This window comes from Mobula hypostoma, chromosome 13 (genome assembly GCF_963921235.1).
Source record: "Mobula hypostoma chromosome 13, sMobHyp1.1, whole genome shotgun sequence".
In the NCBI taxonomy this organism is placed as follows: domain Eukaryota; kingdom Metazoa; phylum Chordata; class Chondrichthyes; order Myliobatiformes; family Myliobatidae; genus Mobula; species Mobula hypostoma.
Window position 1 is genome coordinate 6,304,999 of NC_086109.1, and position 132,299 is coordinate 6,437,297.

Genomic DNA, 132,299 nt, shown 5'->3' on the forward strand with positions numbered 1-132,299 from the left:
TATAGAGGGACCAACTAGAGGGGATGCAATATTGGATCTCCTGTTAGGAAACGAATTAGGGCAAGTGCCAGAAGTCTGTGTAGGGGAGCACTTTGGTTCCAGTGATCATAACACTGTTAGTTTCAATTTGATCATGGACAAGGATAGATCTGGTCCTAGGGTTGAGGTTCTGAACTGGAAGAAGGCCAAATTTGAAGAAGTGAGAAAGGATCTAAAAAGCGTGGATTGGGACAGGTTGTTCTCTGGCAAAGATGTGATTGGTAGGTGGGAAGCCTTCAAAGGGGAAATTTTGAGAGTGCAGAGTTTGTATGTTCCTGTCAGGATTAAAGGCAAATTGAATAGGAATAAGGAACCTTGGTTCTCATGGAATATTGCAACTCTGATAAAGAAGAAGAGGGAGTTGTATGAAATGTATAGGAAACAGGGGGTAAATCAGGTGCTTGAGGAGTATAAGAAGTGCAAGAAAATACTTAAGAAAGAGATCAGGAGGGCTAAAAGAAGACATGAGGTTGCCTTGGCAGTCAAAGTGAAGGATAATCCAAAGAGCTTTTACAAGTATATTAAGAGCAAAAGGATTGTAAGGGATAAAATTGATCCTCTTGAAGATCAGAGTGGTCGGCTTTGTGCGGAACCAAAGGAAATGGGGGAGATCTTAAATAGGTTTTTTGCATCTGTATTTACCAAGGAAGCTGGCATGAAATCTATGGAATTGAGGGAATCAAGTAGTGAGACCATGGAAACTGTACAGATTGAAAAGGAGGAGGTGCTTGCTGTCTTGAGGAAAATTAAAGTGGATAAATCCCCGGGACCTGACAGAATGTTCCCTCGGACCTTGAAGGAGACTAGTGTTGAAATTGCGGGGGCCCTGGCAGAAATATTTAAAATGTCGCTGTCTACGGTGAAGTGCCAAAGGATTGGAGAGTGGCTCATGTTGTTCCGTTGTTTAAAAAAGGATCGAAAAGTAATCCGGGAAATTATAGGCCGGTGAGTTTAACGTCAGTAGTAGGTAAGTTATTGGAGGGAGTACTAAGAGACAGAATCTACAAGCATTTGGATAGACAGGGGCTTATTAGGGAGAGTCAACATGGCTTTGTGCGTGGTAGGTCATGTTTGACCAATCTGTTGGAGTTTTTCGAGGAGGTTACCAGGAAAGTGGATGAAGGGAAGGCAGTGGATATTGTCTACATGGACTTCAGTAAGGCCTTTGACAAGGTCCCGCATGGGAGGTTAGTTAGGAAAATTCAGTCGCTAGGTATACATGGAGAGGTGGTAAATTGGATTAGACATTGGCTCGATGGAAGAAGCCAAAGAGTGGTAGTAGAGAATTTCTTCTCTGAGTGGAGGCCTGTGACTAGTGGTGTGCCACAGGGATCAGTGCTGGGTCCATTGTTATTTGTCATCTATATCAATGATCTGGATGATAATGTGGTAAATTGGATCAGCAAGTTTGCTGATGATACAAAGATTGGAGATGTAGTAGACAGTGAGGAAGGTTTTCAGAGCCTGCAGAGGGACTTGGACCAGCTGGAAAAATGGGCTGAGAAATGGCAGATGGAGTTTAATACAGACAAGTGTGAGGTATTGCATGTTGGAAGGACAAGCCAAGGTAGAACATACAGGGTTAATGGTAAGGCACTGAGGAGTGCAGTGGAACAGAGGGATCTGAGAATACAGATACAAAATTCCCTAAAAGTGTCGTCACAGGCAGATAGGGTCGTAAAGAGAGCTTTTGGTACATTGGCCTTTATTAATCAAAGTATTGAGTATAAGAGCTGGAATGTTATGATGAGGTTGTATAAGGCATTGGTGAGGCCGAATCTGGAGTATTGTGTTCAGTTTTGGTCACCAAATTACAGGAAGGATATAAATAAGGTTGAAAGAGTGCAGAGAAGGTTTACAAGGATGTTGCTGGGACTTGAGAAACTCAGTTACAGAGAAAGGTTGAATAGGTTAGGACTTTATTCCCTGGAGCGTAGAAGAATGAGGGGAGATTTGATAGAGGTATATAAAATTATGATGGGTATAGATAGAGTGAATGCAAGCAGGCTTTTTCCACTGAGGCAAGGGGAGAAAAAAACCAGAGGACATGGGTTAAGGGTGAGGGGCGAAAAGTTTAAAGGGAACATTAGGGGGGGCTTCTTCACACAGAGAGTGGTGGGAGTATGGAATGAGCTGCCAGACGAGGTGGTAAATGCGGGTTCTTTTTTAACATTTAAGAATAAATTGGACAGATACATGGATGGGAGGTGTATGGAGGAATATGGTCCATGTGCAGGTCAGTGGGACTAGGCAGAAAATGGTTCAGCACAGCCAAGAAGGGCCAAAGGGCCTGTTTCTGTGCCGTAGTTTCTATGGTTCTATGGTGCTGAGGAAGCAATGTGATTGCAGCAGGACTTAGCCAAATTGGAAGAATGGGCAAAAAAGTGGCAGATGGAATACAGTGTGGGGAAATGTATGATAGTGCATTTTGTAAAAAGAACAATAGTGTGGACTGTTACCTAAATGGGGAGAAGGTTCAAATATCAAAGGTGCAGAGGGACTTAGGAGTCCTTGTGCAGGATGCCCAGAAGGCCGAGTCTGTGGTAAAGAAGGCAAACGCAATGTTGGCATTTATTTCAAGGGGAATAGAATATAAAAACAAGGAGATAATGCTGAGGCTTTTTAAGACACTGGTCAGGCCACAACTGTAGTATTGTCAACAGTTTTGGGCACAATATCTCAGAAAGGTTGTGTTGTCATTTGAGAGAGGCCAGAGGAGGTTCACAAGGATGATTCCAGGAATAAAGGGATTATTTATTAATAAAAGGATTCCAGGAATAAATTCCAATAATAAACATATGAGGAGCATTTCGCAGCTTTGGGCTTGTACTCACTGGAATTTAAAAGAATATGGATGGATTTAATTGAAACTTACTGAAAGTTGAAAGGATTAGATAAGGTGGATGTGGAGAGGATGTTTCCTATGGTGGGCTTATCCAGAACTGGAGGGCACAGCCTCAAAATTGAGGGGTGGCCTTTTAGAACAGAGGTAAGGAAGATTTTTTATTAAGCCAGAGAGTAGTGAATCCTTGGTATGCTCTGCCAATGACTGCGGTGGAGGCCAAGTCCGTGGGTATATTTAAAATGGAAGTTGATCATTTCCTGATCAGTCAAGGCATCAAAGGATATGGCGAGAAGGCAGGTGTATGGGGTTGAGTGGAATCCGGGATCGGCCATGATAGGATGGTGGAGCTTACTCGATGGGCCGAATGGCCTAATTTTGTTCCTATCCCTTATGCTCTAAATCCTAACCTTTTCACCTTTCCCGATAACTTAGGTCCTCAAGTCCTCAGTGTAACATTAAAAGGATAAATTATACAGATGTTATGCTCTGTTAAATCCCTATCCAGGTATTGAAATATACCTGAATTAGCAGAAAATTAATGCTAATGCCCAGACACAATATATGCCCAATTGTCTGTGTTCAGTGTTCATAGATATACTGAGCAACTCAGCATGAAACCAGTCTATTATCTAAAACAGGCTGCTAGCTCAATCTTTCACCATTGCTCCATGCAAAGAAACATAAAAGCATAAATGTAAAATAGTTTCATTATGAAAAAAACCACAAAATTATATAATATGATTATTTCTGATAAATATACTAGGGAAAGACATAAGCAATGCTCAGGTTGCCTGACAAATATAACATTTATCGAGACGTCCTCTCCAAAATGGCCCAAGACTTTAATTGTACCCATAGTCATGAATGTTTACTGAATCGGGTTATTTAGGTGTAGACTCAGACTTGTCAAATTTAATATTCTTGTATAGACTTCACTCTGCTGATCTTGTGAATCTTCTGCAGCCAGAAAACATTCAGATTTCTGAATGGGCAATGAACCGATCCATGAACACTACCTCACTATTTTTGCTCTCTTTTTGCCGCAAGATGACATATTTCATGTCACTCTATAGCCACTTTATTAGGTACCTCCCGTATGTTCGTGGTCTTCTGCTGCTGTAGCCCAACCACTTCAAGATTCGACTTATGTGTTCCGAGATGCTCTTCTGCACACCACTATTGTAATTTAAGTTACTGTCTCCGTCCTGTCAGCTTGAACCAGTCTACCCATTCTCCTCTGACCTCTCTCAAATATGAGGCATTTTCCCCCGGTAGGACTTCCACTCACTGGATGTTTTTTTGTTCTTCGCATCATTCTCTGTAAACTCTAGAGATTGTTGTGCATGAGAATCACAAATCAACAATTCTTGAGATACTCAAACCACCCTGTCTGGCACCAACAATTATTCCATGATCCCAGTCACTTAGATCGTATTTCTCCCCATTCTGATGTTTGGTCTGAACAAAAATGAAACCCTTGACCATGTCTGCATGCTTTTATGCTGCCACATGATTGGGTGATTAGATATTTGCATCAACAAGCAGCAGGTGTACAGGTGTAGCTAATAAAGTGGCCACTGAGAGTCTGTCAGTGATACTAAGTCTGATTCAGATCCTGAATTTTAAATTTCAATAATCTCCAACTTTTTTAGACTGCGATCACCCCTCAGTGGTGTTTCGGCTGCAAAACAAGTTCGCTCAGTAAATCCTTCTCTCTCTCCCCTACTTGACCAGGCTCCAAGTTCCTTCTTCTAGTTATAACTTCTTTAGCTTAGCATCTGTTTGCCTTAGGCTTTTCTGAAGAACTTTAGGGCATTTTAATGAGTCAAAGACATTATGTACATGTAGGCTCTGTTGAAATTCATTTTAACAATCAAGTTCTTTTAAAACAGTGAGACTAGATTTCAAGTTCACACAAGTTATAAATTCGGAAGCAGAGTCATAGATAAAACTTCCTCTATTCTGTTCCTTAAAAAATCTTGTGTGAGAGTTGTATTTCCTACACAAATCATCTACTTGACCTTTGGGGAAGAGTACTACATTATCCCACACCCTAAGACCAGATCCTTGAAAGCAAAAAAATCCCTTAAATTCCATATGCAAGGGCTGAAATCAAATCTAGGTTCTAAACACTGTTCACTCTGAGCTGTGTGTGCGCACTGCTGCACAGTAACTGAAATGCCCCCATGCACATAACCCTTGTAGCTGCACAGCTGGAACTGGATGCCGCTAGAAAAAGTTTACAAAACGTGAAACATTTTTTTTTGTACTGTATTTCACTGTACGCCTCAATGAATAAATAAAATCAAAAGTTTCAATTTTCATTCTAAATATTCATAGTATGCATATTAAAAAATGTTGGAAGTGCTGCGCAGTTTTCAGGCCATGTAAAAAGTTCCTGCTCGGAATAATGGTTGGTCCACACAGCTGTAAAAAAGAATTAATGAGAATGTTGGTTCTACAAGTACGACCATGGAACAAAAGAGCAAAATTACACTATTTGGCCCATCACATCGGCTCCACCATTTGATCATGGCTGATTTACTTTCCCTCTCAACCCCTTTCTCTGGCCTTCTCCCTGTAACCTTTGATGCCCTTAATAATCAAGAATCTATCAACCTCCACTTTAAACAAACCTAATAATTTGACCTCCACAGCTGTCTGAGACAGCATTCCATGGATTCACCACCCTTTGGCTGAAGAAATTCCTCTACATCGCTGTTCTAAAAGGGTCAACCTTCTTTTCTAAGCTTTGTAATAGGGGATACTAAGTAATAGTATTGACCAAAGCATACGCCTCTCAGTAAAGTTTATTTTTAAATTAAACTGCAATATAAAAAAATAATACAGTACAGAAGAAGTTGTTCAAATGCACACCATCTTATGTGGATTTCAGCAGGTCACTTGAATTAAAAAATGCCAGACTAGTTCCTGGGAATTGGATATAGCAACAGTTACAAAAATGGATGTCTTCAAGGAGCTGAGGAAGATTTTTCTAAATTTAATTTCTATTCGTTTAGGAATTTATTATTAATGGCAAACCGTGTACGTTTTCCTTAAAGAGGTATTTTCACATTAATATCAATCAACACTATTCATGATACAGCTCTCCTTAAATTATCCAGTTAAGATGTACACTTAGTGACAAACGTGAATACAAGATGGGATTCTGTCCGATTATACAGAGCACTCAACATGCAACACCTGCTTAAAGATTAATTTTTGTTGTAGAAAAGGACACAAATAATTTTGGCATAACATGCAGAAAGAATCTATTAAGGTTTAGTGAGCACCGTTGAAGATGCTCTAAACAGTGAACTGGGCACAGCAGAACAGTCAGTACAACCCTTTGATAATGCACCCGGCAGCCTCTGGAATGCACGACCGACCTAAATATACAGATAATTTCCTGTTCAACATTAAGAAGCAAAGAAAGAGGGTTTGTAATTCACAGAATTCTTCCAATAGATTTTAGAGATGACGACTCAAAAAAACATTTTGTCTGCCTACTCTGATGGTTATTTAAAACATGTTAGGAAAAAGCGACAGGTGCTTTGGTTAGTCCAAAGTGTAGCTCTGCACACACAGCAATGTTCGGAATCTGTCACCAGAGCAGCAGTCTGAGATCTACGGCAATGCTTGCTGATGCCTTGTTGCACATGTCCCATGAGATGATCTGCTCAAATGATCTGAGCAAAATGAAAGATAGATTCACGTTTATAGTCACTCCGGTTATCCCGGCTTCCCGGCTGCCTTCAAGGCTTGCTCCAGCTTTTGACGAAATGTGATGTACTTTTGCCGAGCTTGATGGATACGCTCCTTTTCTTCTTTCTCCAATATAATGAGGAAATTTTGCAATTCGGGCACACTGAAGGCATCCCACTGCAAAAATGAAGAAAAAAGAATATTCTAAAGGTTAACAGATAATTGCATTGAACATAAAACACTACAGCACAATACAGGCCCTTTGGCTAATGACGTGCTGATCCTTTAACCTCCCCCAAGATCAATCTAACCCTTCCCTCCTACTTATGCCCCTTGTATTAGCCATTTCCACCCTGGGAAAAGTCTCTGGCATCTGGAAACACCTGTTACCTGTGTGGGTGCAGAAGAGAAACCTACTAATATAATATAGAACATAGCACTATCTGAGACTTTTGGCCCATGATGTGCTGACCTTTTAATGTACTCTAAAGATCTATACAATCTTTCCTTCTTGCACAGACCCCCATTTTCTATCATCCGTGTGCCTATCTAAGTGTTTCTTAAATGCCCCTACTGACCCACCAGCCCCCACAGTACATACCACGCACCCACCACTCTCTGTAAAACAATATACGTCTGACATCCACTTATACTTTCCTCCAGTCGCATTAAAATTATACCCCCTTGAATTAGCCTCTTCTGCCCTGGGAGAAAGTCTTTGACTGTCTGCTCTATCTATGCCTCTTATCATCTTGTACACCTCTATCAAGTCAGCTCTCATCCTCCTTTGCTCCAAAGAGAAAAACCCTAGCTTGTTCAACAGATCCTCAAAAGATATTCTAATTCTAATAAAACATTTCAATTCTAAAGTATGAATTGATTATATAACTATAATTGGGATGACCCTGCATTACAATATGCAGAAATGAATGAGCTGTTTGTTCACTCTCCAGTGAATGGGCATAGTATTTAATGGGGGCTAATTCAATCCTGCCTCTTTTACAATCTTGGCCAAAGTTAGACTGATAAAGTAATAAATATGCAGGGACCCATTATATTGTAGCACTGAAGACAGAACAGATCAGATTTATTAATTGCATGGACTGAAGTTCAGAATCAGTTGTAGCAATCTTAAATTTAGCAAAAGGATTACTTAAAATATACCTCCCCTATTTTGCTAAAAAAAAGTATTGCTACCATGCTAACCCTTCAAATATGAACTAAAGAAGAATCTCACAGAACAGGTTCTATTCGTGCCTACTACTATCAGAGTAAGAATACTTGCTTACAGGTTAGTAATCAGGAAAGAAAATGTTCTTTGATTTAAATTGCACCACACTACACTATTACAATCTAGACCATAAAGTTTGAAATTCAATTTTTGCTAACATAACTCCCTCATGTATTTGACAACTTTGCATTTTACAACACTAAGATAAACATGACTGGCTGAACAGAAATCAACTTCTGGCATCTTTTCCTAAAGCTTCCCAACTTTATGTTTATAATATTTTTTTTAAATGCTTAACTTGTTCAGGGTGTAAGCCAGCAAATTTGCAATACGGACTCACTTTCAAACACTCTACAACTCATGTTCTCAATATTAATTACTTATTTATTATTATTATGATTTGTTTTTCTTTTTATATTTGTGCTGCTTGTTGTCTTTTGCACTTTGGTTGTCTGTCATTCTTTGTGTGCAGTTTTTCCAAAGTTCAAAGTAAATTTATTACCAAAGTATATATATGTCATGATATACTACCCTGAGATTCATTTTCCTGTGGGCACACTCAGCAAATCTACAGAATAGCAACTATAGCATCAGCAATGAGTGCAGAAAACAACACTGTGCAAATGTAAATATAAATAAATAGCAATAAATAACAAGAACAGAAGATAACAAGATAAAGAATCCTTAAAGTGAGATCATTAGTTCATTGAATCTACTGTTTTATTTCTATTCACTATGAATGCCCACAAGAAAATGAATCTCAGGGTTGTATATCATGACATATATGTATTTTGATAATAAATTTACTTTGAACTTTGTACTTGAACTTTGATATAAAATAGGATATTTACAAACTTTTTCAACACGACCAGTGGAATTTAGAAAGACAAGTGTTTTTTTTCCCCCCTCACTCACGTGTATTGAATCATGACCAACTGCTGGCACACTGAGGAACTTCAAAACTGAGAGACCACATTGTGGATATGGTAAATATGGAAGATTTTGAGAGTGTCGGACTTGCTTTCACTAGAAGTACTAGATGTGAATAATAGTTGTATTTAAAAAGACCATAGGAAGAAAAAAAAATGAAGGGCATGTCAGAGGGAGTTTAAGTCAGATGGCTAACAGAGGCTGCTGTCCTTGGATGCTCATATGGAACATAAACACTGGCATGGATCTGTGAAATAAGTCATCTACAGCTGTGAAAATTTGTTACTATGCTTGAACTGGAGTGAAAGCACAAGCAAGACGGTTAACTATAGAAGCATGAGAGGAAGTGAAAAAACAAACAAGGGCTGAAGAATTGAGAACGTACTGTCAACTGACATAAACGGGAACTCAGAAGTAGGCACAGAGATAGTAGGGGAGAGCGAGAGAAAGATTGAGGCCATGTGCAGTCAAAACGAAGACCTATTGATGTAGACAGAGGCTAGGTACCAAATGAGTTTATCATTGGGATGACTTTATCATTGTTATAACAATGTGGTCTGTAAATAATGGCTTCTGGATCAACTGTGACTGACTTTGTGGCTGTGAGCTCACTTTTGTGAAGTTCAATTCTGAATGTCATTTGCTTGCTTTTATTGTTTGTTCTCCAAGAGAACCACAACCTTGTTGTAGGGTTTGTAGGCTTGTGTGCCTCAGTGACCCAGAGAGCTATGCTGGCTGGAGTCAGGGCCTTATGCTTTGGCTCTTGGTAAGGCACCAATGCCAAACAGGTCAAAGGGAAGAGGCCAGACTAAGAGTGATCCACCAGTCCTCCAGATCTGGGGATTCAGCTCAGGGCTAACAACGCTGATTGGTCAAAAAAAAATTGTTACAGAAAAGGCAATGAAGAATCCTTTTATACAGAAAGAGATGAAGCACCTTCATTACTGCCCTAAACACCAGTAATGTAACAGGCAATAAGTAGCTAAGTTTATTGTTTGCACAATCTGTTTTTTTCTGCACATTCGGTATTTTTTAATGTTTTCTACTGGGTTTCTTTGTTTTGTGGCTGGCTGTAAGGAGACAAATTTCAAGATTGTATATATTATACATGCTTGGATAATAAATGCACTTTGAACTTTGAACTATAATGTGTAGTGGGGGTATACCAGTGTCTGTTGTTAGGTTAGTCACCAAGTGTACTGGAACGTTTCTTGGGTTGCTGAGGGATGGAAGAAAATGGCCACGATACTGGGCATAACTTTCACTCCTCCTTGGATTTGGGGATGGTGCGACACAAACACAGAATTTGACAAGTTCTACAGTTGTTCAATATACTGTATATATAAACCTGGCAATTACAGAACCCCAACAACTACAGATCAGTCTGCTTAACATAGCAGTAGGATACGTTAAGAATGTGTAAAAACAGCCATAGATGAGTATGAAAGACAACATGAGTTAGTAAAAAGAAAATAGAGATATTGGAGAAGTCACAAGAGGATTACTGAAGGACATGCAGTTGGTGAGGTGAATTGGTAAAAGCTGTACATAATAGGACTATCAACAAGATTAAATTAAATTATCTTTATTATCACATGTACACCTAAACATCAAAACATATCGTGAAATGCATTTTTTGCAACTATGACCAATACAGTCTGAGGAAGTGCTGGAGACAGTCTACAGGGGTCATCATACTTTGGGCACCAACACAGCATGCCCTCAACTTAACACACCCTAACCTGTACATCTTTGGAATGTGGGAGGAAACCGGAGCACCCAGAGGAAACCCACGCAGCCATGGCGAGAATGTACAAATTCCTTACAGACAGCGGTGGGAATTGAACCTAGGACAGTGATAGTATGAACAAAAAAACCTGGCCTCAGGACAGAACGCAAAGGTTGTGGCTATTACATAGACTGGAGGAAATGTTATTCCCAGGGAAACACTGCCATTCCAGATTTTACGAGATCTATTGGATTATACAGAGGACTACCTCAAAATGGACACCATGGCAGCATGACTGTAAGCTATTACAATTCAGGGCTTCAGAGATCAGTGTTCAATTCCCATGGCATCTGTAAAGAGCTTATATGTCTTCCCCATGACCACGTGGGTTTCCTCTGGGTGCTCCAGTTTCCTCCCATATTCAAAACACGTAGGTTAATTGGTCATTGTAATTTGTCCTGTGATTAGGCCAGGGTTAAATAGGTGGGTTCCTGGGTGGCACGGCTCATTGAACTGGAAGAGCCTGTTCCACGTTGTAAAAAAAAAAGTTTCCAGGTGACAACTTTTCACGTGAAGTGAATAATTAGTACAGACTTTAAGAGAACATTGACAGGCTGGGGAGATAAATGTCAACTGATACTGAATGCATACAGTTGTAGAAATAGTGACATCTTGGTCAAAAGAAAGGGATGAGGATACAAATTGAAAAGTATGTAGGATCATATAGATTGGGATGCAGGGGTGCAATTAATGTTTCCAGATGGCAGGATAGTTTGAAAGAGTAGTTGTAAAATCACCAAAATCTCTGACCTCATAAATGTTGGCATAAGGGCACAAAAGGAAAGTTTATGTTTATGCCTCGGGCAGACTCACATGCAGCAGAAATGCTATAAAAATGTTATAAAACCCCTCTACACCTCCCACCAACACTACTCTATCATTTCCTATCAGAGCCACCTCATGTGCAATCACTCCTGTGCCTGCTGTTACTTTACGGACATACATTATATAATATATATATATACACATGTTTTTAATACTTACTGCATTTTTGTATTATTGTGTTCTTTACCTTATTGTCCTTTTTAGTGCTGCATTGGCTGTGGATGAACAATTATTTCTTTCTCCTTTATACTTGTGTACTGGAAATAACATTAAACAATCTTGAAAATCTAGGTCAGCTACATCTGGAATGCTGTAAGGGTGCAGCAGCCAGTTCAGATCATCGTGCTCCATGAAGGAGACACGGGTCTTGTAGAGGCTGATCTTTGCAATATAGGAAATGAGTTATAGGGAAACACTGGGGAAACTGGGGTGGCTCTGCTTACAGCAGAGAAGTGAGGGAGATAGGGAGGTCTGCAAAATAATGAGATAGACAGAAGGAAATGGTCTGAATTTAGGACAGACATGGTACTTGGATTACTAGGCTAAAAGCCAGAGTTCTTGTCCCCTGACCCACAGATGAGTTTGAATCTTACAAAGGCAGCTGCAGTATTTACATTTAAGTAACTAAATTTTTTTTAAAAACTGGAATAAAATAGCCTCTTTGACAGCTACCATTAAAGTACAGGTTTGTTATAATAACATACCAGGTTCACCAAAGTCCTCCAGGGAAAGAAATCCACCACCCTTATCTGATCCAACTCCTAGTGACTCCTGACCCACCAATGTAACAGACTTTCAACTGTTTGTATATTTTCCCCATGACCCTGTGGGTTTCCTCCAGGTGCTCCGGTTTCCTCCCACAGTGCAAAGATGTACCAGTTAGTAGGTTAATTGGGCATTGTAAATTGTCCCGTGATTAGGCGAGGGTGAAACTGGAGGATTGCTAAGCCAGAAGGGCCCACTCTGCACTGTGTCTAAATAAATAAATCAATATACAAATAGATTGGACGAGTAATTGAAATTTAAAAATACACTGGTTTATGGGACTCAAAGTTTCTTTGCTTTTTCTATACCATGATTTAAAAATATTAATTCTGTTAGAAGTTAACAAGGCCTCACAGAGGAAGGTTGAGCATGTACTGGTTCCTCATAATTTAGATTTTGAGCAGCAGGTTTTGTCAGTGTTTGTGTGATTTTTCCAGTTAAATTCCGCCTGGCTTCAACAACCAATTTCAAAGCTTACTCACTGATATTTTCTTGCACAGGACACTCTGACTGCACTCAGATTTCTTCTGAAGACATTCAACCTACAATGTTGGCATTTTCCCAATAAGCACAAAGCAATAAATTATGGTTCTTCGTGTGTTTTGCAATTAAAATTAAATATGAATTGCTTCTGTCATACAAATGAGAAACTGCCAAGGATGACAGCGGTTCATGACAGTAACTCGTTGCTACTTTTAAGGCTATTATGATGAACTCTGTCCTTGTCTGCAACACACACACTGCAAAGAAAGAATTTTTAAAAAACGCAACCTGAGTGATTATTTCACAAATAAGAGAAAGCAATCTCAAAAGCATACCTCAACTTCCTCGGTTTCATTCTCTTTCAATGCAAAAGTTGAGGCTTCAGTGTCTGGGCCAGCCAAAAGACGGATTAAAAGGGGTTGTTCAGTTCCTTTGAGTTTCTGCAAATGCACTAGAAAGGTTTAAAAATGTGTTGGTTATTTGGTGCTTTGATTGATAGAGAAACAAAAAGCAAAACAGTCTACAGCAACACACTCAAAATGCTGGAGGAACTCAGCAGGTCAGGCGGCTTCTATTAGGGAAATAAACAGTAGATGTTTCAGGCTGAGATCCTTCATCAGGACCAGAAAAGAAGTGGGGAGAAGCCGGAATAAGGAGGGGAAGGAGTAGAAACTGACAGGTGATAGGTGAAGCCAGGTGAGGGTGAGGTGGGTGAGTGGGGGGGGGGATCAATAAACCTCTTTGCAGTAATTACAAATGCATTAACACCATTTCTTATCTAAGGAAACCAATAATTTAAATATAATTCTATCTGCAGCTTCATATCTGAAGCATAATTTCTCCACTCTATACTTGGCTCCCCTAGCAATAAATTACAACTTTCTGTTGGCTTTCCTCATCTTGTATGCTAGCCTCTTCCAAATCGTGCCCTCGGACATGCAAGTCCCTCAGCATCTCACAGCTCTGCAGTATCTCACCATTCAGACAGTGTGCTATCAGACAAAATAGGAGTCGAAATAGACAGTGTCCTATCAGACAAAATAGGAGTCGAAATAGACAGTGTCCTATCAGACAAAATAGGAGTCGAAATAGACAGTGTCCTATCAGACAAAATAGGAGTCGAAATAGACAGTGTCCTATCAGACAAAATAGGAGTCGAAATAGACAGTGTCCTATCAGACAAAATAGGAGTCGAAATAGACAGTGTCCTATCAGACAAAATAGGAGTCGAAATAGACAGTGTCCTATCAGACAAAATAGGAGTCGAAATAGACAGTGTCCTATCAGACAAAATAGGAGTCGAAATAGACAGTGTCCTATCAGACAAAATAGGAGTCGAAATAGACAGTGTCCTATCAGACAAAATAGGAGTCGAAATAGACAGTGTCCTATCAGACAAAATAGGAGTCGAAATAGACAGTGTCCTATCAGACAAAATAGGAGTCAAAATAGACAGTGTGCTATCAGACAAAATAGGAGTCGAAATAGGCAGTGTGCTATCAGACAAAATAGGAGTCGAAATAGACAGTGTGCTATCAGACAAAATAGGAGTCGAAATAGACAGTGTCCTATCAGACAAAATAGGAGTCGAAATAGACAGTGTCCTATTAGACAAAATAGTAATTGAAGTAGACAGTGTGCTATCAGACAAAATATGAGTTAAAATAGACAGTGTCCTATCAGACAAAATAGGAGTTGAAATAGACAGTGCCACTGAATCTCAAGAGTTGGTGGTTAGATTTTTCCTTGTGGGCGAATTGTTACTACTTAGCACTTGTGAGACAAAAATAGTGCTACCACTAATCACTCCATTCTCAAGTGAGGGCCACCATTTAATATGGTCATGTCTTCTCCGACCATAGCCTCAACTCCACTTTCCCCTTAACCCTTGATTCTCCTGCAGCCAAAACTCAGTCACTGCAGATCCCTGGAGTACGCAGTTCAAAGATTCAGAGCCCCCGGGACTCAGCCACTGGGTAGAAAGTGCTAATTGTTCATAATGAGAGATAAACTTCCTCCTCTTCTCTGCCTTAAATAGGGTATTCCCTTTTTCTGAAACTATGCCTTGATTTTAAGATTCCCCACCCACTATAAAACATCTCTTCACCATCTACTATCAGCTCTCGTCTCTCTCTCTGTTGGATACAGGCATACATGCTCAAAGGTTCTTCACCAACAACTGATGTGAAATATCAAGGGGTTGAGTTTCATTTCCAGAGCTTATCAAGAAATTGTGCTACAGTGTTCTTGAGAGAGTATTGATCAGGTTAGGTTTCAAGTTTCCACAAACAAACGGACCAACAATGAACCTCCAGCTACAAGAACCATTACTACCCTTCAACCATCGGGCTCCTGAACCACTGTGGATAACTTCACTCACCTCAACACTGAACTGATTCCATAACCTACAAACTCACTCTCACGGACTCTGCAACTTGTGTTCTCAATATTATTTATTATTTGTTCTTTGTTGTATTTGCACAGTTGGTTTTCTTTTGCATGTTAGACGTTTGCTAGTTTTTGTGTGTGGTTTCTCATTGATTCTATTGTGCCTCTTTGTATCTACTGTGAATGCCTGCAGGAAAGTGAATCTCAGGGTAATATATGGTGATGTATACATTTTTAATAAGAAATGTACTTTGAATCTTTGAACAACTGAGAATAGAAAGTAGCAATTTAACTTGATTCATTGGTTATAAAAAAAAACCCTTACAGACAGAAATTTGAATTTGAAGGTGTTGAGTCTCTGACTCATTGGGGAACTATGGGGACTCAGAAAGTGAGTCACTCTCTGCAAGATACTCAGTCATTTCCCTTTTCCCAGGACTGGTCTGGTTAAGTTTCAAGCTAGTGATGATGCCAACATGTTGGTGATGAGGAACTTAACACAGGGAGTGCCACTGAATCTCAAGAGTTGGTGGTTAGATTTTTCCTTGTGGGCGAATTGTTACTACTTAGCACTTGTGGGACAAAAATGGTGCTACCACTAATCACTCCATTCTCAAAAGCTGCCAGTCTTGCTGCATGACAGCATTGACCCGCTTTGTTTTTCAGATATTGCAAACAGAATTGAGCACTACACAATCGTCAGCCCTACTCTAGCCTTAAAGTGGAATTCCAGCCTTCTTTTCCATTTTTGGACCAATGGCGTAAAGAAGTCCAGAGCTCTGCATTCTCGTAGAACCCAAACTAAGCATGGATGAGAAAATTATTTCTAAGCAAGCTCCACTTGATAACACACACTGTCAACTTTATTGATAATTGATGGCAAACAAATAAGGTTTATCCTGCTTGTTACTGACAGAGACTGTTGGCCAATATTTAGATTAGCTTTATCGGTCTCATTCAAGACGCAAGATTGTTTGATGTCACTTCCTGTACCCAAGTGCAAGGAGAAAAAAATAATTAGTACAAAAAAAGATAAAGAACACAATAAGAATAATAAAAAACACAATAAATATAAGTTTAGACAACAGGAATTCTGGAGATGCTGGAAATTCAAGCAACACACATCAAAGTTGCTGGTGAACGCAGCAGGCCAGGCAGCATCTGTAGGAAGAGGTGCAGTCGACGTTTCAGGCCGAGACCCTTTGTCAGGACTAATTGAAGGAAGTGGAAATGGAAATATAAATTCAGGGCATTTTTTAAGGCATCCGTTCTTCACTCTCCAGGACGCAGGCCTGGGCAAGGTTGTAGGGAAGACCAGCAGTTGCCCATGCTGCAAGTCTCCCCTCTCTATGAGACCGATGTTGTCCAAGGGAAGGGCAAGGGCCGATACAGCTTGGCACCAGTGTCGTCGCAGAGCAATGTGTGGTTAAGTGCCTTGCTCAAGGACACACACACCGCCTCGCCTGGGGCTCGAACTCACGACCTTCAGATCGCTAGTCCAATGCCTTAACCACTTGGCCACATGCCCAATTCAGTACATAAGATAGCTTATATACATAATGTACATAAAGTGACGCTAAGTTGTATATAAGGTGATTGATGGGAAATAATAAGGGCAGCCTGCAGATAACAAACATTGAGCTGAACTGAATATGCCTGGACTCTTTGATTTTGTGTTTTATATTCTGTGTTTCTCGCTTCTTTTTGTTGTTGTTTTCACATGGGGTGGGGGTGATGTTTTTCTTTGAATGGCTCCATGGTTTTCTTTGTTCCATGGCTATCTTTGAGGGTCGTACACTGCATACATACTTTTCGAAAATAAATGTACTTTGAATCTTTGAATGATGTAGTGGTGTATAGTAGTTAGTGGGTGGAGGTGTTGATAAGCTTTACTGCTTGGGGAAGGAAACTGTTTTTGAGTGTGGTGGTCCTGGCATGGATGCTACATAGCCTCCTCCCTGATGGGAGTCGGACAAACAGTCCACTAATAGGGTGCGTGGGATCCTTCATGATGTTACTAGCCCTTTGCCGGCATGTTTCTGTATACATGTCCTTGATGATGGGTATGCTGCTGCCAGTGATGTGTTGGGTAGTTTTGACCTCCCATTGTAGAGCCTTCCAGTTCCGCTGCAGTGCAATTCCCATACCAAGAAATGATGCAGCTTGTTAGGATGCTGTCTACTGCGCCTCTGTAGAATGACATAAGTATGGATGTGCAAAGTCCAGCTCTCATCAGCCTCCTCAGAAAGAGGTAGCCAGGTACATTGAAATATACGGTGAAACATACACAAAAATTTCCAGCATCTGCAGAATCTGTGTTTATGAAAAATACAGTGAAATGCATTATTTCAATGGCAACACTGTCCAAGGATGAGCAAGGAGCAGCCCATATGTGTCACCATTATTCCAACACTAACACAGCATTCCACAATTTACTAACTCTAACCTGTACATCTTTGGAATGTGGGAAGAAACCAGAGAACCTGGAGGAAACCTATGCAGTCACGAGAGTGTACAAATTCTTTACAGACAGCAGCAGGAATGGAATCATGATCGCTGGCGTTATGTTGGGTTATGCTAACCACTCCTCTACAGTGCCAACTGTTTGAATCTTAAAAAGAATCTTAAGAAAGAAATTAGAAAAGCTAAAAGATATGAGGTTGCTTTGGCAAGTAAGGTGAAAATAAATCCAAAGGGTTTCTACCGTCATGTTAATAGCAAAAGGATAGTGAGGGATAAAATTGGTCCCTTAGAGAATCAGAGTGGACGGCTATGTGCGGAGCCAAAAGAGATGGGGGAGATTTTGAACAATTTCTTTTCTTCGGTATTCACTAAGGAGAAGGATGTTGAATTGTGTAAGGTAATGGAAACAAGTAGGGTAGTTATGGAAACTATGGTGATTAAAAAGAAGTAGTACTGGCGCTTTTAAGGAATATAAAAGTGGATAAGTCTCCGGGTCCTGACAGGATATTCCCTAGGACCTTGAGGGAAGTTAGTGTGGAAATAACAGGGGCTCTGACAGAAATATTTCAAATGTCATTAGAAACGAGGATGGTGCCGGAGGATTGGCGTATTGCTCATGTTGTTCCATTGTTTAAAAAGGGTTCTAAGAGTAAACCTAGCAATTATAGGCCTGTGAGTTTGACGTCAGTGGTGGGTAAATTGATGGAAAGTATTCTTAGAGATGGTATATATAATTATCTGGATAGACAGGGTCTGATTAGGAACAGTCAACATGGATTTGTGCGTGGAAGGTCGTGTTTGACAAATCTTACTGGAATTTTTTGAAGAGGTTACTAGAAAAGTTGACGAGGGTAAAGCGTTGGATGTTGTCTATATGGACTTCAGTAAGGCCTTTGACAAGGCTCCACACGGAAGGTTAGTTAGGAAGGTTCAATCGTTAGGTATTAATATTGTAGTAAAATGGATTCAGCAGTGGCTGGATGGGAGACACCAGAGAGTAGTGGTGCATAACTTTGTCAGATTGGAGGCCGGTGGCTAGTGGTGTGCCTCAGGGATCTGTACTGGATCCAATGTTGTTTGTCATGTATATTAATGATCTGGATGATGGGGTGGTAAATTGGATTAGTAGGTATGCAGATGATACTAAGATAGGTGGAGTTGTGGATAATGAAGTAGGTTTTCAAAGCTTGCAGAGAGAGTTAGGCCAGTTAGAAGAGTGGACTGAAAGATGGCAGATGGAGTGTAATGCTGATAAACGTGAGGTGCTATATTTTGGTAGGACTAATCAAAATAGGACATACATGGTAAATGGTAGGACATTGAAGAATGCAGTAGACAGAGGGATCTAGGAATAATGGTGCATAGTTCCCTGAAGGTGGAATCTCATGTGGACAGGGTGATGAAGAAAGCGTTTGGTATGCTGGCCTTTATAAATCAGAGCATTGAGTATAGGAGTTGGGATGTAGTGTTAAAATTGTACAAGGCATTGGTAAGGCCAAATTTGGAGTATTGCGTTCAGTTCTGGTCACCAAATTATAGGAAAGATGTGAACAAAATTGAGAGAGTACAGAGAAGCTTTACTAGAATGTTACCTGGTTTTCATCTCCTAAGTTACAGAGAAAGGTTGAACAAGTTGGGTCTTTATTCTTTGGAGCGTAGAAGGTTGAGGGGGAACTTGATAGAGGTATTTAAAATTATGAAGGGGATAGACAGAGTTAACGTGGATAGGCTTTTTCCATTGAGAGTGAGGGAGATTCAAACAAGAGGACATGAGTTGAGAGTTAAAGGGCAAAAGTTTAGGGGTAACATGAGGGGGAACTTCTTTACTCAGAGAGTGGTAGCTGTGCAGAACGGGCTTCCAGCAGAAGTGGTTGAGGCAGGTTCGATGTTGTCATTTAAAGTTAAAAATTGGATAGGTATATGGACAGGAAAGGGATGGAGGGTTATGGGCTGAGTGCAGGTCGGTGGGACTAGGTGAGAGTAAGAGTTCGGAACGGACTAGAAGGGCCGAGATGGCCTGTTTCCGTGCTGTAATTGTTATATGATTGTATGTTTGGACCAAAAGTGTAAGACAGTCCAGAGCTGAGGTGTTTCCATAAAATGCAAACTGAGCACAGATGAGAAGGTTATTTGTGAGTAAATTCTACTTGATAACACACACTGTCAATTTTACTGATAATTGCCATCAGAGAAATGGGTTTAATCCCACTTTTTACCAACAGGGACAAATGGGCAATTTTCCACATTGAACAGGTAAATGCCTCTGTTGGCTGTACTGTCACAGCTAATTCTAAATATCAGCCTTCAGCGCCATAGCCAGGATACTGTCCGGCTGTATAACCTTTGCTGCTTCCAAAGCCCTAAGTCATTTCTTAAGATCACATAATGTGAATTGACTTGGCTGAAGTCAGGCTTCTGGGATGTCGAGAACCTCAGGAAGAAACACGGTAGCACAGTGGTTAGTACGACGCTATTACATCTCAGGGCATCGGTGTCTGGCAGCACCTGTAAGGAGTTTGTACATCTTTCCCGTGACCATGCGGGTTTCCTCCGGGTGCTCTGGTTTCCTTCCGTAGTCCAAAGGCGTACTGGTTAGTCGGTTAACTGGTCATTGTAAATGGCCCTGTGATTAGTCTTGGGTTAAATAGGTAGATTGCTGGGTGTCACAGCTCTTCAAGCCAAAAGGGCCTGTTCTGCATTGTACCTCTAAATAAATAAATAATCAGACATGTAACATCTCATAGATAGAGCAGTACAGAACAGAAAAAGTCTATTCAGCCCAGTGTTGTGCTGAACCAGCTAAAAAGCAAATCAAAAACACCCAAACACTAATCCCTCCTACCTACATATCCCTCCTCCTTCCTCACATCCTTGTGCCTACCCAAACACCTCTTAAAAGCCTCTAATGTATTTACCTCTACCACCATACCAGGCAGCGCATTCCAGTCATTCATCACTCTGAGTAAAAATCTTACCCCTTGAACCTACACCCCCGCCTTCAATGCATGCCCTCTCGAATTAGACATTTCAACCCTGGGAAACAGATAATCCCTGTCTGCTCTATCTATGCCTCTCAGAATCTTATAAAACTCAAGATCATGTCAGCAAATCTGAACTTCAGAAATAATTCCAAATGTACTCTACCTTATTCTACCAAATGTATTCCCCCAAATTTATTAAGGGATTAGACACACTAGAGGCAGGACATGTTCCTGATGTTGGGGGGAGTCCAGAACCAGAGGCCACAGTTTAAGAATAAGGGGTAGACCATTTAGAACGGAGTTGAGGAAAAACTTTTTCACACACAGGGTTGTGGATCTGTGGAATGCTCCGCCTGAGAAGACAGTGGAGGACAATTCTCTGGATTCTTTCAAGAAAGAGTTAGATAGAGCTCTTAAAGATAGCGGAGTCAAGGGATATGGGGAGAAAGCAGGAACAGGGTACTGATTGTGGATGATCAGCCATGATCACAGTGAATGGCGGTGCTGGCTCGAAAGGCCGAATGGCCTACTCCTGCACCTATTGTCTATTGTCTTTCCCCCACATGAAAATGCGAACATAATTCAAATTTTCTATGCTATCATGGAAATGGAGGACAGATCTTTACTCACCATCATTCCCTTTTTTTGTCTGGTAGAAGAGAGCAAATTTCTGGGGATTGTCAATGACCATGAACTTCTTCAGTAGGCCCGTGATCACTTCATTGACTGTCGTGCCACTAGTAATGTGAAGCTGCTTGACTGCGTCCAGGGGTAGGTAAAATGACGTCCGCTTGTTTGTTATTTCTGCTGGGTTCACCTCCTTGAGCACGTCGTAGATAGACTGTGGTCTGATGCCTGCAGGGACTGTGACAGGGCGGCGCAATTTCAGGTGGACTTTGATGAACCCTGTATAACTACCATCCGTATTCTGAAATACAAGATCATCCATTAGAAATCATAGAGACCAACAGGCCCTTCAGCCCAATTCCTCCATGCTGACCAAAGTGCTCATCTAAGCTAGTCCTATCTGCCTGCATTTGACCCATATCCCTCTAAGGCAGGGATTCCCAACCCGGTATTGGTCCATAGCATTAAAAAGGTTGTGAACCCCCACTCAAAACCCTACCTATCCATTTATCTATCCAACTGTTTTAAAAATATTGTTGTTGTACCTGCCTCTTTACTTTCTCAGGCAGCTCATTCCATATACCCACCTTGTTCTGCAGGAAGAAGTTGCTCCTCAGGTTCCTAGTAAATCTTCCCCCTCACCTTAAACCTGTGTCCTCTAGTTCTTGATACCCCAACCCTGAGAAAAAGATCCTATCTATGCTTCTCATAATTTTATACACCTCTATAAGATTATGCCTCAGTATCTTACACTCCAAAGAAAAAAGTCATAGCCTGTCCAATTCAAAAAGGAAGTTTAAAAACGCAAACACGAGGAAATCTGCAGATGCTGGAAATTCAAGCAACACACACAGAAAAAGAAAGTTCCTGATTTGTAAGTGTTGAACTCCAGATATCCTCTGGCAGTGTGAAGCAATAAGACCTGAGCCTTCAGAGTTCAAAGTTTATTTTATTATCAAAGTACATATATAATCGCCATATACAACCCTGAGATTCATTTTCTTGTGGGCATTCACAGTAAGTACAAGAAATACAGTAGAATGAGTGGAAGACCACATCCAACAGGACAGACAAATAGTCAATGTGCAAAAGACAACAATTTGTACAAATACAAAAAAAAGGGAAAAGGAAATAAATAATAATAATGAATAAATAAGCAATAAATATCAAGAACATGAGATGAAGAGTCCTTGAAAGTGAGCCCATAGGTTGTAAGAACAGTTCAGTGGTAGGGCAAGTGAATTTGAATGAAGTTATGCCCTCTGGTTCAGGAGCCTAATGGTTGAGGGGCTATAACTGTTCCTGAACCTGGTGGTGTGAGTCCTGAGGTTCCTGTACCTTTTCCTTGATGGCAGCAGCAAAAAGAGAGTGTGGCCTAGATGGTGGGATTCCGTGATAATGGACGCTGCTTTCCTGCAACAGTGCTCTGTGTAGATGTGCTCAGTGGTGGGAGGGCTTTACTCATGAAGAACTGTGCCATATCCACTACTTTTTGTAGGCTTTTCTGTTCAAGGGCAATGACGTTTCCATAACAGGCTATGATGCGACCAGTCAATATAGCCTTCACTATACATCTATAGAAGCTTGTCAAAGTTTTAGCTGACATGCCAAATCTTTGCAAACTTCTAAGAAAGTAGAAGGGCTGCCGTACTTTCTTAGTTATCGCACTTACGTGTTGGACCCAGGATAGATCCTCTGAAATGATAACTCAGAGGAATTTAAAGTTGCTGATCCTCTCTACCTCTTATCCCCCGATAAGGACTGGCACATGATCAATAATCAGCTCCTTAGTCTTGATGACATTGAGTGAGAGGTTATTGTTGTGGCACAACATAGCCAGATTGTTAATCTCCTGTCAATATGTTAATTCATCACTACCTTTGATTCGGCCATTGATAATGGTGCCGTCAACAATTGTAAATATTGCATTGGAGCTATGCTTAGCCACACAGTCATAAGTGTAAAGCGAGTAGAGCAGGGGGATAAGCACACAGCCTTGTGGGGTGCATGTGTGCTCATGGAGATTGTGGAGAAGATGTTGCTAATCCAAACTGACTGGGGTCTGCAAGTGAGGAAATTGAGGATCCAGTTGCACAAAGAGGTATTGAGGCCAAGGACTTGAAGTTGATTGATTAGTTTTGAGGTGATGATAGTATTGAATGCTGAGCTGTAGTCAATGAAAAGCATCCTGATGCATGCATCTTTGCTGTCCATATGTTCCAGGGCTGATTGACCTGTTGTGACGGTAGGCAGATTGGAGCGGATCCAAGTCATTTGAGGCAAGAGTTGATATGTTTCATCACCAACCTCTCAAAACACTTCAACACAGTGGTTGTAAGCACTACTGGATGACAGTCATTAAAGTAGGTTACCACGTTCTTCTTAGGTACCGGTATAACTGAAGCCTGCTGAAGCAGGTGGGTACCTCAGACTGCCGAAGTGAGAGGTTAAGGATATCGATGAACACTCCAGCCAGCTGATCAGCACACATCTTTAGTACTTAGCCAAGTACCCTGTTTGGGCCAAATGCTTTCTGTGGGTTCACCTTCCAGAAGGATGCTCTCACAGTGTCCTCAGAGACTGAAATCAGTCTTCAGGGGCCGTGGGAGTTTGTGAAAGAGCCTCCATGTTTTGATGGAAGAAGTGAGCATAAAAGGCATTGAGTTCATCTGGGAGCGAAGCCCTGTTGTCACCTACTGTATGTCCCTTGGTTTTACCGGACATAATAGCATTCAAGCCCTGCCACAGTGGTCCAGTATCCTTCAGTGATTCAAGTTTGGTCTAGAATTGCCACTTCATATGCAAGATGGCTTACCCAATAGCATATCTGGATCGCTCATTCCTATGGTATGAGAAAAGAATGGGAGATCAAGATGCCAAGTTTAAAGGGCATGTGAATAGGAAGAGTTTAAAGAGTACAGATCAAGAGATCAAGGAAATATGAATAAAGAGTGGTAACTGAAGAGTCCCATGTAATGTATTGCCTGTTTGACACTATGGTAAAGAACCTCTTGGACTAGGTGCCATGTATTATTTTGGAGAAGAGGAACTGACTTCCACAACCAGACTTTCAGGGAGGAAGCTAAAAGGTAATATCTCAAAAGGTAGATATCTCTGGTTTACTCTCAGTGACACATGCTGCATCAGTAGAAATAGAAAGGCAAGACGTTTTAATGTGTGTTTAGACAGTGATCTAGGAGGGAAGGCTTCAGACGCACTAGTCTTGGGGCAGAAGTGACCTCTTCATTCTTTTCAGGACACTACTTTTCAGCGGCTTAGGACTCATTTCCTTGAGGGGAGATTTTCTTGTATGGCTGGGGAGCATTTAAAATACACTGGCAGGAGAGTTAATCAGAAGATAGAAGGGGTGAGATGCAGTAGGGTAAAGGACAAAGGAGAGTAACTCAACAAAATTTTCTTAATTTGTATGTTCTTGGTCGACTCAGAAAGGAGGTATTGCTGAATTCAGTCTCTGGGGAATGAAATAAGCCAAATTCCAGTCAGAGCACACATGGGGAACAGTGATCATTGTGCTATAATGTTTAGATTGGTATGGAGAGAAGCAAAGAGCTACCTAAAAATGCTGAAAATATTCAATAAGTCGGACAGCATCTGTGGACAGAGAAACAGTTAAAGGCCCTTGAATTTAATAGTTAGCATGTGTGTGGATGGTACTTGGAGTCAAGCTGAGGTTGAGGTCAGTGAGATAGCTGAGCGGAGTTGGACTCAGAGGACTAATGGACCACAGTGTCAGAAAACTGGGCAGCCCGGGCAGTTGGTAGGATTGTGACAGTAATCAGTAGGAGAGGGGATGTTCAAAGGCTGAATGGTACATTGGGAATGCACCCAGGTGGAATGCCAGCCCGGCACTGTGCTGGTGAGAGTAGTTTGTCCCAAGGCTGCTCGATGATGGGGCAATGCAGATCATGATTTCCTGCAGTGTACCAAAAAGAGAACTACATGAGAACTTTTTCTAAATTCAGCACAGTAACATCTGACTCTCCTAGCCCAATGAGCCTACGCCACCCAATTACAGCCATGTGACCAATTAATCTATTAGCCCATATATCTTTGGAATATGGGAAGAAGATAGAGCTTAGGTCATGGGGAGAACATACAAACTCCTTACAGACAACAGTGGGAACTGAACTGTAAATGCATTACGCTACACTATCATAATTCCTTTTCAGCAAGATACAAGGATGACTCACAATAAGAAGTGCCTGTATTTCCACAGCAACAGAAAATTGACACCCATTATCACATTCCAGTCCAGAGCAAGAAATAACTTTCATTCACTTAATAGTGAAAACAGTATAATGTTGAATTTCCGTGTGCAATTTTGAACTTCAGTACTGCATAAAAGCCATTTATACATTGACATCTTTTGTAAATTACTATATTTGCATTTAATTTTACTTACTAAGCGCATTCCCAAGCAGTTTTTAACTTTTCCATTGTATTCTTCAATTTTTTGTTTAATCTCCTTTTCCGTAAGGGCCTTTGGTTTCTCTTCTTCTTTAATTGCCACATTCTTAAACAAAAAAAAAAGTCATAATTAGAACATATTTCATTTTCATAGATTACCAAAATTTGCTCAACCCATTCAATCCCAATAAAAATTTCAGTACATTTATAATCACTTAAACCACATTAATACAAACTTGAACTATAAGGGTATCATTTGCCAGGTTCACACTTAGTGGTCATAAACTGGTAGCCCAATCCTTTCAAATACAAACCTACAGCAGTTTTCCGGTGACTTCCAAAAGTCACTGTAAGGAAGTCATTTGGGTGCATGGTGTCCCTTGTTCTCCTAAATACAGCTACCTGCACTCGCTGAATTCAGAAATGAGGTCCTTCATCAGCAGATGAAAAAGAGCTGATCGATATTATAGTTATCTATCCAAAGCATCTAAAATTGAAACAAAAGGCTGCAAGGAGATAGGATGCTTTGTGCCAATTTCAAATTGAAATTAATTAGCTGCAACCCATCCATCCCATCTCCAGAGTACACAAGAAGAATGTTGTTATGAACCATTGTCTTCAAAGTAGATTAGAGAACAGTGCAGTCTATTTTAACTTAGTCTCTTTGTATATTGAAGTAATATTTTGACGGGGACTGTTTGCATATGCTTACATAATACTACACTGCTATTTTACCAGAAGCATTATAATGTCTATAAATAGTCGTGGAGGTTTCCAGCAAGAGGTTCCTAGTCGATCAATCCCATAACAAAAGGCTGCACAGGGTAATGGAAACAATTTGGTTTGATTGTTACCTCAATAACATTTTCTGAACACCAAAAAAGATTGTATAATTACGGTTAATGACATTTGAACAATATATCTTAAACCAAAAGTAAAATAGAGTTGTTCTGCCATCTTTTTGCAGTTATTATCCGAAGAAGGTACAGAAGCCTGAAGTCTCACACCAGCAGGTTCTGGAACAATTAGTTCCCTTCAACCATCCAGTTCTTAACTAACCAGTACAATCCTAATCATCGTTTAGCAACACTATGATACTTTGATCACTTTGCACTAAATGGACTTAGGGTTTATTTTTGTTCCAAATGTGTTATTTGTTGTAAAAATTGTGTATAATCTATATTGTGAATGCTGTTTTGTAGATGCTGTGTGTCTGTGACGCTGCCGCAAGTTTTCCATTGCACCTGTGCGTACATGTACTTGTGTATATGACAATAGACTCAACTTCTGACTTTTTCTGACACCTGTCCCAAGTAAAACTATGCTAACTCTCTTGGTGTTGAATTTATTATCTGAGAGTTTCACATTCTTCTGTGGGCATGAGTAGCAAAATAAAATAAAGAGTTAATATGAAGCAATTGAGTCAATTGGAGTACTGTTGGACAGCTCCACATAGTCATCTAAACTTTGAGTACTGTACTAAAGAATGTCTCAGAAATTTAATGTATACATCTTTTTAAACAAGTAAAAACTATTTCAAACCTTTTCATGAATTACATACATTGGCTTTAGATACTGTTTGGCTAGGACTTCTAAATACTGTGATGCATTTCACTCTTTGCTTTGACGTTTCAATGTACATGTTGATTTCTCTTTTACAAAAGGATAATATTCATGTGGAGCATAATGCTACAAAATGAAATATGGATTCAAAGTTCAAAGTACATTTATTATCAAAGTATGTATACATTATACAACCTTGAGATTCATCTCCTTACAGGCAGCCACAAGGTTGTATAACATAAACATTCAATTCCTTCATGATAAAATAACACCTTTCCTTCCCAGAAAAGCCATGGGAATACAAAACTAGAGTAATACACAAAACACTGGAGGAGCTCAGTGGATCAGGCAGCATCTACAGAGGGAAATACACCGTCAATGTTTTGGGTTGAGACCCTTGTGACTCTGAAATACAAAACTAGTTGGTCACTATCTGGGCTCCAGCCATGAAAGGCCACCTTAACTATTGATAGCATAAGTAGAAATATCCATGCAGCACTCTGCAAAAGTAGCTGTGCAGGAAGATCATCAGGGGAGGAAGCAGCCCTATATTCACATAGGCATGTCCCATTCAAGGTTATTGTAAACTCACAGTATGGAGTGTTCCCTATGAGTGCACATAACTTTTCCAAAGCAGGGTAATGTAACACAATTTCAGCTGCAAATGGACACAATTTCCTGCTTTAAACCAGAAAATACTCAGCAGATCAGACAGCATTTGCGGAAAGAGAAACTGCTTTTATTTTAGACTTGGAGTATCAGTAGTTTTTTCTGATGATCATTCCCTGCTATGCCTAAACACTAAGACATTTATACATGCCAGCATTTAACTCGGACAGGAACAAAAAATGGAACAGAATAAAGGCATTATCAGATTCATGTTTAAAGACAGAAAAATTCAATTTTTTGTTGCACCGAGGGACCTTGAATTCCAAGGCTTCTCCAGAAATTACTTCATCTGGTACCAGTGCCACCAGATGAATCTTAACCCATTTTCTCATTTTATTTAAATCATGCTGCAGAATTTACAGCTGGAACTCCAGGAATTCATATGTAACACATTTCTCTGTTAGTTTCTTGTATACAGCAGAAAATGCATTTGTTTTATGTTCTGTTGTGCCTTGACAAAATTGACTTTGAACATGGAATACTCAATATGGTGACTACTACAACACAGTATTGTGCCTGCCTTATAACCTAAGATCAATCAACCCTGCCCTTCTACATAACCCTCCCTTTTCCTATCGTCCATGTGCCAGTCTAAGAGCCTCTTAAATGTTGCTAATGTATCTGCCACTCTCACTCACCACTCTCCCCCTTATACTCCAGTCAAAGTTCAAGGTAAAATTTATTATCAGAGTACGTACATGTCACCACATACAACTCTGAGATTCTTTTTTTACAGGCCTACTTAGCAAATCTATAGAACAGTAATTGTAAACAACAACCAATTGTGCAGATGCAAGTATATATAAATAGCAATAAATAACAAGCATGAAATAACAAGATAGAGGGTCTTTAAGTGAGACCGATGGTTGTGAGAACACCAGAAAAAGAATGAGTGTAGTTTATCCCCTTTTGTTCAAGAGCCTGATGGTTGAGGGGTAGTAACTGTTCCTGAACCTGGTGGTGCAAGTCCTGAGTCTCTTGTACCTTCTGCCTGATGGCAGCAGTGCAAAAAGAGCATGGCAACACTCACAACATGCTGGAGGAACTCAGCAGGTCGGGCAGCATCCGTGGAAACGATGAGTCGACGTTTTGGGCCGGAACCCTTCGTCAAGACTGTAGAGGGAAGGGGCAGAGGCCCTATAAAGAAGGTGGGGGAGGGTGGGAAGGAGAAGGCTGGGAGGTTCCAGGTGAAAAGGGAACCTACCAGCCTTCTCCTTCCCACCCTCCCCCCATCTTCTTTATAGGGCCACTGCCCCTTCCTTCTACAATCCTGACAAAGAGTTCCGGCCCGAAACGTCGACCAATCTTTTCCACAGATGCTGCCCGACCTGCTGAGTTCCTCCAGCGTGTTGTAAGTGTTGCTTTGATCCCAGCATCTGCAGATTATTTTGTGTTTATGAAAAGAGCATGGCCTGTGTGGTGAAAATCTCTGATAATGGATGTCACTTTTCTACAGCAAAGTTTCATAGAGATATGCTCAATGGTTGGGAGGGTTTTACCTGTGATGTACTGGACCAAATCCTCTACCTTTTGTAGGATTTTCTGCTCAAAGGCATTGGTGTCCCCAGACCAGGCTGTAATGCAGCCAGTCAGCACACTTCTCACACATCTGTAGAAGTTTGCCAAGGATTTTGATGAGATACCAAATCTCTGCAGACTCCTGAGGAAGTAGAGGTGCTGTCGTGCTTTCTTTGTAACTATACTTATATGATGGGTTCAAGACAGGTCCTCTGAGATAGTGACACCAGTGACACCCAGAATTTAAAGTCACTGACCTTCTCTACCTCCGATCCTTTGATGATTACTGGCTCATGGGCCTCTGGTTTCTGTTGTACAATTAGTTCTTTGGTCTTATTAACATTGAGTGAGAAGTTGTCACCTTGGAAATATGTTCCTTGTATTAGCCTTTTCAGCCCTGGGAAAAAGTTGTGGGCTATTTAATTGATCTATGCCTCCTATCATCTTGTACATCTCTGTCAGGTCAGAGATCCTTGATTGCCCTTGTTTCATCCAGCTTCACATGAATTTTCTTGTTGGGGTATAGCTACAAAAATGATCTTCGCCTTTCTGCCACCACCAACTTCAATTTCCTCACCAGCTGTACTGTTCAGTTCCCTTAACTGTGCCATCAGGTCAAAGTTCATTTCCAGATCCAAAACAGAAATGCCAAATCCGAATTCATCTGGCTTTACAACATTAGGGTTCACAGTTTTGGAGCTGCCGCGAACAGGACCTATCACTGGGCTCAGTGTAACACACATTACATGCTGGAGGAACTCAGCAGGTCAGGCAGCATCTATGGAAATGCATAAAGAGTCAATGTTTCAGGCCGAGACCCTTCATTGGGACTGAGTGTCACTATTACCATCCTGGCTAAGACAATTACAGCACTAATCAAGAAAAGTTCAAAAGAAAAATACTGTAATTGTTGACAATCTGAAATTAAAGAGAAAATTAAATAGTCATTGTAATAGTGCATGCTAACCACTATGCTACTATGCCGCCGTTTATAATGGAGTTTCGCCAATATTCAATTTTGGATGTGCATTCTATGGACAATCTATTGACAGATTATCGAAATGAAACGTGCTCTTATGTGATGACTTGTTTTCATCAATAATGCAGGATTTCAAATTAAGTAATTACACAGTAAAATCAATCTTCCTGCTCATGGGAGGATTCTTTATTAGATTTATAATTAAAATAGCCCAGATTGGATTTATCACTCTTACAGATGAAATGAAGACAGTAAAAGGGTCAGTTTCTTCTGCCTTTCAGTGTAATTACAGTGGAGTTCTTATATTTGCAATTAGCTGTCCTCTTATAATTGCTTCTAACCTTAGAAAGCGATGACCTTGTGATAAAATTCACAAATTATCAACTGCAATTACTTTTTACTGCAAAAAATATTTTGAAAATTCAGGACATTTTATTCAGAGACTTTAAAGTTGTTGCTGCTAATTACTAGTTTTGACTCGATATGGTGGTGGTGATGTGACAATGTAATCTGAATTCTAGAAATGGTATTATGTGGAATAAATAAATAATTGAAAGCTAAATAATGCCATGTACTTGATACATACAGGAGGATGCTATAATTTTTTCCTGCTTTTGTTCTGTCAACAGACAAATAATCCTTCAGTATTTGTAAGATACTGCCCCAATATGATAATTTGTATTTAAACTCTATCTGAATTTTCACTCCAGAAATGGTAAATATATTGACATTTACTCTGAAATGAGATGCCATTAGGCATTTAGAATTATTGAATAGTTACTATACCGGAGACTATTCAGCTAGTTCTCTACAAGAGCAATCCATTCAATTTAATTCTACACTTCCCTTTTCCCAAAGCCCCACACTGTGTTTACCCCTCTAGACAGTCAGACATTGAAGATCATGACTTACATGAAAAAGTTTTCTCACATCACTCTTATTTATACATCCTCTGATTCATCATTCTTCTGCCAAAGAAAGTAACTTTTCTTTATCCATGTTAATAAATGTCTAAGGAGCTGTAACAGCCAGTGGAACCTTATCCTGTTATGAGTTGCAGCAGTAAGGCAAAGGAAAATAACTGGCAATTGAATGAAAAATATTGAGCTAGATAATGTACAGTAATAAACTTTACATTGTATTATGAATTGGACACAGAATACAATTAATTCATTGCCTATTTCTTTTTCCTCTGAACTAATACTATTTAGGAAATTCTTAACCTAATGTACGATTTCTATTAATAAATTAAGTGTAACTGGTCACTGAGACAATTACAAATAATAAATTGTCCTGCAAAAAGAATAATTTGCCATCTTACTGAATTATCGCAAGTTACTACCAATGGTACAGGACCCAGGACAAATCACATGCAAATTATACACTAACAAATACTCAAGATTCTTGCACAAAGTGAAAGACAGCTGCATTTTGATCTAATAAATGAACAAAATAGTGCTTACCAATTAACGTGGAATTTTTTTTTCTATTAATTTTTTTCCTTCCTACGTTTGTGATTCCAGTTACCCCGAATCAAAAAAGCCCTTTCTACGCTTTTGATGTCTTGTTCAAACATAAGTCACTCCTGTATCAAGTTATGATAAGGAATGCCACTCAAAATGTTACCAATCTTTATCTCCTGGCAGTAATTGACCTATTGGTCATATAAAATAATTTCTCTTTTTGTTTAACTATAATTAATGTTTTGAGATATTAATAAAAATAAATCTGGAAGGGCCACAAATCAAGCATACAATCTGTCACATTTGATTATCTGATAAACTGCCAATTGAGTAAGGTACGAGTGCAAATTCATAAATTCACCCCGTCATAAAATGTTTGCTCCAGTACATTGTCACACTCACCAATTTATTTAATCCCATAGTTGAATAAGCACAGCTAGAGTTGGCTAGAGGGAAGTCTTCTACCTTTGCTTCATTTAATGCACTTTGAGTGGATTCCTAAGTAGATAAACTGCATATTTTACAATACCACAGCGACAGAAGTTTCACTATTTAAAGGCTGAAATGTAGAGGCAGCAGTTGTGGGATATTTATCCACCCCTTCTCTTCCCTTCCCCCAAATGCTATTCAGAGTAACTGATTTGGTTGGTTGAAACTAAATTGTATATCAAGATATCTCATAGGCATTTTTATCCTCTGGTCTGCTGACTGTGCAATAAAGACAGCTGCCTCTGGGTAATCTGTGAGGATTTATTTTGATCTACATTGGACTTCAGTGCCATAGACCATGCAGAGCAGATTTGACAACCATTCTCTCTCAGAATTCCAATTTGCACATTCATGACTTGAAAGCAGAAATGGGCATTTGAAATATGGCATTTAATTATAACCAACAAGCTGCTAGCTCATTTTCTCCCATTTGTGTTTACAGACAGTATGGTTACTTGCTATCAAATTATACCAGAGAAACTGATTTAACATTTCTTCATTATTAAGAGCATAACAAAAAAAGAACATCTGGAGAATAATTAGCCCTAATTTAAAATGGATCATTTGTTTTGTTTCTAGGAGCAAAACTTTTCTGGATACAGTACATGGAGGAGAGTTCCTGCATTACTGGGAAAAAGTCTACTCAGTTTTTATCCCACTTAAATTAATGGACAAAATATTAGGCAGCTCCTTCCAGCATTATACAAAAGGTCCCTATCTAAGGTTACTTCATGAATGCAAGAACAAGAAAACAAGGATTACAAGCAACAGTTGGTATGTGCCACCATTCATCAGATTCCCAGCTGGCCTCAGTGCCATTTTCCTGTACTGTCCCCATATCCTTTGATTCTCATAATACGTATCCAGAAATGCACTTTGACAGAAAGTAGTAGATACGGCCCAGTCTCTCATGGGTAAAGCCCTCCCAACCACTGAGCACATCTTCATGAAATGCTGTTGCAGGGAAGAGCACAAAAGCCACAGTGTACTTTCATAAAACCATGGCCGAGCCTTAACTGGAGTATTACATCTCTGCAGTATCTCACTAGTCACAGTCCACCATCTGACAAAGAACTCCCACTCTTGGCTTTCTATTAACCAATTGTCAATCTATAGTAGTACATGACCCCTTATTTCATGTAAATGTGATGACCCCACTTGGAAATTTACTGATTGCCTTCTAATCATTTAAATATACTGTATTCCACTAATTATATTGCAAAAGAAATAGGTTTTCCAAAAATGATTTTGCTTTCACATATCCATACTGACACTGCTCAGTCCTACTTTTTTTTTAGTATCCACCATTTCATTGTTTACTATTGATTCTAGCATTGCCTCTAAAACTAACATTAGGTTAGGTTATGCTCCCTTACAAATTGGTAACTTCCTTCATAATTCCCAACAAAATTAAATTTAATAGCAAAATTGCTCTATCCAAGTTAATTAATTTTCAATAGCACAGAAGTATTTGCTGGAGTTCTTCAACAAATTTAAAATTTTACATGATTGTACTGTATGAATCTATGACTCTCTAATAATTATTTTCTTCTAAAGATATTTGGCAAAGATTTAAATTTTTTTTTTAAAAAAACCACAAGATGCAGTGGAAATATTCTCACATCAAAACTAATTCTGCTTCTCCCCTTTCCTCCTTAGATTGTCAGCACCTGAAATCAAGTTCCAGAAGTATCATTATGTGTTGTCCAAGACATATGAGTGGTTGTATTCAACCATGGCTGATCTATAGGACCCCAAACATACATTGCATCTGCAGGTTTCCTAGTTTAAGGCTGATAATTGATGTTTCTCTCTTCCCTGGCCCTGGGTGAAGTCAAAGATAACACTGTCATTTCATTGACTGAGGGCATCAACTCAGAACAAACCAGTAGGAAGTAACCAGGTATTAGACCTCAGAAATACCTCTGCTTCTCCTCCTATAGAGGAAATCCAGCCTCCTGAGTATGTGCAACATTTGTTGTTTATTAAAAAAAACAGTAAGACATGCTCAGGATATCCTGATCCATGTGGAATATTTATAGATCGTTTTATGAATTTAATAAATTAGCCATTGGAGGAGCTCATTATTTCTGTCTGAAGGCCATTTAAAAATTGGTTGTGCTATGTTCTACAAACCCTCAGAAATCAGGGGAAATATTAGGATGACCAGGCAGGGTAGTGGTTAGTATAACACTGTACAGTGCCAATGACCCAACTTCAACTCTTCCACTGTCTGTGTGGAATTTTCACATTCGTAATTGCGCTGGTCTCCTCCAGGTGCTCCAGTTTCCTCCCACATTCCAAAAACATACAGGTTAGGGTTAGTAAATTGTGGGCATGCGATGTAGGCACCTGAAGGATGGGGACACTTGCCAGCTGCCCTAACACATCCGTAAACTATGTTGGTTGCTCAATGCATTTCACTGTATGTTCCAACATGTATATGACAAATAAAGCTAATCTTTACATCCTTCTGCTTTTGTGGCAAGATATTACTAAAGGAATGTAATTAGATAGTAAAAGAATGGTTACTACCTTCTCCATAAGTAACCTGGCTGAACATCTAACCCATCTCTAGGCACCAGGGATATTTATTTACATAGGGCAAAGCTTGGGTAGAGCACTTCAATTTCACGGTCATTTTGGAGTAGTGCCATCTATTAGTAGTTCAAGATCTTGTCTGTGGGAAATATTCAAGCTCGCATTACAATGGCATACTGTTTCAGTAAGAATTACTAGTAGAGTTGGTTTAGCAGCTTTTGTAAGAAATAGAAAATAAAATCTGCAGTCTATCATGGAAGATCTGGGTAAAAATTAATTTTCTCAAATGTTAGTAATTCTAAATGGCTCCATTCATTTGCAGCACCAGTCTTAACTGAACCACTAAGCCCCAGGGTATTGCAACAAATCTATTTCTGGAACAACCAGCAACACACTTGACTCAATTTACTTTTCTATTCATTTTGTCTTTCAACTTTAACACCCGCCAGTCTAATAGAAAGAAAAATGCAATGAAAAGATTTAATAGAATATGAATGTAGAAAATAAATAAGACCAACAATGTAAAATAAATGTTCAGAATAATTTTTCTTCACTTTTTCCTTGAGTTTGAGAATGAATGATAAAAGCATCGATTTACTTAGTGGCAAATCAGGTCCCTCTCATAGAAATGGCAAAGTTAGTCAAGAAAGGTAGAAATAGTATTAAAGTGAAAATCTGATGATCCTTGACCTGAAACATTAACTCTTTATCTCCTTCCACAGATGCTGCTTGATTTGTGGAATCTTTCCAATATTTTCTGGGGGTTTTTTTACAATATATGCAGTAGAATTAGAATGGTGAATACTCAGACAGAAGAGGCAAAATTAAAACTAGTGTGTTTCTGATATGGGCAAGCTAAGTTCGGCACTATTCCCAAAACTCTTCTGCAAAAATAAAGCTCAGCCCTTAAAGGTATACTCCCTATGGCTGTCAGATAGCAGTGACGCAGATAAGGAACAGGCTACAAGGAAAGAATGACATCCCAGTTTTCTGCAGGGAACACTGAAGTGCTGGTGAATGAAATGAGTGCCAGGAGGGAAGTCTTGACCATTAGTAGTCAGGAGACCTGCTAGGTCATTAAAAAAAATGCCTGAATGGAGTTAGCTCAAACTGTCTAATCTGGGAGCAATAATCCTTCAATGCCCTTTTACTGCCACAAGAGTTTTCACAACTACACCACTGCCTCCAAGATATATTTATCCAGAGCCAAGGCAGCAATACAGGGTGAGGAGATAATCTACAGCTCATTCAGATTAAAAGAACAAGAATTATGAAGGAGATAGGTAGGAGTCAATGTTTCCTCTAATTTGTAATCTTGTGCTGTGCAATTTTTTGCCCAGTGATAACAACATGTGCACACTGAATAATTTCTTCAATAAAACAGTATAAATAAGCCAGTTCTAAAATCTGCAGACAAATCATTGCAAACTCCATGTTGTCAACACCATCCACTTCAGAAACTGGGAAAGGAAATGTGATTGTGCACAATCATGAAATTTACTTAACATGTTATTGAGGTAGAGGGTGACAGCCTTTAGTGTGAAGTTTAAATTCCTTTGTGCACTAGTAGCAAAAGATGTGTGCGTGAGCACACCTTAGAGGGACTATTGGTAGGAGTCCCTATTTAGTGCAATGTCTCATTATTCTAGAGGATAATTCTCCTCCTCACAGGCAATCAGTAAAATCATGGTGGAACTTCTGCACTAATTCCACTTTACTATCTTGTTCCAATTCTTTTTTGATTCCCTAATTTCTGAACTTTGTTTTATGCTCAGCTTGACTGTTTTCATAAAATGGCTATCTGCAGTAGAGAGATCCAAAATTGCTTGGCTTCTATTTTTATTGACTTCCCAGAATTTTGTATGTTTCAGTGATAGCACCTCTCATTGGAGGGTTTAGAAGAGTATTCTATTTGATGTCTCCTTCCCCGGCACAACCCCCTCCTTCCAGATATGATTCTCATGAATTTTTCCTGTACCTCCTCCCAAGTAGATACTTTAGGCTAACAGTGCATTTGTCCACCATAAGGGCGAATTCCACACTTTTTTGATGAGGACTGACTGAAGTCTCAATGGACCAGTTGTCCTAATCCTGCTTTTATGCTCTTGGTCATAAAACACATGGGCACGTGGCCAAGTGGTTAAGGCATTGGACTAGCTACCTGAAGATCGTGAGTCCGAGCCCCAGCTGAGGGAACGTGTTGTGTCCTTGAGCAAGGCACTTAATCACACATTGCTCTGCGACGACACTGGTGCCAAGCTGTATGGGTCCTAATGCCCTTCCCTTGGACAACATTGGTGTCGTGGAGAGGGGAGACTTGCAGCATGGGCAACTGCTGGTCTTCCATACAACCTTGCCCAGGCCTGCGCCCTGGAGAGTGAAGACTTTCCAGGCGCAGATCCATGGTCTCGCAAGACTAACGGATGCCTTTTCTTTTTCATAAAACACAAGGAAATGGCCCAGTAGGCATCCTAAGAAAATTTTACCAAGATACTAAACAGTAGCATATAATTGCTCCCAGATTGGTAGCTGGTTTAATATTGTCACTTGTACGAAGATGCAGTGAAAAACTTTTGTTTCACAGGCCACCACTATAAATTATTCCAAACAGAAGTACTTCAGGATAGTACAAAGGGAAAAACAAAGGAAAATTATTCCTTTTTTTGGCCTGATCATTTCACCTGGTAGCATATATCATGTTTATTGATCCAGCAAAACTTCTTAGGAAAATCAAAAGATAAAGATTAGCTTTAGTTAGTCAGCCTTGATGAAGGGTCTCAGCCCAAAACATTGACTGTTTATTCGTCCCCATAGATGCCACCTGATCTGCTGAATTTCTCCAACATTTTGTGTGACCACACTTGGAATATTGTAAGCAGTTTTTGCCCCTTAGTTAAGAAAGGATATATTGGCATTGGAGAGGGTCCAGAGGAGACTCATGATCGTGATCTCAGGAATGAAAGGGTTAACTTATGAGAGGCATTTGATGGCTCTGGAACTGTACTTGCTGCAGTTTAGATGAATTGGGGATGGGGGTGGGGGAGGAATCTCAGTGAAACCTATCAAATATTAAAAGGCCAAGACAGAGTGACATGCAGAAGATGTTTCCTATACTAGGGGAGTCTAGGACCAGAGGGCACAGCCTCAGAATAGAGGAACGTCCATTTAGAACAGAGGTGAGGCGGAATTTCTTAAGCCAGAGGATGGTGAACTTGTGGAATTCATTGACACAGATGGCTATGGAGGTATAGTATATTAGTCAGGGCATCAAAGATTATATGTAAAAGGCAGGAGAATGAGGTTAAGACAGATAATAGAATTGCCCAATCTGCCCCGGGTCTTATGGTGTGTGTCACTAAGTTTCTTAAAGCATTTTAGAAATTATATCATAAATAATTAATATAGAATCTTATGGTGATAAAGTTCACAATATTTAGCAGCCAGTCCTTTCAAAAAGTTGAGTCTGTGGATTATAAGCTTATCTTGAAGAATCTTTTTTTGTTATCAATGTGGTGACCTTAAAATGAATTTCAGAACTTCTGGTATGTTGCTTCAGGACATAACTTCCCCTTTCTTGCAATGTAAGCTCTGATGAAATATCTTCAAATGTAACTGAGGTGTAGAAATCAAATAAACAAGCTGATAAAAGTATTGCCATTGTAAAACCAACCCGCAGAGAGACAAGTCTTTATAGACCTCACTCTATTCTTTGGTGTCATTTTGACACACACACAGAACCAGAACATTATCGCCTGATGTTCACGCTTCCCTTCAACCAGTAGTCACACACAGTATTAAGTTGTTTAGAACCAATGCTAAAGTTTCACGTATATCTCTAAACTGCTAAATGTGTCCAATACAAAATAGAAAAGGACTCTAACCTTTTCTCTAATTTAGAGATACAGCATGGAAAAGGCCCTCCTGCCACCACCTATCTAACCCTAGCCTAATCACAAGACCACTTTACAATGATCAATTACAACCAGAATCAGGTTTATTATCACCAACATGTGTTCGTGAAAGAAACAAAAGGAGCAAGAAACTGTTTAGACCTCTAGCCTACAGTGCAAAATTCGGTTCTGCTAAAGGCCTGTTTCCTTGGAGTGCATCTGAATCAGTGTTACTATCTCCTGAGGGTGGGTTCAACATGACCATTGGACACGTTGGTAATGACACCAGTGGTAGGCCGTATTTCAAATAACAATGAGTAATGTACAGGATAGAGAGCTTAGTAACATGGTGCCTTGACCACAACTTTTTCCTCAATGTCAACAAAACAAAAACTGGTCATTGACTTCTGGAAAATGGGGCAATGCAAATGTTCCTATTTACGGTAACAGTGCTGAGGTTGAGAGATTCAAGTTCTTGGCCTGACCACAAAGACGGTCAAGAAAGCTCACCAATGCCTATACTTCCTCAAGGAAAGAAAATTAGCATGACCCCATCAACCCTTACCAATTTTTAATCAATGCTCCACAGAAAGCATCCTACCTGGGTGCATCATGACTTGGTTCAGCAACTGCTCATCCCCTGACTGCAAAACTTTGAGGAAGCAATTCACCAGTACATTCTAAAGGGAATACAGGAATGGGCAAAAAATTCTGAAGTTGCCATTATATCCACATCCCACAACCAGGTTAAACATTTTTTAAAATTCCATGAATTATCTCAAAACATATTGCTCTGTTAAATGCATGAGAGGAATTCAGGTTGCTTACACAAAATGGTGGAGGAACTCAGCAGGTCAGGCAACATCTATGGAGAGAAATAAACAGTCTATGTTTCGGCTAAAATCCTTCATTAGGAATCTGCCCGTTCATCAGATCAGATGGCTTCATCTGTCCTGATGAAGGGTCTCAGCCTAAAACATCAACCTCTTATTCCCCTCCATAGATGCTGCCTGTCCTTCTGAGTTCCTCCACCATTTTCTATGTTTTTCTCTAGATATCCAGCATCTGTAGAACTTTGTAAGTTTATAACACAAGTTGCTGTTCCCTTATTGTAGAGTTGGGTGGAGGGAGTTTACTTCCATTGTGCTTTGTTTCTCATCCTCTCCCCATATTCCAGTTAAAGTCTCCTGAAAACACCCCATCCCAAACTCACTGAACATCCAATTTGCCTCTAGTATGCAAATTAAATGCAGTCTACTGATAATATTCAAGATAGTAAATTGCTATTGGTCTGTCCTCACCCCCATTTGAATAGTCAGCTCACTTTACCATTAGTAACTATACTGTGGTATGGTATAATAAGGATTGAAAACTGTGCACAGAGGCCACTTATAGAGATTATCCGACTATGAACCGTACCGAAAGATGGAGATGGAAAATGAATGCTGAGAAAACCCTTGGTCTATTTCATCTTTTAGAAGTCCATGTTATATCTCAGATGTATTTGAAAGGTCTAAAACTCTTTATAATCATCAGAATCACTTTGTAATAACTGATATGTACTGTATTGTGAAATGCAGTGTAATACAGTGCAATACAGAAAAATAATGCCAAGTTACAACATGAAATATTTTTTAAAAAGTAGTGCAAATTGAGGGCAAAATAGCAAAGCCAAATTCATGAATTCTTGGACTGTTCAGAGATCTAATGCCAGAGGGGAAGAAGCAGTTCCTAAAATGTTGAGAGTGAGCCTCAAGTCTCCTGTACCTCCTCCTTGACGGTAATAATGAGAAAAGGGCATGTCCTGGGTGGGAGGTCCTTATTGATGGGTGACACCTTTTTAAAGCAAAAATTCAGAATTTCCAACAGCTTTTTATTGTCTTATCTGCTACTCTGTAATTTCATGACAATGTGGCAACAAAGTTAGGACAGTACTCCCTGTGATTCTGGCCTATATTTATCCTTAGTACAAATTAATCACCTATTTTCTGGTGATCATATTTCTGCCAATGGAAATTTTTACTCACATTCTTGACCCTGAGGGTGTAACGGAGGAAAAAAATTTCATAAATTTGTTTCTGTGGTTCCCCTACTGCAGTAATGACTGCAGTTCAAAACCTACTTTAATGGCTAGAAACCATTTTGCAACCCCGAGGTGACAAAAAGCTTTGTATAACTATATGCCTTAATGGGGTTAAGCCTAATGCAGATTAGCATAGATGAGCTTACTTGCCTTTGAATCGTTAATGTTTTGTTGCCACTGGCAGGTTTGATACAGTACTGTCAGCAGCCATGCAAATTTAAGGCTGCGCAGAATTACTTTTGTACATCTATTACACAATTAGCAGAAAAGAACTTAGCAAAGATCCAGAGGTAAACAACAGTGTCCTAAGGCAAATATGTGTGGTTTTCTTTCTGGTTGCTTGTGCAAAGGAAATACTAACCCTGTAAGATGCCCAGAATAGTCTGGTGGCATCTTGCGGTACAAACCATATGTCTGGGTGCTACTTCATGATTTGTTTTGTATTTTGAGAGAGCTGATCATGCAGAAGTGGTCCTTCACAACACATGCAAGCAGTGCTGAGTCATTATTTAAAGGGGATTGGCCTGAACATACTTATGCTAAATACATGTACACTCTATGTTAAAATGGTGCCCCTCATGGTTGTTCTCCCTTACAAGGTTCGTCCATCGTCATCGATGAAGACCTCGACACCATTAGTACTTTTTACGAGGTCGAGAGACTCAACCCGGCATGGATGGAAAGCTTGCCAGGGTGCGGCTCGACTGGGTTCGAACTCGGGAACCTTCACTCCTGGAGTCCAGCGCTGATGTCACTGCGCCACCAGCCGGCTTTTGGTGCCGAGACTAGTGTGTGATTTGGATTTAAATGAGGGAGAGTTGCGCAGCGCCAGCCTCACTCTCTTTTCCCAATTCCCATCTGGATCCAGTGGCAAGACAAGAGTCGAGACAGCTGGAGATAGGACTAGGTGCAATGGATGACCAGGACATCTTATGTGTCTTGTCGTGCTCCACGTGTTCCACGACGCTTACAGAGACCGCCTTCTTGACCGTTGGACCTTCCATTGGTCTCGTCCGCTCAATCCGCCGGAGTCTATCTTCACATGCTGGGATAGACAACTCCCTATCTCACCGAGGGGTTGAGACCCGTCGGCTACCCTCACCTGGTTTAGCCGGCTTGTTGAAGCCGTTGCCCGGGGTGTGGCCGCAGTCGCATGCAAACAGTTATGGGGAGCCACAGGTGAAAGCTGAGTGCCAGGTGGGGACCAAAGGTGGACAAACCACCCTGAAAAGGACGTGATGTGTTTCCCCACCAGAGGTGCTAACACTCCCTGACACCCCATGCACTCCTGTTCTCCCTTAGTGATTGTCTAAACTACCAAGCCCAAATGTTACTTTTTGATTCACAACTGTATTGTGACCCCTAATGATCACCAACCTGATCACAATCCCAAACATAACATTAGTTAGGGTAGTAAATAGTGATAAAAGTTTACTTTGAACTTTGAACTCTCACTCCCAGCAGCCAATTGCAACTTCCTCTAACGACCAGACCCAAACCTTAAGATTTTAACACACACCCTTTTGCTCAGCCGCCAACTGACATTGAAGATTTTCAAAGCCTCCCTGTGTGGAAAGGATAAAAGGGATTTGAGTATACAAGGTCAAAATGCCACTGTTAGGTTATCGTGTCAGGTTAGCTATGGATTTCACCTATTTTCCCAAGGAATTTCCAATGTACCAAGTGGCTAAACCCTGTCCAATTGCTTGGTTGAATCATTATAAAAAACATACGGATTCATTTGTAGAAAATCTGCTGCTAACTGAAAATGAAACCTTGGTTGTGGTAAGAGAAAAAAACAGATAGCACAACAGAAAATGCAAATCTCAAATGCAAAACTCAAATTGTTACTAAATACTGTGAGCATATAAAAGTCATCTCATTACTACCATCAGAAAGGAGGTACAGGAGCCTGAAGGCACACACTCAATGTTTTAAGAACAGCCTCTTCTCCTGAACTACCTCACTTTTTGCACTACTTTTTAAAAAATATTTCTTTAGTAACATTTGTGATTTTGTGTCATGCACTGCTTTGCTGTCACAAAACAACAAATTTCTCAACATGTGACAATAAACCTGATTCTGATTCTGTCAAAACTTTAACTATATAAACGCATTACTGTCTTGTTGCACATAAATAATCAGAATATTATTAAATCTAACTGTGAAGTGTACTTCATTATTAACAAATGAGAAAAATTGTTCATATTTAAAATTATTGCCCTTCTGAGCTGGAAAAGGTTATGATCAACTTAAAAGAAAATCATATAATTTGTTCAGCTGTGAAAACCAAGTTTCATTTTTGGCTATGTCTTATACAAAATGAAAATCTATGACTACATTTTTTTTTCTTCACATGTATTGAAAAAGCCATTTTTTAAAATCTGCAACTCAAAGAACGTAGAATTCTGACCAACTTAAAATGATGATTAAAAGTTATAACACTGCAAACAATAAGCCTGATACTAAAGCACAGCAGCAATTTGTGCCGATAACAAAATTTGTAGACAAAAGCTGACCAATACTATAATTAAATACATTTATAACAATGCATCTGATAAAAGATCTTCAAATAGCTTTTATGCGTTTAGCTGGAAGGTACATTTGTGAAGAAATAACAAAATATTAAAAATGATAAAAATCACAAATAAAACCATGCTGGAAACACCTAGCAGGTCAGACAGCAACGAATGAATAAACCTGCATTTTACAACAATACATTTACGTGCTTTGATATAACTCCAATTCCATCAGATTGGCCTTCTATCCTAAAATTTGTTAAAAATATTCTCATTCCTTCCCTCATCTTCACTGATCAACATCTGAACCACTCAAATCCTTGCCTTATCAATAGCCCAGATTTTACATCTGTGAATGGCTTGAGACTAAAAGCACCACATGAACACGGGGTGATATCTATTAAACAGTTATTGAAATAATAATTGTAGAAAGTACAATTTAATGTTTAATCACAATTTCAATACAGACTGATCAACACAATGTGATTCTGCAAAATTCTGATATTCTTCTACCTCCTTTTTTTGCTTGTACCATTTCGGCTCCCCATTTATATTTACCATCAAACCTTATTTTTTAATCTTCCCTCTGCGGCCCATCCTTTTAAAATATTCAAATAACGTCTATGTGCTTACTAGGCGTACAGAAAGTTCAACTAAACACCTCGATTTCCTCACTTGCAGACCTCAGTCAATTCAGATTGGCAACATCTCCTCCACAATCTCTATCAGCAAGGTACTCCATAAGGCTAAATGCTTAGCCCCTTGCTCTACTCATTTTAATCTGAGGACCAAGTGGCTAAGCACAGCTCCAATCCCATATTTAAGTTTGCTGGTGGTACCACTGTTGTGGGTCAAATCAAAGGTGGTGGCGGATCAGCATATATAGGAGGGAGACTGAAAATCTGGCTGAGTGGTGCTACAACAACCACCTCTTCCTCAATGTCAGCAAGACCAAGGAGTGGATTATTGACTTCAGTGATCCATGTGCCTGTCCTCACCAGGGGATCAGAGGTAAAGACAGTCAGCAACTTTAAATTCTTCAGTGTTATCATTTCAGAAGAACTGACTTGGCCCAGCACAAGTGCAATTAGGAAGAAAGCATGGTAGTGCCTTCACTTCCTTAGAAGTATGCAAAGAGTTGGCATAACATCTAAATTTAGATTAGATTAGATTTAGATTCCTTTAACTTTATCTATAACTTTGCCTATCTTCTATAGCTGTGTGGTGGAGAATATATTGACTGGCTGTATCACAGACTGGTAATGAACCAGAATTGATTAGAGAGCTTAAGGTAAAAGAACCCTCAAGGGAAGTGATCATTATATGATCGAATTCACCCTGAAATTTGAGAAGTTAAAGTCAAGCATATCAGCATTACAGTGGAGTAAAGGGAATTATAGAGGCATGAAAGAAAAGTTGGACAAAATTGATTGCAAAGAACACTGGCAAGGATGATGGCAAGGCAGCAATGGCTAGAATTTCTGGAAGCAATTTGGAAAGCACAGGATATATACATCCCAAAGAGGAAATCAATTCTATAGGAAAGATAACACAACCGTGATTAACAAGAGAAGTCAAAGCCAACATAAAAGCCAGAGAGGGCATCTAACAGAGCAAAGATTAATGAAAAATTAGAGGATTGGGAAGCTTTCAAATACCAACAGAAGGCAACTAAAAATCCCATTAAGGTAAAGATAGAGTATGAAAGTAAGCTAGCCAATAATATTAACGAGGATACCAAAAGTTTCTTCAGACACATAAAGTGTAAAAGAGAGGCGAAAGTGAATATTGGACTGCTGGAAAATGATGCTGGAGAGGTAGTAATGTGGGACACGGTACTGGTGGATGAACTGAATAAGTATTTTGCATCAGTTTTCATTGTGAAGACATTAGCAGTATGGTGGAAGTACCAGATACCAGGGGTCATGAAGTGTGTGAAGTTACCATTACTAGAGCAAAGGTTCTTGTGAAACTGGAAGGTCTGAAGGTAGATAAGTCACCTGGACCAGATGATAAACACCCTACAGTTCTAAAAGAGGTGGCTGAAGAGATTATGGAGGCATTAGTAATGATCTTTCAAGAATCATTAGATTGTGGAATGGTTTTGGAAGACTGCAAAATTGCATATGTCATTCCACTCTTCAAGAAGAGAGAGACAGAGGCAAAAGGAAGGAAACTATAGACCAGTTAGTCTGACCTCAGTGGTAGGGAAGATGTTGCAGTCGATTATTAAGGACGAGGTCTCAGGGTACTTGGAGACACATGATAAAACAGGCCACAGTCAGCACGGTTTCCTCAAGGGAAAATTTTGTCTGACAAATCTTTTGGAATTCTTTGAAGTAATAACAAGCAGGATAGACAAAGCAGAATTGGTTGATGTTGTGTACCTGGGTTTTCAGATCATCTTTGACAAAGTGCCACACAAGAGGCTGCTTAACAAGCTACAAGCCCATGGTATTACAGAAAAGATTCCAACGTAGATAAAGCTGTGGCTGATTGGTAGGAGGCAAAAAATGGGAATAAAGGGAGCTTTTTCTGACTGGCCATCAGTGACTAGTAGTGTTGGGGCTGATTCTTTTTACGTTATATGTCAATGATTTGGATGATGGATTGATGGCTTTATTGCAAAGCTTGCAGACGATGTGAAGATAGGTGGAGGGGCAGGCAGTTTTGAGGAAGTAGAGAGACTACAGAAAGTCTTAGGCAGATTAGGAGAATAGACAAAGAAATGGCAGATGGAATACAGTGTCAGAGAATGTACAGTCATGTACTTCGGAAGAAGAAATAAAAGGGTTGACTAGTGTTGAAATGTACAGAAAACAAAAATCTGAGGTGCAAAAGAACTTGGAAGTACTTGCACAAGATCCCCTCAAGGTTAATTTGCAGGTTGAGTCTGCAGTGAGGAAGGCAGCTGCAATGTTAGTATTCATTTCATGAGGATTAGAATATAAAAGCAAGGATGTAATGTTGAAACTTTATAAAGCACTGGTGAGGCCTCACTTGGAGTATTGTGAGCAAGTTTTGGGCCCCTTATCATAGAAAGGATGTGCTGAATCTGGACAGGCTTCAAAGGAGGTTCACAAAAATGATTCTGGGATTGAAAAGGTTGTCATATGAGGAGCATTTGATGGCTCTAGGCCTGTATTCCCTAGAATTCAGAAGAATGTGGGGTGACCTCAATGAAACCTATTGAAAGGTGAAAGGCCTTGATAGAGTGGATGTGGAGAGGATATTTCCTACGGTGTGACAGTCTAAGACCAGAGGACACAGCCTCAGAAAAAAAGGGGCATCCTTTTAGAATGGAGATGAAGAAGAATTTCTCTGGTCAGAGGGTGGTGATTCTGTGGAATTCTTTGCCACAGGCAGCTGTGGAGATCAAGTCTTCATGTATATTTAAGGCAGAGGTTGCTAGATTCTTGATTGGTCAGGGCATGAAGGGATATGGGGAGAAGGCAGGAGATTAGGGCTGAGAGGAAAAGTGAATCAGCCAATATGAAGTGGCACAGCAGACTCGATGGGCCAAATGGCCCAATTCTGCTCCTATGTCTTATCTTATGGTCTTAAAATATGAAAACACATCAATGCCCTTGAATGGAAGATCCTGCAAATAGTAGTGGATATGGCCCAATCTATCACAGGTAAAAACCTCCCCACCATTGAGAACATTTACATGAAGCATTATCGCAGGAAAACAGCATCCATCGCCACCCAAGTCATGCTTTCTTCCCGCTGCTGCCATCAGGAAGAAGATACAGCAACCTTAGGAATTGCAACACCAGGTTCAAGAACAGTTATTACTCCTCAACCATCAGGCTCTTGAACCGGAAGGGATAATTTCACTTGCTCCATCACTGAACTGTTCCCACAACCTATGGACTCACTTTCACATGGGGTTGTAAGGATGCTGGAAGGATATGGCCTTGGTGTAGGTAGGAGGATTAGTGTTTGGGTGTTTTTGATTTGCTTTTTAGCAGGTTCAGCACAACATTGTGGGTTGAGTGGCCTTTTCCCGTACTCTTCTACATTCAATGTTCTTCTCTAACATCTGTACCCAAACACCCAAGCTTCAGCTCGAGGACCTTATCATCCACAATGGTACACTTCAGCCCTCAGAATCAACACCACATTCATTCAGTTCAGATAATTAACTTTTGTGTCAGAACTGACAAGGTAGTTTTTGTTCATCCTCTATTCACTTGCTACATACTCTTCCTTTCAGACAGATTAGCTGCTACTAATATGCCAACCCTACCCTCTCTCAACCAAGCTGCAACATCTTTTTATCATATTCTTCACTGTGTCATAGATAATTTCCTTTATTCTCTCAACCCTTCTCACTTCACTGCAACTTGAAACAGGCCTGCTGCAAGGTTTCGTCCCAAAACATTGACAAATCACCCTCTCCCCACAGATGCTGCTTGAACTGCTGAGTTCCTCCAGCAGATTGTTTGTTGTGCCAGATTCCAGAACCTGCGGTCACTTGTGTCTCCTCTATTAGCTTTTAAATTCTGTTGATCTGAAGCACCAGCTTGGTTCCTCTATTGATAGATGCCGATTGATATTGTATGTTGAGTATCTCCTGTGATATATTTTTTATCTCTTTTCATCACTTTTTTTAAAACTGCATCTCAGTCATTAATCAAATTAATGGCAATGTATTCAACTACATTCAAAACAGTCTATCCAGAGAATAAGCTGAATGATAAACTGTGAACTGGGAAAGCCCATGAGTGCAAAATTAATCTTTCAAATAAGGAGTCCTGCTGATGGGTCTCGATCAGAAACATCGACTCTTTACTCCTGCCTGGTTTGCTGAGTTTCTCCAGCACTTTGTAAGTGTCACTTTGTATTTATAATCTTTCAAACATCTAGGGCAGATGATTAAGCCAAATGGCTTCCTACTGCCTGCAATAACATACCACCATATGTCGCAAAAGCAATTTAAGAGGAAATTGATGTTCTGTCGACAGTCACTTCCTATTTATCATGAAATGAGTGATCTACTTGCTGGTACAGGAACAATGATAAAATGCAAACTCTATTATGAGCAGTTCTGAGCCCCATAACTAAGGAAGGATGTGCTGGCATTGGCTAGGGTCCAGAGGAGGTTCATGAGAATGATCCAGGAAATGAAAAGGTTGACATATGAGGAGCGTGTGATGGCTCCAGGCCTGTACTCACTGGAGTTCAGAAATAATGAGGTGGGGGGGTTGGATCTCGTTGAAACCTATCAAATATTGAAAGGCCTAGATAAAGTGGATGTGGAGAGCTTGTCACCACCATCAAGGACACTTTCAAAAGGCCATGTTTCAAAAAGAAGGCATCCATCATGAAGGACCTCCATCACCCAGGACATACCTTCTTCTCATTATTACCATCAAGGAGGTGGTACAGGAGCCTGAAAACACACACACGTTCAGCGATTCAGGAATGGCTTCTTCCCCTCCACCATCTGATTTCTGAATGAACAATGAGTCCATGAACAGTACCTCACTACTCTTTTTGCACTACTTCTTTAATTTTTATATATGTAGTATTTATTGTAATTTATAGTTCTTAACTATTATGTATTGTAATGCACTGCAGTTGCAAAACAACAAATTTCACGACATATGCTAGTGATATTAAACCTAATTCTGATACGGGTCTCCATTGTGGACTGAGAGTGGAAAGGGGACAGGGAGAGGGGAATCATGGTTGGGAAAATGAGAAGGGAATGGGAAGGCAGCAGAAAGCAGCAGAGAGACATTCTGTGATGGTCAATAAAACGATTGTTTGGAATCAACTGACCTTGCCTGCCGTCTCAGGGCTGGGTGTGTCTACACCCACACCACCCACCCACCGGGGCACTCCTTCTCTGCCACCTGTCCCATGGCACTCTACTCTCACCATTCCCAGCATCATTGCTCCCACCAGATTTACAAACTCACTCCCTGCTCCATGTTGACAGGTACAGCACTATGTAGAAGTCTTAGTAAACTGTATGTGTCCAAGACTTTTGCATAGTACTGTATATGGTGACATATACATACTTAGATAATAAATTTACTTTGACTGTGACCTGAAACATCTGCAATAACAGTGATCATTTGTGACTTTAATGCATAGGGGGCAATTAAGAATCTCTTGGATAGGTACATGGATGATAGAAAAATGGATGGTTATGAAGAAGGGAAATGTCAGATTGATCTTAGAGTAGGTTAAAAGTTTGGCACAACATTGTGGGCCGAAGGGTCTGTACTGTGTTGCAGTGTTCAATGTTCTGTATATGTTCTATATTGAATAGGTTAGCCAAATTACTATTCTCTGAATGAGGAAGTCCAAGAGTATATACAGGATGGTTCTTTGAACTAATTATTGAGGAACCAATACCAGAGAGGATGCATTAAGGTGTGAGAGGTCATTTCAAAGAAGTTGCGTGGGGCAAGCTTTCCTACACAGAGAATGGTAGGTACCTGGAATACACTGCCTGGGTTGGTGGGAGAGCCAGAAACATCAGGGACTTTAAAGAGGTCTTTAAATAAACACATGAAGGTGAGAAAAGTGGAAGGATATGGACATTATGTAGGCAGAAGAGATTAGCTTGATTACAAATTTAAACGTTTCGGCACAACCTCACAGGCCAAAGGGACTGTTCCTGTGTTGTACTGCTCTATTTTCTGTGATCTAACCAGACATCTGGCCATACTTGACTGGGTATTGTGCAATGAGAAAGGATTCATGAGCAATCTCATGGTGCAAAGTTCTTTGAGGAGGAGTCACCACAATGGGGTGGAATTTTTTGTAAAGATGAAAAGTGACATTGCTGATTCCGAGCCCGTAGTCCAGAATCTACATAAAGGAAACAATGCTGGAATAAAGTGAAAATGGCCAAAAGCAAAGATTTGAGGAGCACATGGATTACCTACAATGATTCCATTTCCAGACAGGTGGTAAAAATAAGGCCAGTATGCTGGCTCAACTATGGCTAACAAAGAAAATTAGCCTCTATATCCAAACTGGCCTGAAAAGACTGCAAACAGGAGTAGTTTAGAGGACCAAGGGATTAAGTGCAGAAAAATCAAGAACATAAATCTAATTGTGAAGGCTCAGAGTCATAGAACACTGCAGCATAGAAATAGGCCCTTCAGTCTTATCTAGTCATGCCAAACTATTAATCTGCCACCTCTCATCAACCTATATATCCTTGTCCATAAAGACTATGCATAGCATCACTTAGAAGGTCTTGTGGTCAGTTGAGACTAAAGTAGAACTTTTTGGCCTCAACACTAAGCGGTATGTATAGTGTAGATCTAATTCTGCATATCAGCCAGATAACACCATCCCTACTGTAAAGTATGGTGGAGGTAACCTCATGATGTGGGGATGCTTTTCAGCAGCAGGGACTGGAAATCTTGTCAGGTTTGATGAGAAGATGAATGCTGCTAAATATAGAGAGATCCTGGATGAAAACCTGCTAGCCTGTGCCCGAAAGCTTAAATTGGGGAAGAAGTTCATCTTTCAGCAGGACAATAACCCAAAGCACACTGCCACAGCAACCATGGAGTGGTTTCAAATGAAGAAAATTGATCTCTTTGAGTGACCCAGTCACAGTCCCAACCTTAACCCGATTGAACATCTCTGGTAAGATCTGAAAAAGGAGCACGTGATTCACAAACACGAGAACATCTGCAGATGCTAGAAATCCAAAGCAACACACAAATAAAAATTTTCAGTTAAATTGATCAAATTCCCTGGTTGTAATGTTCATTTATGTGAACAAATAACTGGCAGCTGAATACTGTATTAATGATTTAAATGAACAAACTAAATGCATTATCTCCATGTTTACAAGCAACACAAAGTTGAGTGGGACTGTGAGCTGTGCAGAGGGTACAGAAAGCCTTCAGTGTGATCTGGAGAGGTTGAGCAAATAGTCAAGTACCTCATTAGCAACACACACAAAATGCCAGAGCAACTCAGCAGGTCAGGTAGTATCTATAGAAAAGAGTAAACAGTCAACATTTCGGGCCAAGACCCTTCTTCAGGTTGGAGGCTACCCAGATGGAATATGAGGTGTTGCTCCTCCAGCCTGAGTGTGGCCTCATCTGGACTGACATGTTGGAATGGGAAGTAGAATTCAAATGGGCAATCCATGTCTTTCTGGAAGACAGAATGAAGGTGCTCGACGAAGTGGTCTCCCAATCTGTGTTGGGTCTCACTGATATACAGGAGGCCACACTGGGGGCACCGGATATAGTAGAGAATCCCAACAGACGCACATGTGAAGTGTTGCCTCATCTGGAAGGACTATTTGGGGCCCTGAATACTAGTCTGGGTAGCCTCCAACCTGATGGCATGAACATCAATTTCTCAAACTTCTGGTAATTGCCCCCCCCCCCCGCTTCACTATTCCACATTCCTATTTCCCTCTCTCACCTTATGTCCTTACCTGCCCATCACCTCCCTCTAGTGCTCCTCCACCTTCCCTTTCATCCATAGCCTTCTGTCCTCTCCAAGCAGATTCCCCCTTCTCCACTCTTATCATACTTTATCATACTTCATACTTTATTGTCGCCAAACAATTGATACTAGAATGCACAATCATCACAGCGATATTTGATTCTGCGCTTCCCGCTCCCTGGATTACAAATCAATAATAAATAATAAAAATTTAAATTATAAATCATAAATAGAAAATAGAAAAGGGGAAATAAGGTAGTGCAAAAAAACCAAGAGGCAGATTCGGATATTTGGAGGGTATGGCCCAGATCCGGGTCAGGATCAGTTCAGCAGTCTTATCACAGTTGGAAAGAAGCTGTTCCCAAATCTGGTCATACGAGTCTTCAAGCTCCTGAACCTTCTCCCAGAGGGAAGAGGGACGAAAAGTGTGTTGGCTGGGTGGGTCGTGTCCTTGACCTTGTCCTCACTCCTTTATCTCTTTCACCAACCAACTTCCCAGCTCTTTACATCATCCTCTCTCCTGGTTTCATCTATCACCCACCACCTTGTACTTCTTCCTCCCCTCCGCCCAGCTACTTACTCTAACTTCTCCACTTCCTTTCCAATCCCAATGGAGGGAATTGGCCTGAAATGTCAACTATACTCTTTTCTACAGATGCTGCCTTGCCTGCTGAGTTCATCCAGCATTGAGTGTGTTGCTTTGGCTTTCCAGCATCTGCAGATTTTCTCATGTTTGAAATATCTCATTATTTTGTTCTCTTTTTGCACCACTTAGTTTTTATATCTCTTATTGTAAAGTATAGATTTTTATGTATCACGTTTTGCTGCAGCAACACAATAACAAATTGCACATCTGACAGTAATGATAAACCTGATTCTGAAATACATGGTAGGTGCAGTATAATGTAGATACTGCAAAGTTTCCAGTTTGGTGTCAAAAACAGGAAAAAATGTATATTTTAGTGATAGACTGGGAAAGGGGGAGGTGAAGCAAGATCTTGTGCACAGTCAGTGAAAATAGACATGCAGGTGCAGCTGGCAGTTAAGAAGGCAAATGCCATGTTCGCCTTCAAAGTAAAAGGATTTGAATACAAGCGTGGGCTGCCTTATTGCATGGGAAGAATGTTTTTGTGACGGAGCAAAAATGACAGGACTGTCCTCTGACAAGAGATTGGGAAGATTAGGCTTTTATTCACAGGTTCAGGCCTATATTCACGAGTTCAGGCCTATACTATATTGTAACTATATTCACAAGTTCTGCAGAATGAGAGGGATTTAATTAAAACTAAACGTTGCTGGAAAGACTGGACAGGCAAGATGCAGAAAGATGTTTCTAACCATGGGAAACATTGATCAACCCTAAGGATATGGGGTAGACAACTTAGGAGTGAACTGAAAAAAAATGCAACACACATAAAAGTTGCTGGTGAACGCAGCAGGCCAGGCAGCATCTCTAGGAAGAGGTGCAGTCGATGTTTCAGGCCGAGACCCTTCGTCAGGACCTGGCCTGAAACGTCGACTGCACCTCTTCCTAGAGATGCTGCCTGGCCTGCTGCGTTCACCAGCAACGTTTATGTGTGTTGCTTGAATTTCCAGCATCTGCAGAATTCCTGTTGTTTGCGTTTTTAAAAAAAAATGCAATCATCCAAAGATTGGTGAACCCATGGAATTCTCTACTTCCAAAGGCAATTGAGGCCAAAATCAGTATTTTCAAGAATAAATTACGTATTGAGGCTGAACATGGGGAAAAAGCAGGAAAAGGATTTGGATAATCACCACAGGTGAGAATTGAACCCAGGTCGCTGGCACTGTAAAGCTCTACACCAACATTGCCGCTAATCAAGTACCTGGTTGAAGCACCTAATTGATATGACTTAGCCTGGAAGGGCGGGCAAAATGATTTAGTTTGTGCTAATTAAAGTTTTAATCACATGGCAGTGAAGAAAACATATAATTGATTTCTTGGCAATGGTGTGATTGAAGCAAAAGCAGGTTTAATTTGCTTTCTCATTTACTAAAGTGTAGATGTACTTTGTGTAAATGTTATTTATTAATTCTAGTTAATTAGTTACATTTGTTTGTTACTTTTTGACATTCTTTTACCTTGTTCAATTTTTTTTATTTCACACACAATCCACTTTTAATAGTTTTTACACGTGAAAAGGAAACATTGAAAGCTACTAACAGTTTTAACGTGCAGTTTGTATGGTGCTAGGGCTTTAATAATGTTTAAACTGCACCAGTATTGATGGGTTATCATTTTTGTACAGTGAAGTATAGCTGAGAGAATGCCTTCTCTCCTTGGAAAGTATTTTTAACATCGTAATTCTGTTTTTACTAACTTATTTTGAATTCATTTATTGAAAATGCACTTTGCTGTTGCTCTCATTTCTGTATATTTGGCAAATACAGAATGGAAAGTCCCTGTTGAAGGGTCTTTGAACTGAAACTTTATCTCTGTTTCTCCTTTCACAAATCCTGCCAGACCCGTTGCGTTTCCGGCATTTTCTGATTTTATTTCAGAACTTTGGCATCTGCAGTTTTTGAGCTTCATTTGTTCCCAGTTTCTAACCATGGTGTTTATAAATGGTTTTGACCAGAAATGGCTTGACTGTTCTTGTTTTTATTTTCAGTTCAGCATAGAAGTGTTTACTTAGTTTTCAGTTGTTCTGGAAAAATTAGGTTTTCTGATGCTTTGAAGAAAAACTTCAGTCAGCTTTTGATCTCCATAAAATTCAACTATATAAAAGAATCAATGGAACTGCAATATAGCCTTGAACTTCATTGCTAGCCCGTACAACACTTTCTCTGTAGCTGTAACACTATATTCTGTATTCTGTTACAGATTTTCCTTTGTTCAATTCCCACCATTGGCCATAAGGAAATTGTACATTTTCCCCTTAAATAAGGTTTCCTCACACATTCCAAAGACGTACAGGTTAGTAGGTTGTTGGCTGATGAATGCAATTGGGTGACACAGACTTGTTGAGCCAGAAGGGCCTGTTTCCTTGCTGCATGTGCTGTTAACAGTCACGGGGAGAACATTCAAACTCCTTACAGACAGCTGAGGGAATGAATCTGGGTCTCTGACACAGTAATAACATCACACTCACTGCTATTCCCCTCACAGTTGTGTTCTGGATCTTCCTGATACAACATGCTGATCTACCCCAAGCAGAATACAACAGTTTCTAGCCCTTCATTTTCCCAAACTCCTCTCCCTGCCAAACACTGAACTCAAAATCTCTTGCCAGCTTGATCACGCCTTTCATTTCACCATTCACCGCACCAAACACCGTGATAGAATGCTGCTAATTGAGTTGAGTCTTGGATCTGAAACCTCCATACCCTTTCTACAGGCCTGGTTCAATATGTAGTCAGCTTCCTGAACTTGACGATGGTTCAATTCCCACCACTGTCTGTAAGAAGTTTGTACATTCTCCCCATGACTGCATGGGTTTCCTTCAGTTTCCTCCCACATTCCAAAGATGTACGGTTAGGGTTAGTGAGTTGTGAGCATGCTGTGTTGGTGCCAGAAGCATGGCGACACTTGTGGATGGCCCAGCACAATCCTCACTAATTTGATTTGACACTAACAAAGTATTTCACTGCTTTGTCACTGCACGTGACAAATATTGCTAATAAATTCAAAGTATGGAAAATTAGACCAAATATCCTGCGAACAGTCATTGCCATATCTCTCACAAGAAGAGCTGTATCACCTCAATCCTCCAAGCTCAACATCACTCTCAATCAGCAACCTAATCCTCCAATCACACACTCCAGCCACTGATCATGTGAAGGTCCCAATCTCCACCCTCAAACTTGGCTGCTTAACTTGCCTTTACCTCCACCCCAACAATTTCACACTACCACCTTGGCTCAATACCCATCTACCCATCTCCAGCCTCAATCTTCTGCCCACAGCTGCCATCACTGTGATCATCTAGTGCTTCCATTAAGGCTGCAATCAATTTTCTGAGCCTTAAAATGATTGATGTGAAGGAAACCTATTTTTATTCAGGTTCAAAGATAAAACTATTTTTAGTTTTGTTATTAAAATTGCATGGGCTTGCCTCAGAGATCAAGAGCTAAAGTTTCCTTTGCATCTGTACATTTCATAAGAGCTTCTCTCTCTACACTGTTCACTTATTTTCCTCTCAAAAACATGCAACACTGCAGTTGTTTCAAGCATTAATTTACAGAGAAGGTCTGTGGAACTTGGAGTCCATTTAGTTAATTATTTTTCCTCAAATTTATTAATATTTATGGCAAGCTACCAAAGAATTAAGATTACTGTTATACAGTCACCTAGCACTCTGTATTGTAGTTTATGAAATATAGAAAAGCATGCAATGTCGAGATAACATTAGCATAAAACTGTTATACTAATGTCTGTACACAGTAAATTTTCCTAACAATTCTATCTCACTACACTAGCAGCTTCACTCTACAGTATTTTGGAAGAACCATTTAAATATATTCTACGTAAATTCCATTCTTGTAGGTGTTAAGAGTTCTGCAGGTTTCTTAAAAAATGTGTCTCTGTCCTTAAAAATCCCCATTCTTATTTGCAATTCCAATTTGCATTAGATATCCAATTGGTACCTGGAGTATTTTCCTTCAATGTGAGCATCTTGCAATATGCAAAAAGAACATCACCTGCGATAAATTAAAATGCACTTTGTCCTTGTTTTTTTTTAAATCACATAATGAAATGCTGTCATTTGAACTTCATAGTTGCAATTCCTTTTGTAGTAAATAGATAAGAATAAAATATTCTTCTATTCTGAGAACATCTGGAACATTGGAAATGGAAGAGTGCACTGTTATAAGATATCTGTGGCACTCAAAAGAATAAAACACAAAAGCCTCTGTAACAAATTATCTGTCATTCTACACCATATATCAACTTATAGAAACAAACAATATTGTTAAAACAGCATACATCTGAAGGTTTTAGTCTATTGTTAATTCAGACAACAATCTCCACACCACTTCACTCATCTCCAACTGTTTGATGGTATTTGATCAACTGCACCTTCCTATTTATTTTTTTTTGGAGAGGAATCTCAAACACACAAATGGAAAATTTATTTTCCACAAATCTTATGTCTGTTACCTGTTCAGATTTAAGGAAGGCTAATTTTTAAGCAACGACCTAGCATAATTTGACTGTTAGGGCCATTTCTCCATGAGCAAGAAAAACTGTTAATTCATTCAAAATAAATACCAATACACATATTATTCCAAAGTTTTTTAATTTTATTAATAAACTTTTTAATGATACCAAATTAACTGCTGGGGTTAATTTCCAAAATCAATGATAATTCTGAATGAGTTATTGGAATCAGACCATTTTGATGGCCCCTTTGAAACTGACAAGATATTGTGACCTCACTTGAAGGTCAGCTTTATAATCTATCATGTTGATACTGAAAAAGTAAAAAAAAATTAAAAGTTAACTGAATTTCAAAAAAAAAACAGAATGACTGCCTGAATGAAAACCTGAAGAAAACCCAATAATTCTTGAAACCTGCTCACTGGTTGAAATCAGCTATTCCTTTACTCTTGATGGCACATTTGGCATAGACAAAGACTACAGAAAGTGGTGGATACTATCAAGTCCATCACAGGAAAAGCCCTCGCCACCACGGAGCACATTTACAATGAGCACTGCCACAAGAAAACAGCATCTATAATCACAGACCTCCATCATCCAGGCCATGCTCTCTTCTTGCTGCTACCAGTGGGCACAAACCTTAGGTCCTACGCCACTAGGTTCAGGAACAGTTATTATCATGCAACCATCAGGTTCCTGAACCAACGTGGACAACTTTAATCACCACAACACTGAACTGATTCTATGAGCTACACACTCACTTCCAAGGACTTTTTATAACTCATGTTTTCTGCATTATATCTTTTATTTGCACAGTTTGTCTTCTTTTGTATATTGGCTGTTTGTCAGTCTTTATGTATAGCTTTTCACAAATTCTATTGTATTTCTTTATTTTGTTTGTAAATTCTGCAAGAGAAAATGAATCTTAAAGCAGTGTACAGTAACATATACACAGTTTGATAATAAACTTTAATTTTGACTTGACAGCATCAATACATTAATCAGTTGTGGAAAGCACATGGGTTGACAAGACCAGGCTGAGGGCAATATAATGATCCATAAACAAAAATAGTCCACTGACACTGAAGATCAATTGTATAAATTCCTTGTATTGCAATAATGCTTGAATCACATTTTGTATAGATTTTATTTCCACGAACGTCAGTTACCAAGTTCAGTACTAAGGCATTGGGTAATTAGCTATAGGAGTATTTGTGCCCTAGAATGTGGGAATTGAAATGTCATTATTTTACACAGACATTATTTATATATTTGTTTTAAGTTCTTAATGCTGCCAAGCATTATATTCCTGTGTCTGACTCTTCAGCATCATTTACACACTAATCTTCTGCCCTAGATACTCACATACACCACATGAACAATAATCCGGGAGGATAAGAATGATATTATTCTACAGAGTGAGATTTACTTTTCCCATAGCAACAATTGTATAATGGGAAAACCCACAGAAAGCAAACTGTTAAATTACAAAAAAGAATTGTACGCTATTACTCATAAATGTTAATATGGCAATCTCTATTTTAGTATTATATCTGAGTTTACAGTAAGGCGGGAAGGTGTTCTAAATCCACACCATGCTGTTGATCTTGTATTATTGAGTAAACCTATTATTGACAGCACCGTTATTTTTATATTTTCTTTAGATGAAATATAAAATAAATTAGCATTGCTGTGGTTTGCTGATGTTTAACATCTTCCTTCATAATCCAGCGACTTTTTTTTAATAACTCTAAAATGCCATTATCAATGGAGCAAGCTAAAGATTGGATTTTGCTGAAGTTTTGCATTCATCTAAAAATAATAAAATTATAATTAACAGTTAATGCTGATTTTTAAATTACTAAGTATGCAAACAGAAATCCATTAAAAGCTAAATCGTTTCAACCAGTTCAACTTATTTTTGTTAATAGGTTTGGGGAGCCGTGGAAGTAATGAACATTTTAATCGAAAATTTTAAGTCTTCAAATAAAGATTTTAATGAGGACAAAGCACTATAAATGCATCAGTTTTAAAATAAAAAATGTACATTTCATCTTGCCTGAGAAAATTGTCTTGCATCACTGTTTGCTCCAATGAGAAATCTATTTTAACTTCTTCTCACTGGTGTGATTAAAACACGACAAATGATATGAAAGACTAGCTGGGATACAGATTCTTGCACTATAAACAGGCTAAAAGAGTGCTTCAGTTTGAATTTCACAAAATGTTGACAATTCCTCACACAAAGTACTGCAATATCAAATATCAATTAAAGCAGATTCATTTCTTTGCACTTCCTGAAAGTGCAAACTGACAAATATTACTTTTCTTTCTGTATCAGCAGCAATTTTACATAGCAAATAAAATTATTTGTTTTAAAACATTTAAATACAAGCAGTAGATGACTTGCTGATTTCGTAGTTAATACAGCATGCCATTCAATTGAATATATAAAAGGTTACCTTTTCTAAAAACTTGTTCTGGGGTTTCCTGAAGAAAGAGGTCTTGGCAGTAAAGAAACAATCTTCTAAGTCTTCATCTAAGCTGCAATATCCACTGCTCATACTTGTATTCCACGTCATCCAATGACTTAATTTTGTGATCAAAAATCATCAGAATATCCTGGAGGATTTACTGTGCTGTCCAACAGATCTTAAAGCTTCAAAAAAAAACTGCACCACAGTACTGCAGTTTCCCAATACAGACATAAGTTGCCTTGCATAAGTCAGGAAGAGGGTATCATACAACACACACACGTAGATTCTTCACTATTCTCGGCCAGCTGCAGCTGCTTGTTTTTACTTCAGTTGTCGTTAACGCTCAACAACTTAATCCCCTATATGTTTTATGTCTTTGCCTCTGACACTGAATTTCTGTATTTATACATGGGCAGTGTGCCTAGCTTCCACTGCCATTCAGAAAGTCTCTCCTGGCAGCCGGCTGAACATGGTGTAGTTGAGCACTTTGACTGTGGAGCTGTTAGCTGCTGTACTGCACACCATCTGTGGCTAATCAGCTATCTGCATGCATACACGAGCTGAGTGAGGTCAGCTCCTTCCTGGCTTCTGGTTCTGTGTATTTCAAACCAAAGCCACATCCTGCTTCAAGATTTAACATGCTAAGCTCACACATACATGTCTTTTTATTATTACAGCCATTTTGTGTCCCTGATATTCACAAAGAATATAAAGCATCACATTCATTCTCAGCAATGCCTCCTTTAAACAATACACCTAGCACTGAAACCCATGTACCCTGTTAATTATGTTTCCATACACACCATCACCTATATTCCATTCATCCAACAATTTAACTTAATTCTTATATAATTTTAAAATAACAAGTTTCCTATGCCTCGACACCCTATGTATAACACAACTGCAGCATGTAATAAACTGACTCAGGATGACAAAATCCTTTAAGTGAGCAGGCTAATCTGCTGCAATGCCATGCAGAATTTCTAAACTGACAATGCACTGTGACACAGTAATATTGGCTGCATTGTTTGATGCATTTAAAGTGAAAATATATATTTCAGAAATATTAAACTATCCTTACATCTGCGGTCCTGCAAATCTAGCTTGCAGTCAACAGAATTAATATATTTTGAATATAATACAAATGTGCTCGCAACCCTTTCTTTCCAAAATTCCTTAATGAAAAAACAGCAGTTTCACAGAGTATTTTCCCTCATATACCAATCTTAAAGTCAATAGAAAATATAGGAATAAAAATTCTCTAAGCGACAATCCCACATTCGTTCATTCATTCTTTCTAAATTAATAGTTAATTTGCCTGTCTATTAAGAATTAATTCAATGGTGGATGTTATCCACTCTTGTCTTGCTTAATTTATAGGCTCATAGCCATTACAAAATTACGTTGATCTTTGATTCTTTTTTCTTTCACGGAACGAAAACAAAGCAGTTAAGTATTCAGGACATGTTCCAAGGAATGAGAGGGTAATGGCCTCAGTGCTAACAGGGGTTGTTATAGCTATATATACAGTGACATTGTTAGGGACCTGGCATAAACCCCTGTCTTTCTGCTACTGTGCTGGAACCTGGTACAAATCATCAAACATATGGCAAATAGGAGCAAGGCAGCCATTCATCCTTCAAGACTGCTGCACCATTCGACAAGATCATGGCTAGTTGCTAGTTTCCGACTGTGGGTGCCATGGTAGCATAGTGGTTAGAATAAGGCTTTACAATGCTAGCAATCAGGGTTCAATTCCCACTATTGTCTGCAAGGAGTTTGTATATTCTCCCCGTGATCACACGTGTTTCCTCTACGGGTTAGGGTTAGTAAGTTGTGGGCATGCTATGTTGGGTACCAGAAACATGGCGACACTTACAGGCAACCCATCAAATCCTTGGATTGTGTTGGCTGTCGACTAAAATGACACTTTTCATGATATGTTTCAATGTACATACGATAAAATAAAGATAACCTTTAATCTTTTTTACACCCCTGTAGCTCTAAGAACTAAATCCAACTCCTGAATATAGTCCATAACTTGTCCTCAATTGCTTTCTGCAGTAGAATTTCACAGATTTAATCCCCACTATCATCATTGCTGAAAATATACAATAACTTCCAGTAGCAACCTAGAGCCTGGGCCTCTGGCACAGTTGAAGCTTAAATTCACTCTTGGTGCACCTGGAATTTCAAGGCTATTCAATTTGAATCGATGATCCGAACACAGGATCACCACTACAGCACTCTCACCTGCCCGGATTATGCGATTAAATCTTTCATGCACATCATGAAACCATAACTTTGTCTCCAGAAATCACAGGGAAGTGAATAACACTGAACCAGGGACTAGCCACAGTTAAGTGGCTTGTACTGTTGCCGATATGATCGGAGAAATGGTAGATGAAATTTAACCAGGCCAAACATGAAGCTGTGCACTTTGGGAGATCAGATATAAAGGGACAGTACACTCTTAATGGCAAGATTTGTTGATGTACAGAGGGATCTCGAGGTCCAAAACCATAGCTCCCTGAAAGGGGCTACACACGTTGATAGGGTGGTGAAGAAGGGATGTGGCATCCTTGCCTTTATTAGTCAAGGCACTGAGCTCAAGAGTTGGGAAGTTACATTGCAACTCAATAAATCTCTAATTATGCCACATCTGGAGTATTGCGTTCAATTCTGGTCACCCCCTTATAGGGAGGATATCAAGGCTTTTGGGTGGTGGGGTGGAGATATGTCTCCATCAAAGGAGGTGTAAGGAGCTCCTTCCCTCCACTAGCCTGCAGGTCACCCTTGGGCAAGGTGTAGCACCTGCTTGGGCCTCTGATCAGGGTCACGTGAAACCATGGGAGCAGGTGGTGGGTGGCCGTATGAATAGCTGGTGCATATCACAAGCACTGGCTATGCAGTCACTTCCACCAGGCAGACAATCTCTGAAGATTAGAGTATCGATAATGGCTGGAGCCATGCATCTTGTAAAGACACTGCCTAGAAGGTGGCAATGGCAAACCACTTCTGTAGAAAAATATGCCCAGATCAATCACGGTCAAAGACCATGATCGCCCATGTCATATAACACAACATGTAATGATGGTAATGATGATGATGATGATGATGTCAAGGCTTTGGAGAGGATGTAGACGACTTATCAGGCTGCTGCAGGATTAAAGGGCATGTGTTATAAAGAGAGGTTGAACAGACTTGGCTTAATTTCTATGAACTGGTAGAGGCTGACAGGAAATCTGATAGAAGTATATAAGATTATGGGAGACATAGATAGACAGTCAGTATCTTTCTCTGGTTGAAATGTAAATGGCATGATTGATTGTCTTGGACATTTTATTGTGATTACAAGACCCTATTGGGCATTGCTAATGTAGAATACTGCAAGTCTTCTTAACCAGTTCATTGGCAAGACCTACAGTACAGGAGCTGCATTGCCTTAGTTGTTGCGTGGAAAAATCCCTTATGCCTTAGAGTCACCTGAGTGGTCACCGGCAAAGGAGATGTCAGAGGTAGCTGTGGGCCTCTGGACTTCTCACCGGCTCGCAGGCTGGTTCCCTTCTGTCTGTGTTCACTCAGTGGAAGAACAAGCTGGACCAGGACCATTCAGGTTCTTGAGCAATATAGCTTTTCTCTTTCTGACTATTTTTCTGAAATCATAACCATATGTGCTATGTGCAATGTGTAGTAGTGCTATGTGTCATTGGTAATGTGTTTTGCACCTTGGCTCCAGAGAAATGGTGTTTTGTTTGGCTATATTCATGTATGGTTGAATAACAACTAAACTTGAAACTTGTGAGTTCAAAGGAGATGTGCACGGTTTTTTGTTCTTTAACACTGAGAGTGGTGCACTGTCAGTGGTGACGGTAGGGGAACGCAGCAAGCCAGGCAGCATCTGTGGAGTGGAATGAACAGTCAATGGTTCAGGTCAAAGTTTAAAGTAAATTCATTAGCAAGGTACATATATGTCACCATATACAATACAAACCTGAAATTCATTTTCTTACGGGTAGTCAATAAATCTATAAAATAATAACCATAACATAATCGATAAAAGACCGCCCAACAAGGACATTCAACCAGAGTGCAGAAGACATAATGATAAATAAATAAGCAATAAATATGGAGAACATGAGATGGAAAGTCCATGAAAGTGAGTCCATAGGTTGTGGGAACAGTTCAATAACGGGAAAGTGAAGTTGAGTGAAGTTAATGATTAAGTGAACGTTGGTTCAAGAGCCTGATAAGAGAGGGGTAATAACTGTTCCTGAACCTGGTGGTGAGATTCCTGAACCTCTTGAACCTCCTCCTGATGACAGCAGCGAGAAAAGAGCATGACCTGGGTGGTGGGAGTCCCTGATAATGAATGTTGCTCTCCTGCAACAGCGTTTTATGTAGATGTGCTCAATGGTGGGGAGGGCTTTAACAATACTGGACTGTGCCATATCCACTACATTTGTAGAATTTTCCATTCAAGGGCATTGGTTTTTCCGTAGCAAGTAGTGATTCAGCCAGTCAATACTCTCCACTACACATCAATAAGTCAAATTTATTTATAAAGCACATTTAAAAACAACCCATGTTGACCAAAGTGCTGTACAAACCATAACAGTTAGCTAAAATCACAAACACAAGAAACACAGACATAAACAACAAGGCACACAGCTTATAGGCACAAAATAAATAGCACATGAGCCTAGGCACAAGCCAAAAATCAGCCACATCAGGAAGATTCAAACGCTAGAGAATAAAGGCAAGTTTTGAGCCTGGACTTAAAAGAGTCAACGGAGGGGGCAGATCTGATAGGGAGGGGAATGCTATTCCACAGTCTAGGCGCTACAACAAGTAGAATAAGGAGTTAGAAGGTCTGCAATATAGGAGGGGGCCAGCCCATTTAGGGCTTTATAGACAAACAGGAGAACCTTAAAATCAATTCTAAACTGTACTGGTAGCCAGTGGAGAGAGGCCAGGATAGAAGTAATATGGTCCCTCTTCCAGGCACCTGTCAGGAGCCTGGCTGCGGCATTCTGGACCAGTTGCAGGCTGGACAGGGACGACCGACTAATCCCAGTATACAGGGAGTTGGAGTAGTCCAAGCGGGAGGATATAAGGGTGTGGATGACTTTTGAAATCTTTGAAAGAGAGAAGCGACTTGATTTTGGCAATAGTACGAAGCTTGGAAAAAAAACTGGCTTTTACTACTGCATTTACTTGCTTGTCAAACTTAAAGGCGGAATCAAATATCACACCAAGGTTTTTGACATGGGGTTTGACAAGGGTGGACAGGTTATCAAGACTGTTGGTAATCACTTTGATGGAGACAGGGGGCCAAATAGGACAACTTCAGACCTGCCTTCATTCAGCTGTCAGAAGTTTTGTGCCACCCAACACCATGTCCTCAAGGCAGTTCATGAGGCTGACTAGATTTGACTGGTTGTTTGGTTTCAAGGGGAAATAAAGCTGTGTGTCGTTAGCATAACAATGGAAGGAAATGTGTTTTTGAATGATTTGGCTGAGGTTTGTCAAAGTTTTAGATGTCATGCTCAATCTCCTAAATAGAGGTTGCTGTTCTTCATAATTATGCTTAAGTGCTGGATCCAGGACAGGTCCTCTAAAATAATAACACCAAGAAATTTAAAGTTGCTGATCCTCTCCGATGAGGACTGGCTAGTGGACCTCTGGTTTCTTTCTCCTAAAGTCAATAATCAGCTCTTTGGTCTTGCTGACATTGAGTAAGAGGTTGTTATGGCACCACTCAGCCATACTTTCAATCTCTCTCTTCTATGCTGATTCATCACCACCTTGGATTCAGCCTACAACAGTGATGCCATCAGCAAACTTGAAAATGGCATTGGAGCTGTGCTTAGCCACAAAGTCATAAGAGTAAAGAGAGTAAAGCAGGAGGCTAAGCACACAGCCTTGTGGTGCACCTGTGCTGATGGAGATTGAGGAGATGTTGTTGCCAATCCATAAGGACTAGGGTCTGCAAGTGAGGAAATCAAGGATCCAACTGCACAAGAAGGAATTGAGGCCTAGATCTTGGAGCTTATTGATTGCTTTTGAGGGGATGCTGGTATTGAATGCTGAGTTATAGTCGATAAAGTGCATCTTGATGGAAGTATCTTTGCCGTCCAGATGCTCCAGGGTTGAGTGAAGGGCCAAAGAAATGGCATCTGCTGTGGACCTACTGGATCCGATTGACAAATTGGAGCGGATCTAAGTCACTTGTTATGCTTCACCACCAACCTCTCAAAACACTTCATCACTGTTGATGTACGTGCTACTGTATGAGGCAGGTGGCCACACAATTCCAGGGCACGGGTATAACTGAGGCCTGCTTGGAGCAGCTGGGTACCTCAGACGGCCAAAGTGAGAAGTTAGAGATATTGGTGAATTCTCCAGCCCGTTGATCAGCACAGGTCAACACTACTTGGCCAGGTACCCTGTCTGGGCCAGATGCTTTGTGTGTTCGTACCCCCCCCCCCCCGAAGGCTGCTCACATGTCAGCCTCTGAGCCTGAAATCATAGGCTCATCAGAGGATGTGGAAGTTCGTGATGGTTCCTCCGTGTTTTGATTGTCAAAGTAAGCATAGAAGGCACTGAGCTCATCTGGAACCAAAGCCCTGGTGTCCCCTGATTTAACTTTATAAGAGCTGACAGTATTCAATCCCTTTCACAACTGTAGAGTATTCTTCACTGATTCAAGTCTAGTCTGGGATTGCCACTTCGCCTGTGAGATGGCTTTCTGAAGATCGTACCTGGACCTCTTGTAACTATCTTGATGCTCCTTAGATCAAGATGCTTCATCTGAACACTTAGCTCAAACTGTTGCCTGTTTATTCTCTTTCATAGGTGCTGTCTGACCTGTGAGTTCCTCCAGCATTCTGTGTGTGGTTCTCAAAATTTCCTGCAATATCTTTTGTTTCTGACATTACCCACAAGTATTAGCTTGGCTCCTCCCTCCACAATTGCTGACAGGACCGCTGAGTATATCTAGAATTTTGTTTTTAGTTCAGATTTCCAGATGGCACAATCCAGTGGATTCCTATTAATTGGGACACAACAGGACCAGTACATTTTGGCCCAATTAAGCTGCTGCCCCAATTAGCCAAAATTTCATGGTAATAGTTAAATGGGTATTAAAAAAATTCAAAGTACTACTTAACTGAGTAACAAATTATGTACTTAAATGAAATTCAGAACAAATCAGAACACTACCAAAACTACTACAGTACTATAAGATTGTGCATTACCTTACTTACAGACCCCAGCGCACGCGACTAACTATGGTTAGAAACTTTGGCAACAGTCTCCTGTCAAGGGAATCCCGGCTACTTTCTCTATTTATTTTTTGTTCTTTAAGAGTTGTCCCAAATAAGTGGCTGTCCTGATTAACCGATGGCTTTATTAACCAGAATCTATCGATTTCCTAGCTTATGGGGGCTAGTTACCCAATAGAACATAGACCAGTACTGTACAGGCCCTTTGACCCACAATGTTGTGCAAGTCTTTAACCTACTCCAAGATTAACCTAATTCTTCCATCCCACATTCCCCTCTATTTTCTTTCATTCATGTCTCCCTTCAGAGTCTCCAATATTCCCTAAAGTATCTGCCTCTACCACCACCCCGGCATCACATTCTACACATCCAGTACTCTGTACAAAATAAAACTTACCTCTGACATCCCCCCTATACTTTCCTCCAATCACCTTAAAATTATACCCTCACATATTAGCCATTACTGCCGTGGGAAAGAGTCACTAGCTGGCCACTCTATCTATGCCTCTCATCATCTTATACACCTCTATCAAATCACCTCCCATCACTAAAGTGAAAAGCCTCAGCATGCTCACCTGATCCTTAAAAGACATGCACTCTAATCCAGGCAACATCCTGGAAAATCTCTCTAAAGCTTCCACATACTTAATATCACAAAGAGACCAGAACTAAACACAACATCAATCTTATATTTTGTAACTCCAAAACATAAATCTAATTGTAAGAAAAAGTTGGAGCTGGGAGTGCAAGTCTAACTTAGTTTTTACTTTAAGCAAGTCATGCACGTATCACGTGATGACATGATGACATGCCATTTACGTACCTTTACAGGTAACCTGCAATGCATTATGTAAACAACAAAGAATGCTTCATCAAACAATATAGTTACAATATTAGCAACACACACAAAATACTGGAGGAACTCAGCAGGCCAGGTAGCATCTATGGAAAAGAGTAAACAGTTGACATTTGGGCTGAGTTACATCATTAGGATTGAAAAAAAAAGATGAGAAATCAGACCAAGAAGGTGGTAGGAGATAGGTGAAACTAGGAGAGGGGAAGGGATGAAGTAAAGAGCTGGGAAGTCAATTAGTAAAAGAGATAAAGGGCTGGAGAAGGGCAGATCTGATAGGAGAGGACAGAAGACCACGGAAGAAAGGGAAGGGGGGAGGAGCACCAGAGGTGATGGGCAGGTAAGGAGATAAGATGAGAGAGGGAAATGGGGAATGGTGAAGTGGGGAAGGGGCAATTACCAAAAGCTCGAGAAATAGATGTTCATGCCATCAGGTTAGAGGGTAACCAGAAGGAATACAAGATTTTGCTCGTCCAACCTGAGTGTGGCCTCATCACAGCACTAGAGGAGGCATGGACTGACTTGTCGTAATGGGAGTGGAAAGTAGAATTGAAATGGGTGACCACCGGGTGATCCTGGTTTTTCTCAAATAATACTGAAATATTAAATACACAATATTCTGGTAGTCTAACCAGACTTTTATAGAGCTGCAACATTATTGTATTATAACCAGGAAATTAACTCCCCTTCTTTGAAAATAGTTATGGTATCTCATGCAGAAAATGGTACTTCCCATAGTGCATACTTGCTCAATAAAAGCACTGACATATCAGCCTGGATTATGCATTCAAATTCTAACCTCAAAGCAAAGTGCAACCTACCATTAAAATGTTTTGTCTTGATGTCAATTTAGATGTTGAATTAATTCAAAAATTCTGATGCATGTAACTGCTGTCAATAAATTAGAATGTCTGTTACGTTTCAAAGACCAACTAATGAAGAAACTTAGAAATGCATGTAACATAGTTTGTCACTTAAGTATTCATTATTGATAAAAAAAAATTGTCCTTCACCAGTGTGTTTGTTAAATTCTAATCACACATTCCTGGGACGCAAAACATCATTCCCCAATCTTTAACTGCTTCTGCACCTGCCAGCCACAATGCAAACAAACCCACTGCATATTTCCTGCTCACTTCTGACCACAGACCACATGTTACAGTTAGCAGAGTTAGTATTTATGGAAGGGTGACCCACTAAACATATTTTGTAACTGAGGCTTTATTCACAAATCTTTTAGAGTTAAAGAGCAACATTAGAGTTTTTTTTAAATTTATTCACAGATTACTGTAGCTCATACATATTGCAAGCCCACTAGCCTAGGAGTAATTGAGAGACCATTTCAGAGGACAGTTCAAAGTTACCACATTGGTGTTTGTCTTTAGTCAAGTACAAGTCAGATTGGACAAGGATCACTAATTTCCTCCCCTACATGACATGACTAAATGTCTGATTTTTACAATAATCCATGGTCACATTAAACTTTTATTCCAGATTTATTTAAATTAAAATTCAACTGCTGTGATCAGATTTGAATTCGTGGATGATATGAACCACCACTCTTTCTGTGTTAATTTTAAAACAGTCTGCATTTTATAGTTTATTCAAGACTCAAGATTGTTTAATGTTATTTCCTATACACACAAGTGTAAAGAAGAATGAAATAGACCACAAGTCCTTAAGATATAGGAGCAGAAGTAGGCTATTTGGCATATTAAGTCTGCTCTGCCATTCACATCATGGATGACAAAGGGGTCCCAAATTTAAAGCCTATTCACCAGGAATCTACCTAGTTACATCAGTCTTCTTTAAATGAAGCCCCTACCACATCCTTGGACTGTGTTCGTTGACACATTTCACTCTATGTTCCAATGTAAATGTGGCAAATTTCACATCAGTTAATTTAGCAGAGATTTCCAGGAATTCACATTTGTACATTGTGTTGGCTCTAAGGAAACAATAAGTGCATATTAGATTATGCATAACTGACAAAATACAAATTATGATTTGGAAGCTTTTTCTTCAAAGTTCAATTTTAGTTTGTCATTCAACCATATATATTGCCAAGTGAAACCACGTTCCTCCAAACCAAGGTACATAACATAGTACATATAACTCAGACACACAAAACATACACTAATATTACTACAAAATAATTTAATAAATAAGGTGCATTTAAACACAAGTTAAAAAGTAAACAGTATAACACTACTGGCACTTCATATGTGATGAGACCTGAGTGATGGCAGGGAGTTCAATAGTCTTGCATCCTGGGGGAAGAATCAGATTCGGGTTTATCATCACCGGCATGAGCCGTGAAATTTGTTAACTTAGCAAATTTCTGAATTTGCTGTTTCCCATTCTAACCCTAATGCTATGATACCTCCTGCCTGATGGTAGGGGGTCAAGGAGATTGTTGGACGGATGGGAGGGATCATGAAATAATACCAAGGGCCCTGTGTACACAGGAAATTGCATAAATATGTGATGGGTGGAAGACAGACCCCGATGATCACAATCCTTTGCAGAGACTTGCAGTCAGATGCCTTTCAATTCCCGTGACATCGCTGTGCTTTCTTGACCAAAGAGATGATTTTTAAAGAAATGCAGGTCATTTATTAAGTATGCATATTTTGGTAGCTATTATTGCCTAGATTATTAATTGCTGAAAACTGCATGAACCGGGCTTCTGAGACAGTAGGAGCAGTGAGCAGAGAAAATGCTGCTGGTGGTGGGAGATAGCTCATGGCAGCTGCTGACTAATGTTTACATTCTCGACTTCAATTGAAGTCCAGCTACAACAGCTCACCAACTATAATCAAAATTCATGAAGGAAAGCCAGAACGACACATTAACTACTGCAAGCTGATAATATACGAGTTTGCTCAGTTATCCGGTGATGCAACTGCTTGCTTGAAAATGTTATTTTATAGTTACGACTATAGGAATAAAAACATCAGGACTTGCTTTGATTGATAACCCAAGATTCAGATTGCCTGAACTAAAGTGAAGTAAATCAGGGAGGAAATATTCAATAAATTTTCTACAACGGTTAAAAAATGGTGTCTACGTACCGGAAACAGAAACTACCAAGTTCTGCATTATTCTCACAATAATTGCCCAGAATATTAACATAGAGAGGTTCAGTTCCTGTCTATAATAGTGTTTGAGCACTTGTTATACTGCAAGGTGCAATATGTTTTCACCTTGTATGTCTTTGCAGCTATACTCCCTATTTTAATGGCTCACTGAAGAAATCTATATCTTTCTGAGCAAAAAGATTAACTAAAGTTAAGGTGCATACAAGCAGTTTGCTCTGTGATAAAGGCCCCTAACCACATCCTGTTTTTCAGCTGTAGAGTATTTCATGAAGTTAACTTTGTTTCTCAGTTTAAGGATGAATCAATAGTGAGGTGCATTTCAGAGATGAGTCAGTAATTTAGTTTTCCAATAGAAAGGTTCAGTATTTAAAACTAACATCTGGATGCATGCTGATGAAAGAAAAAAAATGAGGAAATTCATTTACTTAGTGCAGAAAACACAATCTAAAACTTATCTGACAATAATTATAAAAGGGGTGAATTATTGATACACGAGAAAATCTGCAGATTCTGGAAATTCAAAGTGCTGGAGGAACTCAGCAAGTCAGGCAGCATCTATGGAAAAGGATAAACAGTTGACATCATGGGCTCTTCATCAGAACTGGAAAGGAAGGGGAGAAATCAGATAAGAAGGTGGGGGGAGGTGACCAAGAAGTACAAGGTGGTAGGTGATAGGTAATAGGGGCGGGGGGGGGGAGAAGTAAGGAGCTGGGAAATTGAATGGTGAAAAAGATAAAGAGCTGGAGAAAGGGGAATCTGATAGGAGAGGACAGAAGACCATGAAGGAAACAGAAGGGGCAAGAGCACCAGAGAGAGGTGATGGGCAGATAAGGAGATAACGTGAGAGAGGGAAATGAGCATGGGGGAATGGTGAAGGAGGAGGGGGCAATTATCTAAATTTTGAGATATCGATGATCATGCCATCAGGTTGGAGGCCACCCAGACGGAATCCAAAGCGTTGCTCCTCCAACCTGAGTGTGGCTGTAGAGGAGGACATGGACTGACATGTCAGAATGGGAATGGGAAGTAGAATTGAAATGGGTGGCTACCAGGAGATACCACCTTCTGTGACAGATGGAGCGAAGGTGTTTGGCAAGGTGGTCTCCTGATCTATGTTGAATCTCACCAATGTACAGGAGGCCACACCAATTATTGATACCCATCTTTCCCATGCAAAACTTAAGCTATTAGGCTAACGTTTTAAAATCAAAGTAGTATTAAAAAACTGCAATCACAGGGAGATCTGGTTAAGGTAGGGTAAATACATAGGCTTTTTCCCCCTGAGAGTGGGTGAGACTAGAACTAGAGATCACAAATTAAGGGTTAAAGATGAAATATTTAAGGGGGAATCTCAGGGGAACCTCTTCACTCAGAGCGTGGTATGTGTGTGGAACAAGCTTCCAGCAGAAGTGGTGGATGAGGGTTCAACTGCAACACTTAAGAGAGATTTGGATAAGTAGATGGATGGTTGGGGGTACTGAGGGCTTTGATCCTGGTGCGAGTAGATGATGGGCAGCAGGGCCTGTTTCTAGTCTATGACCGTAAAACAAAAACAAAGGAAGCACCATCAATGTTATATTTCATATCAATAATTACATAGAAATTTTACATCAATATAATTTTGGCAGTTAATGAGAGATAATTGCACTTTTTCCACAGTTGAAGCAATGATGCCTGGACTCACTCTGGACCTAGAAAATGGGAGTTGGCAGAAAAGAGGGTGGGGCAGTGGCAGATTGTGGTTATAGATCCAGAGATGAGTAGGTAAGATCAGAACAAGGCAGGGGCTGGCAGGGTGAAGTGGGATGAGGGAACTGGAGGTGGTAGGTACTGGACTTACTTAGGAAACATGCTGTGCTTTGAAGACATAAGCATCACTGGAGTGTCCACTAATACAATTTTCCAAGACAATTTGATCTGATTTGCCTGCAGTTCTCTAGAACATGCATTCTGAAAGGAATGGTGACATCCTCTGGTGGCATAGGCCACACAGAGAGAAGCATGACCACAGGGTCCAGCAGACCCAGACATTATCTGTTCCTCTCTTCAAGCAGCTACCTGACCTGCCGAGTGATTCCAGCACTTTGAGTTCCAGAATCTGTAGATCTTATTTTTGCTGTTTCTGTCTGATTGATTGTTTAATTTCAATCACAGCATTTTCTAGAGGAAAATATTCTTAGTTCTAAGTAACCAAATGAAATTACATGCTTAACATGAAAATAGAAATTGCAGTACCATGCTGCATATGAACAGTACAATTCCCTCCTCTGGCCACAAGGTGTTACTGCATCAGTTCAATTTATATTTACTGCATACAACACCCTCCCAAACCAAGAGGAAGACGTTCAACATGCGTGCTTTGTAAAACATAAAACGGTGCAGCCCAGGAACAGACCATTGGGCCCGTTTGACTTAATTCCATCAAATCAAATGCCGAAGTAAACTAACCTCTTAAATTCCCTGCACATACATTTGCCTATCTAAGAGCCTCTTGAAAGCCTATCATATTTGCCTCTATCACCACCCCTGGCAGTGCATTCCAGGCACCCACCACTCTTAAAAAAAAAAACTTGCCCCACACACCTCCTTTGAATTTACTTCCCCCGCCCCCCCCCCCACCTTTCATGCATCTCCTTTGAAACCATTATCAAATTCCAACGGACTTCAACTGCATGGAAATACCAAATTTCCTTTAGATTAGGTCCTACTTCCATCGTAAAGGCAAAGGAAGCTGTACACTGGGACTGGATACTGGGAAATAGGAGGAGAGGATAGCTACCCAAGAGATTCAGCAGATGCTGGAAACCCACAGTAACACGAACAAAATGCTGGAGGAACTCAGTAGTTCGGGCAGCATCTATGGAGGGGCATATACAGTCAACAATTCGGGCTGAAACCCTTCATCAGGATTGCTGAAAATAAATATTGAAGGGTCTCAGCCCAAAACTGAGTCTTTATTGTTTTCCAGAAATGCTGCCTGACCTGCTGAGTTCTTCCAACATTTTTTGTGTGTGATTATTCAGGTCTGTGCATTTTAAAACAGCCACACGCAAAGCATCTTCCACACTGCCCTCTGTTGCTCCTCCCGTTTTCACAAATCCTCCTGCTTTTCAGTCGCTTACTGTCCCATTATAATGTAAAAATTCTGCAACATGCGCACAATGCGATAATCATAGCATACGCGTTGTCCAGGGCTCCACCTGACCAGTCTGAGCCACAGAAGTATTGTCTCCATACGTCAGTAATCTGCTGGATTGTATTGTGTGGCAGCATGACACTCACTGTGTTTGTGTGCATGTCCACTGCACACCAGTTGAGAGACATTTTGTCAGCAGAAAGCCATCATTGTCCACAAAGTGCTCTAATTTGATTGACAACTCGGATTTATAACTGCAACAAGACACTTCCTCAGACTGAAGCCATCAGGACTGCCGCCAAGGTACTGGACACGTCCCTTCACAATCCACTATTCACGGGCAAACAGCAACGAGCAGTTCCTTCCAGTACAATGCAGTATTGTCATATGATACTCACTAAGTGATCTGAGTTATCAATACTATTCTGAACCCAGGGAAAGAAAGCAATACTAAGAAATATAGAAAATATTTTTATATATTCTGCTGCAAAACACTGTTCCCTCTCAGCTACACGGCTACTCGTCTGCGCAGGACCTGAAATGCTCCCGAGCACACAGCCCTTGTCGGCACTCAGCCAGAAATGGACACAGTCAGAAAAAGTTCAAGGAACGTGAAAGATTTCTTGTACCATATTTCATTATAACCTTCAATTAATAAGACCAAAAGAATGTGGTTTTACAATTTTCATTCTAAATATTCATGGTATGCTTAATAAAAAAAAAAGTGCCACACAGTTTTCAATCCAAATAAAAATTTCCTGCTCAGAGCAATGGTTGGTCAGTGCAGATGTAAAAAAAAAATTAGAGGGAATGTTACTGCAAAGCAACAAATTTTAGACCACAAGACACAAGAGCAGAATTTAACAACATATGCCAGTGATAATAAACCTGATTCTGAATGAAAGCCATATTCTCTTGTGGAGAATGAAACATTGAAAAATCTCTTCAAATTGACTTAACTTCAAATAAGCCGGATTTCTTAATCATTGCTCTGGCCACTTTCTAAGTTATTGGTAATAGATTCCTCGACCCTCTCCAGAAGTTCATTTACAGTCACACCACCAGGTTCAGGAACAGTTATCACCCGACAACCATCAGGTCCTGAACCAGTGTGGATAACTTCACTCACCTCAATATTGAATTGATTCCACAACCTACAGACTCATTTTCAAGGACTCTACAACTCATGTTCTCAGTGTTATTAATTATCATTTTAAATTGTATTTGCACAGCTTATTTTCTTCTGCACATTGGTTATTTGTCAATCTTTGCATGCAGTTTTTCATTAATTCTATTGCATGTCTTTGATCTACTGTGAATGCCTGCAATAAAATCAATCTCAGGATAGTATATGGGGACATATACTTTGAGTTTCAGTGGTGAGAGACTAGATTACAACAAGAACACTTTTATTGAACTGGCACAGTCTTAAACATTGCCTCTTATTGATGGATAGGGCTCCTACTGAAAAGCTTTCTCTTTCTTAAAGCTGCTTGTAACTTCGCCATGGACAGTCCCAAGCCCAGCTGCAAAAAGAGGAAGGTTGGGCATAGGGCTAGCAATATCCTGTAAAGCCCCAGAGATACAGAAATGCCAAATGAAGCACCAAATACCTCATCCACGGGAGAGGAAGGATAAACCAAGATGGGCTACACCTGGAGACAAGCTGAAAGGCTGGCCCAGGACAGAGGACTCTGGCGAGCTGCTGTCAGCAGCCTATGTTCCAGTAGAGGTGATGGGCTTAAAAAAAAAGCTGTTTGTCTTGCTCCACTGGTTGGTTCATGCCTGATTCATTAAACCTGCTACTCTACATTCCAGGGCAATGCTTGCAGACCATATAAAATATGGCTTCACTTGTGCAGCTGATTTTGTCTGATCATTAACAAGCTGCAATTTGTTGTTCTGGGGCATGTTTTGTGAAGTTGTAAGGCAATTAGGAAATAATTAACAAGAACTATGTTCACAGATGCATAGAGTTACACTGCATGAAAACAGGCCATTCAGCCCAACTCCTCCATGCTGACCAAGATGTGCATACTTGTTAATCCCATTTGCCTACATCTGGGTCTTATCCCACTAAACTGCAAAATGGCACTGACGATATATGGCAAAGTTTTGTGGGTTGCTAATAAAACTACTAACTATTCTACTAAATATACTGGACATTATTCTGGACTATGATCACAGCATTCGGCAACTTATAATTTCCCTTTGGGAGTTGTGCTCTTGAACGGTCTGAATGATCTGGCATTTTTGAGGGATCCTGAAGGATTCAATGAATTGTGGCAGCCATTGCTGGAGCGGACTTCGTGCCGGACTGAAGACATGGAGAATGAACTGAAGTTTAGCAGATTTAAGTGCCACCAGATTAAAAACGATTAAGATGTGAAGGTCAAGGGTGGGGGATGAGCCAGTTTTCAGCTCACTACTCTGTCAGCTAGGATCCGCCACCTGAGCTCATCCCATCCACCTCCTGCTCTTCCTACTGCCACCATCAGGCCGTCAGGCTCCTGGACCGGCTTTACTCGCCTCAGCATTGAACTGGTTCTGCAGTTCTGGCCGGCAGCCACTAGGCTGCTGCACCGTCTGCACTTAGTTCAGTGCTGAACTGGCGACACGGGTGTGAAGAACACTTCCATGCTCCGCATATCCACTCTGCGGTTCGTGCCCCCTATTCGCCATCTATAAATTCACCAATGACACCACTGTTGTTCGGAGAAGCTCAGATGGTAACGAAGAGGCACACAGACCCGAGATAGATTGGCTTGTTAAGTAGTGTCACGTCAACAATTCTGCACTCAACATCAGCAAAACGGAAAATTTGGGAGACCACACACCAAACCTCACTGAGGGATCAACGATAGAAAGGGTGAGTAGCTTCAAATTCCTGGGCGTCAACATCACAGAGGATCTGTCACAGGCTTAACACTGTGATACAATCATGAAGGTGGCAAGTCGGTGGCTATATTTGGTATGTCACCAAGGACTCAAGCAAATTTCTCTGCACGTACTGTGGAAAGTATTCTTACTGGTTGTATCACTGCCTAATATGGAGGTTTCATTGCACAGGATCAGAAAAAGCTGCAGAGGGTTACAGACAAACTAACGCCATCATGGGCACAACGCTGCCCGCCATTGAGGACAGCTTCAAGAGGCATTGCCTCAAGGTGGCGGCATCTATCATCAGGGACCCGCATCACACGGAGCACGCCCTCTTCTCATTACTACCATCAGGGAGGAGGCTCAGAGTCTGAAGACCTACTATCAATATTTTAGGATGTAGAAGAGCTTAGAAAAAAAGAGGGCCTGTATTGTGCTGTAGGTTTTCTATGTTTCTATAAGTACAGGATGGGAGCAGGCCCTTTGGCCTAGAAATGTCTGTGCCAAACAATGCCAAATTAAACTAAATCTCTTCTGCCTCATGATCCCCATTTCTCCATTCAGTGCATTTTCCTGTTCCTATCTAAGAAGGATCTGCATCCACCACTGCTCCTGGCAGCCCATTCCTATCATTCTCCATGAAAAAAAAGCACTTGCCCTCACATCACCCTTAAATTTACCCCCCCCAGCAGACTAAATGGGCCAAATGGCCTAATTCTACTCCTAGGTCTTTTGATCCTCTGGCTCATGATCAACTCCCCAAACAAAACAATCACATTTGCAAGACATGACATGCCCCACACAAACTCAAGCTAACTGTCCCTAATGAGGCCCAGCCTTTCCAAAGGCACACAAATCCTATCCATACGAATCTTCTCCAATACCTTTCCTGTCAATGACATAAGGCTCACAAGCCTATAAATTCCTGGATCATCCTTATTTTTCTTTCCTGAATGAAGGAACAGTGTCATGATATTCACAGAAAATTCTGATCCAAATGTAAAGATCAACAATTCGTACCTCAGTTTCAGGCTGCACCATTTCAACTTCAATGCTGATTTTTTCTTTTGAGAGTTGTTCCCTTTGGTGACAATCAAGTTTGATGAAGTTCCTGCACATTTGATGGGCAGTGTAATTGCAATCTATTTAGACAGAGAGACAGAGTCAAAATTAAACAAAATTCTGCTGGAAAATATCAATTCTGTATACAATTTAAGACAAGAACAAATTAATTCTGGTGGACTAAGAAAGTGCACATTTTTAAACATCTAAGGAGCATAGGAAATGTTGGATTAGGAGAAAGTTAAGCTCAACCTAAATTCACCCTCCTGCAATCACTGGCTGGATCCTCTGGCTTTATTATTCAGGTCAGAATGAAATGACCCACATGTACTACCTCACTTATTTTTTGCTCTTTTTGTACTACTTATTTTTATTGTTCTTAAATATACAGTATTTTTATTGTAATATATGGTTTATTATTGTATTGCACTGTACTGCTATTGCAACACAGCAAATTTCATATATGCTAGTATTAATAAACCTGACTCTGAAATGGCTTAACATAGAAATCAAGAAAGCAACATCCATTGAAGGCCTCGACATTACAGAACATGTTCTCTTCTCACTTCTACCACTGGGCAATCCAAGGGTAGTACATAGTAACTTCGATAATAAATTTACTTTGAATTTTGAATTGTGTTGAGTTGTGACAGGATAAATTTGACTGGAAAAACAACACCAAGGCTGTTTACAAGAAGGGGATGAGATGACTATTTCCTAAAGAAGCTGAGATCCTTCAATGTGTGCAGCAGGATGTTGGAGATCTTTTACCAGTCTTCTGTAGCAAGTGCAGTCTTCTTTGCCGCTTTATGTTGGGCGAGCAGAATCGGTGCTGGTGATGCAAAAAGACTAAAGAAACTCATCAAAAAGGCTGGATCTCTCCCTGGCTCTAACCAAGGACACTAGGTCACTAAACAAACTGTTATCCATTATAGACAATTTGGCACATCCTCTCCATGAACTACTGAATAAGCAGCAGAGCATCCTTTCAAACAGACTCATTCAGCTCCACTGTCACAAGGATCATGACAGAAAATCTTTCCTACCAAATTCAATAAGCATATACAACAGTTCATCTCTGCACAACAGGAGAACACACATCATAGTACAATAGTCTCTGCTTTATTATTTTGTACATTATTATTGCACAGTATTGCACATAGAAACATAGAAAATAGGTGCAGGAGTAGGCCATTCGGCCCTTTGAGCCTGCACCGCCATTCAGTACGATCATGGCTGATCATCCAACTCAGAACCCTGTACCTGCCTTCTCGCCATACCCCCTGATCCCTTTAGCCACAAGGGCCATATCTAACTCCCTCTTAAATATAGCCAATGAACTGGCCTCAACTGTTTCCTGTGGCAGAGAATTCCACAGATTCACCACTCTTCACCACTTAATTTTTGGTACATTATTGTGTCTATTATTACCCAGTGCTTTATTATTAGTTAAGTCTGCACACTTCTAAGTGTGTTTTTAGATGTTGCTGCTGTATGAAAGAATCTCCCATTCGGGATCAATAAGTACTTATTATTATTATTATTTGCAGAGGTTTCAACAGTTACAGGTTTGAATATACTGAATCACAACTATCTACAAATTTTGATCACCCAGGTTGCTCTGACAAGGTAAAGGCAAAATTCCAGTCTTAAGGGTTCAGACTCCATCAGCAAATCCTTTGCATCAATCACCTTAAGAAAGAAGACATGACCGGCACGTTGTGCAATTATTTTGTTGCGCTCGTCATACTTATTTATTTTCACCAGATAGACTGTTTACATTGTGAGCAAGGAGTTTCATGGCACCTTAGTGTATATGACAATAAACTCATATGAATCTGAATATTGGGATGTCGCAGAAGGGTAGTAGCTAGCATAATGATATTGCAGTGCATCAACCCGGGTTCAATCGTCACTTTCTGCATGAGATTTGTACATTTTCCCTGTGACTGTGTGGCTTTCCTCCGGATGCTCTGCTCTGGTTTCCAAAGACCTACCGGTTAGTAGGTTACTTGGTCACATGGGTGCAACTGGGCAGCACTGGCGTGTTAGGCCAGAAGGGCCCATTACTGTGCTGTATGTCTGAATAAAAGATAACAAATAACAATCATCTGAAACAGTAGCACCTCTAAGCCATTTCCAGATAAACTCTAGTTAAGGATCTGGGGTTAACCACAACAGCAATTAAATAAAATGGGTCATAGACCTAAGAAAAAACAGCTACATTTAGGAAATGTCTTATTAGATAATCTAATGGTCCAGGTTATACTCAACTCAGTTTGCACTTCAGATATTTTACCTGTACAATTATCATCTTTTGCAGCTCTAATAATATAACTAGCCATAAAGTCTTAACACCATGGCTATCCAGTGAATCAGAGGTCCCTGAGCAGCCACCAGGCTTCAGGCAATGGAGACCAACCATCTCTGAGCTGACCTGATGGAACGTTTGACAACTTCTACTGCTTCAATTGTTGCTAAAGTACTTTGATAATCAGAGACATTTAGCTGAAATAGAATTGTATTTAAAAAATATATATTTAGTTAAAATGCACTTAACTGATGTAGATTAATTTCAAATAAACTTAATTGAAATAAAGAATTATTTATCCTTGATTGGTTCATTAAGGTTGTTATAGTAAACTTAATTGAAATAAACAATTATTTATCCTTGATTGGTTCCTTAAGGTTGTTATAGTCTGGGATGGAAGTGGGGATATGCTCCCACTACCTATTAAATACTCCCAATGGTGAGCTTCTCAAATAACCTCTGACAACAGCTCCTGGCTTTCACACTTGGCTTAACCTGGCAGAGCCATTTCTACTCTTCGGAGAAGGGGCAAAGGTGGATTATCGGCACCTTACAATTGGCAACTCCTGCGATTTTGCTGGTGCAAAATTGCATTCGTCTCTACAGTTCCTTTGGATTATCAGTTGCATGCAGACGTGGCACCTGCTACATGGATAACAGCTTACTCTCCATTTCCTACTGCCCTGCCTTGCGTACTGGCTTGCATATCACGTAGATAGCTGGGACACAACATCCATGGTTAATCCTGTCCAATGGAGGGCTTCATGTCTTTGATTACATTTCCCTCCCAGTTGCTGACCACAGTTAGTGACCCAGGCTATGCTCTACACACAAGCTGACCTAACACTGAGAGGCCAGCTCCCTGTGCTCCACCCCAGTGTAGCTGAACAAGAGGTTGGATGTATGAGCATATAATCCCCAGGGTGTTGCACTTTTCTGTGCTCCAATATGCAGCTGTGGAAACCGGGAAATGCAGTGATTCACGAGGATCACCTTGCTGGTAATACCATTCAAAAATTGAGGACAACTTGCTTCTACTCAAGCCTGCAAGTCCTTAAGTGACTGTTGGACCACAGATTTTGCAGAAGGCTTTCAGCAAGGAAAGTGGGTACGAAGTTTGTGATGAGGTGCAATTACTGTGTCACTTACACTGGGCTGCTGTGTACTCCAGACAAAGGATTCAAGTATTCCCAGTGCAGTCTGAATTGCCTTGCCCACTTTGAGCAGTCGTGGGCCAGATCCCCAGGAGTCAGTCAGGACGTTGCATTTACCACAGGAGTTTTGATTATAACCTTAAATGCTTTCCTCCGTCAAAAATCTCTTCTCTTGGCAGATTTCAAAACAGTGCAATTATTATGCGAGCCTGGAGTCAAAGCTTGTCCATCAAGGCCACTTTGTTGGCCGCATTAGATTAGGAGAGGAGGCCAAGATTAGTCACCTATCCTGCCACTGGATTTGGAGAATTCTAGGTAGACAGCATTGGAGATACTGCTCCACTGCTTTGAAGTGTCTTCCAAAGGTAGTATATTCTATATTTCAGCCAAAGGTTGTTGTGTACACCTTTTAATCTACTCCAAGATTGATCCAACCCTTCCTTTCTACATAATCCTCTGTTTTTCTATCATCCATGTACCCACCCCAGAGTCTCTTAAGTGTCCCCAACGTATCTGCCTCTACCACCACCTCTGACAGGCAACGTTCCCTCTAACTTCTAATGACCAGAGCGCGCAAAAGTCTAGTCCTGTGCAATTTTTTTTTTTGCTTAGTGACAACATGTGCACACTGAATTTTTTAAATGGAAGTAAACCTGAAGCTGTTCCACGGATAGTAAGCTATCAAGTCCAGTTTGTTGTAGTAGTTTCAGTGTAGCAGTTTCTATTGTTTCATTAAGCCATTCCACTTTAAATGAACTAGCACCTCTTTTACACTTCACATCCTTTGCTCGTTTGGAATTTGACATAAACGGTATGAATAAGCCCATTCTAAAATTTGCAGACAAATGATTGCAAAGTCCACATTGTCAACACCGTCCACATCAGAAACCAGAGAAGGAAATACGATTGTGTACGATCAGGAAATATACTTAACATGCCAATGAGGTAGAGTGTGACAACTTTTTGTGTGCAGTTTAAATTCCTTTGTGCACTAGTAGCAAAAGATGTGTGCCCGTGCACACACGCACACCTTAGTGAACATGGCTGGGAATTCCACGTACCCACCACTCTCTGTGTAAAAAAAACCCACTTACCCTGACATCCCTATACATGTGACCTAATGTCATCAGAGAAAGGTGGCCATTGAGGTAAACAAGGTGAAATTATTGTTCAGAATAAACACACATTGATTATTTCACTACATCATTAAAGACTCCCATCTACCAAGACATGCCCCCTTCTTAACACTACCATCCAGGAGGCAGCACAGGAACATGAAGACACAGCTTCTTCCCCACTGCCATCAGATTTCTGAAACTACAATGCACCCATGTACACGACCTCAGTTTTTTGCTCTTTTTGCACCAATTTCATATATAGAGTATTATGGTAATTTATAGATTTTATTATTATGTATTGCAATGTACTACTGCCGCAAAACAACAGAATTTATAATATACGCCGGTGATAAAACCGGATTGTGATTCTGAGAGGGTCCAGATAATGTGGCACATTCAAACCACCAGAGGGTGCAAATGAGCAGCAAAATAGAGAAAATATGGGAGAGTTCCATTGTTCAGTTCCGTTTCTCTCCACAGATGTCAAGTGATTGTAGACTGATTTTCCTCTATACGTATGTAACAAAGGGAAACATCAGTTTAAGAACTAAAACTCTCATCTTCCATCTGATGGATTAATTAACTACCTTCATTCATTTTCATAATAGAGGTGATACGGGTCTTGGAGATTATAAAAGTCAAAGTGTGACCTTTTTTATTTTATTAGCTTCATAAATTTTGCTCTTTGGCATTTAATTAAGTCTGATTCAAATAAATCTGAAGGGCATTACTTAGCTTTTTATATTAGAGATATAGACTCAGAGGTGACTTTATATTAGATACCAATTAAAGTGGCCACTGAGTGAACGTTCATGGTCTTCTGCTGCTGTCGCCCGTCCACTTCAAGGTTTGACGTGTTGTGTGTTCAGAGATGCTCTTCTGCACATCACTGTTGTAACGTGTGGTTATTTGAGTTACTGTCATCTTCTCCTCAGATAGAACCAGTCTGGCCCATTCTTCTCTGACCTCTCTCATTAACAAGGGCTTCTCGCCCACAGAACTGCCGCTGACTGTATCTTTTTTTTTGCTTTTTCAGCCATTCTCTGTAAACTCTAGAGCAGGTGTTCCCACCCTGGGACCCACAGACCCCCTCAATTAACAGTAGGGTTCCATGACATAAAAAAGGTTGGGAACCCGCGTTGTGCGTGAAAATCCCAGGAGATCAGCAGTTTCTGGCACCAACAATCAGTCCATGATCAAAGTCACTTAGATCACATTTCTGCCCTATTCTGATGCTTGATCTGAACAGCAACGGAACTGCTTGGCCTTGCCTTTGTGCATCATGTAGCAGACACAAGATTGGCTGATTAGATCTTTGCAATAATAAGCAGTGTATCTAATAAAATGACCACTGAGTATAGTGTGAAATCAAAACCAAAGTTTTGAGAGCAGGAAACCAAGTTTTTAATTTTTTTTAAAAAAAGAAACAAAGAAATGAATTCACATAGCACTCAAAATGCACTTGGAATATTCCAAGTGTTAACAGCCAACAAATTATTCTTTCTGAAAGATGAGAGGTCACTTATTATTTGGACAAATGTATTTTAAAACTATTTCTACAAGTTTCCATTTTAATACGAATGTAAAACGATGAGCCAATTGCCAACTACAAAATGACAAACTCAGTTCATGAAATTCATCTTGCTTATAGCTGCCACTATTCCACTGTTACAATACTGTCAGAATCATTGCTAATTCCAATTATAAAAATAAAGAGATCCGATGTCTTGAACTTAAAAGCCAGTGCGTGATGGAGATGAAATGGAAGGGGTGCTGGACTTTTGTGATAAACTTGGAAATTTTCTTCCCCCCTTCCTTCCTAATTTCCTTTTATAAGGACTCTTTTTTTCTCTCATAAATATGAAGCATAAATCACTTCAGTTTAGGAACAGAGCCAAATTTGTCAAATGAAAATCAAACAACTTTAAACAGAGATGATTCAGCTGTTACAGGTCATGGCAAAAAGGTTTTTAGTCATTCCAATCAGTCCAATTTACACATCCAGACTGTAGTTTTAACCCTTTGAAAGCAAGCACACTTATTATTTCGATACACTATGTTCAAAGTTCAAAAGTTGAAAGTAAATTTATTATTAAAGTATATATATGTCACTATATACAACCCTGAGATTCATTTTTTTGCGGACAATCACAGTAAGCACAGGAAACACAATAGGATCAATGAAAGACCACACACACACACAACAGGACGGATAAACAACCAATGCGCAGAAGATAACAAACTGCAAATACAAAAAGTTAAAAAAAGAAATAAATAATAAGTAAATAAGTAATGAATATCAAGATCATGAGATGAAGAGTCCTTGAAAGTGAGTCCATAGGTTGTGGGAGCGGTTCAGTGAAGGGGTGAGTGAGGTTATCCCCTTTGTTCAAGAGCTGATGGTTGAGGGGTAAGGGAGTTTAAAGAGGCATCTGATCAGCTAACATGCCACCCTACATTTTATCGAAGTTTAAGCAATGAGCTACATTGGCAAATATACATTCTTGTAAAAGAACACACATTTCAGTTTCAGTATGTTATTTTTATGCATCATAATTTGAAGGACTTGGAAATTACCCTGGTTCAGAGAAGGGGGGCTGGGAAATTTCTCAAGCTCAATAACACATGATCCATTTTGGGTTTTTTCCTTGACATTTGGGATCATCCTTGGTCAAGTTTAGCTGTTGAACAATGCACAGAGCTGCAAACAACACATAACCAGACATTAACCCACTTAAAATGTTTTAAAATTTGTTATTTGACTGAAGATGAGGATCAGTTATTTGTTTGGAGGCAATCAGTTGTGTTGTAATTGAAAACTCAAGTTTTGAGAAGCAGCTGAAAGGAAATAGGAAGATTAAAATTTTGACCAACTGCATAATCAAGATTTTCCGTGTTTACCCAAAAAAACCATAACTCAGCAGACTCACCACAGCATCTTACTGAAGTATGAAGGAAGGGGAGGAACATTGCTGAGCTCGTATTTTACTTTCATTTTCTCCAAAGGAGACCATTCTTATGATCATGATTTAGAAACAGAGTGCAATAAACAATGGAAATGTTGTTTTCCTCTGCTATACTCAAGTTAAAATTGAACAAACTTTAGTAAACCAACACAGAATGATGCTCAAATCTGATTGGCATTGGGTCTCGGATTTCTATAACAGTCAGCCCTTGGACGTCAGGGTAATCAATCACATTACATATGGAAGATAGAACATTATAGTACAGTACAGGCCCTTCAGCCCACAATGCTGCGCCGACCTTTTAATCTTTTCTACGATCAATCAAAACCTTCCCTCCCACACATCCCTCCACGTTGTGCTCAACATTCATGTGCTCATCTTAAATGTCTCTTAAAAGCAGCAGACTTAAATGTCCCTAATGTACCTCCCTTGGCAGCACATTCCACGCACCTACCGCTCTGTAAAAAGCCAACCTTTGACATCCCCCTATACTTTCTTCCAATCACCTTAAAATTAAGCTCCATTTCCACTCCAGGTAAAAGTCTCTGGCTGTCCCCTCGATCTATGTTTTTTATTATTTTGTACACCTCTGTCAAGTCATCCCTCATCCTCCTGCACTCCACAGAGAAAAGCCCTAGCTCATTCAACCTATCCTCATAAAATGAGCTCTCTAATCCGGGCAGCATCCTGGTCTATCTCCTCTGCAGCCTCTCTAAAGCTTGCACATCCTTCCAATAATGAGGCAACCAGACCTGAACACAATACTCCAAGTATAGTTTTATAAAGCAGCAACATTACCTCTTGACTCTTGAACCCAACACCCCAACTAATGAAGGCCAACACATCATATGCCTTCTTAGCCACGCTATCAAATTGCGTGGATGGAATTATTCCTAATTCAATTTGCAGTCAGAGGAATACACCTTCAGTAGCAAATTTGCAGGTATGGGTATGGTACATCTAAAGGGCTTGTATTTGTTTCCTGAATGTGTCCTGGTCATTTATACTCAAAATTTTACCAACACTGCCTGGTCATTTTTATAAACACAAAAGATTCTGCAGATGCTGGAAATCCAGAGTAACATATAGATAATGCTGCAGGAACTCTGCAGGCCAGGCAGCATCTATGGTAATAATGAGTCAATGTTTCAGGCTGAGACCTTTTATCAGGACTCTTCCGGTTTGATATGCATACGTTGATATGCATTTTTCCCGTCACACTGAATACCATTCAAGTCATACAACTAGCTATACCAGGCTGTGTTCTGGCCCTTACTGAAAACCAGAGGGGGGAATCATGCATTGTTCTATAAACTAATTTCATTATTAGTGGCCTTAATAGATCAAATTCCTCTTTGACCATATTCAAATGGCTCATTCTCCAAGTAATTAATATGGTGTTTTATAAAAGTATTTCCATTTGGTACCTCTGTGGCTATTCAATTTATAGTGCATCTGCCAAGCTTATTAAATGTAGTATTTAAAATTTGATTTGTTCCAGAGCTCTATTTTCTCCAAAGCCAAAATTCTCTGATTCTGGAGTGTCTCCCTGTATTTCACATATATTTATTCCACTGGGATGCATTTAAATCTGAGCCAAAAATTCTGTTAATAAAACTTTTCCAGAATACATAAATCTTAGAGGGAAGTTTTTACATTTGATTCAAAATTTCCATTGTGTAATTCCTGAGCAGTTGTCTCAGTTAATCAACTTATACTTTAGTCCATCCAAAAACAGATCTACATTTTTAAGAATGTATTCAGTTTAAATGTTTGAATGTACAGAACATAACAGTGTGCAATATGGTTTCTACATGCAACGCAAAGTTATATTCATTCATCCCATTCAGGCTTGTACGGTTTTAAAACCCTGTAGCTGTTTGTGGGCTCAACATTGCACAAGAGTTCAGGTAGAACTCAACTGCTGTTCCCGAAATGTGCAGAAGTAAAGTAAGGGAAGGAATATAGTGGACAACAACTCCACTAACTGGAGTATAAAGAGAGATAATGGGCATTTCCAACTTCAACAGCTAAAGAAGAAATATCATTATCTGACATGAGACAGTTAAATGTTGATGTGCAGTTAATCCAAACAATATATAATTCCAGAGAGTCACCTTCCTCTGTGAGAAGGTATTCCTGGGTGCCTCAGTTTTAAATAACTGCCCCCTAATCTTGTAAATAGATCCCATCATTTGAAATGTTCCTGTTATGCTGATATCTACCTTATCTCATCCTCTCAGGATCTTACGCATTTTAATAAGATCACTTCACATTCTAAGTTCTAAAGAACATGATGCTAATATCTTTAACCAATGATAATAAGGCAGCTCTCTCATCCCAGAAATTCGGCTAATGAATCTCGTTTTGACCGCCTCTAACGCCAGTATTTTAAGCAAGAGGACCAAAACAGAGTGCATTACTGTATTCCAGGTGAGACCTCACCAGTGCATCTGTAACAATACTTCCCTATTTCTAAACTCCAACCTACTTCCAATAATATGCCACTTGCTGCAGCTACAGATCATGCACAAACACCCAGATCCCTCTGTCATTTGCTCATCTGCAGTCTTACTGCATTCAGATAATAATCTGTCTTTAGATCTCTCTTATTTAGACCAGAGTTCACTACATAAAACTCAGTGTTTCTACCCACTCACTCAACACACATCCTGTTGCCACATGCCTGCCCACTATTTTTATGTCATTAATAAATGCCCTAACATGCTGCCTCCCCTCCTTCAGGTTATTAATACAAATTGTAAATCGTACACTGCTAAAAGTAATTCTTGGGACATTCCATTAGTCACATCCTTCCAGCCTGGAAAAGACCAGCTTATTTTGACTTTCTCTCTTTCACAAAATCTTCAATCCATGTCAATTCAATGAGCTTTTATTTTGAGTGCCACTCTTTTGTGCCACCTTGCTCAATGCCTTCTGAAATTCAAAGGCTTCCGTTGATTCCCCTCTATTAGCTCTGGACACTGCATCCTCAAAGAACTCCAGCAAATTTGTCAAATATGATTTACCCATCATAAAAGGTCAAGTTTAATTGCCATTCAACCATACATATGGATGCAGCCAAAAAAAAAACAGAACCCCCTCAGTGGCCAAGGTGAGTACCAACAGCACACAGCACATATATTTTCAATAACAGAACAACATGCAGTCACACAGAAATAATATAGCCCAAGTCCCTGAGTGGCATGGCCTGTAGATTAATGGTGTATGGATTGCTGTCCTGGTCCAGCTTGTCTTCAACCGAGCAAACACTGAAGGGCAGCACAAACATTGGAGAGCACCGATGGGAAGGGCCAGCCCCAAACCAGTCGGGATTCCAGCATGCCCACAGAGTCCTCTACTCCCTTCCACACTGCCTCTGGCATCTCCTCTCCCGGGCGGCTGTGAATGAGGGCCTGGTCCATGCAACAACCGAGACAACACAGCTCCCCTGCCGTTGGTCTCAACTGTGAACCAGTGAAATGGACTTGCAGTAGTCTACATTATCAGTGTGTTGATTTGATTTGAAAATATTTAACTTCTCTAAATGACGAACTATGTCGCCTTTGATCATAGCATCTTGACAACAACAGGTGGTAAGCTGCAGGCCTACAGGTTTTTTCCTTTCCCCAGGGTTGGGGAATCAGGAACTAGGGGTCATCAATTTAGACTGAGAAGAGAGATTTAATTGGAAGCTGAAGGGCAATTTTTTCACCTAGGGTGTGGTCCATATAAGGGTTGATCTGCTGGAGGAAGTGGTTGAGGAAGTGTATCAACAACAGTTAAACAGTACATGGATAGGATAAGGTTTTGAGGGATACATGCCAAACATGGGCAAATGGGACTATCTTTCATGGGAGCTTGGTTGCAGTGGACCAGATGGGCTGAAGTACCCTTTTCTGTGCTGTATAACTCTATGTCCCCTATTACCCTACCCGGTTTTTATCTTCCTCCTTATTATGTATGTCAATTGTCTGCAAATTCTAATTTGAAAAGACTATCCAAGCCACGGAACAGGAAGCATTTTGTGTTCTCCTGTGACAGGTACATGTGGTCAATGTTTCTTCACTAATAAATCCTCTAGCTTCTCGGGGACAACTGATTTTGATCCCAGAGTTAATGTGACCATCATGGTCACCATTATAACTGTTAGATTTCTTATTCCCGATTTACTCGATTATTACTGTTTTAAACTAATTGATAGGTACAAGGTGATAAGAGTCAGATAGCGTGGCAGCCAGACTCCTTCCCCCCCAAAGTGGAAATGGCCAATACATGAGGGGACATAATTTTAAGGTGACTGGAGGAAAGTCAAAGGTAGTTGTTTTGTTTTTTTTAAAAAACACAGAGTGGTAGATGTGTGCAACACGCTGCTAAGGATGGTGGTAGAGGCAGGTACATTAGGGACCTTTAAGAGACTCTGAGATTGGCACATGGACACAAGAAAAATGGAGTGTAATGTAGGAGGGTTACATTGAGTTGGCTAAAGGACAGCAAAACTTGGGGGCCAAAGGGTCTGTACTGTGCTATACTGTTCTATGTTCTATATTATCAATCTGGGCACCAGTCTATCATTATTCCATTGTATCACATGCCAAATTTTCTAGCAGGTAAACACTAAGTGACAGTTGAAAACGTGAAGTGAAATTATTTGCAAAGATTACTACTCATATTAATCTAACTTCCTCTTTCAGATGCTTGCCAACAATATATAACTAAGATTATACAATCTTTTCCTTACAACTTTGTGGACATCTGGATATCATCTGTCTTTATTGTGTGTGACAGCACCATTTCAACATTCCATTCAATGTAAAGAGTTACAACATACAAGTCTATAATTTATATTATATTTATAGGCAGAAGTTCAAATTCATTACAAAAATGGTAAAACATGTGATTACATTACAACCATTAAGCAAAGGAACTTGTATCAAAATACTCAAGTTAGAATTAGGGAAATAACAACTTGTGTTGTGGAAAATCCCAAGTTACATTAAATACGTACTAGCATATATGGGAAACTAAAAGTCAAAGGCTAAAAAAAAAGCACCAGCTATTCCTGCTTTATTTCAGTTTATCTGTACTAGGAAAATAATTTCAGAATGCCTGGTTTTCAGTAATGCAGTTCCCTGAATAATAAAGATTGTTACTTCCTTAAGGTTAATTTCTAATTTTAAAAATGTTCTTTCTCTTTTTAGTTTGGTTTGATGACCAAATGATTTAAAATCCACCTGAGATTAAAGGCAACATTTTTAAAAGTTAAAATAATTGTTCATGGGCATAATTCTGTAAAATTGCCTCTGTCAAATGGTACAAATTAAATTGGATATACTCTTGTTTTTCACAGAGAAGCTAATTTTAGGAAACAGCTAAGATAACTGCGAAGAAATATTAGAGTTGCACAACGAAAAATACAATCATCAGGCTTCACCTATCATCTTCTGCCTTGTACTCCTTTCCCTCCCCTACCTTCTTATTCTGGATTCTTCCCCTTCCTTTTCAGTACTGATGAAGGGTCTCAGCCTGAAATATCAATCGTTTATTGCTATGTATAGATACTCGCTGACCTACTGAGTTTCTCCAGCACTTTGTACGTGTTAAGCTGGATTGCCGTGAGTCAGGAAGCCCTCCACTGTTTGGGGTTGGCTATGGATGTTGTGTCCCAGCTGTCTACATGGTACACAAGCCACGGCAGTATGAGCTGGGGAGCAAGCTGTTGGCCATGTAGTAAGCTACCCCTCTCTGTGCAGCTGCTGATGAATCCAAAGGAACAGCAGATACCAATATAGTTTGGCAACAGCCGTGTCGCGGGAGTTGCCAGTCAGCATTGAAGTCAATATTGGACTCCCTTAGGGACTCCAGCTCCAGATTTTACCTGGGGGGGGGAGGTTTACTCCCGAAGCCCTCCCCATGAATGGGTATAGCTACAAGGCAGCAGAGGTTTCAAATCAGTTTTCCTTCTCCTAAATGAGCTGCCAACTACAGCTGACAGGCTTCATTTGCCCAAAATGACTGCAAGTAAGGCACCAGTAACCCTTCTTTGCCCCTTCTACTGTCAATAGAGAAACAGTTCTGCTGGACTTAGTAGCTAAGCCACACGGGAAGGCCAGGAGTTGGACTGGGTTGTCAGAGGCCATTTGAGACACACACCATTGGGAGCATTTAACAGGTAGCAGGAGCTTATCCCACTACTACTCCCAGCTACAACAACCTTAAAGAACGTGCTGGATTTCCAGCAATTGCAGTATCTTGTGTGCATCAGTTATCAGTCACCTTTATTCTGAAATGTGCAATCCTAATAAACAAACAATTTGCATTGATATGGTGCCTTTAACGTAAAAATACTTCCCACAATATTTCAAAAGGCAAAGAAAACCAGATGACTTGGAAAACTAAAAGCCAATGTGCAAAAGACAAATCATGCAAATAATATAAATAAGTAATTAATTCTGAGCACAAGAGTTTATAGAGTCCTTGAAAACACTAAGTCTACAGGTTGTGGAGTCAATTCAGAATTGAGGTGAGTGAAGTTATCCACACTGGTTCAAGAGTTTAAAGGTTGATGGGTAATAACTGTTCCTGAGCTGGTCGTGTGGAATCTAAGGCTCCTGTACCTCCTTCCTGATGGCAGAAGTGAAAAGAGAGCATGACCTAGATTGCTGCTTTCTTGTGGCAGTGCTCCATGTAAAGGTACTCAATGATGGTGAGGGTTTTGGTGTTTTACTGGGTATGGCTTCTAAGAAACTTTTTTTTAAGACAGGAAAATGTAATGACGCAGTGGTTTAATAATGATAGCGAGGAAGTAAGGGACTTGTAAAGAAGCCAGAGAGAAGGAATTGGATGTCTTTTTGAGGTGGAGAAGTTACCAAATTTAAGGATTTCAACAAAAGATGACAATTTAACATTTTAGCTAATTATGAACTGGAAGCCAATGTAGTTCAATGAGGATAGAGATGATAGGCAAATGAATGATAAGTGTTTGGTCAGATGAAATTTATGTTAATTGAGAAACGGGAAGCTAGTCAGAATAAAGGTGGAATAATTAAATAGCATACTGTAAGTAACCAGTGAGGATTTCATTGGACAAATGTATGGATAGTGCAATTTGAAAAGATTGATAATTCACTTCAGCTCAGACCCTAAGTCAGCCATAAACATTTACTGAGGGAGAAGATGGAATTCATGCTGCAAGCTGATGATAGCAGTTTTGCTTTTTTATGTGCAACTGGAGAACACTGGAGATCAATCAACCATGAATCAGATATAAAAAAATATAATGGAAAGATCCAGAGGTGAAAAGGTAAACCTTGTGTCATCAGCATGTAGATAGGAAACCAACGGAACTAAGAACTGGTCTTTAGAGGATTCGTGAATTTGAGACACTGAGAGAAAGTATTTATTCCAGAAAGCTGGAAAACAGATGGCTCTGTGGATGGGAGTATTGTAGACAGTCTCTCACACGATAGAGAAGGTGTGGAAAAGAGATAATACAGCTCATCTTTAGTCTTGGATCTTGGTACTATTTTCCTCTCACTAACAAATCTCATGGTATGATTGAACATACAGCAAGGAACATACATCAGATAGAAGGTACAAGAGCCTCAGGACTGGCACCACCAGATTCAAGAGCAGTTACTACCCCTCAACCATCAGGCTCTTGAACAAAAGGAGGTAACTACACTCACCTATTGAGATGCTCCCACAACAAATGTTCTCACTTTCAGGACTCTTTATCTTGTTATTTCATGCTCTCATTATTTATTGCTATTTATTTATATTTGCAATTGCACAGTTTGTTGTTTTCTATTCTCTTGCTCTTCATTGATCCTGTTTATAGTTACCGTTATATAGATTTGCTGAGTAAGCCCGCAGGAAAAAGAACCTTCAGGGTTGTATGTGGTGATATACATGTACTCAGATAATAAATTTTACTTTCAACTTTGAAGTGTTATCTAGAAATTTGGTAAAACACAAGTACTGAACCAGGACACCATGAACCGCATGTAAAGCTTAAGATGACTAATAAAATGTAGTCTGCTGGTTTTGGAAGTGAAGATTTCATCTGTCGTGTCTGTGCGACCACATATCAATTAAAGTAAAGATACACATGCGTGAAATGGTTTTAACTGGTGTACTCACATTGCAGGCAGAGACAGAGATGCACATGCACAGACAACAGATCATTCGTAGTTCTAAAGGGGGTCATTACTCCAAAAGAAATAGATCCATACATTACATAATCATGCCTTTAAAAGTACAGGTCCAGATTTTTCCAAATTGCATAGAAGTTTGAGTCTTGCTTCCAAGACAGAAACATTTGCGGTGATGACTCTAGCTTGCTGCATCAATTTTATGATCATGAAACATCTGCTCATCTTCACTTGAAGTTATTAAGACAGAATAATTAATTGTTGATGCCAACAGACATTCCAGAGAGTGTTTCATTTCCTGTTGTCTTTCAGGTGTGCCTACCACCTTGTTCTTTGAAATGCTTTTCAGAGAGGTCACTTTGTCTAACCTTAACCCTAATGCATAGTTCTAACATTTCAGATTCTGAACTTCATACTGAAGAGTGGAAGTTAGCTCTGCAAGGATTTATTTCAATGAAAGATAGTTGTTGTGCCCGAGCTAACCCATGAACAACTCTTAGCTTGACTCAGAAATTGATTGCATCCTTATGTTTCCCTATGATGGCGTAAAAATTCCAAGGGACAATATTTACGTACGTTTGGAAAAGCAAGGGCTGCTCAAGGGTATACAGCACAGTTTTGTTTGGGAGAAATCATGTCTCACAAATTTGTTTGCGTTTTCTGAGGCAACTAAGAAGACTGATGAAAAGAGGGTAGTGTGAGTGCTGTCTACATGGGCTTTAGTAAGACATTTGTTAAGGACAGCTTTGTCCAGAAGGCAAAAGACTCATAGAATCCAAGGGAAGTTGGCAAATTGGATACAAAATTAGCTTAATTATAGTAGATGAGAGGGTTGGTTGAAGGATGCTTGTGCAGAGTATTGGTCAGGCTGCACCTGGAATATTGTATGTAGCCCTAGTCACCAAACTGATTCTTGGGATGGCAGGATTGTTGTATGAGGATGGGTTGGTTCAATTTGCAGAGGAGATGAAGTACAACTTAAATGATAATCAACTGTGTCTTGCCAACAGGGGTTTGCACAAAACCATAAACCTCACAAGCATAAGGTCAAAAATATCATTACACTAGAATCTATAGCCTTCAGAACATAATACATTTCTTAATTATATTTATTTTATATTGTACTTTTATGTATACAGAATACAGCAAGTTTGTCACAATATGCATAAAATATTAATTTCATCCGCCTTATAGGAATGTGCTTGAATTTTAATGCCTGACAGCCTGCTGTTTATTACACAGACCATGGAACCATTTACAGCACTTAATTTGATTCAATTAAATCTCTAATATGCAAATGAAGAAAGATCTTGTTATAGGGTTCTATTTGACATCCTCATTTGCAGAATTTGACAAGAGACCATTGTTTACTACAGATAACATATGATACTTTCTTTTATTTTACAGATACTGTACAGGCCAACAACAGGCCCTTCCAGCCCAACAAGCCCATGTCATCCAAATACACCCATGTGGCCTATTAACCTGTACATCTTTGGAATGTGGGAGGAAACAGAAGCATGCCAAGGAAACCCATGCATTCACAGGGACAACATACAAACTGCTTACAGACATCAATGGGAAATAACATAAAAAGGCAAATGTACGAGACATTCACAGCTGCTTCATCATTTCCATTGCTACTATTTAAAGAGTACTCCCTACGGCAGCCTCAAGATGGCAGCAATACAGGCGGCGATAAAGTGCAGGGGACTGGGGTATACAACATTCTCCTTTGTGTCCATGCACTCATCATCTCATCCGATCCAAACAACTCCCATATCACAAGCAGTCCCGAACTACAAAGTATAGACTAATCAACAGTTGGTAATCCTAGAATGTGGCTTAAAATTGATCCGAACAAAGAGGTTGCAGGTTGGATTTAAATTCGCTGCTTGAAAGAGCAGTGGATGAGCTGACAACGAGAGATAAACCTATGGGCCAAGAGCAGGTAAGAAAAATTCATTCAACATCAATACTTGGTTGACATAGACACAAATCCCCACACCTTTACTTCCTGAGAAAACTAAAGAAATCTGGCCTGTCCCCTAAAACCCTCACTAATTTTTATAGATGCACCGTAGAAAGCATTCTTCTAGGGTGCATCACAACCTGGTATGGAAGTTGTCCGTGTCCAAGACCGAAAGAAGCTGGAGAAGATCGCGAACACGGCGCAGCACATCACACAAACCAATCTTCCGTCCTTGGACTCACTTTACACCACACGCTGTCAGAGCAGTGCTGCCAGGATAATCAAGGACACGACCCACCCAGCCAACACACTTTTTGTCCCTCTTCCCTCCGGGAGAAGGCTCAGGAGCTTTAAGACTCGTACGGCCAGATTTGGGAACAGCTTCTTTCCAACTGCGATAAGACTGCTGAACGGATCCTGACCCAGATCTGGGCCGTACCCTCCAAATATTCAGACCCGCCTCTCATTTTTTTTTTGCACTACCTTACTTTCCATTTTTCTATTTTCTATTTATGATTTATTAAAAATTTAAATTATATTTACCATCGATTTGTAATCCAGGGAGCGGGAACCGCAGAATCAAATATCGCTGTGATGATTGTATGTTCTAGTATCAATTGTTTGGCAACAATAAAGCATAAAGTATAAATCCTCCTTCTCCTTAAATTTCTTAGCCTTAGGACCCACACCAGCTGGTTTAGGAACAGTTGTTATTCTTCAACCATTAGGCTCTTAAAGCAGTGTGGATAACTTCACTCATCATAACTCTGAACCGATTTCACAATCTATGGTCTCACTTTCAAGGATTCTACAATTCACGTTCTCAGTATTTGATTTTTATTTACTTATTCATAATTATTATTTATTTTTGTACTTCAAAGTACATTTATTATCAAAGTATGTATATGTTATACAACCATGACATTCATCTCCTTACAGAGAACCACAAAACAAAGAAACCCAAAAGAACCCATAAAAAGTGACCGACAAACATCCAAAGTGCAGCAAGAAATAAATGTAAGCAAAGGCCATTTAGAATGAAAGTGAATCCTCAGACACGAAGCCTGCAGCAGCCAGTGCAGGACACAGCCTCAGTGCAACACAGAATGGAATAAAAGTCTTTGTTTGTCTTCTTTGCACATTAGTTGCTTGTCAGTCTTTGTGTACAGTTTCTAATTGATTCTATTGTATTTCTTTGCCCTACTGTGAATGCCTGCAAGAAAATGAACCTTAGGCTTGTATATGGTGACTTTGATAATAAATTTCATTTAAACTTTTTCTAATCTTATAAACCTGATTGCCTACTTGATACCTAATGACTGCACTACTGCTGGCAATAGATTCCATATTGATGGGACCGATAAACAGGTCGTTTGCCCTTTTGTAAAATGTGATACCACAGATTCCACTGAATTTGTAATGTCATTTGCAAATGCTGTCAACTCACTGTGGTCAGACGAGTCCTATAGTGCATGTTGTACATAAATGAGAGACAATATGGAATGCAGTGTTTAGTAATGCTCCCAAAGACATCCGATTTGCTAGATTAGTCCTCTCTCATTTTAAATGTTAGAGGCCAGAAGTAGTATATCAGAATGATATAGTAGAGTAAGTTATTAATGCTGCATGCTTGAGCAGTAGGATAAAGGCTCATGGCCAGAGTTTGGCTCCTAGACCAAATACTCAAATAGCTTTCATTCTTCTACATTTATCTGGTTCCTCCAGTATCACTGGAAAATAAATTAATTTTTCATTTTACATCTTGCTATTCAGATTAGGTCAAGAGAGCCAGCAAGGCATATAAAACAATTTGACATTAGCCACGGCCTCAAAGCTCTCTCATCCCATCACAAACATAATATTATTAAAATTATTCACTAGGTATGGTACACTCACTCAAAGCCCAATGATCATAAATCCACTTTCCCCGGGGGTTTCCAATTCCTTCACAAAACGCAAGCATCTTTGGAAAATCCAATATTTATTGCCAATTTTCAATTCCTCTTGAATATAGAGTCCTTCCCTGAAGAATATTAATGAGCCAAAATGTTTATATAATAATCCGATAACTTCACTTGCATTCCTCCAAGCAGACCACAACCTTGCCGTAGGGTTTTGAGGTCACCCATGACCAGGAATGGTCCACCGCCCCTCCAGGTTCAGCAATTCAGTTCAGGGCTAACAACCCCAACTGGCTAAACAAAACTGTTATGGAAACAGCAATTAAGAACCTTTCTACATCTGTGTGCGACAGTATTCCGAGTCTCAACCTGGGACTTGCATGACTGACAGTAGTGAAAACTCAGCTACTGGCACAATGAAGGAAGTCCTGAACACTGCCAGAGATGAAGGACCTTCACTGCTGCCCTAAACACCAGCAGCGACAGGTAGGTCACCTACTTTATTGATAACAACTAGGTAAATATTTTAAACACACATTTAAATTGCTGAAAGCTACAAGAATCTATGAACACCAACAATGAATGTTGGTTATTAATTATCCCTCAAATGACAGTTTTTTAAAACTAATTTTTCCTTAATACCGTATAGTGGTCATCACTAATTGAACTTAGCCACCTCACAGTGTTTTTTTTTAAATACATTAAGGTGATTCTGGAAGTGATGATATATTGAGCATCTTCACAAGTTAATTGCAGTAGAAGTACTTATTAAGGGCCATACATTTTGCTAAATGTTGAGATACATTGCAAGTGTGTGCTACAGTTATAGTTTCAATGCTTATCCAGTGTTGAAACATTCACTTGTAAGGCTTAGAATTTCATTGGCCTGAGGGCTGGCCAACTTTATACCAGATACATAAACTCGTATCAGAAGAGAACCAAAGACAAAACAAAATGTGTCTGATAAATATTATAACAGGAATATGTCCTGTAATTTCCAGGACAACAAAGAAAACAATACCCTTGCCAGTTTGCCTGGGTCAAATTAACTAAGAGTGGTGCAAGAAGAAAAATGTTGGCAGCATTCAACGTCAACCTGCTTATCTTCAATTTCTAGACAATTGTTGACTTTGTCCATTTAATCCTTTGTACCCACTGTTAGTACTTCCTGTCTCAGGGACCAGGACCAGTTTATTAGTAGTCTTGAAAATAAATGTTATTCATTCTGGGGCTTGTCTTCCTTCAAATTTAAGTAACTGAAAAACAATTTGAACAATCTAAGTCTCACATTAGTGCCTTTTGAGCAAATTTACATGCAGCACAGTTGCAGGAAAGCAACATTGATCTTCAAGGGCCCCCAATATCCAGGTCATGCTCTTTTCTCACTGCTGCCATCAAGAAGGTGGTACAGGAGCCTCAGGACCCACACTATCAGGTTTAGAAACTGCAGTTAACAAGCAGGATAGACAAAGGGGAAACCGCTTGATGTTGTGTACGTGGATTTTCAGAAGGTTTTAACAAGGTGCCATACATGTTAAGAGCCCACGGTATTACAGGAAAGTTACTATCATGGATAAAGTAGCGGATAATTGACAGGAGGCTAACAATGGGAACAAAGGGAGCCTCTTCTGGTTGGCTGCCTGTGACTAGTGTTGTCCAATAGTGGTCTGTGTTGGGACCGCTTCTTTTTACATTATATGTCAATGGTTTGGATGACAGAAGTGATGGCTTTGTTGCAAAGTTTGAAGATAATATGAAGATAGGTGGAGGGACAGGTAGTTTTTAAGGAAGTAGAAAGGCTACCAATGGAATTACACAGATTAGGAGAATAGGAAAAGAAGTGGCAGTTGGAATACAGTGTCAGGAAGTGTATGGTCACACATTTTAGTAGAAGAAATAAAAGGGTAGACTATTTTCTAAATCGAGAGAAAAAACAAGAATCGGAGGCACAAAAGGACTTGGGAGTCCTTGTGCAGGATTCCCTAAAGGTTAACTTGCAGGTTGAGTCTCTGGTAAGGAAGGCAAATGCGATGTTAGCACTCATTCCAAGACAGCAAGAATATAAAAGCAGGGATGTAATGACGTTGCTTTATAAAGCACTGGTGAGGCCTCACTTGGAGTATTGTGAGCAATTTTGGGCCCCTTATCTTAGAAAGGATGTGCAAACACTGGAGAGGGTTCAAAGGAGGTTCATAAAAATGATTCCAGGATTGAACGGCTTGTTATATAAAGAGTGTTTGATGGCTCTGGGCTGGTATTCACTAGAATTCATAATAATGAGGGGTGACCTAATTGATACCTATCGAATAGTGAAAGGCCTTGATAGAGTGAATGTGGAGAGGATGTTTCCAATGGTGGGAGAATCCAGGATCAGAGGACACAGCCTCAGAATAGAGGGGCATCCTTTTAGACCAGAGATGAGGAGGAACTTCTTTAGCCAGAAAGTGGTGAATCTGTGGAATTCGTTGCCACAGGCAGCTGTGGAGGAAGTCTTTACAAATATTTAAGGCAAAGGTTGATGGATTCTTGATTGGTCAAGGCATGAAGGGATACGGGGGGAAGGCAGGAGATTGTGGCTGAGAGGAATAATGGATCAACCATGATAAATTGAAGGAACAGACTTGATGGGTCAAATAGCCTAATTCTGCTCCTATATCTTATGGTTTTGTGGTCTTATTACCCCTCAACCATCAGGTTCTTGAACCAGAGGGATAACTTCACTCAATTCCACTTGCCCCATCACTGAACTGTTCCCACAACCTATGAACTCATTTTCAAGGACTCATCTCATATTCTTGATATTTATTGCTTACTTATTTATTATTATTTGTTTTGCCCTCTTTTTGTATTTGCACATGATTTTTATTGCTTTATTTCTTCATTTTTTATTTGCAGTTTGTTATCTTTTGCATATTGATTGTTTGTCCATCTTGTGTGCGGTCTTTCGTTGATTTAATTGTGTTTCTTTGTATTTACTGTGAATGCCTGCAAGTAAATGAATCTCAAGGTAGTACAAGGAACACATTTATGTATTTTAATAACAAATTTACTTATAACTTTTAAAATGCCAGTGTTTGTCATTCATCCTTAATTACCCTTGAACTGAGGAGCAGTTTAAAAAAAAATAAACCGAGCTCATTAGTGGATCTACAGTCATATACAAACCATATCAAGTACAGACAGCAGAGTTCCTTCCTTCAATCGTTTTGCTACGTTAGTGAAACCAGTGCTACATTGGGACCACTATGCGGTGACACTTGCAAGCTGCCACCAGGCATCTTCGGATGCGTTGTTGTTAACACAAATGACACATTTCCTTATATGCTTCGATGTACATGTGATAAATAAATAAATCTAATCTTATGGGTTTTTAAAACTACCTTCTGGTTACCAAGATCAACCTCTAATTCCTAGCTGCCCTAATGGTCCAGATCACTCACTCCAGGTCCAGTAAACTATGCACTTCTACTACTGTACCAGACTTAGAGTATTCACATTTTACCATTTATTCAGCATTTCTTTATAAATGCTTTTCAAACAGACCATTGATTCAGAGATAACCAGTCCATATGGTATCGCAGCAGTTAGCACAACGCTATTACAGCTCAGGGGGCTCTGGAGTTCAGAGTTCGATTCCAGTACCCTCTGTAAGGAGTCTCTGTACGTCCTCCCCGTGGAACGTGCCAGTTTCCTCCAGGTCCTCAGATTTCCTCCTCCAGTCTGAAGTCAAACCAGATAGGATAATTGGTCATTGTAAGTTGTCCCGTGGTTAGGATAGGTTTAATCGGGTTTGTCAGATGTTGCTAAAGCGGAGTACTGAAAGGGCCCACTCCGCACTGTATCACTAAACAAATAAATGAAAACTAAACAAAAGATTCTGCAGATGCTGGAAATCTTGAGCAACACACACACAAAATGCTGGAGAAACTCAGCTGGTCAGACAGTATCTACAGAGGGGAATAAACAGTCACGGTTTCAGGCAGAGACTTCTGGGTTCTCCTCCACTTTCTCTTCTTCCCCCTTCCTTTCCAATCCTAATGAAGGGTCTCGGCCCAAAGCGTCAACTGTTTATTCCTCTCCATAGATGCTGCCTGACCTGCTGAGTTCCTCCAACATTTTGTGTATGTGATCCAAAACTGTTTTATAAAAGTTAACAAATGTTTCTGATAGCTATTAATGAGCACTCTTATCAGATAATAGCTGAAGTGGTCATAATGGAAGCTTTAGCATTCAAGTGAGATAATATTTTGATAAATGGTACTAACTGACCATTTAACATCAGTACTGATTGGAATGATCATATAAATGCGCAAAGCCAGTTGATTACTAATAACCAGAAAGGATTAGGATATCATAATGTTGCAATAAAGCGGTACTACATTTTTTAATGCTACATTGATGAAATCATCAGTTCCAGTTTCAGTGGCAGATAACCAATAAAAGAATAGATCAAACCTACTTTCTCATTGATGTGAAATTGTCAGTTTAGTTGTTTTTTTTGAAAAAAGCACAAGCACTGAACTCTGACAACCTGCCTTTAAGATAACATTAATGACTATATTCATTTTTCATTAAACCAAATGTAGTTGCATGAATTAAACCAAAGAGTGTATTCTAATCAGGATTATGAACAATAATATTTCAAAAAAAAAAGCACCCCTAACCTCAGCAACTGTAACAGTAACAATTATCTCATTCAACCACGGGGAGCTTTAAACTTTCACAAGTTTCACTAACATAACTGGAATCCAATATCACAGTAGATTTCTCACAAAGAATATTTACTAACTGGCTGTTAAATACTCCATGAGAATTAAACATTTTATATATTAGTAAAGTACCTTTCCCATCAGCATATCTGCATTCTACAAACTAAAATATGCAGAACTCTTGCCAAACTCGAACATGCAATAGGACACATCCAGCAGACAGCTTGAGTATTACTCCAGATGTGGAGACCTGAAAACTCTGCAAATTATACAGGTACTTGTGCAAAGTTGGTTGTCCATATGCTCCTCAAAAACTAAAACTCTGTAACTTCCCAAATAGATTTCAACTTGGGAAATGACAATACCTTCTTTTCTCAATTCAATTTACTTTTGAAAAGTGTATGTCCAAGCAAGAGCGTGTACACCACAATTAAATTCTACGCCAATGCTCATAGAGTCACTGAGTAGTACAACACAGAAACTGGTCCATGCTGACCACAGCATCGTCCCTGCTTGGCCCATATCTCTCCAAGCCCCACCCTACATGTAACTATCCAAATGCCTCTTAAATATTGCAATTCTACCAGCCTCAATCACATTCTCTGGTGGTTCATTCCAGATACTTACTACCCTCTGTTTGATGAAATTACTTCTTTGGTCTCTGAAATCTTTCCCATCTTATTTTCTATCTGTGTCCTCTAGTTTTGGACTCCCCAACCCTTATTAATACCCCTCCTGATTTTTATTTGGAAATATGGCACAGAATAGCCCTTCGAGCCGCAATGCCAGCAACCCTAGCCCAATCACTATTTACAATGACCAATTAACCTGCCAACCTGCCAACTGGCACACCTTTGGAATGTGGGATGAAACCGGAGCACCTGGAGGAAGCCCATGTGTTCCACAGGGAGGATGTACAAATTCCTTACAGGGGACACTGGGATTGAACTCTGACTCCCCAAAATGTAATAGTATCACACTAACCAGTATGCTGTCATGGCTGTATAAAAACATACCTCCTGCTCTTCAGGGAATAAAGAGCCAACCTTTCCCTACAACTTAGGCCACCTCATTCTGGAAATGCCCTCCTCAATTGCTTCCCAGCTCGTCAATGTCTTTCTTCTAACAGGGTGACCAAAACTGTACCCAAATCTCCTAAACTGGACAACCTTGTTTTGACTCCATGTCTTGGTCAGACTGCCATCTTCCAGTTGGTGCAAAAAACAGAACTCTGCTGTGCCCACCTTGCACCAAGAGCTCTCACCAGCTACCAACGGCACCCAGTCCGGGTGCATTTGGCTTTAAAGTTAACATCCTCATGTTCAAATGCCGTTTGCTCTCATTCCTCATGATTGTCGCAACCTTTTCCAACCCTACAAATCCTGTTGGGTGGTAGCATTTCTTTATCAAAGTTGCCACTAACAACCGCGCCTTTCATCTATCCATGCTTCAGTCAAAGTTCAAAGTAAATTTATTAGCAAAGTGTGTATATGTCACCGTATGCTAGCTTGGGATTCATTTTCTTGTAGGCATTTACAGGAAAATAAAGAAATACTAAAGAATTAATGTTAAACTATACATAATCAAAGACTGACAAACATCCAATGTGTAAAAGATGACAAATTGTGTAAATAAAAAAAAAACAAATAATACTGAGAACACGAGTTATAGGGTCTTTGAAGACAAGTGCATAGGTTGTGGAATCAGTTCAGTGTTGAGGCAAGTGAAATTATCCACACTGTTTCAGGAGCCTATTGGTTGTAGAGTAACAACTGTTCCTGAATCTGGTGGTGTGGGAGCTAAGGTTCCTATACAGTACCTCTGGCATTATGGTAGGATCGAGAAGACAGCATGGCTTGAATAGTGGGGCTCCTTGATGACGGGTGATGCTTTCTTGTGGAAACTCCTCTCATTAATGTGCTCAATGGTGAGGAGGACTTTGCCTGTGATGGACTGGGCAGTATCCACCACCTTCCATAGACTCTTCCATTCCTAGGTTCGAATTCCTTTTCCAGACTTCGTCATCTCTCTTACCCCCTTAATGATTCTCATTAAAACTTAAGAGCTTTGGTCTAGTGATTCTTTATAAAGCCAATTTTGCTCGACAGCAACCCTCTGAACTGCCATGGGATTTTTACTACATTAAAGGCACTAAATAAATTGCTGTAAGCTTCAGTAATGTTATAGGGTTACCAATCTCAGAAGGCATTCTTTGGAACAGCTGACAATCTAACTGTTACAACATACGTTGACAGATGTTGGCATACTAGAGCTTTATAATTATTGGTAATCACGTCGAGATCAGCGCTGCACAGTTTGGCTGTACATATATACAGTACATCCATATGCCTAGATGTATACAAACACACACACACCGCTCTATTTCACGGGCAATTCTATGAATAAAACAACCTCGGGCAGCAGCAGCTCCGAAAGCCAAACGACAATTAACAGTGTAATCAGCATTTTCCCTGCCTTCAACTATATACAGAGTAAGTCTAAATAACATGGTACATTATCACACACATTTTGTCACTTGTTTCCCCAATTTTACCTTAAAGTGCACAATGTTCTGCCGCAGAACATTCAACAGCACAATAAGCAGCATTATTTGTGCATTTTCCAAGACCCGGGCATGCCTGGGAAGGTGAACATTTATTGCTGATTCCTAGTTATCCCTAAACTGAGTGGCCATTTCAGAGTTCAACACGCCAGTGAATCCAGAATCTCAAACTGCCCCGGCCAGATGAGGATGAAAGATTTCACCTCCTGAAAGGCGTCCGTGAACTGGGTGAGCAATCACAGTCACCCAGTAGTTTTACCATCACCTTCGTCCAATGTTTCATTTGAGCTACAGGTTATTAACTGAATTTACTGGTATTGGAGATAAGCTTCCCTGACCAGCAAAGGCCTCAGATACTTGCTGGCCAAGAGAGCTTTTTTAAAATATATATAAATACAATAGGGGGTTTGTGAGGCATGCTCCTGTGATGTTTAGACAAGTTATTGGATCAATAGCACTTTAATGAATCAGCACTGTGGGACAGCATTAAGTGAGGTGGCAGTGCTAATGGCCTTTCTCAGGAGTGGTTGGCTCGAAAAGTAAACAGTGAATAATTCTGTTCTTCCTATGTCTTATGTCTAATACACACACATATTTCAAAACCTAAAACCATTTGCTGTCAAAATAACCCCTTTAAAATAAACAGGTCTTTAATGTTACAGATACAGTATTGGAAATCTGAAGTTACAGCTGAGGGGCAAGATTCTCAGCTCTGTAAATAGAACAAGCTGCCAGAGAGGGTGGTTGAGGTAGATAACAATTGCAACATTTAAAAGAGCTCGGAGGGGTACATGGATAGGATACAAGAGATCCTGCAGATGCTGGACATCCACAGTAGCACACACAAAATGCTGGAGGAACTCAACAGGTTAGGCAGCATCAATGGGGGCAAACAAACAGTGGATGTTTCAAAGCAGTGAAGGGTCTCCCCGGGAATATTGACTGTTTCTTCTTATCGGATGCTGCCTGACCTGCTGAGTTCCTCCAGAACAAATAAGAAAGGTTTAGAGCAGATGTTCCCACCCTGGGGTCCTCGGATCCCTCGGTTAATGGTAGGGGTCTATGGCATTAAAAAAAGTTGGGAACCCCTGACGGGCAAACTGGATTAGCATAAATGGGCAGCTTGGCCAGCAGGAACGAGTAGGGCCGAAGGGTCTGCTGCCGTGCTGTGTAACTCTATGAAAACAGAACATGTCGGACATGGTCAGAGGGTCACGATACACAAGTGGAGACTAACAACGCTTTCTTTCAGAACAGCCACCTTTCATCACTATAACTCGTCTTCTCCGTCGCCGCCAGACCAGCTGTAGGACGCACATCGTCTGTTCTTTCTCAGGCAATTACTCAACATCAAGGATCATAACGTTGGAACGTTATAACGTTGGAAAATAACACGTAGCAATTTAAAACGGTAAATGTTTACAGAAAAGCACGGGCACAGATTGTGACGTGAGAAGGTACTGTCGTTAGTCCAGAACTGCACACCCCAAACACAGTATCACACAAAAAAAATCACAAACTGCTGAAGGAACGCAACTGGTCCAGCAACATTCGTGGAGGGAAGAGGCGCGGAGCAATTACTGACGTTTCTGATCGAGTCGTAATTCCTCTCCCCCCCACAAATGCTGCTCGACCGCAGAGTTCCTGCAGACTCTAGCATTAGCGATCTCCCACCTCCCCAAAGATTTCACTCAACTGTTGATGCGCAGGGAGCTCGGGCCAACCGTCATAAACAAAACGCAACTAGAGCGCCGAGTAGGATGCACTGACCCTCGGGGCTGAATACTTGGCCATCATCAATTGTGCACGGTCAGTTATCACTGTGTGCTGCTGTGGTGCACCTGAGTAGTTGCAATCCCCACTCGGGCAAACTACGAAAGCAAAAGAATTCACGCTTGGTACACTCCGGTACCCAATGGATCCCCCCCCCCCTCGGGTTCACTGCGATCCCCAATGGATCCTTGCTCGAGTGCACTACACCCTGACAGGGTCAGAAGCGCAGAACCACTTGCGGTAGGGTCGGCCACGGTCATTTACACCCAAATTGCCCAGCCTCCCCGGTAGTCCGGGCACCTGTCCTGTCCCGGCGCGCTGTGACACGGACTCACTGTGGCAGCGGACGCTCGTCCCGTCCGGTCTGATGGTTTGGCCGCACAGGTCGCACCAGGTGTGCAAGGTACACGGCCCGAAGCGGTGTCCCTCGCCCTTCTCCTCCGGCACCCGCGGGTCCTCGGCCTGCTGGAAGATGGTGCGGACATCCCGCGGCCGCTGGGCGCCGACCTTCAGCCGGACCCGCCAAGCCTGCGCCCCCGCTGCTCCGGCTCCCCCTGCCCGGGCCGGCGGCGACCTGGGGCCGCAGCTGCCCGGCTTCAGGGCAACGCAGCGGAGGATCAGCTGCTCGGCCGACAACGCCACCGATGCCCCGGGCCTGGACCGCAGGCACCCTGGTCCCTGGTGCCCGGTGAGGGGGTGGCTGAGGTGGGCGCTGAGCAGAGGCGGCGGCTGCGAGGCAGAGACCGTCGGCATTGTTGTTATTGTGGGAATGGTCACCGGGCCCCGGATCATCCAACAACCGGACCCGCTGGCAGCGATTGCTGGCCACGCGCCGCGGCTGCGGTCCTTTAAACACCCTCGCCGCGCGTGCCGCGTCCCCCGCCCCGCCCGCCCCGATTTAGCCAATCAGCAGTCCGCGAAGCCGCCTTCCCCGCCCCACAGCCCCGGTGCCACCAATCGCGTGTGGCTCTGATCCCGCCTCCTCCCCGCCCACAACCCCGCGTCACTGTCCAGAGCTTTCGTCCCCTCGGTCAGAGGGGCTTCTTCACTTTCCTCACTCCCTTCTTCTTTGAGAAATCACTCACCCTCCTCACTGCCTCTATACTCCACTCACTCCTACTGTCTTCCCTCTCATCACTCTACTCGCCTTCACTCTGCCCCATTGCCACAGACAGACCCTCGGTCTAATCACTCATACGCTATTCACTCCGACAGACACACTCTTCTGACCCCCTTCATTCTTACAAACAGGCCCTCACCCTCCATTCCCACAAAACTCGGCCTCCCTTCCCATAAAACTCACTGTCATCCTCCTCACTCCCCCCATTCCCGCAAAACTCACTGTCACCCTCCTCACTCCCTCCACTCCCTCAAAACTCACTCTCTCCGTTCTCACAAAACTTACCCCACTCCATTCCCACAAAACTCACTGTCACCCTCCTCACTCCCTCCACTCCCTCAAAACTCACTCTCTCCGTTCCCACAAAACTTACCCCACTCCATTCCCACAAAACTCACTGTCATCCTCCTCACTCCCCCATTCCCACAAAACTCACTGTCACCCTCCTCACTCCCTCCACTCCCTCAAAACTCACTCTCTCCGTTCCCACAAAACTCACCCCACTCCATTCCCACAAAACTCACTGTCATCCTCCTCACTCCCCCATTCCCACAAAACTCACTGTCACCCTCCTCACTCCCTCCACTCCCTCAAAACTCACTCTCTCCGTTCCCACAAAACTCACCCCACTCCATTCCCACAAAACTCACTGTCACCCTCCTCACTTCCTCAAAACTCACTCTCTCTGTTCCCACAAAACTCACCCACACCCACTCCATTCCCGCAAAACTCACTCTCACCCTCCTCACTCCATCCATTCCGACAAAACTCTTTTTTTCCCTTTCTGTTCTCACCCCCTGTCTGTCTCCACAAATCACCATCAGCCTCTGTCACAGCAATCCCCTGGCTCCGTCTGTCCATCACCCACTTCCTCTGCTCACACCTGGTTCCGCCAATCATCTTTTACGCCTTTATACAGGCTAACTTCACTCTACACTTGTTGGTGCAAGGGCTTTTCCCAAAAATTTCGATCATCCCTTTGCCTGTCCAAACACTGCTCGACCCGCTGAGTTCTTCCAGCAGATTATTTGTATTTCTTGCTCCGCATCCCTGCACCTACAGATTGCTGTGGTTGCCGTGCACAAACTGTGTAAGGCGTTGTTAAGAAGCGTCACTTTGATTTCTATTTACAGGTACACTCCCTTTCAACCATCTTCCTCTCTCACACTGGGAAACCCCCATCTTGCTGGTCATTCTTTTCTTGAAAATACTCCACATTTATAGGGAACTACTTTCAATTTGAAACATGTGATGTATTTCCCCATTCACTCGATAAAACTCCACAATGTGTTCTCTAGTGCCCGTTTCTTGCGGCCAACAGAGAGTGGGAGAACAGTCAAAGGCAAGTCAGAATCAGAATTAGGTTTAGCATCAGGTTTAATAAGTCGTGAAATTTGTTTGATTTATTTATTTATTGGGATTCCACACGAATAGCCAATTTCCCTCGGGATCAATAAAGTATGACTATGACTATGACAAATAGGCCTTTCTGGCCCTTTGAGCCACACTGCCCAGCAATTCCGATTTAACCCTAGCTTAATCACGGGACAATTTACAATGATCAATTAACCAACCTACAGATATGTCTTTGGACTGTGGGAGGAAACCAGAGCACCCATAGGAAATCCATGCAGTCACGGGGAGAAGGTACAAACTCCTTATAGGCAGTGTTGGGAATTGAACCCATGTCACCTGTCAGGAAAGCATTGTGCTAACCACTAAGCAACCGTGCCACTGTTTTGCAGCAGCAGAACAGTGCAATACATATAAATACTATAAATTACAATAAGAAATATATATAAAAATTTAATGAAATATGTAGTGCAGGAAGAGCAAATATAGTGAGGTAGTTCATTGCCTGTTCAGAAATCTGATGGTGGAGGGGAAGAAGCTCCTTCTAAAACATTGAGTGTCTGTCTTCAGGCTCCTGTACCTCCTCTCGGACAATAGTAATAAGAAGAGGGCAAGCCCTGGGTGATGGAGGTCCTTAATGATGGAAGTTTATTGTCAGGTAAACTTGATTGATTAAGAAGTTGCAGAACCTGGGCCTCTGTACCTCCCTCTGCAATTGGATCCCCGACTTCCTAACCGGAAGACCACAATCTGTGCAGGTTGGTGATAACATATCCTCCTCGCTGACGATCAACACTGATACACCTCAGGGGTGTGTGCTTAGCCCACTGCTCTACTCTCTATATACACATGACTGTGTGGCTAGGCATAGCTCAAATACCATTTAGAAATTTGCTAACGATACAACCACTGTTGGTGGAATCTCAGCTGGTGATAAGAGGCCGTACAGGAGTGAGATATGCCAACTAGTGGAGTGATGCCTCAGCAATAACCTGGCACTCAACATCAGTAAGACAAAGGAACTGATTGTGGACTTCGGGAAGGGTAAGACGAAGGAACACATCCTCATAGAGGGATCAGAAGTGGAGAGGGTGAGCAGTTTCAAGTTCCTGGGTGTCAAGATCTCTAAGGATCTAACCTGGTCCCAACATATGATGTAGTTATAAAAAAGGCAAGACAGTGCCTATACTTCATGAGGAGGTTCAAGAGATTTGGCATGTCAACAAATACACTCAAAAACTTCTACAGATGTACTGTGCAGAGCATTCTGACAGGCTGCATAACTGTCTGGTATGGAGGGGCACAGGACCAAAAGAAGCTGCAGAGAGTTGAAGATCTAGTCAGCTCCATCTTGGGTACCAGCCTACAAAGTACTCGGGACATCTTCATGGAGCGGTGTCTCAGAAAGGCAGTGTCCATTATTAAGGACGTCCAGCACCCAGGACATGCTCTTTTCTCACTGTTACCATCAGGTAGGAGATACAGAAGCCTGAAGGCAGACACTCAGTGACTCAGGAACAGCTTCTTCCCCTCTGCCATCCGATTCCTAAATGGCCATTGAACCCTTGGACACTACCTCACTTATTTAAATACACAGCATTTCTGTTTTTTTGCTGTTTTTTTAATCTATTCAATATACACATACTGTAGTTGATTTACTTATGTATTTATTATTTATTTTTTCTCTCTTTTGTATTATATATTGCATTGAACTGCGGCTGCTAAGTTAACAAATTTCACGTCACATGCCGGTGATAATAAACCTGAGGTACACAAGTACAGGTGTGCAAAGGTGCAATGCAAAACTTATTTGCAGCAGCATCACAGGCAGAGAGCATCAGATAAGCAGCAGCACGATAAAACATGAATTAGTGACAAATTGTGTGCAGTTTTTTTACTAGTAAACAGAACAAGAACAAAGTTAAGTCCAAGGTGGTCAAGAGTCATACAGCACAGCAGCACAGAAACAAACCGTTCAGCCCATCTAGTCCCTGCTGAACTATTATTCTGCCTAGTCCCACCAACCTGCATCTGCACTGTAGCCCTCTACATCCTTCCCATCCCCATGGACCGAACTTATCCAAACTTCTCTTAAATGTTGAAATTGAACCTACGTTCATCGCTTGCGCTGACAGGTTGTTCAATATCACACCACGCTCTGAGTGAAAAAGTTGTCCCTCAGGTTCCCCTGAGATAGAACTCTAGTTCCGGTCTCACACGACCTTAGTGGAGAAGCCTGCTTGCATTTTATCTGTCTATACCCACAAAGTTTTACATATCTCGATCAAATCTCCCCTCGTTCTCCTGCACTCCAGGGGAAAAAAAAGCCCTAACCCATTCAATCTTTCCCTGTAACTTCTTTGTAAATTCCCAGCAACATCTTTGTAAATTTTTTTCTGTACTCTTTCAGTGGCGTGACAGGGTGGATACAGATTTCTACCGAAGGAGGTGTAAAGCACTCCTTTGCTCTGCCACCCTTGGGCAAGGGGCAGCAGCTGCTTAGCGCCACCCGCCCCCCGCCCCCCCCCCGCCCGGTCTGGGTCACGAAAAGCCATGGGGGCAGATGGTGGATGGTTGTATGAGCAGCTGGTGCATTTCACAAAAACCACTGACCACTGACTCCAGGCAGACGGTCTCTGAAGAGTATTGATAATGGCTGGGGTCACCCATCTTGTAAAGACCCTGCCCAGAAGAAAGCAAAGGCAAACCACTTCTGTAGAAAATTTTACCAAGAACAACCATGGCCAAGACCACAATCGCCCGTGTCATACAACACATAATAATGGTGATGATGGCTCTCCATCTTATAATAATTTGTTATGCCTGCAATCTACCACTGTCACAAAGCAATGAACTTCATGGCATATGTCAATGATAATAAACTTAATTCTGATTCAGTACCTGTGATTCTTCAAAACAGTGCCATTGGATCTTGTCCATCTGGCTATCCGGGCCAGAGACTGGAGGTTGGAGCCCCGACGTCCACAAATCTGAGAGTCCAGGGCCGAGAACTGGAGGCCCGGAGGCAACCTGTCCTAGGCTTGGATTATGTGGGTATGGTGGGAAAGGGGCTAGTTTTCCTGTTGTAGTCTTGTTCTGTGATGCTGTTGGTTGTGTTGTTCTGCTGAACACTGTGGGCATGCTATGTTGGTGTCAGAATGTACGGCGACACTTGTGGGCCGCCCCCAGCACACACTTGTTGTGTTGGTTGTTGACGCAAACGACGTATTTCACTGGATGCTTTGGTGTACATGTGATAAACAAATCGGAATCCGAAGTAGGAAAGCAGACTGAGGTTTGGTTTCTCGTTTCATCTGAAGCCTTCCCTCAGGACTGAACTATGTTTTAGAGCTTGTGTCTCTGACACTGACAGGTCAGGGATTTAAGTCTGGCCCGGAAAGTGCTGCAGTAAGGACTTTTGTCACCGTACATGATAATATACGAGGTGCGCGGCTCAGATACAGGGAGTGCTGACCTATTAACACTGCACTAATGTCAATGCTGCTTTGCAGAAGTTCGGGTTATTGTGCCCTTAATGAGAGAAAACGGTAGAAAATGTGTTTAAAGTTCAATGTAAATTTATTATCAAAGTTCTTATATGTCACTGTATACTCCCATCTTGAGATTTATAATCTAGCAGGCATTTACAATAAAACGAAGAACTACAATAGAATCAATGAAAATCTGTAGACAAGCAAAGACTCACCATCAAATCAATTGCAAAGTAAGACAAACTGTTTTAAATTAATGAATTAATGAATCGACAGATAGATAACACTGAGGACATAAATTGCAGAGTCCTTGAAAGTGAGTCTGGAGGTTGTGGAATCAGTTCAGATTTGAGGTGAGTGAAGTTATCCGTGTCGGTGCAGGAGCCTGATGGATGAAGGGTAATAACTGTCCTTAAACGGAGTGGTGTGAGACCCAAGGCTCCTGTAGCTCCTGCCTGATGGCAGCAGTGAGAAAAGAGCATTGCCTGGATAGTGGATGCTGCGCTCCTTGTCGATATGCTCAATATTGAGGGCCTTTCTTGATGGGTTCGGCTGCCTCCACCACCTTTTGTATGTTTTTCCATATTTGGGCATTGAAGGTTACATGCCAGGCCATGATGCAAGCAGTCAGGGAAACACCAGCAAGTGGCAGGGAGCACAGGGGAATTAAGAAGTAGAGATTCAGATTTATTTATCACGTGTAAATTGAAACATACAGTGAAATGCATCGTTTTGCATTAATGGCCAACACAACCGAGGCTGTGAAAGGGAGCAACCCACAACTGTCACCACACGTTCCAGCGCCAACACAGCATGTCCACCATGCTCAGCAAAACAGAGCACAACCAGTGACAAAGCAACAACCGCAAAACAAGCCCCGTTCCTCCCTCCCACCTAAAATGAAAAACAAATAAAGAAAATGAAAGGGGAAGACAAAGGGACATGCCAGTCCTCATCAAGGGACTAGAAGTGGAAGGTGTGAGCAGTTTCAAGTTCCTGGATGTCAACGTCTCTGAAGATTTACCCTGGGCCCAACAATTACAAAGAAGGCACATCAGCAGCTATATCTTTCATTAGGAGTTTCAGGAGATTTGGTATGTCACAAAAAGACACCAAAATCCTACAGATATACCGTGGAGAGCATTGTAAATGACTGCATCACCGTCTGGTATGGGGCTACTGCACAGGATTGAACTAAGCTGCAGAGAGTTGGTTTTGGGGGTGGGGGGGAGCACTGCATTCGCCACAGGTGCTCTGGAAGCCAAGTCTTTATGTATATTTCAGGCAGAGGTTTATAGATTCTTGATTGGTCAGGGCATGAAAGGATACAGGGAGGAGGCAGGACACTGGGGCTGAGAGAATTGGATCAGCCATGATGAAATGGCGGAGCAGACTCGATGAGCCAAATGGCCTAATTCTGCTCTTATATCTTATGGTCTTATGATGTTATAAGATCGAAATAAGCTGCAGAAAGTTGTGAACTCAGTCAGCGCCGTCATGGGCACCAGCCTCCCCAGCATCCAGGACATCTTCAAGGACCAATAACTCGAAAAGGCGGCATCCATCATTAACGACCGCTGTAACCCAGGTCATGCCCTCTTCTCGTTGCTACCATCAGGGAGGAGGTACCAGAGCCTTAAGGCACACACTCAACGATTCAGGAACAGCTTCTTCCCCTCTGCCATCAGATTTTTGAATGAACATTGAACCCATGAACACTACCCCACTACCTTTTTTTCTCTTTTTGCACTACTTATTTAATTCAACTTTATAAAATACTGTATACATACTTCTTACTGTAATTTACAGTTCTGTTTATTTTGTATTGCAATGCACTGCTGCCATGTGACCATAAGACTATAAGACATAGGAGCAGAATTAGGTCATTCAGCCCATCGAGTCAGCTCCACCATTGGCTGATCAACACTCACAACACGCTGGAGGAACTCAGCAGGTTGGGCGGTATCCGTGGAAATGATCAGTCGATGTTGCAGGCCGGAACCCTTCGTCAGGACTGTAGAGGGAAGGGGCAGAGGCCCTATAAAGAAGGTGGGGGGAGGGTGGGAAGGAGAAGGCTGGTAGGTTCCAGGTGAAAAACCAGTAAGGGAAAAGATAAAGGGGTGGAGAGGGGAAGCGGGGAGGTGATAGGCAGGAAAGGTGAAGAAAGAATAGGGGAAAACACAATGGGTAGTAGAAGGAGATGGAACCATGAGGGAGGTGATAGGCAGCTGGGGGAGGGGGCAGAGTGAAATAGGGATAGAGGAAGGGAGGGGGAGGGAATTACCGGAAGTTGGAGAATTCTATATTCATACCAAGGGGCTGGAGACTACCTAGACGGTATATGAGGTGTTGCTCCTCCAACCTGAGTTTAGCCTCATCATGGCAGTGGAAGAGGCCATGTATGGACATATCTGAATGGGAATGGGAAGCAGAGTTGAAGTGGGTGGCTACTAGGAGATCCTGTCTGTTGTGGAAGATGGAGCGGAGGTGCTCGACAAAGCGGTCCCCCAATCTGCATTGGGATTCCCCTATCCCTATGTCACTCTGCCCCCTCCCCCAGCTGCCTATCACCTCCCTCATGGTTCTGCCTCCTTCTACTACCTATTGTGTTTTCCCCTATTCTTTCTTCACCTTTCCTGTTTATCACCTCCCTGCCTCCCCTCCCCCACCCCTTTATCTTTCCCCTTACTGGTTTTTCACCTGGAACCTACCAGCCTTCTCCTTCCCACCCTCCCCCCACCTTCATTATAGGGCTTCTGCCCCTTCCCTCTACAGTCCTGACAAAGGGTTCCAGCCCGAAACATCAACCGATCGTTTCCACGGATGCTGCCTGACCTGCTGAGTTCCTCCAGCGTGTTGTGAGTGTTGCTTTGACCCCAGCATCTGCAGATTATTTTGTGTAATCATGGCTGGTCATTTTTTCCCTACTTAGCCCCACTACCCGGCCTTCTCCCTGTAACCTTTGATGCTGTGTCCAATCAAGAACCTATTAACCTCTGCCATAAATACACCCAACGACCTGGCCTCCACAGCTGCATGTGGTAACACAGTGCAAAAATTCACCACCCTCTGGCTAAAGAAATTTTGCCGCATCTCTGTTTTGAATGGACGCCCCTCTATCCTGAGGTTGTGCCCTCTTGTCCTACATTCCCCCACCATGGGAAACATCATTTCCATATCTACTCTAACTAAGCCTTTCAACATTCAAAAGGTTTCAATGAGACACCCCCCTCATCCTTCTAAATTCCAGCAAGTACAGACCCAGAACCGTCAAACTTTCCTCGTATGATAACCCTTTCATTCCTGTAATCATCCTCCTGAACCACCTCTGGACTCTCTCCAATGCCTGCAACTTTTAGATAAGAGGCCCAAAACTGTTCACAATACTCAAGGTGAGGCCTCAACAGTGACTTATAAAGCATCACATCCCTGCTCTTGTACTCTAGACCTCTTGAAATGAATGCTAACATGGCATTTGCCTTCCTCGCCACTGACTCAGCCTGCAAGTTAACCTTTAGGGTGTTCTGCACAAGAACTCACAAGTCCCTTTGTATCTCAGATTTTTGGATATTCTCCCCGTTTAGAAAATAGACTGCACATTTATTTCTACTACCAAAGTGCATGACCATGCATTTTCCAACTTTGCATTTCATTTGCCACTTCCTTGCCCATTCTCCTAATCTGCCTAAGTCCTTCTGTAGCCGTCCTATTTCCTCAACTCTGCTCAATAACAACAAATAACAACAACACCCAACTCCTCAGCAACAACAAATTTCATGACATTTGCCGATTCTATTTCTGATTCTGAACTTGGGGGGGAGGCATAAAGAATGTGAGACAGGAGAGTAATATAAACTGTTTCAAATACAAAACGCTAGCAACGTGAGTTCTTCTAGCACTTGTCTTCTTGTCCCTCCGTGCACTGCAGCCAATATGATCCTGCACCTGAAATGAATCCAGTCGTCCCAGTGCCGCCTCCCCCGCATCGCTGAGACCTAACGTAAGTTTGGGCACCACTTGGTCGAGCACTTTTGTTGATCTGTAGCAGGCAGGATTTCCTGGTGGCCAGACATTTTAACTCCAGTCCCTATTCCCATTCCGATATGTCAGTCCATGGCCTCCTCTCCTGTCACAATAAGACCACACTCAGGTTGGAGGAGCAACATCACTGGGTAGCCTCCAACCAGATGGCATGAACATCGATTTCTCCAACATCTGGCAATTTCTCCTACTTCTCCCTTCTTCCATTCCCCACTCAGGTTCACCTCAGCTCTCTCTGGTGGCCCTCCTCCTTCCCCTTCTCACATGGTCCACTCTCCTCTCCCATCAGATACTTTCTTCTCCAGCCTTTTCCCACCTATCTCCTCCCAGCGTCTTGCCATTCCCCCTTCCCTCGCCTGGCTTCACCTATTGCTTTCTAGCTTGGACTGCTTCCCTTCCCCCACCTTATAATTCTGGCTTTTTCCTCCTTCCTTTCCAGTCCTGATGAAGGATCTAGGCAAGAAACATCGACTCCTTAATCCTCTCCATAGACGCTGCCTGACTTGCTGTGTTCCTCCAGCATTCTATGTGTGTTGCTCTGGATTTCCAGCATCTGCAGAGTCTCCAGTATTTACCGGAATCGCTGGGAGTGCCCCTGGGTCAGAAAGGAAGAGGTGGGTGGGCAATGCAACCACATCTGGAGGCGAGATTCACAGCAGCAGAGGAAGAACTTTCACGAAGTCACTCGTCTGGCCATGGTGTCCTGACCTTTATAGCTGGGGCTGACGTTCAATCTCACAACAGACAGAACCTATAGCAGTAACACAGCTCGGCACACACCCACACTCACCCTCACGCACCCAATCACATCACAGCTGAACTTACAACAACACATCAGTAAAGCCACAACTGAACTCACACACACTCACACCGAACACCCACTCATGTCACAACTAAATTTAGATCCACACATCAATAAAGCCACAACTGAACTCACACACACTAACATACCCAATCACGTCACAGCTGAATTTACATCCACACACTAGTCCTACCCCACCCCCTGCCCAAATACACACACACACACACACAAAATGATGGAGGATCTCAGCAGGTCAGGTAGTATCTAGAGAGAAGAATAAACGATCAAAGTTTTGGGTCAAGATCCTCCATCAGGACTAGAAAGGAAGGGGGCAGAAGCCAGAATGAGAAGGTGGGGAAGAAGAGTTAAGTCTCTTTTGCATACCTTGTCATCGTGGCTAAATATCACCATCACCATATCACAATCAGGTTTAATATCACTGGCATATGTCATGAAATTTATTAAATTAGCGACAGCAGTACAATGCAATACATGATAATATAGACAAATAAATAAATAAATACATCAATACAGTAAGTATATGTATGTATATTAAATAGTTAAATTTTTTAAAAGTGCAAAAACAGAAATAATATTTTAAAAAGTGAGGTAGTGCTCGTGGGTTCAATTTCCATTTAGGAATCAGATGACAAAGGGGAAGAAGCTGTTCCTGAATCGTTGAACATGAGCCTTCAGGCTTTTGTCCCTCCGCCCTGAGATCCAAAACTAGAGGACATCCATTTAAGATGAGTGGAGAAGTTAGAGGTAGGTTTTTTCACACAGAGAGTGGTGGGAGTGTGAAACGCGCTGCCAAGGATGGTGCTGGAGGCAGATACATTTACGAGACATGGACTACAGAAAGTGGAGTGTTATGGGTTATGTAGGGGAAGTGTTAGATTGATCGTGGAGTAGGTTTATACTTTATATTTTACTTTATGTTCGCCAAACAATTGATACTAGAACGTACAATCATCACAGCGATATTTGATTCTGCGCTTCCCGCTCCCTGGAGTACAAATCAATAGTAAATAGTAAAAATTTAAATTATAAATCATAAATAGAAAATAGAAAAGGGAAAGTAAGGTAGTGCAAAAAAACCGAGAGGCAGGTCCGGATATTTGGAGGGTACGGCCCAGATCCGGGTCAGGATCCGTTCAGCAGTCTTATCACAGTTGGAAAGAAGCTGTTCCCAAATCTGGCCGTACGAGTCTTCAAGCTCCTGAGCCTTCTCCCGGAGGGAAGAGGGACGAAAAGTGTGTTGGCTGGGTGGGCCGTGTCCTTGATTATCCTGGCAGCACTGCTCCGACAGCGTGCGGTGTAAAGTGAGTCCAAGGACGGAAGTTTGATGAAGTGGCCACTAAGTATATTTTTGCAAATTGTCAATAAAATTTAATACCATGAGAAAATGTAAAAGACATTTTTAAAACAAAATACTGTACTTACATAACCACATGAAGCTGTGCTTCAGAAATCAGGTATTTTACTCAATATTTCTGTTCTAGATGAAGAAGTATAAATCTTAAAACCCCTGAGAATTTAATGTACAACCTGGTTCTCTGAGAGAGGAAGCAATATTTGTCAGGTTTTCTCTCCTGGAGAAATAAACGTCCAGGTGTTTGAGATATTGTGGAGGCTAAACCATTATATTTTGCTGCCTGTTAAATTATTAATGTGTGTCAATATTTTTTAAGTGTTTTTATAGAAAAAAGACAACTTCTGTCATTTTGCCAAATCACTAAATGGCAATGCATGTCATCATCAAAGTGTCTTCCACTAAAAATCTACTAATTCCAAACCCCCGTTTGTTTCAATCATAAGCCTGTTTCTCTGCTGAGCGACATGCAGTTATGAAGGCGTGATGAATATATACTTCAAAGAAGGTCTGTACATAACGATGGACAGGCAGTTCCTTATCTAGCAGAACAGAAATGGTTCACGTGCTCCTTACATCTGCAAGGCTGAACATCAGTCGGTCATTGTCGTTGTAGACTTTCAAAGCTTCAGGATGATGGTTTACAAATGTGCTTTGATTCAAAATCAGGTTTAACATCACTGGCATATGTTGTGAAAAAGTATATATAAAATAAAGCCCTCTCTTGGTTGGGGTCAACCATGGATATTGTGTTCCAGCTGTTTACAAAATACACAAGCCAGGGCTGTACAAAATGGAGAGCAAGCTGTTGCCCATACATCAGGCTCCCCCTCTCCACGCAGCTGATGAATCCAAAGGAACACTCGAGACCAATACAGTTTGGCACCAGCGGCGTCACAGGAGTTGCCGGTCTGCGTTGAACTCGAAGTTGGACTGCCTTAAGGAATCCAGCTCTGGATTTTTTCTGGGGGCTTACTCCCAAAGCCTCCCCCATGAGTGGGTATAGCCGCAAGGCAGCGAGGGTTTCCGATCAGAGTTCTTCTCCTCGATGAGCTGCCACCCGTGGCTAACAAATCCCAACTGCCCGAAGCAACAGATTTTAAGGCACCTTCGCCCCTTCTCCCTGTCAGTCGAAACTGTTCCTCCAGACTTAGTAGCCAAGCCACACGTGAAGACCAGGAGCTGGACTTGGCTGTCAGAGGCTTTTTGAGACACACACACATTGGGAGCATTTAATAGGTCATCATTGTTCCCATTAATAGGTCTCATTGTTACAATCAGGAAGGAGGTTCAGGAGCCTGAAGGCACACTGTCAATGACTGAGGAACAGCTTCTTCCCCTCTGCCATCCAATGTCTGAATGAACATTGAACCCATGAACAATACTTCACTACTTTTTTTATTTCTGTTTTTTTTGCACTATTCATTTTAACTTAACTATTTAATAGACATATATACATACTTACTGTAATTTATATTTTCTTCTCTATATTTATTTATCGTCTATTTCAATGACTGCTGCCATAAAGTTAGCAAATTTCAACCTGATCAAAGTGGTCATAAGTATCAAAGGAAAATCTCCATCTTATGCACTTTTAAAACATTAAGGATGAAGATTATGAGATAAACACTGGACACTCACTCCTCCTTGCCCGTTACACCACTGGTGTCTAAGGTATCAATGAAGGTCCTCCATCTCTGGCAATGTTCAGGGCTTCCTTCATCATGTCAGTAGCTTCCTCTCAGTTTTCACTACTCTCAGTCATGTAAGCCCCCGGTGGAGACTCAGGAATACCGTTGCACTCAGATGTAGAAGGATTCTTCATTGCTGCTTCTGTAATAATTTTGTTTAACTATTCGGGGTTGTTAGCCCTGAGCTGAACCTCCTAACCTGGAGGACTGGTGGATCAATCTTAGTCTGGCCTCTGCCCTTTGAACTGTTTGGCATGGGTGATCCTACCGAGATCCCTGGCCCATAAACTCCGAGAAAGAAGCAAGACAAGTGCTACACCTGCCCCTACAAAGTTCAAAGTTCAAAGGTTCAATTAATATCAGAGAATGTGTGCAGTATTTGGCCTGTCCCCTAAAACCCTCACTAACTTTTATAGATGCACCGTAGAAAGCATTCTTCTCGGGTGCATCACAACCTGGTATGGAAGTTGTCCTGTCCAAGACTGGAAGAAGCTGCAGAAGATCGTGAACACGGCGCAGCACATCACACAAACCAATCTTCCATCCACTTTACACCGCACGTTGTCGGAGCAGTGCCACTATGATAATCAAGGACACGACCCACCCAGCCAACACATTTTTCGTCCCTCTTCCCTCCGGGAGAAGGCTCAGGAGCTTGAAGACTCGTACGGCCAGATTTGGGAACAGCTTCTTTCCAACTGTGATAAGACTGCTGAACGGATCCTGACCCGGATCTGGGCCGTACCCTCCAAATATCCGGACCTGCCTCTCGGTTTTTTGCACTACCTTACTTTCCCTTTTCTATTTTCTATTTATGATTTATAATTTAAATTTTTAATAAATTTACTATCGATTTGTAATCCAGGGAGCGAGAAGCGCAGAATCAAATATTGCTGTGATGATTGTACGTTCTAGTATCAATTGTTTGGCAACAATAAAGTATAAGGTATAAGTACACAATCTGGAATTTGCACTCTTTACAGACATCCACGAAACAAGAGGAAACGTTGAAGCCCCAGAAACCCCCCTCCCCACCCTTCACACAAGCAACAGCAAAAGCATCAACCCCCTTCCCCCCCCCATTCACAGCAACAGAAGCATTGACTCCACCCCCACCAGGCAAGAAACAGCAGAAGCTCCCCAGAGAGACTTTGATCCGGAGTCCAGAGTCCATTAAAACTATAGTCCACAACCCTGCACTCTGGTATCTCAGACAGGCTCTCACTCTCCATCAGAAGGGGCGGGGGGGAATCGCTCAGGTACAGGGACCTTCTTCCAACCGCAGCCGGCGATTAGCAGACACACTCGACGTTTCAGTCTCCCCGACCCTTCAGTCAGCGCAGTCTGTGAGGAACTAGGTCATCCACAGGGCTGCTCCCTGAGGCCGCACTTCTTCCAGGCCGCTCCTGGAGACAGCGAAGCACTGCCGTCACACGGCCAGTCCGAAAAGCTGCCGCTCGCAAAGAACTGTAGTTTGAACTGTGGGTCAATGACTCTGGGAGAGCCCCAAACACACTGAAAAGAAAGACGTAAGAGAAGAAGAGTAAGCTGTTTTGTTATGAACTGGAAGAAGCTGCTTGGATCTGCAAAAAGGGCTGGCACCATCTTTCCTCACTCCTCCCTCCTTGCCACACCACCATTTAGGGCCCCAAACAATTCTTCCAGTTGAGGCAAAACTTCACCTGCGAGTCTGTTGGAGTCATCTACTTTATCTGGTGCTCCCAGTGCAGCCCCCTGTACATTGGTGAGACGGGACGTAGACTGGGGAAACTGCTTCGTCGAGCACCTTCACCAGGTCCGCTGCAAAATGCAGGAATTCCTGGTGATCAACCGTTTCAATTTCACGTCCCGTTCCAACATGTTGGTCCACAGCCTCCTCTCCCACCACAATGAGGCCACCCTCAGGTTAATGGACTATTGCTCATATTCCATCTGGGTAGCTCCAACCTGATGGCATGAACATTGATTTCTCCAATTTCCCGTCCCTTCTGTTTTTCCATTCCACATTCTGGTTTCCCTCTCATCCTTCCTTTCTTCCTCATCTGCCCATCACCTCCCTTTGGGTCCCCGCCCCCTTTCCTTTCTCCTATGGTCCACTCTCCTCTGCTATCCAATTCCTTCTTCTTCAGCCCTTTACCCCTTCCACCTATCACCTCCCAGCTTTTCACTTCACTCCCTCTCCCTCACCCACTCACCTACCGTTTCCCCTGGTCTCTCACCTATCTCCTTCCAGTAGCCTGAACTCCTTCCCTTCCCCCACCTTGTTATCCTGACTTCTGGTCCCTTCCATTCCCGTCCTGACGAAGGGTCACAGCCTGAAACGCTGACTCTTTATTCCTCTCCATAGATGCTGCCTGACCTGTCCAGTTGCTCCAGCACTTTGTGTGTGTGTCGCTCCAGATTACCATCTTCTACAGAATCTCTCATGTTTATGAGATGAAAACCCATCTCAGTTTGTGATGGTTGAAGAATTAGATTTTTCAAATTGAAAATTAGATTTTCAGCTGTTGGTTTGGGAGAATTCCAAGAGTAAAGTTGATCAAAGTGAGTATGTCTAACTTTTGGGAGCTGTGCTAACAAGCACAGAGTTCAGTTGAAGAGGCCAGAAATAGAAAGAAATAAAAAAAGATTAGCTTTATTTGTCATATGCACTGTTTTGTCCAAGAATGTGCTGGACGGCAGACTATCGCTGTCGCTATTACAAGTATCGCTACGCTTCTGACGCCAATATAACACGCTCACAACTCACTATGTATTGCATTGTCCTGTTCCTGCAGAGCGACAAATGTCATGACATATGCCGCTGATATTAAACCAAATTCTCATTCCGTACACCTTTGGAGTGTGGGAGGAAACCGGAGCACCCGGAGGAAACCCATGAGGTCACGGGGAGAATGTACAAACTCCTTACAGTCAGCGGTGGGGATTGAACCCGTGTCACTGGCACCGTGAAGTGCTGCGCTAACCGTTACTCTACCTTGACTTGTGGAGAACGAAACCTTCCGTATTCCAGAATACGGGGAGCCCGGTGTCAATAATAAACGAGAGAAATTCTGCAGACAGTGGAAATCCATTGCAATGCACACAAAATGCTGGAGGAACCCAGCAGTTCAGGAAATCAATAAACTGCTGAGTTGAAACATCGACTGTTTATTCATTTCCGTAGATGCTGCCTGACCTGCTGAGCTCCACCAGCATTTTCTGTGTGTTGCTTTAGGTTTCAATAACCTTTCATAGAAGTAGCACGGACAAATATAGGTACAATACTTGTTAGAAGCAACACACACAAAATGCTGGAGGAACTTAGCAGGTCAGGCAGCATCTACGGCAAGGAATAAAGAGTTGATGTTTCAGGCCGAGGCCCTTGATCAAGACAAGAACAGGACAGAAGCTAAAATAAGAAGGTGTGGGGGGAGGGAGTACAAGCTGGCAGATCAGCTGTTAGAAGCAGCAAGGTGTTCTGCTTTGGAGGAAATACTCTGTGGTGATAATCGTGGAGAAATACAATGTAGACACAGGCCAGTCGGCCCAACATCTCTCTGCTAACCAAGCTAGTCCCATTTGCCTGGGTTTGGCCCATATCCCTCATAACCTTTTCTACACTTTCCTTAAACCTTTCCCTAACTGCTGTAAAGTTTAGAAAGGTTCTGAAACTCATATTGAACCTGGAAGTTGTCCAAAGTGAGGGAATTTGAGGAAAGCTACATTATTTATTTATTTATTAAGCTACCTCGCAGAATAGGCCCTTCTGTTCCTTCGAGCCATGCCGCCCAGCAACCCCCAGTTTTCCCAGTCCTGATGAAGGATCTCAGACCAAAATGTTGACTGTTTGTTCATTTCCTTAGATTCTGTCTGACCCGCTGACTTCCTCCACCATTTTGTGTGTTTTGCCTCGGGTTTTCAGCATCTGCAGATTTTCTCGCATTTGGGAACCCCCAACTTAACCCTAGCCTAATCATGGGACAATTTACAATGACCAATTAGCCTAGCAACCACTAGGTCTTTGGACTGTAGGAGGAAATTGGAGCTGCCGGAGGAAACGCACGCGGTCACGGGGAGAATGCAGAAACTCCTGCCTGATGGTGGTGGGAATTGAACTAGCGCTGTGCTAACCACTCTGCTACACTGCCACCATCCATTTACCATCCATAAAACCCGTGAAAGCTGTGGGCTGTACTCAGGAAGGTCACTCCGGTGAATTTAATGTTTTGTGGGAAAAGGTGATGAAGAACAATTGGATACAACGTGGCTGTTGGGCCCCAACTCTCCATGTTATCAACAGAATGTGGTGAATACAGCCCTCACAACCATCGGGCTCCCGAACCAGTGTGGAAAACTTCAATTCTGAACTGATTCTATGACCTACAGACTCACTTTCAAGGTCTCTACAACTCATGTTCTCAGTATTCCAGGGATGGCGGGACTGTCATATGTTGAAAGATTGGAGCCACTGGGCTTGTATACTCTGGAATTTAGAAGGCTGAGAGGGGATCTTATTGAAACATATAAGATTATTAAGGGATTGGACACGCTGGAGGCAGGAAGCATGTTTCCGCTCATGGGTGAGTCCAGAACCAGAGGCCACAGTTTAAGAATAAGATGTAGGCCATTTAGAACGGAGTTGAGGAAAAACTTTTTCACCCAGAGAGTGGTGGATATATGGAATGCTGTGCCCCAGAAGGCTGTGGAGGCCAAGTCTCTGGATGCTTTCAAGAAAGAGATTGATAGAGCTCTTAAAGATAGCTTAATCAAAGGTTATGGGGATAAGGCAGGAACTGGATACTGATTGTGGATGATCAGCCATGATCACAGTGAATGGCGGTGCTGGCTTGAAGGGCCGAATGGCCTACTCCTGCACCTATTGTCTATTATTTATAAATACCGTATAGATATATTGTCCAAAGCGATGGAATTTATATATCATTCATTCATTATGCGTCATGTTATATGACATAGGCGATCATGGTCTTCCATCTTTTCATGACCATGATTGTTCTTGGCAAATCTTTCTGCAGAAGTGGTTTACTTCTTCCGAGCAGTGTCTTTGCCAAATGGGTGAACCCCGGCCATTGTCAATACTCTTCAGGGATCATCTGCCTGGCATCAGTGGTTGCAAAACCAGGACTTGTGACTTTGCCCTGAATCTCCTCAACTTTGCCCATTAGGTTCTTGTTCGCCTTAAAGCCACGTCCGGTACATTCTTCAACAGACAGTTTTACTTCCACATGAGCCACCACCGTAAGTGAAATGCACTGCTCATTCTGAACCTCCTCCAGCTCTGGCTGAGGCTTGGAAATCCCCAGCACAAGAGAGCCCCAAAGCGAAACAGGAATTTCATCTTGATCGAGTTTGGAAGGCAGGGAGTTCCCACATAAATGTCACATTCCCAAGCCACCACACGAGGAAATGAGTCAGCAGGCAATTCCATGAACCATTTGATAGTCCAACACATTCTGGGTTTGAATTACCTCTGCATTCGTTCAAGAATAGTGAAAACAAAAAGGTTTCAAAATACAGGCAACACACACACATGCAATGCTGGAGGAACGCATTAACAAAATGTAAATTACAGGCTCCATTTGCGCACAGATTAGTAGTAGAGTATATTTCAGGTCAATACCCTTATGGGGTCCTGGTGAAGGATCTCAGCCCAAAAGGTTGACTGTTAATCATCTTGTACAGGTCAGACAGCATCCATGGCGGACGAATGAGATTTACCAGGATGCTGCCTGGATTAGGAATCATGCCTTATGAAGATAGGATGAGTGAGTGAAGGCTTTTCTCTTAGCGTGAAGGAGGATGAGAGGTGACTAGATAGAGGTGCACAAGGTGGTAACAGCCAACATTCCAGGCTGAGATTCTTTATCAGGGTATCGGCCCGAAGTATACTTCTATTACTAATCTGTGTGTGATTGAAGCCTGTAATTTACATTTTGACAACGTGTTTTTGGGCTGAGTGATCTGGTGCCATTGCTGTCTCTGAGGCCATTCAGCGTGGTAGAGAACAGAGTGTGCAAACTAATGGCAGGGCGTGAACCCATTATCGGCTCCATTTCTTGACCAACACACCCATTAAAGCGTCGAGCAAGATTGAGATCAACGAGGAGGAGAGCGGAAGGCGAGCGGGTCTTCAGTACCGTCTGCCTGCATCTGACTGACTGGCCTCCCACTCCCTCTTGCTGCTGGAGGAAGGAGCAGGAGACGTGTGTCTTGGGCAAGTTTTGATTGGTGCAGTCTGTGGATTGGATTTGTTTTTAGAGGACCCTGCAGTCCATGTTATATGTGGTTCTGGTTTCTGGTTACTCCTTTTTCTTGCTATTTTGCGCGATTTTGTTTGGGGTGGACTGGCTCCGCAGTCACAGCACTAACTTGAACTGAACTGAACAGTCCTAGACTGTTTCGAGGATTCTGCGGTTTGATGTTTAATATTCTGTGTTATTCACTCGTTTTTTGCTGTTTATGTGATTTATTGTTTTTTTGTGTGTTGAGTTGTTTGCTGTTTTCTTTTAACGGGTTCATGGTTTTTCTTTTCTTCATGGCTGTCTGTGGGGAAGATAAATCTCAGGGTTGTATACTGCATACATACTTGATAATAAATGTACTTTGAATCTTTGATCTGTGTTCAATGTGTTATGTTAATGTGAGTTTGGACGTGCTCATGTTCTTATTATTCATTCACCTTTTCTATATAGCGGAGACAAAAATTTCACACACCTCGATTAAAGTTTTTGTAATAATTATAACCAACTCATTTTACCAAATACTGTACCGATGGTCTGACTGAAAGCTCAGAGGTGCGTGGCTGCACCTTAATGGAGTGGTACCTTGTGCCACTTGGTGGCGGCAGTCGGTACTACAGAAATTAACGTGACACAAGCTGCAAACTGATACATAGCTGGAAGTGGTGTGCAAAATATTCCAATAAATATGTAGCCTGAGCACTGGAGAATTAAGGGGAGACGTATCACAGCAGGTAGTGCTCACACCCCAATGACCAAGGTTCAGCCCTGATCTCGGTGTGTGTGTGTGTGTGTATGTATGCACATGTCTTTGGCGGTATGCATGTGTGATGGCTTTCCCCTAGGTACCTCAGATTCCTCCCACATCCCAAAGACCAATTGGACATTTTAAATTGCCACAAGTTTGGACAAATGCAAACCAGGCGTTGATGATTCTGTGAAGAATACATTTCAGGTCCAAGTGGTGAACAGGGGAGGGGCAGTGGGATCATTCAGCTGGCCTCCCGTGTTGTGGAAACTACCCCCAGTGAGCTAACTCGCTGGAATGCGCAGTTCGAGAGAGTTCACGGCCAAAATACGTGACCCATGGATTCCAGGTGAGATTGACAGGGAGAAGTTTGTCCTTCTAGAATTAAGAGACACACTCCCAGATTGAGTGCAGAGAAGTTTGGGGAGGGGGTGGGAAATCTTAGGAAACCTACTGCAGAGGACTGAGGGTGTTACAAACACTGAAAATATTTAAACTGAGACCGTGAGACTTGTGACGTTATGGAATCTCAGTTCTCCTACCACCACAACAGATCAACAGCGGAAGCAATTTCTATAGCTCTTCACTCTGCTCAGGACTACTTGGACAACAGGAACACATCCCTTTAGGCTGCTGTTCATCAACTACAGTCAGTGTTCAACACAATCATCCTCTCCAAGCTCCAATACCTGGGCCTCAGTACCTCCCTCTGCAACTCGATCCTTCACATCCTCAGTGACAGACTTCAATCACTGAGGATTGGTAACCACATCCCTTCCCTTCCTTGAAGACCATTAACACAGGTGCACCTCAAGGCTGCAAGCTTAGACCCCGGATCTAATCTCCATACACACATAGGATCAAGTGGAGCACATCAGGAGTATTAAGAAGCCAGAAAATAACTAAAGAAGAGGATCTAACCTGGCCCCAACACATCGATGTAGTCATAAAGAAGGCAAGACAGCGGCTATACTTTATCAGGAGTTTGAAGAGATTTGGCATGACAACAAATACACTCAAAAACTTCTATAGTTGCACCGTGGAGAGCATTCTGACAGGCTGCATCACTGTCTGGTATGGAGGGGCTACTGCACAGGACCAAAAGAAGCTGCAGAAGGTTCTAAATCTAATCAGCTTCATCTTGGGCGTGAGCCTACAAAGTACCCAGGACATCTTCAGGGAGCGGTGTCTCAGAAATGCAGCGTCCATTGTTAAGGACCTCCAGCACCCAGGGCATGCCCTTTTCTCACTGATACCGTCGGAGATACAGAAGCCTGAAGGCACACACTCAGTGATTCAGGAACAGCTTCTTCCTCTCTGCCATCCGATTCCTAAATGGACTTCGAAGCTTTGGACACTACCTCACTTTTTTAATATACATTAAAGGCATCTGTTAGTCTTGTGAGACCATGGATCTGCGCCTGGAAAGTCTTCACTCTCCAGGGCACAGGCCTGGGCAAGGTTGTATGGAAGACCGGCGGTTGCCCATGCTGCAAGTCTCCCCTCTCCACAGCATCAATGTTGTCCAAGGGAAAGGCATTAGGACCCATACAGCTTGGCGCCGGTGTCGTCGCAGAGCAATGTGTGATTAAGTACCTTGCTCAAGGACATGACACGCTGCCCAGCTGGGGATCGAACTCACGACCTTCAGGTAGCTAGTCCAATGCCTTAACCACTTGGCCACGTGCCCACTTTAATATACATTATTTCTGTTTTTGCACATTTTTAAATAATCTATTCAATATATGTAATTGATTTACTTGTTTATTTATTGTTATTTATTTATCTGTTTGTTTATTTATTTATTTCTCTCTCTGTTAGATTATGTATTGCATTGAACTGCTGCTGCTAAGTTAACAAATTTCACGTCACATGCCAGTGATAATGAACCTGATTCTGATTCTGAATTAAGAAAGCCAGGAGGGGCCATGAAAAGTCCTTGGCAAGTAGGATTACGGTGAATCCCAAGACATTCTCTACCTATATCAAGAGCAAGAGGATAACTAGGGAGAGGGTAGGTCCACTGAAGGATAAAGAGGGGAACATTTGCTTGGATGCAGTGAATGTGAGTGAGGTACTTAATGAGTACTTTGCTTCAGTACTTAGGATATGGAGGACCAGGAGATCAGTGCCGAGTGTGTAAATATGTTAGAGGGTTCAGAATTCAAGGGGGAGGAAGTGTTGGGCCTCCTAATGAGTATTAAGGTGGATAAGTCCCCAGGGCCTGATGGGATTTACCCCTGGTTATTGAAGGAGGCAAGAGACGAGATTGCTGGGCCTTTGACTAGTATCTTTGTGTCCTCTCTAGCTATAGGCAAGATCCCAGAGGACTGGCGAGTGGCTAACGAACCTCTATTTAAGAAGGGAACAAGGGAGAATCCTGGGAACTATAGACTGGCAAGTCTCACATCAGTTGTAGGGAAATTACCAGAGAAAATGCTTAGAGTTGGGATTTATGAGTACTTGGAAACCCCTGGCCTAATCAGGGAGAGTCAGCAGGGCTTTGTGCGGGGCAAGTCACGTTTTACCAACTTGATTGAGTTTTTCAACGAGGTGAGAACAGAGATGGATGAGGATGGATGAGACAGTGGATGTTGTCTACATGGATTTTAGTAGGGTGCTTGACAAAGTCCCACATGGGAGGCTAATCTAAAAGATTAAGATGCGTGGAGTCCACGGTGAATTAGCTGCTGGGATTCAGAACTGGCTTGCACATAGAAGACAGAGGGTAGTGGCTGAAGGGACACACTTAAGCTGGAGGTCTGTAATTAGTGAAGTTCCGCAGGGATCTGTGCCGGGACCTCTGCTGTCGGTGATGCATATATCGGAGGGATGAGAAGATGGCGGCACGACACAGCGCGCATGGCCATTCCGAATGAATATCGATATGTGTAACTAGGGGGGCCGTGCACAATCCGGATTTGATGGAGACAGCCGTGAGAGGCACAGAGGAACATCTGGAGTAACTTCTGAAATGCCTGCTTTGCGGCCACTGCTATTGTGCGATCGAGAATCTCCGGAGACAAAGGCCCCAAATCCTTGGTTTTGTGTATCGCCTGTTGCCGAGGACGGGGTCAAAGCGCTCGGCAGAGATGGTGCTCAGTGTCGAAGAGATGGTCGGACGCTCTGAGTTTTTCAGACGGACTCAGAGTCGGACTGTGGTCGGATGCTTCCGGGATGCTGCACCAGCAAGTTGGCAGCGCTGGAGGTTTACCATCTGCGTGAGATGATGGGACTTTTGAGAGGCTCTGAGACTTTTACTGTGCCCATGGTCTGTTCTTATCAAATTACGGTATTGCCTTGCACTGTTGTAACTATATGTTATAATTACGTGTTTTTTGTTAGTTTTTAAGTCGGTTTGTCATGTGTTTTCGTGATATCATTCTGGAAAAACATTTTATCATTTCTTAATGCATGCATTACTAAATGACAATAAAAGGGGACTGCGTGTCCTCATAATCATAAACCACCTGAATGAAAATGTAGATGGGTGGGTTAGTCGGTTTGTAGATGATACCAAGATTAGTGGAGTTGTGGTCAGTGTAAAAGACTGGCAGTGTGATATAGATCAGTGGCAGATATGGGCAGAGAAATGGCAGATGGAGTTTAAACCAGATAAACGTGAGGTGTTGCACCTTGGGTAAGGCAAATGCAAGGACGTAGTACACTGTTAAAGGCAAGACCAGTATCATTGCTTGGCGGCAATGAGTGAGATAGAAGACCTGGTTGAGTGGTGTCACAACAACTCCTTGCTCAGTTGTCAATAAAACCAAGCAACTAATCAGCATATATTGTTAAATTTGTAGTTTTGCGACAGCAGTACATGGAAATACATAATAAAAACTGTAAAATACAGAAAGTAAATATATACAAGTTAAATAGTGCAAGAAGTGAAATAAAAGAGTAGTGAGGTAATGTTCATGGTTTCAACGTCCATTCAGAAATCTGTTGACAGAGGGGAAAAGCTAGTCCTGAATATGTAACACTCGCAACACGCTGGAGGAACTCAGCAGGTTGGGCGGCATCCGTGGAAACGATCAGTCAATGTTTCAGGCCAGAACCCTTCGTCAGGACTGTAGAGGGAAGGGGCAGAGGCCCTATAAAGAAGGTGGGGGGAGGGTGGGAAGGAGAAGGCTGGTAGGTTCCAGGTGAAAAACCAGTAAGGGGAAAGATAAAGGGGTGGAGAGGGGAAGCGGGGAGGTGATAGGCAGGAAAGGTGAAGAAAGAATAGGGGAAAACACAATGGGTAGTAGAAGGAGATGGAACCATGAGGGAGGTGATAGGCAGCTGGGGGAAGGGGCAGAGTGAAATAGGGATAGAGGAAGGGAGGGGGAGGGAATTACCAGAAGTTGGAGAATTCTATGTTCATACCAACGGGTTGGAGGCTACCTAGACGGTATATGAGGTGTCGCTCCTCCAACCTGACTTTAGCCTCATCATGGCAGTAGAGGAGGCCATGTATGGACATATCTGAATGGGAGTGGGAAGCAGAGTTGAAGTGGGTGGCTACTGGGAGATCCTGTCTGTTTTGGCGGATGGAGCGGAGGTGCTTGACGAAGCAGTCCCCCAATCTGCGTTGGGTCTCACCGATGTACAGGAGGCCGCACCGGGAGCACCGGATGCAATAGATGACCCCAACAGACTCACAAGTGAAGTGTTGCCTCACTTGGAAGGACTGTTTGGGGCCCTGAATGGTGGCAAGAGAGAAGGTGTAGGGACAGGTGTAGCACTTACGCTTACAGGGATAAGTACCGGGTGAGAGATCCGTGGGGAGGGACGTGTGGACCAGGGAGTTGCGGAGGGACCGATCCCTGTGAAAAGCGGAGAGGGGTGGAGAGGGAAAGATGTGCTTAGTGGTGGGGTCCTGTTGAAGGTGGCGGAAGTTGCAGAGGATAATGTGCTGGATCCGGAGGCTGGTGGGATGGTAGGTAAGGACAAGGGGAACTCTGTCCCTGTTGTGGTGATGGGAGGATGGGGTGAGGGCCGAAGTGCGGGAAATGGAGGAGATGCGGGTGAGGGCATCATTGATGACAGCAGAAGGGAAACCACGATCCTTAAAGAAAGAGGGCATTTGAGATGTCCTGGAACGGAAAGCCTCATTCTCAGAGCAGATGCGGTGGAGACGGAGGAACTGGGAATAGGGAATGGCATATTTGCGTGTGGCGGGGTGGGAAGAGGTATAGTTGAGGTAGTTATGAGAGTCAGTGGGCTTGTAGAAGATGTCAGTAGACAGTCTGTCTCCAGAGATGG

The 132,299-nt window shown here is 41.4% G+C and overlaps 1 protein-coding gene across 3 annotated transcripts; it reads right to left on the reverse strand.

Moving 5' to 3' along the window:
- Positions 1-6,402: 6,402 nt before the first annotated feature.
- Positions 6,403-107,055, reverse strand: rassf5 (Ras association domain family member 5). 3 transcript variants are annotated; one of them, XM_063065189.1, is made up of 6 exons: positions 106,528-107,055; positions 77,531-77,652; positions 25,495-25,605; positions 21,075-21,372; positions 12,948-13,063; positions 6,403-6,766 (listed from the first exon to the last, which is right to left on the reverse strand). In XM_063065189.1, the coding sequence occupies exons 1-6, from the start codon at positions 106,982-106,984 to the stop codon at positions 6,617-6,619; spliced, it is 1,254 nt and encodes a 417-aa protein (XP_062921259.1). In that variant the 5' UTR covers positions 106,985-107,055; the 3' UTR covers positions 6,403-6,616. The 3 variants fall into 3 exon arrangements, with proteins under 3 accessions (XP_062921259.1, XP_062921260.1, XP_062921262.1); XM_063065190.1 differs by lacking the exons at positions 77,531-77,652; positions 106,528-107,055 and adding an exon at positions 59,240-59,784; XM_063065192.1 differs by lacking the exons at positions 77,531-77,652; positions 106,528-107,055 and adding an exon at positions 32,094-32,244.
- Between the last annotated feature and the right edge of the window lie 25,244 nt (positions 107,056-132,299).

Coding starts and splice junctions, on each gene's coding strand:
- rassf5 (XM_063065189.1), bottom strand. CDS start 106,984: ATGATCCGGGGCCCGGTGACCATTCCCACAATAACAACAATGCCGACG. Junction 77,653..106,527: donor GACGAGCGTCCGCTGCCACA/GTGAGTCCGTGT, acceptor CTGTCTAAATAG/ATTGCAATTACACTGCCCAT. Junction 25,606..77,530: donor TGGTGCAGCCTGAAACTGAG/GTACGAATTGTT, acceptor TTTTTGTTTAAG/AATGTGGCAATTAAAGAAGA.